This window comes from Pogona vitticeps, chromosome 2, assembly GCF_051106095.1.
Source record: "Pogona vitticeps strain Pit_001003342236 chromosome 2, PviZW2.1, whole genome shotgun sequence".
NCBI lineage: Eukaryota > Metazoa > Chordata > Lepidosauria > Squamata > Agamidae > Pogona > Pogona vitticeps.
The window spans coordinates 93,753,430-93,878,670 of record NC_135784.1 but is presented as its reverse complement, the minus strand read 5'-3'; the positions used below and the strand labels follow the sequence as shown (position 1 = coordinate 93,878,670).

Sequence of the window (125,241 nt, the reverse complement as noted above, 5' to 3'; positions counted from 1 at the left end):
AGCAATTTAAAAAATCCATCAGCTGGTTCCCAGTGTATCTCTTAGCGCAGTGGTCCCCAACCTTGGGCCTCCAGATGTTCTTGGACTACAACTCCCAGAAGCCTTCACCACCACCTCTCCTGGCCAGGATTTCTGGGAGTTGAAGTCCAAGAACATCTGGAGTCCAATAACCTCTGGGAGTTGAAGTCCAAGAACAGCCCCAAGGTTGGGGACCACTGCCTTAGCCAACAGCCTGAACTCAAGGCAAAGATTTTCATTAGCTTTTCTTGGCCAGATGTATGTATGACTGTTTTTTTGTCAGGGTGCTTTTGTTTCATTTTCTTTTGCTTCATTTGTTTTTGGGCACACTTTAGTAATTTGACCTTCATAATTTCTACCTAACATGATGCTTCATCATAGCTCTGGCAATACAAAAAAGTTTACATTCTATCAGTTTTATATATATATAAAAGTGTCAGTCCATACCGAAACTAGTCAAAGCAATTTATTTTATTTATTATTTATTTATTCATTTAATTAATTTATATGCCGCCCACACTACCCAAAGGTCTCTGGGCGGCTTACAGCATTTAATTTGTGGCCTTCTAGATGTTTACAAACTATTAATTTCACTGGGAGGGTGGCCTTGTGGGACCTGGGAGTCCAAAACATCTGGAGGGCTACAGGTTGTGCACCCCTGAACTAGAAGGATCTACAATTTTTTTTCTAGTATTTATTTAAGGACAGGGTAGGGAATACAAAATGTAAGGGGAAATAGGGAAGAAGGGAAAAGGGTTAGGGGGATAGGAGAACACAAAGTATACCATCCAATCAATTCATATTACAATAACAAATCAACTTTTTGCTTTTTCACAGTTTGATTACCCTCCTGCTTTCATCTTATCATTTAATTTTAGTTTATCTCTATGTTACTCCAACACTATCTGGTAACTGCAGCCATTTATACAATACATCCCATCGTTCAGTTTCCTTTTGAATTGAACAGTCTTTCAGCCCATCTGACAGAATATCCATTTTTGTCACTTCCCATATTTTCACAATAAGATTATCTTGTTTCATTATCTCTGCTTTCTTGAAATTTTTAACATAATGCTTTTTAATTTTGGAAGCTGCATAGGTCACTGGATAACTCTCTATCCCATCTACGTTACCTGGTGTCGTGCTCAATAAAGACGGTTCTAAAGTTTGTGCAGCTTCATTTTTGTTTGGCATCTAATGTTCCCTCTTTCGTCACTTTCATCAGATCTTCTATTTTGCTGAGACCTTCATTCACTTGCTGAGACCCTGTTATTATTGTCTTTTGCATAGTAATCTGCCATTCCTTTTCTATTTCTTGTACCACTGTTCCAGAACTTTGGGATTGAACAGACCCAGTCTCCATTTGTTGTCTTAAATTTTCGGAGGCCATCTCATGCTTTCCAATGAATGGGGTTTGTATAGGTAATACTATGCCCTTAACCACAATGATCGCCCCTTATATATCCTTCAATAGTTTCCACAATTTTATCAACAATCCAAACCCCTAATCATAAACTTCCCCTTTGATCTCCCTCCAATCTTTATCCAAACATTATAATATAAAAATCAACTTTTAACCCAGCAAATTCAAAATCAAATAGAACAGTGGCACAATTATTTCTTCTTCTCACAAGTTTAGCAAGCTTCTATTATCAGTCTCACACGCAGTCCAGCAAACACAACAACAATCACAGAGTCTCAAACTGTCCAGTCGTTGTCCTTGAAGCCCGTCTTATGATCTTTCCATTAACCCCTTGATGCTCCTCAGTCCAGTCAACCACGTCAGCTGCTTCTTTCTTCTCCAGAAAACAACCAGATTCTGTTATTAACAGTTCACAGAGTCCAGGAAAAGGCAAAGAGAAACATGTCCCAGCCAAGCTGCATTCACAAAACTCACGTCTCTTAAATCCTGTCCGGCCGTATTAGCATCTAGGATTCTTTTCCAGAAACATAAGATTTATTTTTCCGTCTCACTCTCTCGGCTTTGAAACCAGCCTGTTATATTAAGAGTTCACTTGGGGAGGAGCGTTAGTTTCGCTTTTGAGGCAGACTGATAAGATAGGTTCGCCGCTGCTTTTCATTCTTATTTTCAGCTTAATGGGGCTGTTTCATAAATCAAAGGCTTCAGCTTACTTAGTTGTTATATATTTTAAGCTTATATTGGTTGTTCTCCTCTCCCTCGATAAAGGGTTACTCACAGCTCCGTGCCAAACATGGCTGCCGCTCCAATCCGTGCTAGGTGATTTCTTCACAGGGAAGAAGTCTGGGTTTGCCTCCCATTCTTCTTCTCCTTCTGCTGCTCACCATCTGCTTCAGAGAGACTTCTCCTAGACTCTCCTTCGATCCCCATTTCAAAAGGGGGATCCCGGACCAGATGGTTCCAGTTTTTCCAGAGAGAGCTCTTCTCTGGAGCTACTGGCAGCACCGCAACAAAGCCCCGCCTCCTACAAATATTGTGTCTTAGACCTCTTGTTTTCTTGTCCTCCCATCTCTAAAGAGCCTTCTCCCACTCACTGGTGAAGCTGTTCGTTCACATAACTGGGCAGGGCCAACCACCATCTCTGTGGTATTGAACACTCACTCTTCATGTGGCCAGGATAAACTGAAAATGGGTACCTCTTCTTTGAGCATCAGTCCCTACCTAGTCTTCATGGCAATATTCACCCATCAAAATTCAAGGTCCTTCCTTATTTTAGACCCAATCTTTACATTATAGATAACTTGTTATGCTGTTTGCATTCTGTAGACTTAACAAAATGACACGATTTTGACCAATGAGTAGAATTTAATGGCAGCAAAGAAGACTAGAGATGAAAAGAAAGGCGAACTCTCAGTGGCTTTTTTTTAAAAAAAAATGTTTTTTTCCTGATGAACAGATTTTCCATCCATCTCTGGGTACGAGATATAAGAGCTCTGTACAATCATGCAGGCAATTGTTGCTGTGGTGGGTGGAGAAGTCCTATGAGATTTAGTAAATTGGGGTAGAAAATTAAAGCTTTCAAAAGTTTCTTTTTTTTTTTTCGCTACATGTTCATTGAAAAAGAATGTGCATTGTAAGATAGAGTTTGAGAAATACTATAGAGCTGTGCTTCCCAACCCTGAGTACGCAGATGTCCTTGGACTACAACTCCCAGAAACCCTGGCCAGCATAACTAGTGGTAAAGGTTTCTGGGAGTTTTAGTCCAAGAACTGTTGCTCTAGAAGTAAACTTTGTTTGGTGACAAACTTTGTCTCATGAAACGTGACATCATCTTTAAACACCATTTATTATCTAGATCACAAAGTTCAGTGCTGTGAAATGTAATGCAAGATGCATCATGGCATGATTACCAAGGGCAGGTTGTCTAAATTGGTTTTTGCCTAACCACTTCACATACTCTGGAGAGTGGGCTGAAGCCACTTAAGGCTGAAATTGATTTCTCCCTCTGACTTGTCTCTTATGATCTCCCATTTAGAATGCAGGGCAGGGACATCGGTAGCTAATAGTCTGTGAAATTAGACTATGGCAAGGCTGACGCTGAAACCCATTCCTCTTAGGTGTCACCATGATTAGGAAAAGATCTTTTGAGTCTAACAAGGCAATTTACTGGCTACTAATGAAAAAGTTTTCAAAAGATGGGTGCTTTGTGTGTTTTATATATTTGAGAGTGTTTTTAACTTTTAACTAAAAATGTTTTAATATTACAGATTGTTGAATTACATTTTGATAAGATTAAACTTTCCTGTATTTTTAGTGATGCTAGGTGCCAGCAAGTCACAATCAACTTACAGTGGTTTTGCTGGGGTTTTCAAGGTACAGTGGTGCCTCACTAGACAGTTACCCTGCATGACAGTTTTTCGCTAGACATTGACTTTTTGTGATCGCTATAGCGATTCGCAAAACAGTTATTCCTATGGGGGAATTTCTCTGGACAATGTTTGGTCCCTGCTTCGCAAACCGATTTTCGCTAGAAGACAATTTTGACAGCTCCCTCCATGCTCGCAAAACAGGTGTTTTCGGAACCTAAGCTTCGTAAGACAGTGATTTAAACAGCTGATCAGCGGTTCGCAAAGCGACTTTCCTATGGCCGATCTTCGCTAGACAACGACGATTCTTCCCCATTGGAAAGCATTAAACAGGTTTCAATGCATTCCAGTGGGGAAATGCTTTTCGCTAGACAATGATTTCGCTAAACAGCAATTTCAGTGGAACGCATTATCATCGTCTAGTGAGGCACCACTGTATGTGAGATATTTCAGGAGTGGCTTTACCTTTATCACCCCAGGGTGAACTTCCATAGCTGAGTGGGAATTCAATCCAGGTTATCTTAGTCTGTCATTCTATGCATAACATCACATTGGCAGCTTTATAGGTTATTTATTTATTTGAATTTATCATGAGCCACTGTGCATTTGGTATATTTTGGATTTTTTAAAAAAAATACTGCATAATTTGTAGCATGATTAAAACACACAGAGAGAGAGAGAGAGAAAGAGAGAGAGAGAGAGTTGTCCTCAAACCTTTTAAAAGAGATTGAGGCGCCATTTTTCTAGGGCTTCTACTCTGCTTGTACAACACAGCCTTTTCCCTACCATGGCTACAATATGTAATCTCTCCCTCGGGAGATCACGATGGCCCCTTCCCTTTTATCCTTCTGAAAAAAGCTAAAGACTCATCTTTTCAGGCAGGCTTTTAACAGTTACAACTGAACCCCATTTTAGGAGAGAATTTTAATCTTTGCCATGTTTCAATGTTTTAATCTTTTAATTTTATTTTAAATCATATATTGTTTAATTTGTCTTTTAATGTTTAACTTAACTGTGTTTATAATTGTGTGAATTTTAATATTGTGAGCTGCTTTGGGTCCCTTGTTGGGAGAAAAGTGGCATATAAATTAAACTAGAACTAATCATTATCATCATCTGTTGGAAAACTGTTCTAGTCTACCTTGACTTTGCACTGACCTATGGAGGTAAATCAGGAGTGCAACTGAGTGGGCTATGCCCAATCTTGGCTATCTCAAGTGAGTTCCTCCTTAAATATCTAACTCTTGTTTGATGTCTTCTAAAAAAGTTATTCTGGACAGTTTTATTTCATAAAATTTTTAACCAGTGCTTGTTCAAATTGACATGGGTAGATATGATTTTGCTAATTTAAAATCTTTTTCTTACTGACTTCAGCCTTATCCAGCCCAAATAGTGACATTCTGGGCACTGAATTGATGCAAGCTAAAAAGTCAGGATAGACCTTCTTTGTTCCATGCTGAATTGTGCAACTTGGGATGCAGCAGATAATGTCTCCCATTGACTTTACAATTTACAGCAATTCACCATCCAAAGTGAAGTCATTTACGTTACACCAGCAGTAGGATTTGGGCCAATGGCCCTACATAAGGCATTGAACTTAGCAGTGAGTCTATTCCAGTTGGGACATACAGTACAACTGGAATTAACCAATTGTCTTAAAGATTTTATTCTCTTATTACTACAAGTTTGTTGTTAGAAGTTTTATATTCTTTCATAATATAGAAACTCAAAAAGCATTACTGTGATGTGATATATTTAAAATGTTTTTAAAGGAAGAACCACACACTTTATTTAAAAAGTATACAGTGGCCTTCCGTGTTCCTTTCAGGGCTATACTTAGAGCATAGCAAAGGGGGCTTTGTCCCTGGGCACCAATATTTAGATGGCATTGAACTCTAGCAATGAATTTACTGATGAATGTTAGGAAAATAAACATTCTGATCCCACCCCTTTTCCTCTTTTTTAAAAAAAAATAAGTATAACATATATTTTCCAGAAAGCATCATGTTCTTGATAGCTGGTAAAGGTTACGATCTGATTCTCCTACCAAATCCTCTGAGCCAACAACCCAGACAACTGGTTGGAGAGATTTTTACATTTTAATAAAAGAAGTAAAAGGTGAAAAGACAAAAGGCAAAAGTTCTAAAAATGAATTCAAAACCCTACTTGGAGCAAAATACAGAGAGAATCTAATGCAATGCAAGAGTTCACACCTGAAACAATAAATCTAACTAATCTATCTGTTACTCAGGCCTTACTTGGTGTAGTTTCAAGACATGTACAGAATGCATCCTTCTAAGCTCAGATAGGAGTTGGAGAAAGCTTTTTGAACTGAGTCTAACTGCGCACATGGGGCAGCAGAAAAGACCATGACAGGAACCCAAGAGCTTCTGAACATCCAACAGGAACCGCTTCTTCTCTTGCTTGTGTCTTGCACAGACCCAGAGCTTTGAAAAGGTGCTCCCCCCCCCCCCAGTTACAACTCCCAGTGGCCTTGCTTGCTAGGGGTTTCTGGGAACTTTAGTCCAAATGCGTAACTTTTCCAAGCGTTGCTCAGACTACTGTTGAGGGCCAAAAGTAGGCAAATGGAAAACTGGAAGGATTGCAATTCTTAGCCCAGAGAAAGCATGGCCTTCCTTCCTAACTTTGGTCAGCCAACCCCCCCCCCCTTGATGGATGGAGAAGTCAAGTTCAGGGGCTGAGGAAAGGAGAGTCAAATTTGTGTGTGGCCCAGAAGGACAGTTTTCTTTCCACCCAGACCAAGATGAAGCAGGGAAGGCATCTCCTCAGACAGCAGTAAGTGGCTTTGTGACGTAGCAGGCCACTCTGATGTCACTGCCAACTCAGGCCTCTCAGAATGCCCACCACACCACTTCACACTCGCTGCCACCAATTATAATGACCATTTAAGAAGGACAAAGGTTTCCTTCAAAACAAAACAGGTTTATTGAAATAACAAAATAAAATATGATAATCACAATTAGCTAATCAAGATGTCAATCACTGTACAGTATATTATTTAATCAGTCACAGACTTCCCTCACTGACCACTTAGGCACGCAAGCCTCTAAACAAGCTTTCTCTCACAAACACTCCTGATCTGATTTCCCACATTCTCTTCACACCCCTTTTTCTTCCAGCTCCTCCCTCTTCAGCCCCACCCTCCGTCACCCCATTGGCTGATGATTCACTGCCCAGCTGTGACGGACAGGTGAGGTCAGGGCTGCCTGTTACAGGCTTCTGAGGCTGGACCTCTGTAGTTACTTCTTTTTCCACTGGCAGGCCTGGTGACTCCTCCTACTCTCAAGCAGACTGGATTTTCCAATATGTCTGTACAGTATTTAAAATCTAGCCCAGCCAAGAAGTTCCACATTGCCTGCTCAAAGTAGCATTCTCCCATTTCTTTTCTTCCCAGGCTTGTGCTTGCTTTAGCAGCCCCACATGAAAGAAAGTGCAACCCAAATTATATCGGTCATACAGACATTACGGAATATTTTCTGAAGAGAAGTCTCAATTATTTCCCTCTGATCCAGAGAGAAGTGGGAAGTGGGGATTTTATGCTTGCAAATGCAAGTTTGGGCTTCACATGGAATTATATCTGGCCTATTTGCTAGCCTATCTTTGGCCAGGATGTTTGTGATATAAGCAATAGCTTTGCCTGTGACCACTTTCATAAGGCAATTGTTTCTCTCTGTACTTCCTCCACTACTCTCTGACCTCAATTTCTACAAGTTTCACCTATCTGCTCTCTCTCTGTGTGTATGATAGACACTGATGAAGTGCGCTATGGGCTTATGCTATAATAAATGTACAGTATTAGATTCAAGGCGTTACAGGATTCTTTTATATCTCCTGCAACAGATAAACACAGCAGTCATTTTGGAAATTGAATATTTTAGTTTCTTTATCTCAGCCAATGAGCTTTTGTGCACCCCTTATGGTTGATGCATATTCAGCAATCTATAGTTTTACAGAGATTGGATTCTAGGTCAGGACCAATGTGTGCAAGTCTTAAGGGAGTAAGAGAAAGTACTGAGTAGGTTATAGCTCAGCTCCTTGGAAAATGTTCAGCAAAACCTATTTGGGGAATATCAGGTAGCTTCTCAAATGCAATCACAAACTCAGTGGGACTTCGAAGCCATGCACACAAAAATTGTGAGGCTGGAGAGCAATTCACAGGATAAATAAAATACATCCATTGCTAAGAGTTACTTGGCTCAGCTCCATCCATTACCAGTACAACTTTATTGCTAAAAGAAACCAGAAAAGTAAAGATTTGATAAACCAATTATGTTTGAAAGTGTTACTTCTAAACTTCACTGCATTCAAAGGGCAAGCTCCCTTAACATCCTGCTGTAAAGAACTGTGTTCTCAGTTCACATCTTCGGGTTATTAAAGGTCTCTGAGCCACTTTGTCCAGCTTTATGTGATCAAATCCCTTTGGGCTTCAATTGTATTGCTTTAGTCAGCTCTACAAACTAGCTGACACAGAGCCAATATGATTCTCTTGTACTCCTTCCTAAAATTGTGATTCAGGGCCCCATATATCACAGCATTCAAACAGCTATTAAAGTACGCCATAAAGTAGCTGGCTGTGAAGAGCCATTCTGGTATAGAAGAATCCAGCGTTGGCTTCAGTGCCACCACAAAACCAATGAAGTTGAGTGGTGCCCAACAAATGGCAAAGAGTACAAAGACCATAAACATGGTCAAGAAGTTCCGGAAGTCATGTGGCTTTATTCTGGGTCGCACATCTGGTCTGACTCGCCGCCGCACTTGAAGCACCAGCACCCAGATCCTCAGGTAACAGTAGCTAACGATAGCGATGGGCAGAAAGAAATGGACCACCACCACCAGGATGGTATAAAGGGAGCTGACGGATTGGGCAAAAGTACACGAAAAGACCCGTGGGTCATATTTCAGGGAGTCCACAAAGAGGTTGGGCATGATGGCGAGGAAGGTGAGGGCCCAAACCAGACCCACGTAGCAGAAGGTGTTGTTGAGAGAGAAGACGCTGTCGTACTTCAGGCTGTGGCAAATGTAGCAGTAGCGGTTAAGAGCGATGCCTGTGATGTTGAAGATGGAGCCAATGACACTCAGGCCCATCAGGAACCCACTGACCTGACAGTGGAGGTAGCCCATGACCCAATCGTTGTGGAAAATGGCAATCAGGGCCAATGGGTAGGGGTAGAACGCCACCAGCAAGTCCGCAACAGCCAGGCTGACCACAAAGGCATTTCCTAGGAGTCAAACACGGAAAAATTAAAGGCATCTGAAAGGTAACAGTTGCTGAGTGCCACTTCTCACCCACCCCAAACAACAACAACTGGTTACTACAAATTCTACAATTATACCTCTTGACTATATCTCAAGTAACTTTATTACACTCTGCAGTTTATACCCTTTAATTCATCTCTCCACAGAAATGGTGAAAAAGGAAAATCCATTCTGAGAAAAGTCATAGGTGAGCCTTCCACAAGACAGCTGTCTCCAGATACCAAGAAGCGATTTTGCTAAGTTGAAGGGAAAGGAAAAACAAAGAGAGCCCCCCCCCCCCAGTTCTCATGAGAAGCTTTTATGCAGCTTTCATCCAGCCACTAGTCCACAAAGCCAATGATGGAAATGTCATATAACTCATCCCTGAAATGTCTTGTCTTCCTTTTCTCTTTTCCTCAACCTTTCTTTTTCTGCTGTATCTTTTTAGATTGTTAGCCTGAGTACAGAAGTATCTTCTCTTTTTAAAAATGGATATGCAAATTAAGCTGGGGGCCTTTCCAATAGTAGTATGGGGCATAAATGCTACAGAGAGAGAGAGAATGAAATGCAGGAAGACTTAAAAAACAAACAAACAGGGACAATTACATCATCTGCCACTTCCTTCAACTTAGCTGCAATTCTCACAGTTGGGTGGCAGTGAAATTCCCAAGCAATAATATATTGTTTTGAGTTATCTTGTTGTAGTGCAAAATATTTTAGGGTGACTAGATCTGGAACTGGCAATTAAGATCCATAATCTTTACAAAAGACCAGCAGCTAGAAGATGGAAAAACTGTTAGAACTAGCCTGCTAACATTGACATGAAATGTTGCTTCCTGCTGAGAAAATTGCAAATTGATAAGAGCCTACACTTTAAAATGGAGCACTATAGCATTGATCCTTTATGTTGTGGGAAGGAGGCATGTGTCATCAGAAACTTCTGACTATGGTTTGCTGTGTCATCTGAAAATGGTAAAGTGGTTTATGCAATCACCGATAGCTTTCAACCTAGGTTTTGAAACTAGAGTTTGATTGTTATGCATACCTAGAGGTGATTTTTTTAAAAAGAAAGCAAAGTGTGAAATAGTAGCGTAACTTCTGTACTTTGGCCATGCACCAATGACACCTCTCTGTGGCGGCAGCTGAAGACAAAGAATGGGGAACATGTGATGACCCAGACAATATTGAATGAAGGGAGCTAATACTGAACAACATCTGGAAGAGCACATGTTCCCCATTGCGACTTAGCAGAGAACTCACCGTGGATTTCAAAGGGAAAAACAGTGTTGTTTTTTTTATCACAGGAATGATATGCCAAAACTAACCTACTTTCCTCCTGCAAACTATCTGATTGTGATGTTGTGTAAGCCAGGTTCTCTTTGAAAAGCCAGCCCATCTGGCAAAGTGATTCCTGCACAAAAGCTTTGCCTGAAGTCATCTGTAGTGCAGTCAGACAAAAACATTGCACATCCTTTCTCCTTAAGAATTTTCCATTGAGAAAGAAAAAAAAAGACAGAAGGAATTGTTGGAAACCATGAAAGATGACATGACCTGGAGCTTCACAGAGTTCTTTCTTTGAAAGAGGGTGGCTGGTCTGGTCCACGAGCAAACAATCTGTGGAGTAATGGCAAGAAAACATTGCAAATCCAACTTGGGCTTGCCACTTTGGCGCCCCCAGGTAAAAACTGCCTTCTCTAGATGTGAAAACTGATTCGTTTAAGTATAGACAAGAAACATTATTGCCACAATGCTCCCGCATTTGGGGCCTCCTAGGACTGGCTAGAAGATGGTTCAGCCCAGCAGCAGCTTCTCCTGCTAGCATTTAAAGTTGGATTTACAAAGCAGAGCTAACATGACACTTCCTATAATGGGCTTGCCAATGGTAGCAAATGGACAGAAGGGACGATAGAGTGGAAGCATCCAAAGGTGGGTAGCACTGGTCTGTAGAACAAAGCTGAGGAATCCTCATAATATTTTGAATTTCAGCTCCCATGTTCCTTTACTAGTGAAGTAGGTGCCATAAATGTTGCTGTTGTTTAGTCGTTAAATCATGTCCAACTCTTTGTGACCCCATGGACCAGAGCACGCCAGGCCCTCCTGTCTTCCACTGCCTCCCAGAGTTTGATCAAACTCATGTTGGTAGCTTCGATGACACTATCCAACCATCTCGTCCTCTGTTGTCCCCTTCTCCTCTTGCCTTCACACTTTCCCAACATCAGGGTCTTTTCCAGGGAGTCTTCTCTTCTCACGAGATGGCCAAAGTATTGGAGCCTCAACTTCAGGATCTGTCCTTCCAGTGAGCACTCAGGGTTGATTTCCTTCAAAGCCTCTGGAATAAATGTACTCTCCTTCATAACAGGGTCCAAGGCAGTGAGGCAAATAAATAAATAAATAAATAAATAAATAAATAAATAAATAAATGAATGAATGAATGAATGAATGAATGAATGAATAAATGAATGAATGAATAAATGAATAAATAAATAAATAAATAAGTAAGTAAGTAAGTAAATAAATAAATAAATAAATAAATAAAATAAATAAAATAAATAAATAAATAAATAAATGAGGGAGCTTGGAGATGTGTTGTATAGTTTTTGGTTGACTTATGGAGATTGATTTCCATGAAACTTTCTAAAAAATATTTGGATAGTATTGCAAAAGTTCAAGAGGAGACAGGCTATTAGCCGAATATAGACTGGGTACAATCTCAATTGTAAAATGGAATGTCAAGCCTCACCATGAGCTGTGGTGCTAAAATGTAATCTCAGTATTCCTCACCATTAGCTATGGAAGCCACCAGTTTTTCCTTCCTCTCTTATTACCATGAACCAGAAATGAACTCTAAACTATGGGTCAGTACAGAAGTACCCAATTTCTTTAACTTCCTCCCTAAAGTTACAGACTAGTGGAGATATACTCCTAGACTAGATGAAGCCATGTGTCTGATTATTAGGGATATGCCACTGGGGTTTTTATTTTGGCCTCCAAATCCCAGAATTCTCTGTTCTGGGAGCTCCACCTGCCAGACACCTGAATTGTGATCACTTGAAAAGAAGCCAGGCTGGAAGGCTTCGTGGTCTAGGATAGGCTGATTTCTGGCTTGGCTTTCTGTTAGAAAAGGAAGTTGCATGCTTGCTGGGAACTCAGAGGCCTATGATTGGGCAAAAATGGTTCAGTCAAAGGAGAAACTAACAAACGAAAGAAAAAAGTGGGAATCACTGACAGCTATAAGTCTGAACTCCTCGTTAGAAGCCCCCTAGTGCCTAATGGCCAGAACCTGGGAAATGTTACCCTTTTGGACTATAACTCCCACCACCCACCATATTGGCGAATTCTGAGAGGTGTTATTCTAAATTCTGGAAATGGATAGGGTTTAAGATTTTTTTGTAAGATTTTTAGATGTGGTGACCAACATATCTTCTCGACATTCCTGCAATAAGAGAGATACACCTGCCTAGTTCTCAGCCATTCTTAACCAGTTTTTAGCAGAGTGCAGCTCCAGTTGAAACAGACAGGCGCCTGCTTCTGTGTACCGTAGTACTACCTCTTCCGTGTTCAGTAGTACTGCAGGTTCCCATGTTGCCATCAATATTGTGAGGTTCAGCTCTTCTGTACCAGAAATCACATAAGAGTAATCACATAATAGAACCAGTTCCTCAGATTGGAGGATATCTAGCAGTGCTAGAGTATCCTATTATTCCAGTGGAGAAGTATTACAATGAGCGTATTGGTCTTATTACCAATACTTAGTACTGTAGCCCAGCCAGATGGAGACTTGCTTTATGATTTAAAAAACAAAACAAAACATTCTTATCCACACTCTGCCATGAGGGTATTAGTGAACAATTTATCTCTGGAGACATTGCTGCTCCAATAGCTCAATGGCTTAGGTCAGAGGTTGGGAGTTCGATTCCCCACTAAGACTCCTTGAGAGGGGCTGGACTCAATGACCTAGCTCTGCAGTTCTGAGATTATTATACAGTGGACCCTCTACTTATGGAATTCATCCGTATTGGAACGGTGGCTGCAAGTCAAAAAGTCTGTAGGTCGAATCTCCACTGACCTACAATGCATTGAAAACCAATTAATCCCATAACTGGCAGTTTTTATTCTATTTTTGTTCCATTTTGGTTTTTTCCTGGTCTGTAAGTCGATTCTCCGGCTGCAAGTCGAATCTAAATTTTGCAGCCAGAGAAGTCTGTAACTCGAAAAGTCTGTAAGTCGAGCCGTCTGTAAGTCGAGGGTCCACTGTATACAAAATTCCTGCAAGGAAACCACACAGTTCTCCAGTTTGATGTGTGAATCTCCCTGGATGAAATGAGGTCGATGGCTTCGGAAGCCACACTGTGAATACTTGGTAGAACTAGGATTGTAACCTAGTTTCCAGAACTTTACACTGGACTCCTCCAAGAATTTAGATGGAAGAATGAGTGAGGAAGTCAGACCTCTAAATGTCTTGTTTTTGGTTACCCAAACCTGCAGTCAAAGCTCAGGAGATTCATTCAGCTTGAGATCCCAAGGCCCCAGTAAAAACACACTTAATGCAAGACAGTATTACGTATAAAGCCCTAAACAGTTTAGGGCCTTGATACTTGGCGGAACACCTACTCCCACCTATCTCTACCCGTATCACTCGATCGACTCAGGAGGTGAGGCTGAGGAGCTTGACGCCGAGGGAGGCCCAGAAGGAAATAACAAGAAACCAGGCCTTCTCGGCAGTAGCTCCTCGCCCCTGGAATAACCTTCCTCCGGAGATTCGTGCGGCCCCTTCGCTGGGCATCTTTAAAAACCAACTGAAAATTTGGATGTTTGTGCAGGCCTTCCCTCCAGCTAATGCTTTATTTTTTTCCCCTTTTTCTTTTTTATAGTTTCTTTTTTCCCTTCTTTCATCTTGATTAATTTCTTTATTGATGTTTAAACTTTGTTATATTTTATATATGGTTATTTATGTTGGTAGCCGCCTAGAGTGGTCGTTTGACCAGACAGGTGGGATATAAATACAATAAATAAATAAACAAACAAATAGGCAGGTGAGGGAAATGGCATTGTGTCAAAATGAATTCATTCTTCACTTCAAAGAACACCTTTGGAAAGAATATGATTACATACATTGTCTGGTTTGATCCAAAGAACCACCAGGAAGTGTCATTTGGGAAGAGGCCATTGGCATCAGTGTTTAATGTCTTGGGTTACCAAAATCAGAGCAGCCACTTTCTAAGCGATTTAAGAGGATCTGCCTGCTGATTAATTTGACTACTAACATAGAATTGATAGGAGAGGCTTACTGCTCCATATGTAGTGCTAAATCCAACTGTTAGTCCCAAACAGAGTAGATCCACTGAAAGAACTGAGATTTAGATTAATACTTCTCACATATTCAGTGAGTTTACTCCCAACAATTGGATTAGTAAATCTTAATTTGACTAACCAGAGAACTTTCCTTGCCCACGTGCATTGTGTACAAATCACTTATACACTGGCTAAAATCCTGTTGCTTAGCATAAGAAACATTCTTGTCACTTTCAGTCTGTTCCTGGCGGTCAGACAGAAAGTAGCAGCTACAATGTTCAGGGGTTCAATGCAACCCCTCATGAATCATGGTGAGGACTGTGTTTGCTAGTTAAGAATGGAGTGAAAGTTTCGGATTTTCCTTAGGCTAATTAACAGCATTTCAGCTATTATCTGTTTTTTGGCACTTTGCATCAGAAACACTCCCAAGCACTTCTATTCTTTGTGATGTCTAGGGTCCTATAAAACAGCAGCAGTAGAATCCAGGATGTTTATCCCCAAATGGGAGTTCTATGGCCAACAGTAGAGGTTGCTCATCGAAAATTTCAACAGACTAAAAGACTGCTTGTTCTTAAACCCTTTCCTGATCAAGTACTTACTTATTTAAAGGAAGGAACGAAGGAAGAGGAGGTTGCATCACTGGCAATATCCTTGAGCTGGAAATCTTCAGTAAAGTTTCCTACTTGAAAACCAACATGTGATAAATTCAAACTCCTTGAAGGGTCTGAGAGGGTGTGCTTGAAAATTATTGCCCAAGATTACAACTGTGAAAGCAAATGAGGACTGCCATTTGAGGTCAGAGACAGCTCACATGATGTTTATGATGTCTTATTTGCAGCTTCTTCTCATCTTCTGACCAGAATTTGGAGGCATTCCCCCTACCTGCTCTTTTTTTAACTACTGATGAATTCAATGAGTTGAAGTTTTTTTTAAAAGAAACCTTTCCAAACTCTGCTCCTGATCCATACAGCACCGAGCTTGGAATGCAAGGGCATAATGAACTCTGACACTATGGACTCTGGAGAAATCATTCCCTTGTAGCTTCTTGCAACTTATCCACTCTGATTTATGCACCACAACCCACATGAAATTTCATCAAAAATAAGCAAACAAAAACACTGCTCTTTCTCTACTTGCATGTAGTACCAGAGCAACATGTTAAGCAAAAGGGTGGTAAGACATACTGAACCGCTGATTATGCACTTGATTTTGTTATCAAATATGTGACATCTGCAAGCGGGATCTGAAGGCCTTAGGAATGGACCTCAACAGATGGGGAAACCCTGACATCTGAGCATTCAGCCTGGAGGCAGGCGGTGCAGCATGGCCTCTCCCAATTTGAAGAGACCCTTGTCCAGCAGGCCGAGGCAAAGAGGAAGTCACAAAAGCAGCAAAATCAGGGAGCTGGACAGGGGACAGATTGTATTTGTCTTCAGTGTGGAAGAGATTGTCACTCTTGAATTGGCCTCCTCAGCGACACTAGATGCTGTTTCAAGACCTCTATTCAGAGGGTGTTACCATAGTCTTTTGAGACTGAAGGATGCCTAACTAACACAATGAGCATAATGTTAATTAGTAGCAATTTGCTATTATAACTTAAGCAAGCATAATTCAACTATTAAATTTGGACCAAGCTCCCAACCCTAGATCCTCAGGTGATTTTGAACTACATCTCCCAGAAATCCTGACCAGCAGAGCTGGTAGTAAAGGCTGTTGGAGTTTTAGTCCAAGAACATCTGGGGACTCAGATTTGGGACCCACTGTTCTAACTGGTGGCTCTTAGGATTCAAGGACAAGACAAAACACACACATACAGTTCTGAGAATTTACCATCTCTGTTCTTCAAAGCACAACAGTTTTCGATTCAAAGAAATGAGGAGTCTTTCGAAAGACATCTCAAAATATAAGAAAAGCCCCAGTGGATCAGACTAAAGTCTTGCATGGTGTCCCACCAGCTGTCTTCGGGAAGGTCATAAGCAGGATGTGAAAACAATCCCTGGCAATGAGGACTCAGACACACAGCCATCATGACCAGCAGCCATTAACACCATTAGTCTCCAGGAATGGGGACTCGAGTCGCAGAACTTGCTGTCAAGTCAGACTTAAGCAACACCAGTGACTAGATTCGGACTCAGCTGTTGTCTCTCCTGCTCCCCCCCCCCAAAATGACTCAGACTCAACTTGTGACTCAGAAGCCACCCAGCCCTCCTTTTTCCCCCTGGGGAAAAAGGGCTTGTTTTTAATAGGAACAACTTTGGGGTTAGGACTTGGTACCAAAGGCTTGGACTCAGGACTTGGTGTCAAAGACTCACACTCAAACTTGGGACACAGACCCAAAGACATGCCAATGTCCCTGTTAGTCTCCAAGAGTTCAGTGCTTTAGGACTGAAAATTATTCATTTATTGGCTGTTTTTCATAGATTAAAGCAACCAAAAAGTAGTTTCCAAGAAAGTTTTGTGGCATCTTAAAGACCAGCAAACTGATTGTGAGTTGAGATCATTAAATACATGAAGTGCCATCCTGAATGGGCTGGTTTGCATCCACTGGTGCAGAGGAGGAAAACCAGGTCAGAAAAAAAAATGCAACGTCTCTATATCTATACCCAGAGGCTGTGATAATTCTGCTAAACCTTCGATGTGTGAACACTGATGAATCAGAACAAATGCTCAGTGACAAAACGGGGTTGATGGTGATGCAAACGTGATGCTTATGACCACAGATTTTGCTGACGTAGCTAGAGCAAGCAACCAATAGCTTTAAAAGAGGGTTAGATCAATTCATGAATAGAATCCCATTGGCTAACATTCCCAGTCATTTTGTTACCTTTAGGACTAGAAGTACAGTAGCTTCTGTAGGCGTCCTTGGGGAGGAACCGCAAGACAGGGTGTGGCCACCACATCCTTCTATTGGGCTTCTCCAAGGCATCTGTTTGGCCTCTGTGGGAAGCTTGCTAGACCATGGAGGCCTTTGATCTGATGCACTAGGGGGTGTTCTGATGAGCTCTTGAAAACCCACTAACTTATGATAAAAATTGGACTACAAAAATGTGTGCCATTATACTTGGTTCTTAATTGTTTTAGTGATAATAAAATTACCTGCCTATGGCTCTGGAAACTCATTGCTTAATTTCCAAATGGGAAGTCAAAGATAAGCTCCCTCTTGTATATCCACCAAGAAGTTGGCAGACTTCTCTATCACATCTGTGGGTCTGGAAACAAATGGTAACACTAATTGGGAAGTCTCAGAGAAAAGGTGTGTTTCCCCATGTTCTCACGTTGGGGGGATACCTTCCAAATTTCACAGAAAAGAAAGCTAGGCCTGGGTTTCTCGATCTTTTGCTGGAAATGATGTGTCAACAGAAGTGTAGAAGGAAAGACTGCTGAGTGCCTGAACCCCATGAAACGTAACCCCACAAATGTTAGGAACTCTGCTAGATTTGTCATAAGGAGGGCCTGACCTTCAAAATGTATCACGGCCATCAGAGCAGTGGTCCCCAACCTTGGGCCTCCAGATGTTCTTGGACTTCAAGTCCTAGAAATCCTGGCCAGCAGAGGTGGTGGTGAAGGCTTCTGGGAGTTGTAGTTCAAGAACATCTGGAGGCCCAAGGTTGGGGACCGCTGGGTTAGAGTTCATCTATTGGAGGTAAAAAAGGCTTCTTTGAAACATCTGCTCTGGCATCACCCGATGACACCTGGAGATCCTGCTCAGCAGCCCCACCTTCAACAAACCCAGCCCCATTTTCTGCCATGGCTCAGTCTCAAGGGTGATGATGACGCTCCACAGAAGATCCTCCGTTGGTGGCAGTGGCACAGGAGAAGTGCAACACCACTTAGCGGGCAGCCGAAAGAGAAGCCAGGCACCAGCCCAAGGGCCACTCCCAAGGTGATGCGGCCGAGCTGGGGCAGGGGCTCTGGAGAGGCAAGGGCAGGTGGGTCCTCGGGGCGGCCAGCAGCAAGGCCATTACCTGCTTTCCTCAGCTTCTTGTTCTTGTAGACCGACAGGATCACCAGGAGGTTGCCCAGGATGTCCACGGCAATGGTCACGATGAGGAGGAGCGCAAGGAGGGTCATCACCCAAAGGGGGTAGAGGCCCCCTCCTCCTCTCAAACCGGAAGATCGGTTCTTGCGCAGCAACCCTTCCTCTTCCATTCTCTCTGGTGATGGGGATGATCCCGATCCCGTCCCACACCTTTTTTTGGAGGGGGGGGAAGGAAAGCACATTAGGGTTCGTCTGAGGCAATCCCGGGCTCAGCGCTGTCACGGAACCATCCCGCTTCGGGAAGCCAGCGGGCCGGATCTCCGGCACCCGCGAAAGCGAACCGCGTGGCCTCGGGCGGAGCCAAACAAGGGGCCGAAAGGGGTGCCGCCGCCTGCCCGCAAAGTTTGCCGAGGAGTTGGCGGCGGCGGCGAGAGAAGCCCGTGGCCGGCGCTCCTCCTCGTCCACCTCTGGGACCTTTCGTTGCGTCCTCCACAATTCCGGGGCAAGAGGGTGGCCAGAGGGGGTCCCCCCCTTCCCTCCCAAGACGGATCGCCGGCGTTGGGCGGCCGAAAGGAGGCGGCGGAGAGACACGCTCTCCTCCTCCTCCTCCTCCTCGGGGGGGGGCTCCGGGTCCGGTGCAGGCTGCCCAAGCGGGCCAGGGCGCTCGGCTCGCCCCGCCCACGGGCTCTTTCCCGGAGGAGACGGGTCGATCCGGCCCAAGGGGGCTCCCCTTATCGGCACCCGAGAAAAGGGAGACCTGAAGCCTCCCTCGGGGCCAGGGGGGCCTCCGGCACCGCTCCTGCGCCGCTCCTCGGCGCCATCGGCCGGCGAGGACCCGCGGCTGTCGGGGCTGTCGGGGGCGAAGGAGGGCGAAGCGCGCCGGCAGCCCGCGTGGGGCGGACAGGCGAGGCGCCGCTTTCTTGCCGGCGTTATATAGCCGCTGCTCCCGGGCCACTTGTTGCCGCCGCCGCCGCTCGCTCGGCGCGCTCAGCAGCCCGGCTGGCGGTTAACTCCGTCCTGCCCGCGGCGAGGAATCGGGAGAGGTGCCCCCGCTTGTGTCTCCGCGGGTGGGTGGCGGCTTCGCATTAAAGCGAATGCGGCAATGAAAGCTTCATATATAGCCAACCTTTTTCAAAGTTGATGTTAAGCGTGGGTGAGACGACGGTAGCGTTGGAGAACGGGAGCAGTAGTTCCATGCTTTGCCAAAAAAGTCAGACCTTTAAAGTGTCTTCAGTTGCCACTTACCGGTCGTCATCCCGCCTTTGGAAAAGATTGGGGGGGGGGAGAACACCTATTCTACAGCTGTGATCAAGTGGCGGCTCTCCCTGTTGCTCAAGAGCTGTCCGGCTCCCTCCAACATTTGCCTTCAATATTTAATTTATAGCACGCCTCTCTCCTTCCCCAGAAGGTGTTAGGCAGAGTGAACAATGACAAAACGCAGAGTGAAACCAAAATACAGTACTGATCAACATGACACAGAATGTATTAAAAATGCAGTTTAAAAACTACACTAAAAGAAGTCACTCCGGCTGATTAGAGGACCATAGGCATAGGCATCCTTCAGTCTCGAGAGACTATGGTAACAAGCTCTGAATTGAGGAGTGTCCTCTCCAGAGCATGAAGCCCGGGTAAGGTAATATGGAGGATAGGCTGTTACCCAAGCAGCAGATCCCCCCTCTCCACATTGCTGAAATGGTCCAATGGAAAGGCAAGAGCCAGTACAACTGGTTCCAGCAATGTCGCAGGAGTTGGCAGAACGACACATGCTGCCTTCGGGACTCCAGCTCCGGATTTTGCCTCGAGGTTAACTCCTGAAGCCTTTTCCATGAGTGGATATAGCCACAAGGCAGTGGAGGTTTGAAATTGGAGTTTTCCTTCTCCTTCAGACGAGCGTAGCCTACATGCCGGAACGACCTTGTCTTTTGCTTTCTGGTTTTGCTTTCTTTTTTTTTAGTTTTTATTTATCTAAAACATAAACATAAACAAAAATACACAAATCAAAATACAATATAACTGTGTTCCCCACCACCTTAGAGGGGACCTCTTGCTATAATCTTCTTCCTCCATTCATATTCTTCCTCTTCTTTTACTGTTCTCTTCTCCAGAACTGCATTGATTCTTGATTTGGAGCTTTCCCCTTTCCTCTTGTTAATACATATCCCAAGAATCTGCCCCGCCTTCTGGTTTCCTGGCCAAAGCTGAGATTTGTGAGATTCGCGCAAGACGGGAATGCCAATGCAGGACTGACGGTGCAGTGGTTAGGGGGTTGGACAGCTCCTTGGGAGATCCCAGTTCAATTCCCATTGAGCCAGCCATAAAATTTGCCAGGTAACCTTGGGCTAGTCATGTTCTCTCGGGCTGATCCACATGATAGGATTATTATGAAGATAAATTGGAGTGGATGTGGACCCTGTGTACATCATCTTGCTCTCATTGAAGGGAAAATGGAATGTACAAGCAACTGATATGGGCTTTTTAAAAAAAAATATTAGAATAATCTGGGCATGCTGGTCAGAGCTAGAAATTGCTGCAAAGCTTCTAGAAAAGAAGTCTGAGAAGATAACTGAGGAAAGGAAGAAGGGTCAAAAGTGATCTCTGAAATGGTGCCAGACTTGAATGAGTCAGTCACAATGTGGGATGACGATGATGCGCACTGTACAGGATGTGAGAGAGTACCTTTTCAAGGAAAAAATTTGTTTCAGAAAATAACAGTGGATAGAAGCAACGCTTCACACACACCCCTCTTTTCCTTACACCCTAGTGTGCTGCAAATGTGTTTCAAGAAATGGACTCATTCTGTGAAAAAGCCTGTTTGTCAAAGGAAAAGGCTACAGTAGGTTTTTTTTTGTTATTTTTAATTTTAAAACACACAACAATACATTGGTACGTCTTTCACAGAGGAGTCTCTCTGACTGGGGTCCTGCCCACCACCACCCTCTGACCTACTTCCTTGAATGTAAGAAACTGGGTTATTCTGCTGAGGGAAAAAGGCAATTGTTTAAAAATGGATCAGTACTAACTACCTCCACAGGTGTACAAACTTACTGTGTAAGTAGGTCTCAGATAGCAAACATAAGTTGGAGAAATGAACTCAAACCAAAACAATCTTTTCATTTCCCCTTAGTTACTTGTGGAGGAAAGTCCTATTATACTGTTAGGAAGCATGGCCAAATAATTCTAATTTGTCCATGGCTAAAGATCCTATACCCATTACATTTATTATTTGAGAGAGGTGATTTATTGTAAAATTGTGGGCTGGATGATTTTCGATCAAATTACCTGCGTGGGACGTGACTCTGAGTCTCCTTGCAGGAAAAGCCCTGGGGAATCAAGAATGTGCCATGCCAGACCTGTGCTGGTGTACCACTCCCCACCCCCACCCCCATCCAGGCCAGTAAAGAACTCTTCCTGGCAATAGATAGTACTAATCACACTGCTAGAAAGGAAGTCTATACTGGCCATTTCCCTACTGTCCACATGCAGGTCTGCCTGCAGCAATGGCTCTGAGGAAGTCACCCCCATGTCCTAAAAGGTCTTTCTGGCCAGTTCCAGGATCCTTGGATCCTTCAGTCAGAATCTTCTGGTCCACCAGGTCTCTTCAACAAGATTTTTCTTCTACTGTTCCCTCTATTTGTACTCTTCTCTGCTTTCACAGAAACCTTGTACAACAACCAGCAGTCTATCGGGACCAACATGACTCTTCTGGTTTGCAACTTAAAGAGTTCCTCTTTCATAGCTGGAGCTATGGTAGAGGACGAGGAAAACGGACTACCTGTAGCATCCACAACAGAAGTCCAGTCTCTGCTTTTGATAACACTACGGAAAGGAGTGTGTGAGGTGATAGAAGAGAGCCCCTGTGTGTCCCTTTTGTCTGTCTCCAATGCCTTGGGTTTCCTTTCAAACCTGTTGCTCACCATGGTCATATACTTCTTGAGTATCTCATGCATCTCACTCTTGGTGACACAGAACCTCAAAACAAATCATCCACAAAATTCTAAACATATGTTGTGCCCTAGTGATGGCAGATTATGTGGCTTACACAGGTCACTATGTATTAAATCCAGCACCTTGGTGTTCCATCCGTCCATCTGGCCGTCCATATATCCATCTATCCATCTGTCTCTCTGTCTGTTTAAAATATTTTTACCCCACCTTTCTTCTTGAAAAGGACCCAAGGTGGCTTACATCCTGTGATACAGCTTATGCACCTGGCTGTGCTACCTGCATCATGTGGGTTTACTTTGATACCTGTAGCAAGTTTGAGGTTCTGAAGCTCAGGTATCACCTTTGAAGCTCTGTGTGCAAAGTAATGGTGAATAGTTAGAGTCAGAAAGATAAAAAAAATGGGAAATAGAGTCTCCACCACATGGAAGAGACCTCTCATGGTTCTTACTTGGTTGGAGGTCAGAGAAAGAAAGAAAAAAGACTGTCAACAACAATTTATTTATTTATGTATTCATTTATTTATTTGAAGAGGTGCTTGTCCAGCAGGCCGAGGTAAAGAGGCAGTCCCCAAACCAGAAAAATCAGGGAGATGGACAGGGGACAGACTGTATTTGTCCCTTCACTTGGAAGGGATTGTCACTCTTGAATCGGCCTTCTCAGCCACGGGATTCTAAAAGACTTTCCCAACTTACAGTTAGGAGGAGGATTATTACCAGATCCATCACTAGCCGGTACGAAGGGACGCGGGTTTGACCCGTTGGTATGGACGGTGGTCGTCTACCCCTGAAACGTCTGTTCCAAGACCTCTATTCAGAGCACATTACCATAGTCTCTCGAGACTGAAGGATGCCTATTACTGTTTGATTGATCGATTGATTGATTGTTATTGATTTTGATACTGCCCATCGGGCAACCGGGCCACTCTGGGTGGTTTACATGACATACTAAAAAAGGGTATAAAACAATACAATAACAAGACAAAGTATCAATAAATCAATATAAATTAAACAAATAAAAATAGTATCAGTGAACATTAACATAAAAAGGAAAAGGAAAAAGATGGTGGGGTTGAACAATAAGTTGAATTACAATAGAGTCTGGGAAGGCTTGTCTGAAAAAGAATATTTTAAATAATTTCTTGAAAGTTTTCAGTGAGGGTGCCAGGTGAATTTCGGGTGGGAGAGCATTCTACAATTGCGGGACTACCACCGAGAAGGCCTGGTTTCTAGTAATTGATTTTCAAGCCTCCCACCCCACCCCACCCACATGTATGGAAAACAGAACAAAATTCACTATTAGGGAGATTCACCTTGCAAACATTTCCATTGTCCCTACTTTTCATTTCTTTTGCCTCTGTGAGGGGATCTCCTGACATCTGCAGATCAAACAATGGCTGAAGAAATGTGAGTATTCTATCATCTATCTATCTATCTATCTATCTATCTATCTATCTATCTATCTATCTATCTATCTATCTATCTATCTATCTATCTATCTATCTATCTATCTATCTATCTATCTATCTATCTATCTATCTATCTATCTATTTGATTTTTGCCCCGCCCCTCTAGACTACGTCTACTCGGGGCGGCTCCTTCCCTCCTTCCTCAATTTCATTCAAAGGAAAAAAAATGACACTTTCATGAGGAAGAGGCTGGAGCAGAAAAGGACTTTCAGCCTGTGCTTCCACAGGATGACCAAAGAACGTCGTCAGCCTTGCTGATCTGCCCCTTTAGCAGGGATGGGGAACTCACAAACTGAGACTTGCAGTCGTGTCCGACTTAAGTCTCACCGGTGACCTGACTTGGACTCGATGGGGTGAAGGCAACTCGCCGCTCGACTTGCGACTCGGACCCATTTGTCGGAGTTGTCAGGTACCTATGGGCCTCCCTATCTGCCGCCGCCACTGCCATCTTCAGAGGCAGGAGGCTTAATTTCCCTTTCAGAAACCACCCCCACCTGATCAGCTGGGCAGAGTGTGCATGGGCAGAGGCGGCAGCAGCCAGCGCCTGGAAGGGAAGCTGGGCCTGATGCCTCTGAAGATGGTGGGCAGTAGCCGAGGTGGCAGCAGCTAGGGAGGCCTGTTGCCTCTGCACATGGACCAGCTTATCAACTGGGCAGTGCATGCGCAGTCCACGCCTTTGGGTCTGAATCCCAAAGCCCAAGCCTTGAGTGGGGGGGGGGGGGACAAGTGACTCAAGCGAGACTCAGACTCAAGGCTGGGACTCTGGCCTGAAGACTCAAACTCAGACTTGGGACTTGGGACCTAAGATTTGCCAACATCCCTGCCCTTTAGCTGTGCAGGGAATGGAAGAGAAGAGCCAAGCACCACCAGCTGCAGTGTGCAGACACAAATTGAGAGTCTCTTGGTTCTCCTTTTTCCAAAAAGTCATGGCAGCCATGAAACAAAGTGAAGAAATTCTTGTAAACTCCAGATGACAAGAGATACCGGGATTTTCCATCAGGCTAGCATCCAGGAAATAAACTTAGGAGAGATATCAGAGGGAGCAGGGCTGTCTGGAGACCCCTGCAGGTTGGTTGGGAAGCCTCCAAGCACCAGACTGGAAGTTCTACCTTCCCTGGTCTGAGCGGTACCTTTCCCAGCCATACCTGGAGATGACAGAAATCCAAAATGGAGCCTTTGGCATGTGAAATGTATGTTCTACTGAGTGGCAACCCCTCCATTTCATTTGCTAAATATGGGCAACTGGCTGTAATCTTCATTGGTTTCACTGCAATTACGGTATTATGAATTATTAATATTATTGGGTTTGGTTTATCTTGCACTTCTACAGTGAAAAAGCTTCTAGATGTGCAATAATCCAAATAAACACACATACACTTTTGAAAGTGGTCATACCTATCATTTAAAAAGACGTTAGTATATGAATAGTAATAGCAAATTAGACCACTGCTTATAAAACATTTAAAATATTTCTTTAAAAACACTTTATTTAAAATATTTATTACAATATATTTTTATCAGAAAACAAAGCAGATACGTTTTGTTTTGCTGTCAGAATAAACCTGCATTGAAAAACTGAGACCACCTCCCTGGCTGCTGCCAAGACAGAATGAGACCCTTTAGTCCCATAGCTAAAACACAGAGCTCCTTCAGGTTCTGGAATATCTGATTGTAAACACATTAGCTCTCCCAGCTACACATCTTGTATTTCCCTGGCCTTTTTTCCTGTCACTTGATCCTGCAGTCAGAGTCATAACTATCAAGTTTTGCCATCGGGGGCACCCAGAACTCTCACTTATGCAAACTGTTCTGTGACAGGGGCACAAGCTCCTAATCAAGAAAGAACAGGAGCAGGAGAATGCATGCTCCCCAAGAAGGGAAAATTTTATGCTTTCATCAAAGGCAAGCAAATAAAGCTAGAAAGTGTTTGTCTTCCTAAAACTTACCACTAAATTCAGCTCTAGAATTCCATTATCTTGTATGGCAGGTGTAGTGATGGCAGCCAAAACTATATCTTGCAGGTCCCAAGGTTTAAATTTATAGTGTATGAAGCAGAATTTGTTTGCTTCTTTTCATGTGTCTTGAAATATCCCGTTATTCAGCTTCAGGAGGTGGTCCATGAGTATAAGAGGAAGACAAATATCTTCCTATCTACTTTCTGCCTCCTGTATTACTGCATAATTTTAACCAGCTCTACTAAGTCATTCCCCAACCCCAACCCCCTTAAATGCCTCTTTTCTAAGTTAAAATACTGCATGTTATTAACTTTCCTCATAGAGTTGTTTCCTACAGGTGTCATGACAAGGACTGAGTACAGTATTCCAAGTGAGGTGCCATCAACTTTTTATAAAGGCATCTTAAAATAACTTTTTCCTAATTATCATCCAAATGGAATTTGCCTGACCTCCCTCTTTTCACTGCAGCCACACACTAGCTCACTTCCTTTGATGTATCCACCACAGCACTAATATCCTTCTTCCTGGTGAGTCACTATATTTCAAATCTTCTCTATGTGTACAAAAAGCTGCACTTTATATTTTTGCCACCAAATCCACTGCTTTCATTTTGTTTACATTGAACTGAAATGGTCATCAAAATGCCCAGTTCCCCCAAATGGAACCTTCCCCCCCTTTTTTCCTTTTTTTAAAATTGACAACTTGGGATAAGAAGGTAATGGGGGATATGGAGGGGAAGGAGGGATAGGAGAACACAAAATGTACTGTCATCCACTCTATTCATGTTGCAATATCAAATCAACTTTCCACTTTTCTACAATTTGTTTGTCCTCCAAGTTTTAACTTACAGTTATATCTTAGTTTAATCTATGTTATTCAAGCACTATCTGGTGACTCATGCCATTTATATAATAAATCCCATCATTCAGTTGCCTTTTGTATTGGACAGTCTTTCAGCACTTCTGATAAAATATCCATTTCTGCCGCTTCCCATATCTTCTCAATGAGTTCCTCTTCTTTTTCCTTTTTGAGTGCTTTGCTGCTTGCAGTGCCCTACCTTGAAAGACAGCTTCATTCATAGCTGTCACATTTTTGGGGTGTGATATCTCCACTGCATGGCATGTAATTACCAACACACCAATCACCAACTGAGGGGTGTAGAAGGAGATTCCCAGTTAATTGCTACTTTCCTCTTCTGATGCGGAACAACAAATACAAAATCAGGAATCTTCCCCCATTTGCAATAGAAAGCCACTTCAGGGTAATAGAACAGAAAATTAAAAACCTATCCTCTCCACATTCTTTTGTAACACTCTAGGAGTTTCCATAAAGAATGGAATAATACACACAAACACACAAACACGAAGTTGTTGTTGTTTAGTCGTGTCATGCCCTCCTGTCTTTCATTGCCTCCCGGAGTTGGGTCAAATTCATTATGGTAGCTTCAATGACACTGTCCAATCATCCCATCCTCTGTCATCTCCTTTTTCTCTTGCCTCCACACGTTCCCAGCATCAGGGTCTTTTCCAGGGAGCCTTCTCTTCTCATGATATGGCCAAAGTATTGGAGCCTCAGCTTCAGGATCTGTCCTTCTAGTGAGCACTCAGAGTTGATTTCCTTCAGAATGGATAGGTTTGTTTTCTTTGCAGTCCAGACGACTCTCAAGAGTCTCCTCCAGCAACACAATTCAAAAGCATCAATTCTTCAGCGGTCATATAAAGTAATAAGCAATAAATTGAAAAATATTTTAACTGTCCAAGAACATAAACTGGTTCTCATCTTTCTTGTCTTTTTCCTATCATTGGCCATTCAGTTGGGGGTGGAGTGAAACTTACAGCATGTGCTGGACAGCTGCTACTTTGGGACATCCTCATGGTTAACATGGCAGCTTTGATGCCCTGAACCACTCCTGAAAAGGTAGTGTCAGCGTGAGCCTTGGGAGATTCAAAGCCAACTGAGAAATGAGGATTCCTTGTCACAACTCTGGTCTAATGGCATAAATTACAGGACTCAGGTGAAGGCATCATCTTTCTTCTTCTTGGTTCATGTCAGAAGCACCACAATGCTATTAATATTTCAAATAATTTTTGCCCAACAATGGTCAATGTGAAGAGCATTTGGGGCAGCTAACATCAGTCTTCCTTCATACATGTTGAGAGGCATGGAGTGCATTGACATAGATGTGGCATTGCCTATTCTTCTTTGCACTTGCAAATAGTGGGATTATGAGGTAAAGGGGTAAAGGGGGCAGAGCAACTGGATCATCTTCCCCTTAGCTCTTCTCATCACATAATCTCTCCAGGTACTTTCTCCCCACAGCCATGTTCACCCTGTACTAATCCAGATTCTTTTAAAAAATCCATTAATCTTAAAGGCACCACATGACTGTTGTTTTCAAATTTCCTACAATCCTTATTTGATAACAAATGATCATACAGGTGCTTATCTATGTAAGATGCATCAGTATTACATTCTGATTAAATTATTGCTTTTCTTGTAAAGTAGCAGGTTATTGGCAGAAGTGATCTTACCTATCTTCATTCGTTCATTCGTTTAGTCGTTTAGTCGTGTCCGACTCTTCGTGACCCCATGGACCAGAGCACACCAGGCCCTCCTGTCTTCCACTGCCTCCCGGAGTTCGGTCAGATTCATTTTGGTTGCTTCGGTGACACTGTCCAACCATCTCGTCCTCTGTCGTCCCCTTCTCCTCTTGCCTTCACACTTTCCCAACATTAAGGTCTTTTCCAGGGAGTCTTCTCTTCTCATGAGATGGCCAAAGTATTGGAGCCTCAGCTTCAGGATCTATCCTTCCAGTGAGCACTCAGGGTTGATTTCCTTTAGAATGGATAGGTTTGTTCTCCTTGCAGTCCAGGGGACTCTCAAGAGCCTCCTCCAGCACCACAATTCAAAGGCATCAATTCTTCAGCGGTCAGCTTTCTTTATGGTCCAGCTCTCACTTCCATACATCACTACAGGAAAAACCATAGCTTTGACTATTCGGACATTTGTTGGCAAGGTGATATCTCTGCTTTTTAAGATGCTGTCAAGGTTTGTCATCGCTTTCCTCCCAAGAAGCAGGCATCTTTTAATTTCGTGGCTGCTGTCTCCATCTGCAGTGATTATGGAGCCCAAGAAAGTAAAATCTGTCACTGCCTCCATATCTTCCCCTTCTATTTCCCAGGAGGTGAGGGGACCAGTGGCCATGATCTTAGTTTTTTTGATGTTGAGTTTCAGACCGTTTTTTGCACTCTCCTCTTTCACTCTCATTACAAGGTTCTTTAGTTCCTCCTCACTTTCTGCCATCAGAGTGGTATCATCTGCATATCGGAGGTTGTTGATATTTCTTCCGGCAGTCTTAATTCCGGCTTGGGATTCCTCCAGTCCAGCCTTCCCCATGATGTATTCTGCATATAAATTAAATAAGCCGGGGGACACTATACAGCCTTGTCGTACTCCTTTCCCAATTTTGAACCAATCCGTTGTTCCATATCCAGTTCTAACTGTTGCTTCCTGTCCCACATATAGGTTTCTCAGGAGATGGATAAGGTGGTCAGGCACGCCCATTTCTTTAAGGACTTGCCATAGTTTGCTGTGGTCCACACAGTCAAAGGCTTTTGCATAATCAATGAAGCAGAAGTAGATGTTTTTCTGGAATTCTCTGGCTTTCTCCATAATCCAGCGCATGTTAGCAATTTGGTCTCGAGTTCCTCTGCCCCTTCAGAATCCAGCTTGTACTTCTGGGAGTTCTCGGTCCACATATTGCTGCAGCCTACCTTGTAGGATTTTGAGCATAACCTTGCTAGCGTGTGAAATGAGTGCAATTGTGCAGTAGTTGCAGCATTCTTTGGCACTGCCCTTCTTCAGTATTGGAATGTAGACTGATCTTTTCCAGTCCTCTGGCCACTGTTGAGTTTTCCAGACTTGCTGGCATATTGAATGTAGCACCTTAACAGCATCATCTTTTAAGATTTTAAACAGTTCGGCTGGAATGCCATCACCTCCACTGGCCTTGTTGTTAGCCAGGCTTTCTAAGGCCCACTTGACTTCACTCTCCAGGATGTCTGGCTCTAGGTCAGCAACTACATTGTCTGGGTTTGTCCGGGATATCCAAATCTATCTTACCTATCTTACTAAATGGAATAAGCTTTGATTGTACCAGTAGATTGTTGACTGTGCACAAAAAATGTAATATGTTTACTCTCAAAAAATGAGTTTATCCCATGTAGGAAAACACAGTGACGTGATATCTGTAAGGCAGAATAGATATTTTACATTGCCTGTAGCACATGTTGTATTAAGCACACATATAGAACTGTTGGGCCCTTGTTGGAAAAAACATAATGCAAACAACATAATGAAATACTGTGAAATTCTTTTTCATAAGGCAAAATGCAGTGGTGACTTTTATAGCCATAGCATGGAAGCAAAATTTTTACCAGGCAAAAAGCTATTAGCATTGTCTTTTGTATCATACCTGGTGGGATGCTGCAGTCTAAAATCAATAACCCAAATATCAGCTATTTTTAAAAGGCTTTTGAATATAGTAATAGAGGCATAAAGCAAAAAATAATCCACATTCATAAGCAGCCTCCATACATTTATCCAATGTGATTCACATTACAGCGCAAATTTGAGCCTTACTGAACTGGATAGATACATCTTTTGATGTGAATGGAAATGTGCAGCTGAATCTGGGACCATCCATTGTTCTGTCCAATAAGCTTCATACATTTATAGCTGGATTAGGGCCATTGTCTTCTTAATAAGGTGAATAACTACAGAAGATGGGAATGCTCTTGGACTCCTAAAGATCTAAACAGAAATTCAACAAATAACTCCAGCCTTTATTTTGAGCTATGCAAACTGCCATATGATGGTTATCAAGCTACTTGAAATAATCTGCAAGCAAAACATTTTAAAAAGTTTGTTTTATTGCTTTTGATAAACAAATGTCAATAACAATCTCTCACAGGTGTACTGTGCATTAAAAATCCAGGCCAGCCTTGCATTAAATAATCCACTGCACACCCCATTTTGGCTCTCTTTTCCTATTTTTGCCCATAAATGAACACTCTCACACAAAGTCTTACACACATAATCTTGCACAATGATCTGCATTTCTCCCTGACTTTCTATAGGATATAGAAAGGTGTTGTGGTTCATGGAATGTGTTGAATATGGTAACAGATAGAATCAACACTCCTCTTTTTTCACCATTTCTTCTAGCAGGAATAGAGAGGTACATGGTCTCTAGTCAATCATGGGAATCAAAAAACAAGTCAATTATGTCTCCCATATACTATGCACGAATGCCTTGATTTGATTAATGTAGAGTCTTTGTCTCTTTTTTTCCTTAACATAAAGTTTGCTTTTAGAGATAACAGGCAATGCTTGTGGCCCAAAGTGGGCACAGCACCTTTCATGTTTTTCTGTAATCTACCTTTTGCACTCATTACTGTTCACTGCTATTCACTGTTAGTGACCTGTACCCATTTGTGACATAAGAGGAGGTCACATATCTCTTTGTTTTGCCTCCCTCTGGCCCTTTTTGTTCAAAGATCTGGAGGACAACAGGCCAAAGACTGAATAATTCTGACAACATATGAAAGGAGCAGGAGACACAGAGCTGCATAGTATCCTGTCTCTATTTTTCCATATCTATCCAAATCCACTTTGGCAATTTTTGTCCCAATAGGAACCATTCATCTTGAAACTAAAGACACCACTAATACAGTAGAAGTCTGGTTGTCATTTACAGTAAGGATGCAACTACACTGGAAAGCCGAACCAGAGCCTATCACATCCAGTATGAATGATGAACTCCTGAATCAACCCACAGCCCCTGTGTGAACACTGACTGTGATTTCAAATGTAATCAGATCAATTTGACGTTGCTGTGATTTGATTCTCAGACTGTATTGCATTTGAAATCACAGTCAGTGTTCACATAAGGGCTGTGGATTAATTTGGGAGTTCACTGTTCATACTAGATGCATTCCACAGCCCTTTTTTCCTTCTTTCCTCTGATCCTGCCTCTGCTGATCATTTTTAAGGAACATAAATATGGAAAATAATAACAATGACCCAGTGAAAAGGTGAAAGGGTGATCTAGTGCTAATCTTATATAGTATATGAAACATTTTTAAAAGAAAAATGAAAAATTTGGAGGATGATTGGGGAAAGAATGTGCCCCCCCGGTCCTGAACATCAGACTACAAATGCCTATGTCAGTGAAACACCCCCTACAAACATTCTCTCCTCTGTCTTTAGAAGAACGTATCAACTAACCCCATAGGGAAAAGCCCATTCAAATCATTCAGGCTTGACAACAGAGAAGCCTCCCAATAGTAGAGGGGGAAAAGCCACTTTTGGGAGCAAAAAGGGCTGGACCGAATGCAATCAGCCGTAGCCTCATGTGGTCCATAAAACAAATACTTCAAATTCACCAATTTTATAAGTGGAGCAAATCCCGCAGTATTTGACCATGTAGTTGCAGCCTAAGTACCATATTTGCCGGCGTACAAGATGACTTTTTGGCCCTGAAAAACATGCCTCCAACGGGGGGTTGTCTTATACTCCGGGTGCACTTCCAGCAAACCCTCCCTCTCTCCCAGTGAAGTCACTTACCTGGTAGTAAGACCGAGTAGGCCTAGCCCGCATCTCCTTGGTAGCCTGGGAACAGCTTGACTTTAGCGCTGAACAGCTGACTGTTGGGAACCAGCAGAGAGGCCGCAGCCATTTTGAGATGACCACATGGCTGCTGCCTCTCAAAATGGCTGCCGCCTCTCCAATATGGCTGCCACCGATCTGCTGGTTCCCGACAGTCAGCTGTTTGGCACCAATGTTGTCCTTCTTCCAGCAAACCCTCGCTCTCTCCCAGCGAAAGGAGTCAAAAGCGGCAAAACAAACTCTCCCCATGATGCAGCCAAAGCAGAATCATGCATGCGGAAGAGGGGGTAGTCTTATACAGCAAGTATATAACAAACTCTACATTTTGAGTGGAAATGTTGGGGAGGGTCGTCTTGTACGCCCAGTCGCCTTATACGCTGGCAAATACGGTAATCCATTCAGTCATGATTGCTACTGAGTTGGCAACTGACAACCACAATTGCCTGCTGTTGGTTACAAGTGCTACCTCTTTTAGTGTGGTACTGGTTGGTTAATAGGGCTGTGCAAAGGACAGGGAGATAGTAATGCACTCTCTGCCTATAAAACAATCACTTTTGCTTTAAAAAAAAAGCTGCCATTAGACAGCAGTCAATGAAAGTTCTTTTACATTTCCTGAAGGGTCCTCTCTGTGCTTTCTTGGAGCAGTCCAACTGAGAGCAGCAAGAAGATTCATCTGGAACCTAATCCAACACAAATGTAGAAGCACCAGTGCTAGTTTCCAGTAACAGTGTGTGCAGAGATGCCAGCTGTTAAGAATACAACAGGAAGCTACAGACTCAAAGAAAGGGATGTTCAAAGTTGCCCCTCCTTTCACTTCATGCAATTCAAATTTGGTATGGACAGTAACTTCTGATTTCAAGCAAGAGTTCTATTAAAACATCACCTCTTCACAGCTCCCGTAGTCACTCTCCACCATGTCAGAGCCCTCGTAATTAGGAGGCAGTACTGGCTGAGTTCTGACGTTGGAGGTAGGCCTCACCTCGCAGTCTGCATAAGAGGGTTGGGCCACACTAAGCCGCATACTTACTTTCTTATACCCACTGTCTGGATGGAATGGTGGACTCTCATTTTCTACCAGCTGGGAAGGGTAATAGCTAATAGCAGTGTATTCATTCTGACACTGGGAATCAGACAGGTCAGCAGAACCAGGGGGCAAGAAGTCTTCCAGATTCTGGTTGCTATAACGGGGCGGGATAGGGGCCCGCTTGTTACTCTGGTCAAGGGGGAAAGGAAAGCCCCCATAAAGGCCAGCTGGATCCGAATCCAAGGACGGAGGAGCCTCACGGTGTGGAGAAGGTGGAAGAGAGCCTTCAATGACTTCATACTGATGGTAGTCCTGCATATCTGTTGGCTGGTACCTCGGTGGCCAGTAAGTTGTCTCTGCTGGATACACTGAAATAAAATCAGATGTGGATTAATATATTTCAAGAGAGGGCATCTCCCAATACCATAACTATTATCTTATCGGATGAAATCCAGTGGTAAGTCACTACTAGAGCAGGCCCATGGAATTGGTAGTAATTTGGTGAATCAACACCTATGCATGTTCCATTGATTCAAAGGGCCTGCTCTAGCTGTGACTTACTATTGCAGGTCAGGGAGTATGTTTTGAAACATCTTGTACACCCTGAAGGGACAATGGTGATTAATCTCTGTTAAAGGTTGTCTAAAAGGCTGCGTATGGAATCAGGCAAACTCTTAATTAACCTAGCTAGATACAGTGGTGCCTCGCAAGAGAAATGCCTCGCAGGACAAAAAACGTGCAAGACAAATGGTTTTGGCAATGGGGTTGATGACTCGCAAGACGAATGTTCCTGTGGCCGTGCTTCGCAAGACGAATGTTTTCCGTTTTTTGTTCCTGCCTTATGTTTGCTATTTTTAAATGTTTTTCTGTGATGTTTAAAAGGTTTTTTTAATTGAATTTTTAAAATCATCTGCACAATATGTATGGCTTTAAAGAGCACTTAATAAACCCTTTGTAAACCAACTTTTACTTTGTTCTGACTTTTTTGCCCATAGGAACACATTAATTAGATTTAAATGCATTCCTATGAGAAAACGCATTTCGCAAGATGAATTTTTCACAACGTTAACCGCGGAATGAATTAAATTTGTCTTGCGAGGCACCACTGTATCTGGTAATCCCTGCAACCATATCTAGGCAGTCATTATTAGGTCCAGAAGATTAAAAATTGTAAAAGGGAAAACAGGGATCTACTTGCTATTTATGCCCCTTCTGTGGCATCTCTGTGATACCCCCACCTCCTGACACAGTGGAGAATGTATGGCATTCACGTAATCTTGGGAAATTTAGAATTCTGCATGATCAGGATTTAAACTTATGTAGGAAGCCTACAGAAATGTGTGAAGCTCCCCACTGTAGGCTTCCCACAGAAAGGTTAGAAGAGTCAGGCACAGGGGTATGGTGGAGGTCACACTGTATCTCCACGCCTGCCCTTGCACATTCCTGATCATACGAGTGTGCATGTGTGTGGATCTGAGTACCAGGATATGTATTGTTTTTTCTTCCTAGGTAAAGGTTCCCCTTGAAATTTAGTCTAGTCGTGTCCGACTCTAGGGTGCAGTGCTCATCCCCATCCCCAAACCATAGAGCCGTTTGTCCGTAGACAGTTTCCGTGGTCATGTGGCCAGAGCGACTAGACACGGAACGCTGTTACCTTCCCACCGTGGTGGTACCTATTTATCTACTCGCATTTACATGCTTTCAAACTGCTAGGTTGGCAGGAGCTGGGACAAGCGATGGGAGCTCATTCCGTCGCATGGATTTGATCTTACGACTGCTGGTCTTCTGACCTGCAGCAGAGAGGCTTCTGCGGTTTAACCCGCAGCGCTACCATGTCCTGTTTTCTTCCTACACAGTTCAAATAAAAGAGTAATGGGGGACCTTATTACTTGCAGGGATGTCAGTATTGCACAAGTGGTTCTCCCCCCCCCCAACTGAGAACAGCTAAGTGCCTTAAGAAGGCTTGCATTACACTTCATTTTGACTGAACAGGATCCTGGCTGAGGACTATGGAGAACAGAATGGAACTGGGAAGTAGGAAGAGACAAATACTTGCACATGCTTTTCTTAAGAGACAAGAAGGTCTAAGGTATTTGTCTGCTCCTCTCAGCACTGACTTTATTCAGGCTTGCAGGATCTTCACAGACACTAAAAAATGACAGACTAGCACAGTCAGGACAAACACCAGCATTTATGTGATGGCTTGGGGATAATGCATCTGCTGTGATGTCACAGACACATCTTACAATCTTTTCCACTGAGAAGATAAGAAAACCACTGTGAGAGGAGGGGAAGACATAGCTAGCAAATAATTATAAATATATTTTTGCCGCCCTGAAAAACAAATTTTTCAAAATGGCATAGTTGCTTATAATGGCGTGATCATTATTTATATAATGTTACCATGTCATATAGAGACTCAGGATGCCTACATGTACTTCAGACTAGTAGAATGATGCTCTAAATGGGGTTGGGGAGGGAAATAATAGTCCCACAATAACAACATATTATGCTTTGAATGCTGTAACAAAGCTACTGTTAATAAAACCTGCCTGGATAAGCATACAAGGAGTTGAGGATATCAGAAGAGCCCTGACGGATCAGAACAAAAGCCATGTAGACCAATACTCTTTTTCCTACAGTGGATACTCAAATTCCTTTGAGCATGGCCATGCTGGTGGCCCTCTCCACTTCTTCACAGTTCAATGAAGCGTTAATAGATTTGCCTCTTTTGATCTGTTCTGAATGTTGTACTATTCAGCTTCAATACATAACTCTAGTCTTATGAGACATGCCCTATAACACATGAATAGCTATGCAGTTTTCTGTATGAAAAAAATAACATTTCCCAAGATAACCCAGTGTTACACAGGGAAAGGAGAAAGAAAGAAAGAAAAATAACACAAACCCATCTTTTCTCCAGTCCAGTTGCTCTTGATGATAGATCCATTGTCCAAATTAGATGTGGGCACAGCAGTGGGGAGATTGGGAGCCACACTGCACACAATGGCACCCCGCTGTTTCTGAACATTGCTTGTGTTGAAAATAACAAACTCTGAAGCACCAGTAGGCTTGCCTGGGTCTACTACATTGAGATGATTGTGGGGAACGTTCCCAAGGATGTTGAGTTCAATGGGAGGAAGACCTTGAGTGCCAACCCCAACGCTTTTGGAGAATTCACTTTTGGAGAGTAGGTCTGGGTCTTCTTTGGCCACTGGTTTGTGAGCCTTAGCTTTGTGACGGTACACTATGCAGATCGCTATACACACAGCCACCAAGGTGATTACACCGATCACCCCAGCAGAAATTTTTGCAATATCCCCTGGTGCAAAGATCCAGTTAGATGGACTAATATTGGGAGTCAAAATTTTATGCATACAGAATGCCCCCTGGAAGTCGCCTGTGCATATGCAGTGAACGGACCCATCAGATTTCACACAACGGCCAGAATTCAAGCATGGGTTTTCTAAGCACTTCTCAGCAACTTTTTCACATCTGTGGAAGAGAGTGATAGAAGACATAAGTAGACAGTATGACACCCTAGAGGCTGTTTGTGAAACAACCACTGCTTTCATATGGCCAGATTACTGAACCTTCTGGGTTTAATCTAGCTGAATTTAGGTGTGTCAAAGTCTCATTGAACCAAATGACGCATTACCTTGTAGTACTTATACACATTTACCTTATAGTAACATTGCTTTTTATAGGAGAGTCACAACTAAAAGTAGGTGAACTTAAGGTGTGGGATCTTATTCAGAAGATAAGATTCAAAAGAATACAAGGAAGTGATATGAAAAAGTGGAGTTTTAAAAACACAGCTATTCTTGTTTTTTAAAAGATACTACAGGGTATTTTAATAATATGCCACAAATTGCTATATTTTAAAAATATTTTCCCCGTACCATAAACATTGCTTTAGTTTTATTATGGTCATTTTGTATTCAATAGTCATTGTTATTAACATGCAAATAGTTAATATATATATTTTTAGAAAGCATAAAACTGGGAAAACCCAACCCAAGGTATATATACCTTTGGATATCCCCAAAGGTATATATACACAAGAAGCTATGGTGCTGATGCAGCAGCACCACCTGGTGACCAATTGTGTAGTTTCCTAACAGCAGAACAGCAAGAATAGTTAATGTAATATTGACCTCCATTCTCATTATTGTTCTCATAAGAATGTAAGAAGAACCCTGCTGGGTAAGATCAGAGACCTATCTAGACCATCATTCTTTGGAAAGCTTTCCAGCAGTTCATAAGAGCAACTGTACCCTCTTCTTGCATCTCCCAGCAGTGGTTATACAGTTGCATACTGTCTCTGATGCTGGAGGCAATAAATAGCCTTTCTGACCTAGTAGCCACTGACACCACTATTCTCCATGTACTTATCTAGTTCTCTATTCAAGACTTCCAAGTTGGCAGCCATCACTACATCCTCTAGCAGTGAATTACACAGTTTAACTATTCATGTCGTGAAAAAGTTCCCTCTTTTATTTACCCAAGATCACCCAGCACTTGGTTTCAGGGGAAGACTCAGGACTCTAGTACTGTGAGAGAGGGACGACAAACTTATCCCTACCTACTTTCACCCTACGATGTATACTTTTATAGACCTCTATCATGGCTCTTCTTACTCAGCTTTCTTTTTAAAAAAAGCACACACTCACACATATGAGCTTCAAATGTAAGCACACGCAAGGCATTCTCAGTTAAGAACATGGTAATAGATTTAGCCCACACAATGAAAAGAAGACACATGCTTTATTAGTTGACATGTTAGAGCTACCGCCAGGACTTGTGGATCCAGTCTCTTATTCACGTGCATCCCATCACCATCGGTATGAGTGGGATGGAACTTAATGGGCCTTCTTACCTTTCTCCCCAGTATCGCTCTGGGCAGTGGCAAGTGTAGCCTCCTTTCTTGGAGAAGGTGCACGTCCCTCCATGTAAACAGGGTTTGCTTTCACAAAGGCTGTCAGTCACTTCACAGTGATCACCAGAAAACTGGATGGGGCAGATGCAGGAATAACCTAATTGGGGGGGGGGGGGGGGAGAGCAGCAGGAGCAAAACTGGTTTTAAAAGAGATGTCAGTCTCATGAGAAATCAGAATACATTTCAGATGATGTTGCTTTGTATTACTTTTATCTATTTATTTATTTATCTATTTATTTATTTATTTATTTTCTTTCTTTCTTTCTTTCTTTCTTTCTTTCTTTATTTATTTATTTATTTATTTATTTATTTATTTATTTATTTATTTAATAGGTTGTTATGTCCAAGGACACTCTGAACAGCATGTATACTAATTAAATATAACACTGAAAAACACTTGCTCCCAGAGATGCTTCTCTAAGTGAAATTCAGTAGCTCTCTTCTAACTACAGGCCATGTGCCCCCACTTAAGGCACTGCTCTCTAGAATCCTGACAGCTCAATAATCCACACTGCAAAGTACAGTGGAGGTTGCAAAGTAGACTGGTCCCTTGAGGCCTTACACTTTACAAATATATATCTCTAGAATCGGAGAATTTTAGGAAGTATCTTAGCCAGGCAAGATTCAAGGCAAGATTCCTTTAACACTCTGCAAAAACAAACAACAATTATCAATTCAACATTCTTTGACTGTTAAATGTATGCCAAGTAGGTCTGGTTCAGATATGACTTTAATCAAAAATCTGATTAGATGAACACAGGCTTGTCATATCTTAGCCCAACCTTACTTTGCAGGATTGCTATAATGATATAAAGTGACAACTCCAAAGTCTTTAAAGCCCAAAGAAGGATGGAGTATAAATATTAGGGAGGGAGGGAGGGTTCTGTGCTGTTATATCGGAATGGACTTATAGTGATCCTAATAGGGCTTTCAAGAGATATTCAAGGCGAGATATTTAAGGCATGGTTTTACCAATTCCACTCCCCCAGTGAGTTTCCATGGGCAAGCGGAGATTCAAACCCTGTTCTTGAGTCCTAGTCCACACCAGACAGACAGATACAGACAGACAGACTCTTCACTGCTGCTTGGTACCATGAATGTAGTAAATGCAAAAATTATTCTTCCCAACACTAACAAAACACAAAATAAGAGGGGAATGGGAAGGCTACATTTCAACAATAGTAAAAAAAAACCACACTGCATGTATAATAAAACAGACCAGTTCTTTTTTCTTTGTTTATTCCTTTACTTTGTAACTTTGGCTCCTAGCTTAGCACCAAACACTGAGGGCAGGGAACAACAGTCAATTATTTTCCAGCCCTACTGTAATTTGAGCAGTAACATTTCTGTACCACTGTTGAATCCTACCTTGTATCCTATATGTGCATACAAAATACACAAGAGAACACCAGGAAAGAGAGTGATTTATGAAGCCAGAAATTAGTCTGGAACCTGCACTTTGAGTCATGAGGGAAAGAACAGAGTGATGATGGAGATGTGTGCAAGTTCCAGACTAATTTCTGGCTTCATAATTCACTATCCTAACTGAGCCAATGTTTAACTAGTAGAGCATGTTTTACAAGGAGACTAGAAAAATTCCCATCATTTCCCTAAAAGTTGCTCTACTCCTGACAATTTGATGCCAGTCAATTTCTTTATCACTCCTCTCTCCCCATTTCCATTCTGCATTTCAGCAACTGCTACAAACATAGTACTTACCACCATTTTGCATCTCTGTGCACAACCCATCATTAAGGCAAGGGTTGCTGCTACAGACGCCTGTGTGAGGGCAGCACTGCCTAATGCCTGCCTCTTCGACGACCCCTCTGGGCCTCTTCTCCTTTGGCAGAACCACTAGGTCTCTTCCATCCACTTTAATGGCATCCAGGCAACCTCTAAACCCATGTGTGACCCTCTGGGTCTGGTGATGTTGCACAAGTCCCCCAATGAGCAGATCTCTTCTAGAATGAGAAACACCGCAGGCCTCTGGCAGCTGCAGAGAGGCATTTCCCAAGCCATCAACAAGCAAGTGGGTGGAATATCTTCTTACTTCCAGAAGGACTGAGTGCCAGGCTCTGTCACTCACAAAGCGATTGGATGAAAGGTTCCCAATGAAACCACTCCGACATCTGTACCCGAGGTGAGGAACTCCATTAACGAGCTGCAAAAGAAATCCAAGAGACAATGCTTTTAAAAAGTCCTTCCTTCTATCCTGCCTTCCTCTTAAAGAAGGGTCTGCTTTTCCCCACACTGGCTATGTAAATAATCTTGTTTTTAAATATTTGTTGAAACAGAAATGTTGAGTGTACTGGAATCAACAAAGCAGAAGTGAGGCATAACAAGATTATAATGAAGCTGGACAAAATCCTATTAAAAAAAAACCCACAGCATGCATAAATGCAATTGTGCATCTGCCATGTGTCTGTTTTTTGACCTGAGGAAGATGAGAGTATGGCAGCACACCACCAGCAAGCTCAATTGCCTGCTTAACACTGCATGTGACCAAAAGGAGTCTGGCTGTTAAGTATGATGGGACCTCAATCAAGACACATTTTTCACAATGAAGTCAATTAAGCTTCAATGCAATTAAGTCTGCTTCCAGATCATCTGTGCATTTGTGTTCCACAGCTTTAGCTTAAAGAATCATCTGACTTTTCCTATATGACGCTTTGCTATAATTTATTTAAATTGGTTTATTCCACTTTCTCAAATATTCATGTAAGTAAAATATTTTTCAGCAACATGATGTACTGTTTGGATGAATCTCCTCAGATGCCAAGATGTCTTGACCCAGTCCTGCTTACTGAACTGTAATCCATTTGACACGAAGGGTGCTAGTACACAGAGATTCGTCTGCTCTTGCACTGGGGTGATTCATTTCCTTTCCCAGAAGAATGAAAAAAAAAAAAACTAGCTGGCTGTTCCTTTACTGAAGCCACTTAACCATCTTCTGAAATGAAAAGCTTCCTTGAAGCTTGCCTTTGGAGGGCAAGGGAGAGGAATTTTTGCATATCTTTTTAATTGTTTCTAACACATTGGCAACACTTTGAAAGGGTTTTTTTCTTCAAAAGCCCTTTCAAAACATTACTGATATGCTGTATTGGTTTGCAACAATTAAAAAGAAATGCAAAACATCCCCTCCCTTCTCCGCCAAACACAAGTGGCAAGATTTTTCAGTACTGGGGTCACACAATCATGTTAATCTGTTCCAGTTAGCTACCTGGGTGCTCTATGCTGCACCAACTAAAGGTTAGCCCCACGTAGAGTGCATTGCGGCAGTCAAGGTATTTTTATAAATCGTTTAACTACAACAGTTATGAGTTTAATACCTGCTCTATTATCTATTTTATTTTCTGTAGAATAAAATTATTCTATTATTTACAGATCATTATAGTTTTCTTTTTTAAAATGTGCTAAGAAGAGTAGCCTACAAATGAATAAATCATAAAATAGTATAACCAGTGTGTGTGTGCGTATGCGAATACATGTGAGAGACTGTGCATGTCTGTCTGTTGTTTACTGGACAGTTGTAATAAAATCTGCTGTACATGATATGCCAGTTGCTAACTATGTTACAAGAGGTAAAAGGAAAACAAGAACAAAAACAGCAGTGACATGATTTAGCCAAAGTTAAGAACTGTTAAATGGTATTGATTTCAATGTGAAGGCATAATTTCCCCATTAAAATCAATGGGACTGATTTATTGGATTATTTAAATGAACATTTTAATAGATTAATCAATCTCAAACACAGACAGCAAGGAAATCATATTCAAGTTTAAATGTACTTCCTTTACTCACTAGCTAGATTTCGGGAAATCAAGTTTTTTTTATTTTTTAATAATCATATTATCACTTATCCTATGCAACAAAGAGAACTATGTATAACAATAGGGAAACAAATACTGAAAATCTTGACATTAACAACTTTACAGACTCTCATTTCTACATCACACTGCACAAAAATCAATGAGAGCCCAGCAAGTAAAGAAAAGAAAAGAAAACGAAGCCTGGAGGGCAATGTTCCTCCTGTGTTGCCAAGGGAGTAGGAGATGTGTACTACCCTTCTGGATTCTGTATAGATTCCAAAAGTACAGCCAAAAGGAGATGATCTCAGGTTAAGATGTTCTTGCTTCTAGCAAGAAGGCTTGAGTGATGAAACTCATCAAGAGAAACATAAACCTAGAGGTTTACATGTTTGAGCTTGACTTGCTCTCCTCTCTCTTCCTAATCTGTCAACATTCACATCGGGATGTTAAATCATATATGTTGATCTCGAAAAGACATTTATGATAAAATTTTACTGCTTGACCCCACCACATTTTCCAAATATCGGTTCTAAGGATCAATGGATTTGACCTCTGCACACTCTTAACTGGGATTTTCTGGGTTTAAGTCATGTTTCCTGCAGTCTTCTTTAAGGAAATGAAAGATATTCCCCTTGACACAGAAGTTAGTGGGTAAGATAAGGACCCCAGTTCAAGTCCTCAGTTCATCATTTAAGGCCTCAGCAGAATTCGCTCCTAGACTGGGATGGAGCAGGTGGGCATTAGTTAAATTTCAAAGACATTGGATTTCTTGAACGTGGGTAAGTGTTGGGTTCAAAATTCAGACACACAAGGTAACTAGCTGGTGATGTTTCAGAACACGAGTTCTCTGATTTTCTTATCTATATACTTTATTTTTGGGTGGTATTTAAAAAAAAGAACAAAACAAAAAACAATTACATCCATTTGACAAATAATAAATTAAAAGAGACAGTAAGGTATAGCGGTGTAACGATTATAGTGCCGGATGAGGACTTAAGAAATCCAGATCCAAATCTCAATTGAGCCGCAGAATTTATTTGGTGACCTTTGCCCAGCCAATCTCTTTTGACCTAATGTACTTCACACAGTTGTTCTGGGGATATAAGGAGAGTCATGGATGCTGTCTTGAGCTCTTCATGGGGAGAGCAGGTAAGAAACGTACTTAAAGTAAATACTGTATATAAAAGCTGTCTTACTAGAATATATAAAATACTCAGGTACATAGTACTGTAAATGAATAATGTAAACAATTATATAAGGAGTTAGTTAAAAATATATTGAACTACTGAATTGATCCCAGGTCAGATACTTTAATCCTTCCTCCCAGATGCAGAATTTTGAAAGCCTTTAGTGTTGCATTTCCCAAAGTGCCAAACATTTCTCTAATTCATTTGCCGCCATGCTAACAGGAATGTTTCATTGCCTTCAGGATGAAAAGCTGTTCGTATTTCATATACTAGCTGTTAGTATATGCAGGACTGAAATATCCATTCTGTTTTGGTCCACAGTCCTCCACTGGTTTTGGTCTAAACCAGGGGAAGACTGTGGACCAGGTCAGAGTGGATATTTCATTCCCAAATGTTGTGGTACAGTTGGCTGCTGTGGTTGTGAGCCACCTTTGATCAGAACTGAGCAACTTTGAGAATTCCAGTCAAAAATATAAGATGAGATATAAGATGAAATATGGCAGGTGAGCAAAGCAAACAAGCAGAAGCAGCAACAATGGAGAATTTTTTTTCATACAGACTTACTGTATAAACATCTACAGGATAATCAGAGAATAAACAACATATGCAAAGTGATTGAGAACTGTTATCAGCCTACCTGAGTAGTTTTAATGAGCTCAGTGGTTTGTCTTAATCCAGCAATCTTTACTACTGGATAGGGAGAAGGCAATCCTAAGAATGTCTTTTCTCCTCATGTGTCCTCAAAACAAAAGGAGCATCTCCAACCACATGCCTGTTACAGCATGTTATTTTTCACTGAATGTGGTGTAGGAAACTGAAGTTGAAACCAATATACCAGGTGAACAGTAGGCAGAAAGGGAAAGGTAGAACTTCACTGGCACCTATGACACAGGCTGCATTTATTTTGAGCTGTGATTTGACCTTCCTTTGCACATTGTGCTTTATGTATGTATGTATGTATGTATGTGTGTGTGTGCGTGCGTGCGTGCGTGCGTGCGTGCGTGCGTGCGTTTGTTTGTTTGTTTATTTGTTTATTTATTTATTTATTTATTTATTTATTTATTTATTTGGACAATTTTTTCACATTCTTCTGCTTCACAGAGAGTGATATATAACTACTCAAAATGAATAAAATAACAAAAATCAATCATCAACAACAATGAATAGGAACAATAACATCAAGAAAAATAAAAATTGAAAACCAGTAAAACAGGGACAAATATAGCTAGTAATTAGAAGCAACTATAACAACAGCCTGTAGAAGACCTTATCCCACAGTAGGCTGGTGTTGTGGGCAAGTGATGAAAAGCAGTAAGAGATGTAGATCAGCAGACTTTTCTACATAGAGTGTTCTGAGGTTGAAACATGAATATAGAGGAGAGGAAACCCTTTGCCTCATCCTGTCCCAATTTGCCTTGCATCAACTAACAAGGGCATGGGGAAGAGACTCTCGAGGACAATGTGAGTGACTGGCTTTTAAATCTCCATCCTAAGATGTTTTGGAGTTTAAAGATAGTTATAATACTTTGTGCCTAGAAGCTAATTGGCAACCATTGCAATGGTTGTGCAAGACAGGTATAATATACACTCTCAGGCAAGTGCCCATTAGCATAATTGCTGCAGCATTTTGTGCCAGATGAAGGTTTTGGAGACCGTTTGAAGATAAAGTGCATCTCAATAATCAAGTCTTGAGGCAACTAAGGCACGGGTTACCATTGGCAGCGCAGATCTTCCCAGGAAGGGGCACTGCTGGCACATGAGCCAAAGTTGGACAATGCTTCCTTAGCTTCTTCTGCCTGGGAACATAACACAGGCACAAAGCAGTCCGTAGAACAGGAGTGTTTCTTCCTTCTTGGGAAGGAGGAGGGGGGAAAAGTCCACTCATGCTGAAGCCATAGAAGGCTCATAACCAAGGTGGAAGATCATCCACCTGGAATTTTGGGATGAGCCACCTTTCCCACTTCCCCACCAAGAGCTGCCTCTGGCAGGAAATACAGAAATAGGCTTGCATTCAAGGTAGGAATGTGCTAAATTTCTGTTGTATCGGCCAAACCACCAACGTCTCAGCTGTAAAATTCTATGTCCCTGCTTCTACTTGCATTACCATCCAGAGGGTGTGGTAGATCATTTAACATGAACACTACATGCACTCTCCCACTTCACTTTTATCAACCTCTCCTATCCTGTTGCACAGCTAAGCTAAGATTTCCTGAAGACCAGGACTGATGGTTCTAACCACATTTCTCTACCATTACTGTGTCATCTGCACAGATCGCAGGTCTAACTGCAATTATAAGTCACATGATGCAATGTCATTATCCTCTAAACTCCTTCCCTAGCATGTTTGTTCCATATAAAGAAGCACTCTTGTCTTCTATGTGATTTGTTGTGCTTTGATTATGACATTGTTTTCATGGATGTTTAAAGAAAAATAGATCTTTAATGAAGACATGGACGCTTTTAGAAAAAGATGACTTTTCATAAATCTAAGCATCTTCTCCTCTCCCTTTAGCTTTCACAATGTCAAGGCAATTGATTTTGCCACTATCATGTGTTTTCTGTTGCTTCAATATGTTAGTTTGCACCTTTTTAAAAAATGAACTTTTTTTCCTAGTTCAGAAATATTTCCATATCTTTGGCCCAAAGTACAGGAGCTGGCTCCAGTCTGATTCTGTTTATGAAATCAGAAGGCTTTGAAAAGAAACAGAGAGGGAGATTAATTATAGATCACCCACATCACATTATTCTGGCCCAAAGTGTGAAGGTCATGTTTATTCAGGCACGTCAGTTTCACAATCTGTTCAAACAACTTATTCATGCACTTATCCTCTTGAAAGACACAGAGGGCTGTTGAGAGACCAGAAGAGCAGGTCTCTAGGATGAATGAATGCTCTTTTCTGGTGAGCCAAGAGGACAGAAGCTTGCTCATTTTGGTAGACACGGAAACTAGGATTGGTGTAGTTATTGCTTTTAGCACAGTATACATCTGTAGACATGTACACACTTCATATTTTATGAAGGTGAAGGTATTCTGCTTGTTTTCCTTTAGTGGTGGTTTTCATGTGTAAAGAAATGATTAATGGGAAGTGTGGCTGGTTGTAATGAAACAAGATTCTTACCTGCAGAATGGCACTATTGCTTCCATTGGTAGTCATCAGGATGGCATGGAGCTGGTGGGTTTGCAAGTGAAACTGCATCTGCCAGTCCCTCTTGCCTTGGTGGTGGTACCATACATAGCTGTGTCCACTGAACCTCAGAGCTGTGCCTGGAAAGGCAAGCAAAAGAAGCTATGCTCAAGAAACAGAGCCAAAGAAGCATCCAATGTTCCTCCCATGTTATCCTTTTTTTTTTTTTTTGCAGCAAACCCAATGCACAATTTTCAAAGTGATCCACATCCAGCCAATACAGGAGTAGTGGGCAACTTACAGTTTTATAGAGGCCATTCATTTGATTCCAACTCCAATCAGCCCCAAACAACATGGTGAACAGTCAGGGATGAAGAGTAGCTGAAAGACTATAAGCTTCCCACCCCCATTTTAGAAGAACCCTCTAAGGAATGGACCCTCATTATGTCCACCTGTGCGGGGGTATTTGTATTCGAATACCCCTGTCTCTAAATACTGATAAAAGATTGCCTTGTATAAAGTCAACCCATGATTTCACAGCAAAGAAAATACTTGAACCAGGAACTTCTTGATTAATAGCTCAGTCTTTGTATTCACTAAACCAAAGCATACCATCATTTTTCCCTACAGTATAAAGGTTCCCATGCAGCTCCATACAAATAGGTGACTTTCCTGCATTACTCCCAAGAGGTCCCTCAAAACCACACTACAGAAGGGCAGGGAGGGAATTTGTTGCCAAGATTAATTTTTCCTATCTCAAATGTGGATGGTTTACAGTGCTTGGCCCATCCTTTTTTCTCTCCAGTTGGGACAGGAATCCAACATTTCCCAGCAGCACTGGGAAAACCACAGCAGAACAAGGGTCAGAGACAGAAGACAAAGAGATCTCCCTTCCAGGAGCAACAACCCAGGAAAATGGGTGTGTAGGAGATGGAACGAGTGTAGGGTGGGATAGAGGAGAAGATAAAGCTAGGTAGACAAGGTAGATTTTCAAAGGGATGGGAGCTCACACTGGATGCTATTGAATTTCTGGTGACATAATCATCAGTAAACTAGGTTTAGATGACTAGGTTTAGATGTGTCTTTAAAATTAACCTAACTATTCCCTGAGTTTTTGGAGATAAATGCTTTTTCTTGTGGGCCTAATTCGAGTCCTGGTTAAGGGTGTTCTTGTCATTATTACATACAAGAACATACACACTGCAGGCAACATGAAGAAAAAGCCATCAATATTTACAAAACCAAGCCAAAACATCTACCACAAGGTGAAGGAGATTGATAGGAAATCTTGGAATATTTTCACGAAGGTAAGCAGGAGGGGGTTAATAAAAAGTCTTTCTTACCATTGCACGAACATATCTGTTCCAAATTATGCCGAGGAGTAAGAACACTGAGTCGAGCAGTACTGTAGGTGAACACCATGCCTGGGTCGAGCTGAATTGTCTCTCTGCAAGCACGCTGAGTGGTACAGTCTGCCTCTTGACATGGGACATGAGTCACCTTCTTCACCTGCAGCCCTACTCGCTGATCCATCTCTTCGGTTGACTGAGAAATCCTGCCCACAATGTAATTGGGCTTATAGAATGCATGGCGAGGTTCTCCAATTGCTAGCAGAAGGTCCACCCCATCAGAAGCAGCAGACGGTTGCAAACTAGCCATGTGAATGTTATGCCGCTGGGTATCTAGGATGCTTCCCAGAAACCTTTGGAGGTTGCGCCAATGATCCCCAATGAATTCCTCAGGGGTAAGATGGTGGAAATGTAGCACCACAGCCTTATCCAAAGCCTCCTGGCTGAAGGACCACACGTGGATATGAACATTAGTTGTAGCTCCAAATGTCCCATCACTGACAGTTACATTCAGAGTGTAGTGGCCATGTGGGAGTCCATCACCAGCAATGATCTTCCCATCTGTAGCTCCCACTGAGAAGTGTCTCTTTTCTGGTGCTTCTGATGCCAAGGTGTATTGCAAAGTGTCATGGGGGTCTCGGTCTGTAGCATGAATTTTCCCAAGAACGCCTCCTCGGAAAGCTCTTTCATTAGTTGTGATTAGAATCTCTAGTGGAAGTACAGAAGGAGGGTATCTGCTCTGCTGTGTCACCTGGATGCTTACAAATGAAGATGAAGACAGAGGAGGGATACCACTATCTGTGACCTGTGACCAGGAAAATGAAGCAAACCATCACAACTTAGCATTAGCACTTGCACTCATCGTGTTTCTTGCAGGCTTCTTCCTTCTCTTTCTGAATCCACTGGAAACCTATGCTTTTTCTGATGAGCTCAACATTTGCATTCTTCTCCAAACAGCATGTTTCCACTGAACCTGCACTTATAAATCTATACATTAAAAAGCTACCACAGAGTGCCCAGAACTGAAAGATACAGGATGTTGCTATGAGGTGTGAACTACCACCCAATTTTTCCCTATTTTTTTACTCACCCTCTGAATTCTATTTTGCTTTGAGCCTTGGAAAAAGCAGAGGTTTATACAAACTTACTATTTGGCATCATCCTGCCGCTGACTCTAATTGACTGGGAGCCTCTGGCAGATGCTTTCTCCATATATTTGTCCAATCCCTTTTAAAGCCATTTAACCATTACTCAAGTGGGATATGAAGGCCTCAGGAATGGACCTCAACAGAAGGGAAACATTGTGATCTGAGTATTCAACCTGGAGGCAGGCGGTGCATTATGGCCTCTCCCAATTTGAAGAGACACTTGTCCAGCAGACCGAGGCAAAGAGGCAGTCCCGAAACCAGCAAAATCAGGGAGCTGGACCAGGGACAGATTGTATTTGTCTTCAGTGTAGAAGAGATTGTCACTCTTGAATTGGCCTCCTCAGCCACACTAGATGCTGTTCCAAGTCCTCCATACAGAGCACATTACCATAGTCTCTCGAGACTGAAGGATGCCTAATCTAAAACCATTACTCATGGTCATCACCACATTTGGCAGCTGCAGATAATTCACTGTAAGAAGAAGCTTTTTCTCTCCTGAATTTATCATCATTCAACCTCATTAGATGACTCTGAGTTTTAATAATCTGCTTGATGTTCACCTTTCTTTCATCACCAAGCCAAGCTACCAATTTAAACAGGAAATATTTAAACAGAAAAAAAAATATTTACATAAGATTTACTTGTCTTCACATGCACCTTTAGCATACCAAGGGACTGCATCTAATTCCCTTAGATACTATTATTACTGTACCGGACTACATAGGTATGTCTGAAAAATAACTGCCAAATAATTTGCTACAGAGAAGGTATGTGATTGGCTCTACCTGCCTGCCTTTAAAACAAAGCTGTAGAAGATCTGCAAATTTTGTCAGAACAGTTGCACTTTGAGAGATTTTAACCCTATCCAACACACGATTTTGCAATCAATATCCTCACTCCAAGCTTGTGTTTTGGCTTATGTGGACAAATAAGATCTGACAGTTTTGATTTCGATAGGGCAAACAACCCAGAAGTAAGACACACTCTCCCTGGAGCTACTGCTGTAATAAGACAGCAACCTCCACACCCAAGCCTACATGGCATCAAAAACAAAATGCTGGAAGATCCAATCAGAGTTCTATCATGTAAGGTAAATTTTTCCCCTAAAACAGACCTACCTGGACTTGGAGAAGGTATTGTTCTTTTGTTCTTCTGTTCAGGATGATCGAGGTCACCAGCACTCCATCCTGGTTGATCTGAAATGCCTTTCCTTCATTTCCTTCAGTGATCTGGAAAGAATATGGCGGTCCATTCCTTGGTGAGTCCCTATCACTCATGATCAGCTCTAGGACACTGGTGCCAACTGGAGAGTTCTCCTGAAATGTTTTAAAAACAAAATTCGAGAGAGGCAGGTAGAAGCAGAACAGCTACTTTGGGTTAGAGGACAGGATAACTGAGGTAAAATGGGCAAAGATATATGGCTTTATCCATAAAGACGATCTCAAAAACTAAAGTGTCAAAGATATGCATGTTTGGATGAAGCAGATGTAGTAAAACCTCCTGGCTTCCATAAAGAATATTTTCCCCTTGCCTACCTGTATGATCAACCTTTAGTTGAAACGTCTGCTTTTTTAATGATAAATCTATTGACCAGATGTGGATGTTGCCTTGTTTTTGACATTTGTGAATGCAATATAAGTTAACTTAGGCAGTCTCTGATTTCAGCAGATCATTGTGTCACTCCTTCTAAGCTTTTGTAGTCTTTTAGACACTAGGTAACCCAGTAAGTAGGTTATCTCTGAAAAAGTGTAACTAAGTAAGACTGGTGCCTCTGAACTATTACTTTACCTGAACTGCCACACTATAATTGAGCTGAAAGAACCTTGGTGGATTATCGTTGACATCAGATACACGAATGAGTACAGCGGTGTCACTGGAAAGAGCTGTCTGTCCATTGTCTGTTGCTCGGACTTGCAGAGAATAGCTGGATACCTAGAAAACATGACATTTGCACTGAGAAGGCTGGGTTCTTCCAACAACTATTAACCAAAATAGTAAGGATGAAGTGAAGTTTCAATCACAGCCTTTTCATTCTTAGTTTCTGTTATTTCACTGGACTTGTGACACTGATCACTTTTAAGTTCCTGATGGCTATGCAGCTGTGAGTCATTGGTATGAGTCTCTTGATTACTGGGCCTCTATTCCAATTAGAATTTTTCTTGTTACAAGGGGATGCTAGGAGTTTCAGAAGGACCAATAGCAGAGAGACAGGTTAACAAAGTGCTTTATTTCTTGGCAGTTATTTATGTCTATATCTAATAAATCAAATGAGATAAAGTTTAGAGGAGGCTAGATTAGGAATATTGCATCATTCCTCTTTTATATAAGTGAATACCATAATTCACAGAAGGTAAACAGAAAGGAGTTTTATTCATCAAACTCAGGAACTACAAATACGTTCATGAGCAAGTCCATATGCTAATCACTGAATTCTACTGTCATTCCATTGATAATGTAGTTCTTGCTGCTTCTTTAAAGTAGTGTTGATACTTTGGGTGATTTCTAAGTTCCATGAATGGCAAGTGGCTCTTTTAAATGAACTATGATTGTTGGGGCTGATGGACACCATCAATGTCTCTCATAATTGTGGACATTTCCTTTCCTCCTTTGTAAATATGTGACTAAAATATTTCATTTTTCAGTCTCAACCCCCAAAAGAGTTTCATTCTCAGGTCCTACCACTCACCTCCTCCCTGTCCAAATACTTGGCAGTATGTATCTCTCCTGCTTTGGGGTCAATGATAAAATGGCCCAGTGGATTCCCAGCCACAATTGAATAGATAATCTGGTTGTTCATCATCCCATCTTTGTCATCAGCAAAGACCTATTGAAAGAAAAAGACCTGGATTATAATTACAAGTATGCTTTCATAGGAAATGATCAACTGTTGTGTGGCTCGTCATACTAGAATAAGTAGAGCTTAAAACAAAAAGTTGCAGGAAAGGATTTTTAAAAGAAAGTAATACAATCTTATGAAGTTGCAACTCAAAATTAGCTGCAGCACCACATTTTGCTGTGTGTGTTTTGTGCTGTCAAGGTGGAAGCAATTTACAGCAACTCTAAGAGGGCTTTACCACCAAAGGCAAGGGCTAATTGTTTGATTGTAAGCATACATAATGCCCAATGCATTGACTTTCACAGAAGCCACTGGAATACACAATTGTAATAAAGTTCTCCCTATGGCTGAGTAAGCAATAATGAAATGTCTTGTTCCAACTTACTCTGAGCACCATTTCACCAATGGCAGCATCCTCACGGATATCAGCAATATAAAGGTCTTGGCTGAACACTGGTGCATGATCATTTACATCTGTGATATTGATCACTACCATGGTTATGTCACTGAGAGAAGTCGAGCCTTTCCGTATGCCCTCAACAGATAAATAATATTCATGGTTAACTTCAAAGTCCAGACTTCCATTAACATACAGGATGCCTGTATAGAGACAGAGACAAAACAATAAGGAATTTCCTAAACATGGGATATATACTGTATGATTTTGGAGGCCTGGAGACAGCATGCAGAGGTCGTCTCTATTGTTTAATTGTCATAGACAGATCACTACCTGGATGGGTCTAGACTTACTGGGGGCTCTATTAAGATGGTGTACCCCAGGAGGCTGATGGATCGAAATGGTTTCCTGCTGACTCTTTAGGAGCTTCCTGCTCCCTCAAAAGGCAATCCTACTGAAGTCCTGGTTGACCTCTGGAATTGGCCAGTGCCATTGACACAACCACTCCTAAGAGTCCCTCCCATAGAGAGGAGCCAAACTGGCCTCTTGGTTCACTAGGGAACTGGTGGTGATGAAACAAGTAGTGGTGAAATGACAGAGACCAGTGTGACAATGGTGAAAAAGAATGAATTCACTTAAGAGTGAATATGACCAAACACTGGCTAGAGTCTATAAGAAGGCCTACTCCATGGCAGTGGTAGATGGCTCATCTGCCATCATGACATCTGCAAAGAGCTGCCCAGTGAAATTATCTCAAGTTGTCAAAGGCCCATTACATGCTGGCTCATATGAAGAGAATTCAGCCCACTCAAGAGCCCACTGTGAAGAACACTCTGCAGTGAGAAGATCACTCTGCAGATCCACTCCACCTTGAAAGCAGTAGTTGACACAGCTCCTATCGATGTAAATTTGGCCCCTGCTTGTCCTGTGTTAAAGAATAAGTTTCAGTTCCTGCAGCCTGAGGTGGACAGGACCCTTGGAGAGGTGAGAGCTACTACATATATGTTGGATCTTTGCCCTTTCTGCTTATAAAAGCAGCCAAAGAGGGAATGGCTGAGTTGGTAAGAGAAGTGGTGAATACCTCCTTGAAGCAGGGCAGGATCACAGCATACTTAAAGTAAGAAATAGTAAGACTACAACTGAAAAATTGCTCCTTGAATCCCATGATATTGGATAGTTACCAGTCTCATCTCTGGGCAAGGCACTGAAGCATGTGCTAGCTTCTCAAATCCAAGGATTCCCAGATAAAACAGATTATTTAGATTCATTTCAGTCTGGCTTCAGATCTGGCTGTGGGACAGAAACTGCTCCAATCATCATGGTGGATGACCTACTCCAGGAACTGAACTGAACTCTCTTGAATTTGCTGGACCTCTCAGTAGCTTTCAATACTATTGACCATCGTATCCTATGGCCTATCTCTCTGGGATGGTTCTTGAAGGCATGGTTTTACACTGGCTCTGGCCTCTTCTGAGAGAGAGAGCTCAGAAGGTGGTGCTGAGGGGGGACTCCAGTTTGACACACTGGCCTCTGAAGGTTAGCCTGTGGTGTCCCTCAGGACTCTGCCCCCCCCCCCCGTGCTATTTAACATTGGGAGAGGCTGTGTGACGTTTTGGAGTTTGGAATCACCAGCATGTAGATGACACCCAACTCTATCTTTAATCTCCATCAAAATCCAAGGAGGCTGGTTTAGGTTTTGAATTGGTACCTGGTGTCAGTACTGGACTGGATGGGGGTAACTAATCTAAAGCCTAATCCAGACAAGACAGAGGCACTCCTGGGTCAGTTGAAAGGCAGATCAGGGAACAGGGATTCTGCCTGTGCTTGATGGAGTTACACTCCCCCTGAAAACACAGGTGCACATCTTGGATGTGCTCCTGGATTTGCTCCTGAGCCTGGATGCCTAGGTCTCCACAGTGGCCAGGAGTACATTTGCCCGCTATACCCATTCCTTTAGATCAGTGGTGTCCAACCTTGGCCCTCCAGGTGTTCTTGGACTTCAACTCCCAGAAATCCTGGCCAGCAGAGGTGGTGGTGAAGGCTTCTGGGAGCTGTAGTCTAAGAACATCTGGAGGGCCAAGGTTGGACACCACTGCTTTAGATGTCTGATCTGGCTATAGTGATACATGCCTTAATTACATCCCATTTGGATGACTTACCTGTGCTTGAGTGCAACCTGAACATCCCATTATTATTTCCATTCGTAATTTCATATTTGATCTCTGAGCCTTGAACATTGTCCCTTGTCAATGAAGACAGATTCAGAATCTCTGTGCCAACAGCCACATCTTCTCGTACCACAATCACATATTCTGTGTCTAGAAACACTGGCAGATATTCCTCCAGATCCACTATGGAGACTGAGACAGTAGAAAAACTAGAAAGGGTGTGTGGAGAACCCTTGTCTGTGGCACACACAGTTAAGTCTAGTGCAGATGCTTGCAACTCCCTTAGGGGCTTCTCCAGTCGGATCACACCAGTTGTTTCCTCAATTGAAAAGTGGCCATCAGCTGACTCAGCAAGAGAGTAGAGTACTTCTGAATTATGGCCTGCAAAAGCAACAACACATGAGAGACAGAAACATTAATGGATAGACAATTTGATTTGGGAATCATTATTTAACGCAGGGCAAATTGAGAAGAAACCATCCTCTGACATTGCATTTTCTGTCTCAGAAACTTGAGACCGGGATTTAACCTGGAACAAAAGGTAGTGGGATTCATTTACTGGTAATATAACGTGATAACACCACACTGATTGAATTCATCTGACAAAGATACAGCAAGAGTAGAAGATTACTGTGTTCAATTTCAAAAGTACATGTGGATTAGGAATACTGTCGTGGCCCAAAAAAGGGCAGATGCATCTTTTAAAATGTTGGAGTGTTTTAAAAAGATATGACTAGGGAAAAGGAATTTTACTAGATGATATCCTTTGTTAAAAACTTTGGATTCTCCCAAGGTTAAATCCCAAATATTAAAACCATCAACATTATCTTTAGCAAACTCCAATACAGGTAGGATTACTTTCTGTCTAGCAAGGATTCAAGATTCTTAGCCTGTTTAAATTTTAGAAAAAGTTACATAACGACAGTAATGCATAAAGGGAGAGTTTCTGGTGAGAATCTAAGGGCCAGTGAATTTTGGGAAATGGTGATTAATTTCAGAGGATATCTTGAATAAGGATATTTTATAATCCTGCTAAGAGCATGCTCCATGTATACATATTTGTGCATTTTTGATATCCTTGTTATACCAAAAACTATTTACATTAGACAGCCAGCCTTCAGGAACGGAATGGCTATATCAAATCTATAAAACAATAAGGTTTTATGGTAAATTGTTGTTATGAGAAACAATGAGGAAAGACAGTTGTCTTCTACAGTGAATGGCCTGCTGCAGCTAGTCATTTACATTATTTATTTGTAATATGAACCTGTGTAGATGTAAAGAGCAGTACCCATTTAAATGGTACTCTCCTTCGCAACTCCCAACAGTTCCTTTCCCTTACAAATCTTGTTTACCTCTCTCTAGGTACAACTAAGCACACAAATGAAAACTCACTGGACAGTTACATTTCAGGTTTCAGAAGCATTTAACTCCAAGAACATATTCTCTCATACACTCTTAAATTAGTTCTTTTCTCTGTCTTTAACTATGAATACAGAGACTGTTTCCTACATATTGTGAATTTATTTTTTTTAAAGGTCAGCTAAGCTAGGTTACACAACACACTCAAAATGCACATGCTTTTAAAGATACAGTCACACCAACAAGCTAAACTTCTTCAGTTGAGGAAGCCCTCTGTCCCAAAGGTTTTTCAAATGCCTGTTCCAAACATTCTTGTTTACCTTCATCAGGGTCCCTTGCGAAGACCACTGCAACTGGTGTCTTTACTGTGGTGTTATCAAATATGGCTACTGCACATTGACTGGGAAAGAACTGTGGAGGACTGTCATTTGTATCCTGGATGTCCACAATTACGTCCACCTGGCAAAAACGCCCTCCTCCATCTGTTGCCTTGGCAACAAGCTGGTACTTAGATATGAGCTCCCGATCCAGTAATGCAAAAGTGGTCAGCTCCCCTGGTGAAATAAAAAGTGGCATAGAGATTTCACAGGGTCATAGAAATTTATGGGGTTTCTTGAAAAGTTTAAGAAATAGTTTCTGTTGTATAGAAAAATGATATATACATGTCTGTCTTTATGAAGAGATAGCATCTTCTCTACCTCCTAAGACTTAGCGACTAAGCCCTTAAAGAAAAGGTATTTTTAAAAATGAAACATAAGTGAATTTAACAGGTCCTCATTTATGCTAGAAATATGATAAAGACAACACAGAGAGTTGTTTTGTAGGGATGTGGACTAGCACCAAAATTCAGATTCAGAATTACAGCCCTTTGGGTTTGGATTTTGAAATTTAAAAAATTCAGAATTTCTGGATGTTTGGAACTCTATTGCAACCAGTAGGAATATTACACAGTCATTGTTTTCCTATTTATAAAAGCACAAAGAGGCAAAACATTTTCAAAAGATTTATCTGTGTCTTCTGACAGCTTTTCAGTGATTGTGCCAAACCAAAAGAGTGCACACCAACAGCCAGCGGTACCTCAACATTAGGAAATGATTGCAGTGGGTGTACTGATCAAACCCTGACCAATGGCAATGCCAACAGGAGATGCCAGCAGCATTGGGAAAACAGAGAAGACACTAAGTTCTCTGCTCTCACTACTCTTGGTTGCAGAGTATCTTTAAGTTTCATTTCTCAATAAATCACTTTAGGATGCCTAAGAAATGTTTCATTTTCATTTCTTCCTCTAGTGAGCAAAAAACCTATCCTTTTACTATCTGATCTATAGGAGTAAATGGGACTCCAAATTCAAATTTGGATATAAAAAGGTAAAGGTTCCCCTTGACAATTTTTGTCCAGTCGTGTTCGACTCTAGGGGGCGGCGCTCATCCCGCTCTTCAAGCCATAGAGCCAGCGTTTGTCCGAAGACAATCTTTACGTGGTCACATGGCCAGTGTGATTTAGATACGGAACGCTGTTTACCTTCCCACCGAGATGGTACCTATTTATCTACTCGCATTTGCATGCTTTCGAACCGCTAGGTTGGCGGGAGCTGGGACAGGCGACGGGAGCTCATTCCGTCACGTGGATTCGATCTTACGACTGCTTGGTCTTCTGACCCTGCAGCACAGGCTTCTGCGGTTTAGCCCACAGCGCCACAACGTCCCCTAAATTTGGATATAGTCTGAACTATTTAAATATGGCATTATTTGATGAATTCTGAATATTCTGAATCTGGACACACATCTCTATTTTTTTTGTTCACAGGAAACTAAAGGTTTCAGTTCAACTAAGGAATTTTTCATAAATACCAACATTTTACACAATGAAGATATATTTTTGATAACCTTTCTCTCTGTGTTGGTAGATTCCATTCCTACCTGTATGAGGGTCCAACCGGAACTCTTCAGCACCAGGTCCATGGAGACTATATGTAATTTGGCCATTGCTGCCGACATCAGCATCTCTGGCTGATACTTTCAAAACAGAAAACCCTTGTGGTGCATCTTCTGAAACTTTGCCTTGGTATGGTGCCTGGAAAAATAAAGAAGAATCCCATAAAGCAAAATGATTAACTTTATTCCAATGCCATGAAATGCAAAGGGGCCACTCCAGATTTGTTCACAGATGTAATTCCAAACAATGATGAACTGGCCATTTCTCATGCAGATCACTGTTTTTGTAAAATCATAGGATCAAATTGTGAAAAGGAAGCAACGAGCCATAAAGAACTAGCCTAACTCAAATGCTCAAAGCTAGGACCATCTACTCCCTCCAGCTACGTATTGTTCTAGTTGACTATGGGAATACTATACCAATCCAGTATGAATGGTGGGGCTAGGGAAATGTGAGTCTAATGGATGCTTGAGAAGAGGGCCATCAGGAAACTCAAATGAGATCCCTAAGATCAGCTACAGGCCACCTTTTGCCAAAAAGCAGACTCATGTATCTAATTCTCATTTGAAATATGTCCAGCCCCATGGACTTAAATTAAGCCTCCTTTCACCCCCCTTTGAATTTTATTGTGTTCATGTGTCCAAAAGTGACAACTGTGTAGAAAATGTCATTGCAGAGAAACTATCTCAGAATAACTCAAGTGATTTAAGTGATACAAAAAAAATCTCTTTTATAGGTCTTCTTCGTATTACTGTCATGGTTTTCTCTTGGTGTTTCTCTATGCATTCTATATTTCATGACAACGTGCAGTTGCCATAGTGAACATTGCACATACTCAAGGTTCAGAGGCATCAAAGACCATAAAGCAGGAGTGGGGGACCTAAGGTTCAAGAGCTGAATTTAACGACCTCAGATGGCCAGAACGATGGATGTGCAATGGGAAAACATTTGGGTCTAAATCATTTTGGGTTATTTTAAGGGGTGACTTACTAGTTTTCAAGTTTTTCAGGTATCAGCCCTTTTGATAATATATGAAAGAGATAAGTTCTTTTGGGTTATTTCATTTCATACACACCCATTCATGTTTTGCCTCACATTTTCCTCAAAGCCCTAAAAAAAACTTTAATAAGTAAAAATAGCAACAAAACAAAACCAGGGGCAAGGCCAGCAATCCATGGTAAATTAACTAAATAATACAGTTTTTAAAAATTAATCTAACAAGGACCCCACCTACAGATACAAGAGGGAAAAGCAAAATAAAAACACATAAACTGCCTCCTTTCCAAAAAAGAAAGAAAAGCAGGGAAGTAAATAAATGTAATAATACAGTTAAAGACAGTTTCCCAAAGCAAAATTACTAGAATATGGATAGATTTCTCTCTCCACACCATTGCTATCTTCTCTCTTTTCCTCCAGAGGCAAAAGATCTACCGACACAGGCAGAGAGCAAAATCAAGATGGAGGATGCCGGGCAGCTCAGCAGCACATGGATCCCACTCACAAGGAAGGACTAAAGCAAAGAACAATCTTCACTGGGTTCCAACCGATCGCAATCCTTCTACAATTCAAAATTTCCTCTCCTCCCTATAGACATTCTGACTAGCTGTGGACAGCAGATCTCTCTAAATGGTTTGATTAAATCTTTGCAGGCAAGTCGAGAGACAAGAGATGAAGAAACGGGCAACCAAAAGACAGAAAAACAAAATAATCCTAAATTTTTGTTATTTTCTCTTCCTTTAAAATGAAGCATTCGGATTTCAAAGGTTCTCTATGGAAAATTAACAAAACAATCCAAAACCAAAAGTAAGAGCCTCTTACTTTTCCCCATTCATATTAACCTGAAAATCCCATCCTTAGCCGCAACCAAGTTTTTATGACACCACATTTCGTGGTTTCTTGGTTTTTGTAAATCTCTTCTTGCTGCCAATTCCAAAGTTCTGAAATGTCTCTTTTAAGGCTTAATTACCAGCTGCAACAATTCTAAACGAAAATATGTAGGTATTTCTCTTCTACCCTTTCCCTTCAGTTGCACCCCTACTGGGGAAATGTCCCCAGAGAATTTCCCTGTAATTTAATTTGCCCTTTTCACAAGGAATTCATGGAGTCTACACTACAGTTTGCTCCAGTTCACTTTATTTATTGCAGTGTCTCTGCAGTAGGCAAAGTGTTCCTGAGGCAACAAATGCAAGTGAGAAGCAATGGCAGCCTCCTAGCTGTCCTTCCTGAGCTCCTGACCTTTCACCATTCTTTGACATGAGAACCGTATGTGACATACAACATGTGGTGTAATTCCTAAGCTACTAGATTGGATTGCTGCCCTTTGGTATTATGGAGGCCTGAGGTCTGGATATATATGTGTGTGTGTGTGTGCCCTTATCCTGTGGTGGTGGTGTGAGTTGCCCCTGCCCCTGGCCTGGATAATAGACCACTGATTGGTGGAGAATTCTATCCAACTGGCAGCTGCCAGTTGTTCAACTGCCAATCCATCCAGTTTCTGCATAGGAATGAAGGGGTTGCCATTTTGTCTTTAAAGGAGCAGAATGACTTGAGGCTGTCCTGCATCTCCTGCCAATCTAATTCAGAAGGGACCAAATAAGTCAGGACACATTAACTGCTCAAATAACTGCCCCACGATGCAATGTATCTGCTCCAGGTCTGCTTCCAATTCAAATCGCTACGAAGTGTAGACATACACAATCACCTGCTTGCATTCAGGGCTGTTATCATTGACATCAAGGACTGAGATCTCCACTTCTGTTGCTGCCTGAAACTTTCCATCAGATGCCATGACTTTGAGCAGGTATTTTTCTGTATCTTCCCTGTTTAGAAGCTTCTTAGAAACAATCCTCCATTCTCCATCAACCTCATTAACACTGAACTGTCCCAGAATGTCTCCTTCTGATAAGACAAAGACAGGATATGAAAGGAAACACATTTAAGAGTTTCAAGGAAGAAGATCATATAAAAGAGGAAGAACCCCTAAGTCTACTATGTGCTACTTACTCAGTCCAAAGGATATGTACGGAAACTAGAAAATACTCCTGTCCCAGGATGAACCATAAAAAGAAGAGAAACTTTGTCCCATTGATTTAATCTAGCTTCTTGCCAATTCACAAAATTTGTGTGGAGCTTACAAATTATAGATTGAATTTAACAAAACAGCTATTTCACTAAACACTTTGTCTCAGAATCATAAAATTTGTCCCTAACTCCCACTACTACTACTACTACTACTACTACTACTACTACTACTACTACTACTACTACTACTACTACTACTACTACTACTACTACTAGTAGTAGTAGTAGTAGTAGTAGTAGTAGTAGTAGTAGAGCTTCCCCTTAGACTGGGCAAGAGCAGTGGAGAGAAAATTGTCCTTTGGGATATCCCCTCTGGCCTTGTTTAATTTGAGATTTATAAGAAAAGCCAAAGGGAATATAAAGAAGCAGATCTGGGATACAGCTCTCCAATGTGATAATGGGTCCCATATTACTCAGTGGCTGGGAATCACAATAAAATCTTAATCCCAGCAGATCATCCTTACAACTAAGAACTGGCAAGACATCTGAGAGCTTTCACATTTGCCGGTTTCAGTGCTCTGAGTCCAGCCATTCTAGAGGGAAGATACCCATATACCCCTTACGATCAACGTCTTTGCCATTGCCAATCTGGTATGGTGGGAACCATGGAAAATGTCCTGCTGTATTGCATATGTTATAAAGATTCACACAACCTACTTATTTTCCAAATTTTAAGCCAATATCCAGGTGAACATGATAAATTTTCTCTGGTAACATCATAAGCTACCAGAGAAAAATAATCTCTTTTCTCTTCTCCTATCTGATTCCTCAAGTAAACTATAGGTAAGGTTGTGAAATTCTGTGCAGAAGCTTGTATAATAAGAAAATAGATAATTTAATCACTGCAGTAATCAAATTAGAAATTTACATTTAACTGCAATTTGAATTTCAGATAGCTTTGTATAAACTGTAAATATATGATTTATTATTGCATTTTATTTTGAATAACTAACATGGTCATAATAATACTAAAGTAAAGTAGTTGAGCTGTGAGGGGGACATACTTGGAAGCAATCATATAACCACTTAACATTGTCTAGACACAGTGCTATCCACATGACCAACCTACCAGCTGGTTTATTTGGCACTAGTTACTGTGACATACAAATCTCCTCTCTCTTTGATATGAGGCATCTGCAAAGTTCATCTAGAATGTCTCTGCATTTTATATATTTCATAGAGAAATAAACATGGGCCACTTAATTTCTGGATAGCTGAATAAATGGGCGTTAATATTTCTGATTAATGAATAATTGATTCCTTGGCTTTTGGAATATTTCCTAGGAATGACTTTCATAGTGCAATTGTAAAAGAAGTTGGCTATATTTTATTGACAGCAGTATTGACTAATATTAAAATGATTTAATGCAATATAGTTCACTTGTGCAACATTTTTTCCATCCCTTGCCCCCACCACCCATGATTATTGAGCACAACATGGCACAAGAATGGACTAAGCACTAGATCTGTTCTGCAGGTCTCTAATTTCAAAGAGCAATCTTTCTCAGGAACCATGGTATGCAGTTTTCATGTCCATGATTCCCACAATAGCTCCTGATTAAAAATAGGTTTTATTAAGCTGCCCTTCTTTGATAATGAGCATCATCTTACATTTAAATCTTCAAAAAGACTAATATAGTAGGGCACCTCTTAATGACAGGAAAATCTATCTGAAACAAGATTTATTCCAATTCATCAAAATGTCAAGGAAGGTAATCTCTTACCAGTGATGTAACATGTGATTTGTCTGTTTTGCTCTGAAATATCACTGTCGATAGTTTCGAGAGTGGCAATAATCTGTCCAGCTTGAGCATTTTCAACCACTGAACCTTTATACATTTTGGAGGTGAACTGTGGAGCATTGTCGTTTTCATCAGTAACAGTGACCTCTACTAGGGCTTGAGAAGAAAGCTGGATTTCCCTGCCATGGTCTGATGCCACAACAAAAAACCTGTAGGTTTCCTGAACCTCACAATCCAGCTCTTTAAGGGTCATAATCCAGCCACTTTCACTGTCAATGGTGAAGAGTTCTCTGATGTTGCTTGCTTCTGATCCTAGGCTATAGGTCACTTGCCCATCACTTCCAGTATCTTGGTCAATGGCAGTGACTTGAATCACAGTAGTTCCTGCTGGCATGTTCTCCATGACAAAAGCCCTGTAGGGATCAGCCTCAAAGATGGGTTTGTTATCATTGACATCTTTTACATGGATGTTTATGGATACCAAAGAGACCAGGTCAGTATCTTGATGTGAGCAATGAGCCAAAACATCAACTTGGTACCATTTCATCTTCTCATGGTCCATTGCCTTTTGGATAGTCAAGGCCCCTGTTTGCTTATCCAAAGCAAATACCCCTTCTTTATTGCTCTCATCAGTTGACCCCTGCACCAGACTGTAGATGATGGGGTCTTCTGCCACAGCTCTAACTGAACCTATTTCTGATCCCTCTGGGAGATCTTCAGATGCTGAAAAGGTGTATAGTGGTTCAGAAAACCTTGGCAAAGACACTTCTTTTGGAACAACTTGAAGGTTTACTGGAACAACAGAATTCCAGTAGGGAGGCCTGGCATCTTCAGCTTTGACTTTAAAATTCACTTTACTGTTTTCTAGTCCACTGAGGCTTTCTTTCACTTTAACAACCCCTGTGACAGTATTAATTTCAATCACATCTTCTGCAATGACCTCCTCGACTGAATCAACAGAGTAAATTACATCGGCATTCACTCCTTCGTCTGCATCATAAGCTACCACCTGCATGACTGGGGACCCTTTGCTCACATTGGACTGGATGGACAAGATGTATTCTGAAGCTTTGAACTGAGGGGGGTTGTCATTTTCATCTGTGAGTATGATTTTAACAGTGCAGAAGGCTACTTTCCCCCCACCATCCTTGGCCATGATTTTAATAGCAACAACTCTCTCGGTAGAATTTTCTCTGTCCAGTTTCTGTAGGGTTTCAATGTGCCCCTCTTCATCAATTACAAATTTCTCTTGACCAAGTTTGTTTATGATGGTATAATCTACAGTGCCATAGGAACCATCATCTGGGTCAATAGCTGACAACTCAATCACTCGGGTTCCTACCTTAGCATTTTCAGCTAATACTGCTTCATAAACGTCCTGCTGAAATGATGGGCTATATTTATTTTCATTTGTGGTATTGATATACACTGGAACAGTGGTTTTAAATACTCCATCTGAAGCTGAGACTCTGAGATTGTAAAAAGGTTCCAGGTCCCTTCTGCAACGATTCAGGGTGGAAATTATTCCAGAAGTGCTGTTGATGGTGAAATGTCTTTCCTCATTTCCTGAAAGAATCAGATATTCCAACCTGAGTGCGTCTCTACTGTCAGGGTCAAAAGCCTGGACTTTGATCACTGTGTGGCCACAGGTGACCATTTCACTCACATTAGCCTGATAGTGGAGCTGACTGAACTCAGGTGGGTTGTCATTGATGTCCAATACACTGACAATTACAAGGGCTTCACTGCTGAGAGGAGGCACCCCATGATCTGTGGCACATACTTTAATGTGAAATTCATGGCTGGCTTCATAATCTAGAGGCTGAGTTGTTGTTATTTCTCCTGTGCTGGAATCAACACTGAAGAGCTGGGAAATGTTTGAACGGTCCTCCAAGACCTGATATGAAACAAGCTTGTTCCTCCCTGAATCTCTATCAGTAGCAAAGAGCTGTATAACAGGAGTCCTTGCTGGCATTCCTTCAGAGACAGAAGCAGTGTAAACCACCTGAGAAAATACAGGTAAATTGTCATTAATGTCCTCAACCTCTATTTCTACCGTTGCTTCTGAAAAAGCACCCATTGCTGTGTCTGTGGCTCTGACAGTAAAGGTGTGTTTTGTACTCAATTCATAGTCCAGTTGGCTAGCAACCATAACCACACCAGTTTTGAAGTCAATATTGAACAGTTTAAGGGCTGTTTCTTCCACAATGTTGTATATTAAGCGCAGGCCTTCAGGGCTCCGAGCCTGGATATGGACAATCGGTGTATAGAGCGGAATGTTTTCAGGCACTCTCACAGTATAAAAAAGGCTTTGGAACAGAGGGTTGGATTTATTTCTCACGGTGATTAGAACCTCTTCTTCAGCATACAAAGGAGGCTCACCCGCATCTCTGGCAATAACCAGGAGTGTATATTTATTTAGAGTTTGATAATCAAGGGGTTTCTTGAGTGAGATGTCCCCTAAATAAGGGTCAATCCAGAAATACTTGTAGTCTTCCGCAAAGGAGTAAAAAATGATGGCATTATTTCCTAAGTCCTCATCGGTTGCAGAAACCTGAAAGACCACATCGCCTGGCTCAGTACCCTCTTGTATTGTTGTATAATAAGGCACATGTTCAAAGTGAGGGGAGTTATCATTAACATCATCCACATATATTTTTACTATTGCTTGAGATACCCTGGGTGGATTTCTCATGTCCTTTACCTCTACTGCAATCTCATGTATGTCCTGGGTTTCACGATCAAATGCCATGCCCTTGGTTTGGAGTACTCCTGATGTCTCGATCATCCTGAACTTCTCTGTGCCATTCAAGACAGAGTAAAGGAGTGGCTCATTCAACTGATTCCCAGTCACACCAAGTACAGCCAGAGTTTGAACATCTGTTGAGTTTTCCTTCACTGTTGCTATATATAAATCTTGATCAAACCTTAAAGGGCTGTCTTGGGGTTGAATAAAATTAAGTCTAACCAAAGTGTTAGTCGTATATAAGTCATCCCCAGCTCTGACCGTGAGCTCATGAAAGCTGGCCAAGGCAGTAGCATTCAGCACAGAGATGACACCAGTTTTGGGGTGGATATAGAAGATGTTGTCACGATTCCCTTCTATGATACTGTAAATTACCCTGGAGTCTATATCTTCTGCATGAACTGCAAAAAGCTCCATACCATGATGGACAGGAAGATCTGCAGAAAGTTCATAAACATCTTTGGTAAATACTGGAGGACAATCATTTATATCCTTGATGTAAACAGTCACCTCAGTGGGTTTTGAAGCAAATAAAACAGGATTGCCATTATCATGGATATGAACAGTAAAATGGAAAACTGGGGTCTGTTCATAATCAATATCAGCATGTGTAGTAAGAGTGCCCATGCTTGGATCTATTTTGAAAAACAAGAGTGCCTCTGGCTGCAAAATTTCATAGACCAGCAGAGCATTAGAATCTTGGTCAGCATCTGACGCCTGTAGCACTAGTGGGGTATTGTTTTCATCCATAACCATGCTGCCCAATGGACTGTTCTCACTGATCCAGCCAACAAAGGAAGGCTTATCAAATACAGGAACGTTGTCATTCTCGTCTGTGACATAAATAAACACTGGAACATGTACAAATGATCCTGCCATGTTGGTCCCACGGATTTTCAGCTGATAAAATGAAGTCTGCTCAAAATCCAGATTCTTTCTTGTAGAAACAAGGCCAGATTGGTAGTTGATTGAAAATACACCATCCTCATCTCCTTCTTTTACTTCGTAAGTAACACTTGAAAGGCTTGTGGCTGAAAGAAGAATGACAGAAGAGCCTATGATAGCAGACTCACTGATCTCTGTGACATATTCCTCCTTTGTAAATTTTGGAGGTGTGCTGTCAGAGGGCTTTACATGAATGCTCACAGTAGCCGAATCCTTCATTTGGGGAAATCCTTGATCTTCTGCTTTTACAGTGAGTGTGAATTTTTCTTGCTTGCACTGATGGAGCTTCTTAGAAACTGTAATAATTCCAGATAACTCATTGATAGCAAAAAACTCTCCATTGTTCCCTGAAAATAAATAAGGAAAATTTAAATGTAGAGAGCAAATCAACATTTGAATTACTGTACCACTCACCGGTTTGCATCTCAGCAACAATTACAAAGTAGACATATTTCTCTCTCTCTCTCTCCCTCTGTGTGTGTGTGTGTGTGTGTGTGTGTGTGTGTGTGTGTGTGTGTGTGTGTGTGTGTGTGTGTGTGTGTGTGTGTGTGTGTGTGTGTGTGTGCATGCGCGCAATGATAAAATCTTTGGAGAATTTTTGGTGAAATCCCTCTAACTGTATAGCAGAAATGCAGGGATTCACAGAGCAGAATAGCTTCATGTTCCTCAGAGCAGTCTATGTCTTTTCTTACCAACTGGCACTTGCAGTCTTAGTAATGCACTCTGAGATATTTGTAAGAGACAGAATAAAAATGTTTTATTTATTTATTTTTAATTTATTTACAGCAAACTAACAAACCTGACTGCTTTCAGCATACAACTGACTTAAACACACTCAAGGGGGGGACCCAGAACAGAGAGGTGGGTCTCTCTTTGAATGCAGAGGCAGTGGAGGAAATTTTGGTTAGCGGTGGATAGATTGATGGTCACTTCAACCCAAAAAGGTCCCTCCCAGCCACACCTTCTTCAGGCAGCATGCAACGTTACAAATCATTCTAAGACACATCTTTCTGTACTTTGGGGGACTGCACCACACATCCGAAGTATTAGAGTACCACAGTATTACCATCTACAGACAGCTGGCAAATTAAAGGGGATAATGAGGGAGCTGCTTCTGACTTAAATCACTCATAAGTAAGCCTCATTAATTCACCTTATGTCTGAATGATGTCTGGTGCCAAAGCATTCTACTCAAGAGAAAAGTAACCATTCCTTCACTGGGATGCTACTCTTTCCTTAAAAAGAGATCAGAATGTGAAACTCTATAAGCCTTGTGCAACCTTCAGATAGAAAGGTTAACAAACATCTCTCTTACAGTTCACTTCTCATGGTTTGAAGATAAGAGGAAGTGAAAACTGATATGGAACAAAGCGTTGTAATGCACAGCAGCCCAAAGACCTATCAACTTGAACTAATCCAGGAAATATGCTCATGTTCCTGGACGTGTTTCTGCAATTGTTCAACAAGCTGTCTAAAGCAAGTTGCTTATTCCCTTTTATCAGGAGCAGTGAAATGGATCTGGTGAACATGATATGGTCCGTGTACGTATGTATTATTATAATATTAGGAAGAGACAAAGACAACACAGTGCTATATTGGCTGCTACTACTAAATAAATAAATGCTCAGGAAAACACCTTTCCCTCTTGGCTTAACTTCTGTTCTTTGAGGGACAGCCTGAAGTTCTTGTACCACAAAATGAAAGATTTTGCTTGTAGATACAAAGACAACCTTTCTATACATTAGATTCTATGACAATTCATTGCAAGATTCAGAGAGTCTGAACCACATCTTTACAAACAGGAGGTATTGCAGCAAGGCATGACTAAGTGGCTATGTATGATCTGGATCAGCTGTTGTAGGTAAGTCTACGATCTTAAAAGAGCATAAACACAAGAAGAGAAAAAGCAAAAAGGCTCATGACTTTAGAGATTGTGATAGTAGTTGAGAAGCCCCTTGGCACCTTCTTTACTTCACAAATAGCCTTTAAGCATGGGGGTGGAAAAGGATACAAGGCACTTTACATTCCTGTTTATATAGCTTTTTTTAATGCTAGTCTTGCATACAATAGAGCATTGGGAAAGGATAGCATCTTTAGCTAGCATACACAACCTTACTCATGATTGATGCAAGCAATTGTAAGCATATATAATGAAAGATGAAAGTCCCTCACCTGCCTCAAGGTAGTAGTGGACTTCAGCATTAATGCCTTGATCTTGATCGAGGGCTCGGACTTGAAGGACTTCTGTACCTACTGGAGCTTCATCCAAAACTTCTGCATTATAGTGGAGGCTGGTGAACTGGGGAGGATGGCTGTTACAGTCCTCTACATGAATAACAACTCTAGCAAAGTCTCGCTTGATTGGGCCCTCCTGGTCTCGCACCTGAGTAGCAGAAGAGAGAGGGGCATGTGTCAGTTCCCTGAATCATCAGTCAGTCTCTTGATTCAAAGGAGAAAACAAGTGAAGTAGCAAAAGGCTCTTAAACTACAAATAGTTTGTCTGTCGGATCAAAACTTAACATTCCATAAACACTGTAATTCTCTGATCTTTTATTCCCCCCCTCCAAATCAATATCATTTACTGCAATTCTTCTATATCCAACAAGTACATCCAACAAGTTTTTGCAGCACAGAACCATCACATACAATAATCTCCTTTAAGCATTTCCAGTTAGGTTCTGTAATAAACTACCAGCCACTAGAAAACATCTTCCTCTGTTCATCTTGGCTGGAATGATACAGCAGCCAGTTCTATTCTTGGGGACATGGCTGTCAAGAAATTGCAAAAATAAGGGATCATAGTTTCTGTTGCACTTCTAGAAAATCAGGGTTTGTGCTTCATGGCTAGTATGACCTGACCAGGAGAAGGGGGAGAAGGTGCCCATTAGTAACTGGGAGGAAGCAACCACCTGTGCCTTTACTCTGTGAGAAAGGAAGCTTCAGGACTGGACTGAGCTCACTTCTTGGTACAGAGTTAATTAGCAGAATGGTTTCAGGGGGGTTAATGGAGGAGAAAAAAAAGTTATTCTCTTCTTAAGTTCAGAATAACATAGCACCTGATTGGCAGATCTTCTGGAAGAGTCTGGAAACTGGCATTAAGGGTATAAAAGTGGGGATAGAAATTACTTGTTACATAGCCTACATAGCCTAGTTATCTCTTAGGAAAATTATGTGCTTATCTGCTGTTCCACTACATAACTTTCATTCTGTATATGCTCTGGAACTATGCTGAAGCTATGCCAGGATATTTTCCTGTAAGACTGTTCTTGAATTGTTCTTGGCTCAAACCTTTTGAAAGCTTATTCTGCTCCAGAAGCCTTTGACTATTCTGTACTGATTGAAACTCTTTGGAAGTTTTGCTTTTTAATTTTTTTACCTCCTTTAATAAAATAATTTTAAAACAGTTTTTGCTTCTTTTGGAGACTGAGAGGGTTAATGGCAATAAAACCGGGCTTGTCTCAATTATCTACTGGAAGCTTATGTGTTTTGTGGGAATTTTTGGGATCCTTACCTTTTAGGGTTGGCGTGAGAAGCAAAGCACGTAATATTTGGGATTTTTGATAACTCCTTGGAAGTACTGCTTGCTCAGAATGGACTAAGGTGTGAGGAAGGTACCAGGCAGGAAACTTTTCCGCAACCATAGACATATTTCGCCATCTTGGGTTTTACTCACACCAGGACAATTAGAATAATGTGGGTCTCTCTAACCTGGTGTCATCTTGACACTGATTGACTATGGAAAGGTAAATTAAAGCAACTGATATCTTCCTAAAGAAACTCATGAGTTGAAAAAAGATCCAAAAGTCACACCTGCCTCATATGTTGTCAGTATTGGTCATCCTCACTTAGGAAAGTAGAGTAACAGTCAAATGAAATGCCTGTAAGATGTTTATTTGTGTAACACCCAACACAGTTCACATAAGAACCACAAACCAATACTTACAAACTGTTGTATGGAAACCTCAACTATCGCTTGCAATGCATAAGTTCAATAGAGAACTACTTTCTGGCCAGAGATCCAGAAACCATCACTACCACATTTGAAATTGAAATGTAACTGTCTACCTGAATTCACCTTGTACCCCTTTTTCCAATGGCCATTTACCACTAACAGTTGAGATAATTTCTTGCCTTAATAACAATCATTTGCCTTGAAGTCAATTCTGACTTATGGCAACCCTTTTTGGCATTTTCTAGGTAGCAAATACTCAGAAGTGGTTTCCCACTTCTGGGGGCACCCTGGGTCTGTGCAGCTTGCCAGCTAGCCGATTCTTCTCCCAAAAGGCACAGTGGGGATCAGACTCCCAGCTTCTGGCTCTGCAGCCAGATATCTAACACTGAGCTGTGTATGCATCCACATAGCTAAACAAATCTCATCGTAATAGGCATCTATCAAGCATGAGTGTCCAAATAACCTCTACACTGGAGCAGATAAAATCACATATAGGAGTTCCTCTTCAGACATTCAGCCACCTTTGCTCACTTGGGAAGGCAGAGTTAGCTTGGTCACCTAGTATCAGGAGCAGGTCCAGTTGCATTGCCCTATCCACAATTCAACATGTGAATCCCTTTTGTGCATGCAGCACATGAGCTGGACTGTGGTAGTCCTGCTAGAGACACAGAGCATTCGTCACCCTAGGACTTAGGAATAACTTTCCTTAAGATTGACAGTTTCCTGCCCTGGCAGGAGGTTGAAGTGGATGACTTTTTACATTGCTTCTGGCTCTACAGCTCTAAGATCTAGATATCTATCGGGCAGAATCCTGACGTACTACTGCCATCACACGTTGACATGAGCTCTCTTGTTCATCCAGGCCAGTCGACTTTGCAAAACCTCCTTCTTCTGTGTTTCATTCATTTAATTTTTAGTTTGAAATAAAACAAATGAGAGAAAATGGAATAGAAATAGAAAAAGAAAACATGAAAGGAAGGGTGAAAGATGTATAGACCATAATAATGGGCGAGGCACAAACATTAAAGTGAACTGATTCGTATTTCCAAAAAAGAGAGGCTGATCTAATTTGGCACCTGTAAGCGACATGTTCATTCATAGAACAAACTTCAACATATAGGTATTTTGCAGGTTTCTGCCTGCAAAATATCACAATCCTTTGGGTGGTTTTGTGGTCTGGATATTTTATAGGTTGTTAAACATAAACTTGACACTTATAATGCTATCTTAACTTCATTTGGCCTCTTTGATCCTCCAAACCATTTGGTTTCGTTTGCTGTAAGCCACTTTGAGCCCATGGGATAGAGCAGGATGTACATGAAATAGATAAACAAGTCGCTGCCTTTCTGTGATTCACGTACCATTATTATCAAGGTATGCAGTGGCATGGATAAAGAGTTGAGACCTGCCCTGGTCATGAGAGCCCCAGTGCTTGGGTCCATGTGGAAAACCTTCATACTTCTGGGATCCACTGCGCTCTGAAGGGTGTAGATCAGCCCTTTCCCATGGTCTTTGTCTCTTGCACTAACCCGAAGGAATTCAGTCCCAGGCCGTGTGTCTTCTGGAATGCGCATCTCATACTGTTGTTCCAAGAACTGGGGACCATGCTGGTTAATATCAATCACACGGATATAGGCCTGTGGAAGAGTTGAGAGAAAGTGTGGGGTACAGAACTTAGAGTGATGCCAGGTATGAAGGAAATTCCTAGACAAGCATGCCATTGATGCCACGGAAATGTCTTTGCAGGGATGCCTGCCTTTGGGTGGCTGAGGATTCATCTTTGGCGTACCAGGGGTTGCAGGGCTTGGATGTGCATGCCCTGCCATATGAACATATAAACACAGATCTGAAGCAGGTGCTTCCAGCAATCACCAAAGACCCTTCATGTTCTATCCCAGTTGTGTGTTCTCTTGAGCTACTTACTTGTATATTATGCATTCTGCAAACAAAAAAAACAGCTGTGAGCACTTCTAGCACAAAGGGGGGCAGGACAAGTGTTAAGGATCTTATGCATAAGTGTCAGCTCTGATGCAATGACCTTACATCTACTGTAATATGGTATTATCATAGACCCTCATAAGAAGTAAAGTCACATGGGTCATCAGAGTCAATCAGATTATATGGAAGTGTGGATAAATATTCAAGGACTCTGGGGGCAAAGGGCGAGGAGAAGAAAATAGTTACAATGAGAACCAGCAGTTAGGGGAACAAAATGAGCAAAAAGGTAGGAATGTTTGGTGATAATTAGATTAGTAGCACTGTTTATCGAAAGTAATTTTCTGAACTGCAGATTGCTGTGTAGATCAATTCCTGTTAATTTTATTCCAGGAAACAGGCAGAATACAGATAAAAATGAAATAGTAAAAAATGTATACATATATCATAAATAACATAGAATCATATATGCAAATATTTTCCTTTGTAAGTGGAAACATAAACCTTCCAATTAAGCTTGCTGTTAAGTGCTGAAAACAGATCTGAGCGCTTCCTTTTATTTATTCTCACTGTTTTCCACTGTGCAACCAAATTTTTAGAAAAAAGGAACAGCCTGATGTAATAATTTTCTTTCTTTGGTGAAATTCAGCTTGCCCTGATTTTACAATAGTAGGCTCACTGACATACTCAACAGGAATAATCAGTGCCAAGGAAAACAGAGAAAGTAGTTACTGGAGGCTGATGGTATATGTCAGCCAAGGTGTGAGAAGATGCTTTGCTGCTCCTGGTGGCAAAACAATTTTCTAAGACATTTAGAATACCATCAGCTTATTACTGAGACAGCTTCACACATTATATGTAATTCAAATGGTTACCAGAAAAGAAATGTTCAGAGTTTGCTCTTTGTTGCTTTGAATGTGGTTTTTGTGTTTATTTTGGTTACGATTCTAGTGTGGTATTTGCTTGATTTTTTTTTCAGTAGTTGAATACTTACTATTTCTAGCTTTTAAATATTGTCTTTTACTAATGTAAGCTGCCGAGTCTTTTTTAAAGGAGAAAGGCAGGGTAAAATATTTTAGAAAGAGAAAGAGAGAGAGAATTTTCTTGGTAAACTTTTTATGTATCCTTTCCAGCATTAAGGAATGGTGGAAAGGATATATAAAATGCTAATGGAAATATAGTTATGTCTGTTATATAAATATTAGGCTGTTTTGAACCTCTTTAATTTTCATTAGATTAGATTAGGCATCCTTCAGTCTCGAGAGACTATTGTAACGTGCTCTGTATGGAGGACTTGGAACAGCGTCTAGTGTGGCTGAGAAGGCCAATTCAAGAGTGACAATCCCTTCCACACTGAAGACAAATCCAATCTGTACCCCATCTACCTCCCTGATTTTGCTGCCTTCGTGAATGCCTCTTTGCCTCGGCCTGCTGGACATGGGTCTCTTCAAATTTGGACAGTCCATGATGCACCGCGTGCCTCCAGGCAGAACACTCAGATGTCAAGGTTTCCCATCTGTTGAGATTCATTCCTAAGGCCTTTGGATTCCGCTTGCAGATATCCTTGTATCGCAGCTGTGGGCTCCCTCTGGGGCGATTTCCCTGCACTAATTCTCCATACAGGAGATCTTTTGGAATCCGACCATCAACCATTCCCATGACATGCCCAAGCCAACATAGACATTGCTGCTTGCTAATGAATAATAATAGTGTGCTTTCAAGTTAATTTTGACTCTTACCAGGATTTTGGAGGCAGCTAATACACAGAAGTGATTTGCTATTTGCTTCTTTTGGGGTGTCCTGGAACTGTGCAGCTTTGGGGGGGGCTAATATTTTTCTGTATGCTAACAGAATTAATAATGGCTTGGCAACTATATCAATTCTGAAGAGGTTTAATGGTGTTCTAGGAACCTCTTTGAATATGTACTAGAGAAAGAGGTAGAGCATTTGTTATAGAGAAAATTTAAGAAAGGAGGACATCTGTAAGAAAAAGTGCTCCTCTCCCTTAAAAAAATTATTTGATAATCTAGATCATTGAACCTGCCTAAAGAATGAACTGGCCAAGGAATAAAGAAAGAAACTGAATTTTGAGTTTTGGTTTTTGGTCTACTAAAATGCTCGCATAAAAAGAAAAAAAATGGCTGAAATCTTGTTGTTCAGTGTAGCTAGTTGCAACTAAGTCCAGATTAAGTCCATTTAGTCTAGAACTTAATGGAAGATTTGACTTACCAAGTCTCAGCTGATTAAACAGGTCTCCTATAGTGCAATTTACTATGCTAAGTAACAGTGTTTCACCCACTGATTTTGTTGCAGCTCATCCACAGGATATGAATTGGGTACATCTGAAATGCCAATAGTATCTAAATTGCAAGGCCTTATGATATAGGCAATTCAACCAACATACTGATGTCCAGCATTCTGGAACCATCAAAGTAAGCGAGAATTCTACCTTTGTGTCTAAGGTCCATTTTCATCATTACATTATCCACAGATTATAGAAGACTCGGGATGAGGCTTTGTGGATGCTGACCTGTGTCCTGATGATGTGTGATCCATCGGTGACTTCTATTGTGAGGTTGTAGTTTGACCTTTTCTTTGCATCCAGAGCTCTTGCAATGACTATGCTGCCAGTGCTCTTTTCAATGTCAAAATCCATTTCATCATCACCACCTTAGAAAAGAGGGAGGGCTTAAGCAGGTAACTTTGTGACACAGGCCAGGGGTATGAAAACAGCATCTCCTAAGGGAACTAGAAGGAAAAACAATCCTTGCAGCTGTTGGCTGAATTTGCAATGAATTCATGAAATCTGTTGAGAAATACTTAGAGAGGTGTAACTGAGCAATATAAAAAAATGGGCGTATGCCTCTATGAAAAGATTCTATTGTCATAATTGATCTTTGTTTATTTACCTCTAATTTTGCATTGGCTTAAGAATGTAATACTTAGTTTGTTGATGCAATGTCATTCAAGGTAAAGAGAAGGAATTTAAATTAACAGGAGGGCATGTCCTCCTGCAAAATAAAACAAGAAGCATCAAGGCAATTTGGCAAGGAAGAATAATCTGCTGGCTTCACCACAGGGTGTGATGCTTAAAACCAGTTCCCCCTTCCCCTATTTCTCTCAGCCCTGCTGAGACTTGCCTTGTTCCCATCTTCCAGCCTCCTTCCCTCTCTTATATTTCTGTAATACTTTCAACAAAGTAATTGAACTCTATGCACTCCACAAGAAGCAATTAATTGGTCAACATGTTTCTGATGTTATGGATACCCTGTAATTAGAGAAAATAAGTCCTTAACTGTTCAGACTTAACTCCTGAAAACATCTAAGTACACAGTAGGAGCGTTTATCATTTCACATAATTAGCAAATTAATTTGCTTTGTTTTATGACTGGTCATCTGGACTTAAGTTTGTGGTTCCTCTGGATTCTGTATATTCCAGACAAAACTATATATATATTAGAGCTGACAGCCTGTTAGTGTTGGAAATATGTCATTCAGGTAGATGGTAGATAGTCGTATTTGAGAAATCAGACTCTCAATTATATGTGTGTGTGTGTGTGTGTATGTATGTATATATACATATGTACATATACCGGTATATATACATATGTACATATGTACATATGTACATATGTACGTACGTACGTACGTACGTACGTACGTACGTATGTATGTATGTATGTATACATATGTACATATGTACATATGTACATATGTATGTGTATGTATGTGTATGTATGTGTATATATATATATATATGTATATGTATGTATGTATGTATGTATGTATGTATGTATGTATGTATGTATGTATGTATGTATGTATGTATGTATGTATGTATGTATGTATGTATGTATATGTATATAAAACTCTATAACTCTATAACTCTCCTCTATATATATTATTGTGGAAGACCACATCCAGGATGTGAAATTCCACTTTCTTCTCTACCCCTGTCCTGATTATTACTTTTAATGTCACCTGTTGTCATTTTTAAAAGTCTGTTCAGCTAAGTGAACAAATGAAGAATTCATTTGGCTGGCTGGCCAGAACTTCATAAAATCCTCCCTCACCTACAAGAAATTTAATGTACTCAGGTTGGAAACTCACATGATGCTTATCAATCTAAGGAGGATTGGACGTGGCTGAGAAAATACCATTATGTCCTGCAAAAACACAACAATAAAAGTATTGCTTCTGGTGTCAAAAATTATGGTCTCAAAAATGAACACCATTATGGTGAGGGAGTACAGCAGGGATTAGTTTTAATCATTCTTCCAATTCCACTCCATAGTTGGAACCGTAATCCTACCAGTTATATCACGATAATCAATAAGCATCTATTACTCTCACAGAAGTTCAGATAAAGCAGCACAAGGAGAGGGAAGAGTTTGCTTCTGAATGTTGGGAAAGTATGCCTCAAGAAGAAAGGTGAGACAACTCCACTGCTATAATTCAGAGAAGAAACTGTGAGAGACACAAAGAAGGGGGTGGGTGGGAAATCCCAACCAGCCAGATACTCATATGTGAAGAAGCTGAATGTGAATATTTATAGAAAAGGGAGCAAAAGCAATGGGTGGATTAATGGAGGAGAACAATGTCAGAGAATATACTTGCACAACTCAGCTGTCTGAGCAGACATGTAAGGATATTGACTAACCTGAAGACAAGTGACAGGGAAGAATGAGAGCACTTATGTTAGATTTTGGCTTGGAATTCAAGGTCAACATCGTGTATACATGTGCCACATCCCCTGCTGTAATTCTATGGAAGCTCCACACTTTCTGGGGAAACCACGCAATGCTGGACAGCTGCAGAAACAGACTGGATCCCAGCAGTAACTAAACAGACTCATCCCCACACAGACACACCTATGCACAGACTTTGCAACACAGTTCACATGCAACAATGCATACCGATGTTCTCTTCTATGGAGATTGATCTCTATGTAGGCATGAGTTAGTGGGTTAGCAGATGATTTCAGGCATCCTACATTATGAATTTCCTCTTTCTAAAGCTACCAGAGCTAGATATTTCCATTGTGTTTGACTCAGGTTCATTCTGCTTTTTTTTCAGCCTCCTACAACCTGTGGTGACTGATGACTTCAATTTCAGTGGTGTTGTGAATACCCTCAAAGTTTTAGTTTGCCATTTTACAGGAGCTATCTAAGATGCTGTGCCCTGTCCATGAAATAGGTTCAGCATATTGGATAATTTCTGTAAAAAGCATACTAAAATCTGGAGTAAATTCACAGCATCTCTTGAAACGAAGTCACTAGCTGCAAATATGTACCTACAACTGAAGAGTCATCTCCTGGCTCCAAAGTCAGAGGCTGGGAGTTCAATTCCCCACTGGGCCTCCTTGACAGGGGCTGGACTCAATGATCCATAAGGTTCCTTCCAGCTCTTCAATTCTAAGATTTTTTTTTTAATGTTTATTTACAGTGTTTCTACCAGGCCAGTTTCTGCAACACTTTGATTATTTGCCTAGTAATTAGTCTCCTCCAACATGCAACACCTCTATCCAAAACTGAGGTGTACAGGTCAGGCATATACAGTGGAACCTCGACTGAGGAATGTCCCTACCTACGAACATTTCAACTTACAAACCGCTCCGTTTGCAAAATTTTGCTTCAACTTGCAAATGGAGCTTCGACTTACAAACACAAAAAAGGCAGGGGGAAAGGGCGGGAAATTTGAATTTACTGTACTAACTGTTGGTGGCGAAGAGGCTGCTTCTTTGTAGCTCTTTTGCCCCAACAGTTAGGGAAAGAGATGCAATGGGGGTAGCCCAGCACTGGGAGGCTTGAGCTGGCCTGACACTTTGGCTGCTCGCCTCCGGCTGCGGCGGAGGCAGCGGAGTGCCGAGAAGCTTAAGCTGGCTGGATTTCTTTGGCTGCTCGCCTCCCAGCTTGCCTCCTGCTCGCTCCTCGCCGCCCTCCGCCATTTGAATTTCCCGCCATCGGCCCACAGAGGGTGGTGCTGAGCAAGTGGAAGGCAAGCTGGGAGGCGAGCAGCCGAAGCACATCCACCAGGCTCAAGCCTCCCGCCAGCGGCTGTCACAGCAGCAGTGGAAGCCTGGAAGGCTGAGGAGGCTTTGGACTGTTAAGGTGCTGCTTTTTCCTTTTTAAAAAACTGTTCTTGGTGGGTTTTGGAGGGTGGGTTTGAACTGGGGGTTACGTTTCTGTGCTGTGTTGTCTTGTTTTTGGATGTGTGTGTGTGTGTGTGTGTGTGTGTGTGTGTGTGTGTGTGTGTGTTTTGCAGTCCCAACATGGGACTTGCTCAGTTTATTTTTATATTTGGTATTTTTTTTAAATGCTGGAACGGATTAATCCCATTTAAATGCTGGAACAGATTAATCCTGTTCCCATGCATTTCAATGGGAAATGGTGCTTCGATTTATGAACATTTTGTCTTGTTTTTGGATTTGTTTGTGTGTGTATGTGTTTTGCAGTAACAATATGGGACCTGCTCTGTTTATTTTTATATTTGGTATTTTTTTACAAATGCTGGAATGGATTAATCCCGTTCCCATGCATTTCAATGGGAAATGGTGCTTCAATTTATGAACATTTTGACGTACTGTCCCAATACGGATTACGTTCGTAAGTCGAGGTACCACTGTACCAGAGTTCTACACCATTAGTCATTAATTCTGGAAGCATCAAGGGCATTTCAAGAGAACAGAGAACAGAACTGGAACAACACTGGCCACCACAGCTGGAAACTGTCATATGTGAAGCATTAAAGGGAAACATTAACAAGTGAAAAATGATGTACCTTATTATCTCAGTTTCCCAACCTTGGAGCTCATACAGGGAAATATTCTGTCCCAGACTCAGTTCTTTCAGTGTCAAGGTTTGAAGAAGAGCCAAGATCTATTCTGCTAAAGATCAGCATGACTCCCAGCCAAAGAATGAGAATGAAAAGATATTAAAAAGCAAAAGAACAAAGCTCAAGGAAGGAAAGGCCTTATTTTCCATGGATGGTACATGTTCTCAGTAAATAAGAAGTCACCACCTAACACATCCTCTTTGAATTGAGGTACTAAAACCTATCAAGCCATTCAGCCATTTTCTGGTTGAAGGAGACCTACTGATAAAGGTGGCCAGTTGTTTTCAAAGTATGTGAAAGAGCACCAGAACCTTCTCACTTTATATAAAGAGAATACATATGCTGGCACATTACGTCATCACAGTAGACCAATGGTTAGAATGTGGCTCTTGGATCAGGGAGTTGAGGTGGGAATTTGCCAACAGAAGCAGGCAAATATGATCTAATAGGCAGTACCAAAAGCTGGTGGAATGGAGTTCATGATTGGAATGTGGTAACTGAAGCATATAACTTATTCAAAAGGACCAAACTAAGCAGGAAGAGAAGAGTAGCAGCATTATATGTAAAAGTAGGTGCATATGTGCAAGGAAGTCAATGACCAAAGCCAAACAGTGGAGGTAAAATTAAAGGATTAAAGGATTAAAATTAAAGCTGCCTAGAGTAGTCAATTGACTAGATGGGTGGGGTATAAATGCAATCAATCAATCAATCAATCAATCAATCAATCAATCAATCAATCAATCAATCAATAAATGAGAGAGAAATAACAGTGACATCCCTGTGGTGCATCTGGAAGCCAAACTGAACACTTGGATAATTTGGCTTTGAAGTCTGTAGCTGATGTGCTACAGTGAAGTTATTTCTCTCTCCTTTGAGTTTTACTCTTTTTATATCAGATCATCAAACATTCAAAAAGGATAGATAAAGGAATAAAGAAAAACTTCAAATTATCCTGATGTGCATTCAGAATCCAATTCATCCAAGAATTGAAGGTCCAACAAAATTTCTCATTTCACTTGTTGACAACTTCCTCTTCCAGAAGGTTGAAGAAGTGGCAAGGAGATCAGTTATCCTGGACTTGGCTCTCACCAACAAGAATAAATTATTCAACTAGTTGGAATAGTGGGATGTTTGGGTGGAATCTGTTCTAATGGTGAAAGGAAAAGTCAAAAGTTGATTTCAATAAGCTCAACGCAACACGAAGGTGACAGCATGAGTTTCTTAAACATGGGGTATTGAAGACACACCTCAACAGTACCTTTGAGAAAGAGGTGGGGGGGCATCTAAACAGCTAGTGGCTGATAATATGCTTTGATATTATCTGAGATTTAAAGAGAGGGACAAATCACCAAGGAAGAGTACAAATTAATAGTCAATATCTGTAGCATTTCACAGACTGGGATGGAGCGTGCCCAGTCTCAGAACTTCAAAGGATCACTCCCTCCCTACTCACAAGCCATCTTTGGTCAAAAATCCATTGGGAGAAGACCAGGAAGGCTAAAGATCAGAATGAGCTGAGACTCCTTGCACAGGAGTTCAAACAAACAAAAGCATGGACATCAGCTCTGCTCCAAACAAGGAAGTGGCAGTCCCATGTGGGTGGGAAATAGAGGGTTTAACTGCTCAGTACTTTGCTGCAATAATTGCTAAGAGCCACCATGGGTATTTCAAAAAAAATGTCATGGCATATTAATCTTGTCTTGCTCTCTAATTTTTTTTAAATAGTTACATGCTTGGTCCTTCACTGGATTGCCATGGATGCAGAATATCTTGATTTCAGAAGGGCTTTTAACAAAGTTCCTCATCATATTCTTGTGGCCAAAGTGGCAAAATGTAGACTATCTGATACTACTGTTAGGTGGATTTGTAGCTGGTTGATGGGGTACAGCTAAAGAGTCTTTATCAGTTGTTATCATCATCCTGGAAAAAAAGCGAAAAGTGGAATGCCACCAGGTTTTGTATGGGCACTGGGATCAACTCTTTGTAAATGAAATGACTTGGATGAAAGTGTAGCGGTGATGCTTATCAAATTTGCAGTTAACAGAAAACTGAGAAGGGCAAATACTGAAGTTGATAAAATCAGGATTCATTATGACCTTAACTGATTGGAGAATTGTAGCAAAACAAACAAAATATGTTTTCAACAAAGATATGAAGTTGTATATTTTAAAAAACTGGATGCACAGAATTGACAGCAGCTGACTTGGCAATAGTATGTGTTAAAAAGGGATCTAGGAGTTTTAGTAGACCGCAAACAAAACTTGAGTTAGTGCCAACAACAACAAAAGCTAATGGAAGATGCATCCACAGAAGTACAGAATCCAGCTTGTGGAGAATAATAGTAACATTCTGCTCTGCTCTGGTTATGTACCATCTGAAATACTGTATTCAGTTTTGGGTTTAAGAAAGATCTATTGAGACTGTGTCTAGAGAAGAGGTCTGCAAACAGCTCTAGAAACAATGACTGAGTATGATTAGCCTGGGGAAGAGAAGATGAGAGGTGATATGGCAGCTGTTGTAAAATATTTGAAGGGCTTTCTTATGGAAGATGGACAAACTTGTTTTCTGGAGCTCCGGAAGGGAAAATGCAAACTAAAAGATTCAAATGACAGAAAAGGTGATTTCCATTAAATATCAGGAAGAGTGGAGCTGTTTGGCAATGCAGTGAACTACCTCAAAAGGTAGTGGACTTTTCAGAGTTTAAACAAAGGATAGAATTCTTATTTTGGTTGAGATTGGACTCAGTGATCCTTGCAGTTCCTTCCAGCTCTGTGGTTTTTTTTATTATTCTGTTATTCTCTCCTAATCCACTTCTCTGTTACTTAACAAATCACCTTACCACTTTTTGAGTCTTTCAAGCAGAAGACTGCACTCTGCTGCATCCTACAACTTTCAGGCTTTACAAAGCCATGGTGAATATAGAATACTAAGGCCCCATCCTGATGACCTTGAATAAATGGCAAGATGCACCATTTATGTTACCACTTTCCTATACAGTAAAAGAAACTGTTCCATGTTTTTGCTTTTGTTATTACTGATGTCATCTTGAGTTTTTTCTTTCTTTCCCTCCCTCCCTCCCTCCCTCTCTCTATATATACACACAATACTACATACATACATACATACATACATACATACATACATACATACATACATACATACATACATACATACATACATACATACATACATACATATGTACAGTATATATGCATATATACACACATAAAATTTTATATGCACACACAGAGAGAGTATATATATAATATTCATTCATTCATTCATTCATTCATTATTTTATTTATTTATTTATTTATTTATTTATTTTATTTATATCCCGCCTATCTAATCAGTTAAGATTACTCTAGGTGGCTTTAACTCATTCATTCATTCATTCATTCATTCATTCCTTTGATTTATACCCCACTCCCCTAGACAGCATCTAGGCAATGCTTGCTATAGTAATGGAGCAAAATGGGTAATTATTAAATGCTGCAAATTAGCAGAATCATTGGGTGAATGTGGGAAGCTAATATCTCATACAATAAAGGAAACCTGATTTCGGAAAAAAAGGATAAATGCCAAGATTAAGTTCCAGGGGAATGCAATGCTTGTAGACAGCCCCCTAACAACATAAACTTACCACAAGCATTGTACTGTGTTGATTCTTGTTTTGCTTTAATTGTATCTGCACTTCATTATCCATGCTCAACTGCATCAGACAAAGAAGTATTCTTTGGAGCTGCCTAGTGAAGGCCAATCCTTGCATGCCTGCAGACTAACTGCCTTCAGGGATGGCTTTATGTTATTGTGGTAAAATAAGTAGTCTCCAGCCTGATGCCAGGAAATAAGTCTTAAGGTAAGTTCTGCTAAAAGAGATCACTTCTATTATGGAGGAATTATATAGCAACCCCCTGCAAAGAGGCAGCATTCAGTCTGCTTGAACCACCTTTATCAAATGTACACTTTATTGAAACAATCTAGCCAATAATAAAACCATCTTATAAGGTTCTAATAACTTATAGCAGGGCTTAAGGAGGATCAGCTCCAGGAAGTGATTACATGTCACAACAAATGCTTCATTTTGCATGCCAGATTCTCTCTCTCTCTCTCTCTCTCTCTCTCTCTCTCTCTCTCACACACACACACACACACACACACACACACACAAAATATATTATAGTTGTTAGTTTATTATTTGAAGCAATTAAAAGGAAACCATCGAGTTAACCTTTACATTAGCTAGGACTAAAAGCAGGCCCAGGTAGTCACCAGAAACTTTCAATTACTGTATATCTACAAAGCTACAATATCGTATCTAGGAAAAAAGAAACCCCACAACCATATGGCAGTTTAATTTCCTTAGTACTTGACAAAAACTTTAAAATCTTATGCTTTTTAACATTCTAGCATTAAATACACACACAATGATTTGAAAATATGTGTTTTTCAAATTTTACCATGAAATACACACAAAAATCCGTCTGTGCTTAAAAGACATTATACCTGCACCCATCCTTTCTTCAAACAGCTAGGGATGCACTTTACATAGTTACTCCATTCTAATCTTACAATAAGTCAGTGGCAGGACAGGCTAAGGTTCGTGATGAGGTCTCATGGGCAGGGATCTGAATCTAGCCATCTCTGCTCCTTTTCCAACATTGCATACTGTATGACTGCCATGTATTAAATGTGGGTTAGATATGAAGTCCACCACAGCAGGTACCTTTAAAATGTTACCTTTAAAATAAGAACCCTTGTTATAAGTTCACTTTTAAAATAAGAGCCCTTTGTTCAAATATTTTTTTTTCATGTAAGGATTAAATTGATATGATGGGAAAGGACACTGCAAACTGCACCTACCTCCCCATTGTAGCTCTCCTCACCTGAAAAGTGAAGGGTCAGAAAAAGAAAGGAGGGTCTCCAAATCATCTAGAACCCTGAACTGCAACTACTATAATCCCACAGCCAGCTATTTATTTAATCCTAGAAGAAATCTCCTGAATAAGTCTAGAAATCTATTTTTTATGAAAATTACAAGTGAGACTAGTGTGCCAATTATTAATTGTTACATCTCACCAATAAGAATCCTGTTTCCAGTAAATATGCATGGGTCATCTCACCAGAAGATTTTAACTCAAATAGATCTCTTATTGCAGGACATAATCCTGTCAGTCATGCCTGCTGTATAATGCACTTGGTGTAAATCTTGGCAGTGAATTACGACAAATGAAGAAGTCAGCATAAGTATTTGTCATTATGTGCTGAATTACACAACTTGCCACACAATGGTACATGCTGATTTTAGCCTCTTGTGGCAGTTTACCACTGATATTTATGCTAAGTGCATTATTAGGAAATAAAATTCAGTAAGATTTTGATCTACATATGTACTCAAAACAGCCAAATAACTATATAAACATATAGTATGTGTACTAGCATACAAAGTGTTTTTTTTTTGATACACCTATTATATATTTATTTACTTGTTTAATTTATGCACAGCCAGTCACACCTAAAAGAACACAGTGGAATAAAAATAGCATACAAGAAAAGAAATAAACTGTAGTGGATTTAGCAAGATAAATGTCAACCATTGATGGTTAATACTTTCTAATTCAATGTTTAAGGACTTAAATAAAATCCCTTCACTTTGTTCCCTCCCATGGGTTTGTTTTTATTGCTATGAGGAATAGGTATGATGACCACATATTTCCTATGAGCTACAAATTTTGCCCGTTTGCTGCAGAAGAACTTTCATTAAGATTGGAACAGTGGCAGAAATACCATTTTGCAAATTGTGATGGGTAATACAAAAATGGCAAAGACTCTTTTGATAGGATACCCGCTTGTGCCAGCCCAAAAGCTGCTTAATTCCAGTACTGAGGCCTTGACTCTAATATACCTGCCATCTATAATCAACAGTCTTTGTTAAGTCAGGTCATGTATATGCCAGATGCCGAAAGAACTGGGGCAGCACCCTGTCAAAACAGAGCCACTTATAAGCAAATTTCCTAATCATGTGCCACTCACCTGTGATGTTAAACCAGAGTTGGCTGAGCCCAGTCTCAACACTGATCACTCCTACCATGTGATTTACTGGGTCTGTTTCCATGACTGCAAAGTTGAAATGAGGTTCATCAAAAGCTAGGGGCTCTGAGGACGGAAGGGGCTTAGGGATCCAATCGATGTGGAGCCTCACGCTGGAGTTAAGTGTAGGATCCCCATGGTCGGTAGCTCTGACCTGGTGAGAGAGAGAACAACACCATGACAGCTTAGATGTATGCAGGGCAGAATTAGGTGACAATTAGCAAGGACAAGCAGATTCAAGAACAGTTTTTACCCAAGTGCAGTATGCGGGGCCATAGGTTTTTGGTGGAATTTTAATTGCTGAGAGAAAACGGGGTATCTATATTTGGATGGTGAAAGTTGTGTATATTTTAACTTTTTTTTGTAGTGTTGTCCAGTTTTACCTTGGGGAAGAGCACCTCATTTCGTTGCACCCACTTGTGAGCGCAATGACAAATAAATTTCTTATGTCTTATGTCTTATATATGGTTAGCACATGTTTAGGTTCAGGGTTCCCTGGAAACAGAAATGATGCCCAGTTACCCTAACAGGATATCCTCCCCTCATAATTGTTGGTCCTTTAGTCTTAATTTGACTGTTATATTCTATGATCTTCATCTTGTCTGTTGCTGCCATCTTGGTTTTTAGATTTGTTCTCCTTATATATTAAAAGGTAAAGGTAAAGGTTCCCCTTGACAATTTTTGTCCAGTCGTGTTCGACTCTAGGGGGCAGTGCTCATCCCCGTTTCCAAGCCATAGAGCCAGCGTTTTGTCCGGAGACAATCTTCCGTGGTCACATGGCCAGTGCGACTTAGACACAGAATGCTGTTACCTTCCCACCGTGGTGGTACCTATTTATCTACTTGCATTTGCATGCTTGCGAACCACTAGGTTGGCGGGAGCTGGGACAAGCGACGGGAGCTCACTCCGTCACGTGGATTCGATCTTACTACTGCTGGTCTTCTGACCCTGCAGCACAGGCTTCTGCGGTTTAGCCCGCAGTGCCACCACGTCCCTGTTCCTTATATATTACATTCCTTTATTTTACATTGTTGGGGTGAGTGGGATTTGGCTGTTTTCATTATGTTTATTTTATTGATGGAAACCACCCAGAGTAGTGACAAGCCCACTGGATAGTGCGGTATAAACAAACAGATAGACGGAGTTTGCCACACACCACATGTTGCAAATAAGATTGCTTTTGTTTTGTTATTGGCCACTGAGAAGTAAACAAAGGCTTCATTTGCAACAATGACTTTTCACGCATGGAGCTTTGAAAGAATTATGTGGCTAAAGGGGAAAACACTGCAATAACAGGAAACAGGCATTTGCATTAATGAGATCTACATCAAGCTCTTCCTTTGTAATCCGTGAGATGGCTCTAGTGTGAACGAAGCCTCCAGCTCACAGGACTCTTTTGAATAAGCAGGATGGATAATATAACCTGGCAAAGCATCTCCAGTCCATGGAAGTATCCACAGTGTGGATGCAGTATCTTTCAGACTTACCATGAAACCTCCTAGCCTCTCTTTCTTTTCCTTTCCTTACCTCAAGGAGCATTGGGGCCATTCTTTATTTTACCTTCTAATCTTTTTCTAGCATGAGGTTAAGTTACAAAATGCATTTAAGAGAAGTAGAAAAATGATTATTTGGCAGTGCACAGCAGTGTACAAATTCACTTGTTTCATAGCTTGTAGGTTTTGTAGTTTTCTGAAACACTACAAAAAACCTGCAACCTCTTTTTGCTGCAGTCATTAGAGAAATGAGTATGTGCGTCATCAGCAACAATACGCCTGCCAGAGCATTTCCAACATCTGGGGAAACACTCAGCTCTCTTTAGCTTCCCAATTTCCTCTCCTTCACTCACCGTCAATATATTGTATTCTTGGGCAGAGAAAGCCTTCTTGGAGAACACCATCCCTGTCACTGGATGGATGCTGAAGAAGCCTTCATTGTTTTCTTCAAGGCTGTATGTCACTTGGCCATTCCGTCCTTCATCACGATCTGTGGCAATCATCCTGTAGACTGGCAAAGGAGTCTCAGAGGCTAATTTTTCTGTGAGTTGAACCATGAAGAATTTTTGGGAAAAGCTGGGAGCATTATCGTTGACATCCAGGATCTGAATTACTACTCTGCTAGTGGATTGAAGAGCTGGGTCCCCATGGTCTGAAACAGAGACCTACAAAGAAATCCAGCAGATTCTTTTCACAACTCAAGGGAAGAAAGTTTGTGTTTATGATACAACTTTTCCCCAGTGCTATGCTATACACTAAGGATGTTACTAATTAATGGCTACATATTTTTCTCATGCTCTTAAAATAAAGATGCCTCAACACAATGAGATACATGTTGAAAAATGAAGAATGATTATTCATTCATTCATTCATTCCTGCCTAAAAGGGATACAAGGTGGCTTCCATCATTAAACACACAATATTAAAAGATGAAAACGGCAAATTATTCAAATATTAAATTATTCAATAAACAGTACATTATTCAATTATTCCTGTATGAGAGCAAAAAGACCAGCAGCAGGTTGGGAAAGAAAGCATATTGTACAACAACCCCATCCCCCCATTTTTTTGCACAAAGCAATTCCAGTGGGTGGGGTGGGGAGAACACTTACATATTTCAAATGCATAACAACTCTCATAATTGCACAAATGAAATAAACAAAAAGATTAACATCTAGACTCTGGAACTGCCCCCCCCCAAAAAAAGAGAGGCTAGACTGGCCCTAACTTTACTGTCCTTCCTCATGCAGGTAAAGATCTTTCTCTTCAGGCTGCTGAGTGGGGTTTTTAGAATTGATTGTTGTATCTTACTGCATTGAATGTGTTTTGGTGTTGTATTCATTCATCTTATGGTTTTTTTGGTATTGCATTCATTCATCTTTTTAGTATTAAATAATCATTGTTATTAATCTTAAATATTGTCTTTTAATTGTTGTAAGTCACCTTGGCTCCTTTCTAAAGAGAAAGGTAGTTTAAATATATCTTATATAAATAAATAATACTATGCACTGGTTGGTCTCCTTCCTGCTTCTTTTTGTTACCTGTTTGCATCTGAGATTATTTTCAGAACTTAGAAAAGGTACATTTTGGGCTGTAACTTCTGGAACTCCCCAGGGGTTGGACTGCAGAGAGGGACTGTCAGAATGAGGGTCTAGACTGTGAAGACAATCCAGGCTGGGGAAGTCTCTGTAATTTTCCCAAGCTGTAGATTGCAAAACAGCACAATCTGTTTCTATCTGTATGGTCTCAGTAATCAAGTGTCAAGCAGAAATCACCAATGAAGGTGCAGAATAGATGCTACCTACTACAAAGGAACCTCTTTTATAGGCAAAGTAGATTTCTGAGCCAGCTGAATATTTTATCTGAAAGATTCACTGTTCACCAAAGTCAAGATACAAAACAGAATGGAGTTTGAAAGGGATAGCCAGTTCCTCTAGTCGGCACAGCCTCTTTCCTACCTCTTCTTTGACATAAAAAAAGAAAGGTTCACTCCTTCAGAGACACAGAATTTGATGAACCAATAACAAAGCAGCTTCAACTTTAATCCCACTGTTTTAGAACTGGTGCCTAATGCTGGGACACCTATGTCACATTCACATGCAATAGTTAGTTATGTGCTGTCAAATGGATACCAACTTACACAATGAACCTAATAAGGCTTTCAAAGTAAGTGAGATGTTTAAGGACTGGTTTTACCAGTTGCACCCTGTCCTCATTGAGTTTCCATGGCTGAGTGGGGATTCAAACCCTTGTCTCCAGAGTCCTAGTCTGTCACTTATTCACTATATCACACAGAGCACTCTCACATGTAACCATAAGGTACAATTTCTGACATATTAATCTCCAGTGTGAATTAGCAGTACCCTGGTGTATACATATTTATTTATTTATTTATTTATTTTATTTCTATCCCGCCTATCTGGTCGTATTAGACCACTCTAGGCGGCTTACAACAAACAACAACAACAAAATTTTAAAACATTACAATTTAAGAAAGATAGAAATTAAAAAGGAATAGAGAGAAAATCGTCAGGAGTTTTCTGTTGGAAAGGCCCGCTTATACAACAGCGTTTTTAGTTTTTAGTTAACAATATGTTAATTTATATTTTCCTATTTTCTTTATGCAAGCTGGTAATCAAATTGTGCAGGGATATCTCCGTGTGACACCTTAACCTGGGATTACAATTTATAGTGTCCAAACAAGTCAGAACTACAAGCCAGTTTCAAACTAGCTTTAGTTATCTTACAAATCCTAACTTCTTTTGGCACCATGTATCAGAGGCTCAGATGCCATAGCCTTGATCCCTCTAATGTAATTTGATTACAACAAACTCCATCTCAAACCATTGGGCATTCTGGCTGAAGAGGACAGAATTTAACAGTACAACAAATGTGGAGGGCAACAGTTTGGTGAAATATTTCAGCACTGAAATCCATTAAGACAAGTGTTCATTTTCCTAAAGGACACAAAATTATTTGCTACTCTTTATTCTGCATGGTTTATCAGCAGGATTCAGTTAGGAAGCTGGCACTAAGGGGTAAACAATTGAAAATGCAGAACAAGCAATTATCTTCCTGGACAATTTTGAACCAATGGAATGAAGCCTCTTCCTTCTCCTCTGTGTGCTGTGACATGCAAGGAAATGTTCTTTGAGGACTTACCAAACAAACACACAGACATGGAAAAAAACCCAACCGCTTGCAAGTAAATACAATTAATTGTAGCTTCATCATCGCTCACCTCCAAGATATGTTCAGCCTTGTATTCACGATCCAGCTGCTGAGAAGTGGTATAGATCAGGCCTGCCAGAAAAGAGGGGGAAAAAAAAACGATTGTGGGATCTGAACATAACAGTCTATGTGATGCCCTGCCACACCCACCTGCCATGCCAGTTTGGGCCATTTTCAAAGAAAAATAGTAACCTAAATCAAATCAATGCCTTTAAGCAAGAGAAGTTGATAGTTAAAAAACACTTCCTGCCCCCTAACCATGGACATTTTCCATATCTTTTGCAGAGGTGATTTACAGTATTTTCCTCTCTCAGGTTTTCCAAGTTAATCTCACTGAACTGCATTGCAGTGTTCAAGCGTTTCAGATCCTACACTCCCTAAGATGCTATTTCAAATTTCAAAGCAGAGGAAGGACAAGAGAAGAGATGCTAATGTGGTTCAAATGTGGAAAGATATGAAGCTGTTCATTAGCCAATATATTGACCAGCAGTGGCTCACTAGAGTCTCAAACAAGGGCTCTCCTCCTTTCCAAACAGGGGAGGCCAAGGATTAACCCTGAGATCTCCTGCATGTAAAGCACTCAACTGAGCCCTTCCCCAACTGCCAGAAAGTTTAAATGTCTGCTGTTCATACACCCAAGTTGCCCATAGCTCATCAGGAGGCCAGTTTGTGGTCCAATGGCATGGGCACCATCTTCTTTGTGGCTAGAAGCAATCCAGAGAGTCTTTGGAATTCACACAAAGCAATGGTGGCCTTGTGATGTAGCCAATCAATTAAAGAAGGGACTGGCCAGGTCAGGGAAAAGGTTTCCCTGTGTTGACTAGAAGGGATGTATTTAAGCATATCTCTAATACACCCTAGCATCTGTTGTCACAAGACCATCACTCACCAGATAGGCGGGATATAAATAAATAAATAAATAAATAAATAAATAAATAAATAAATAAATAAATAAATAAATAAATAAATAAATAAATAAATACCCTTCTCTTGATTGCTTGAACTCTAGTTGGGGGGTTGCATGCTTAGGGTTTTGCTGAAGAGCTGCAATATGGCACCACATAATGATATCACAGCTTTATCTGGTTAGTTAGCTTGTGGGTGAAAGCATGGGACTGGATCCATTTCATGGGGAAAGGACCTGGGTATCCATATTCATAAGAGAGGTGTATCTCCTTAAGCAAACTGGAGTGAAGGTTACTAGAAGGTGCAGAGAATTGCACTGGCCTTCACATCATACCACCAAGGGTCCACACAGTGGTTGTGTAGCCAGTGGTGCCAGACCTCTTTTTACCTTGTGATCAATCCAGCAACTGAGCCGAGTGAGGCAGTTACCGGCAGGATGGTCATCCAATATTTCCATCTTGAGCTTTGGCTGTGCCAAGACTATTCAGGTGCAACCAACTGTAACCAATAGACCAGTGGCCTCATTTTCTCTGATCAGTTTGTGTGTGGTATCTCTACTCCAGGACTGTAGTCAAGGCACTAGCTATGCCACCTGAGCCACAAACTCAACAGTCAGCGGTGCTAAATCAGATCGTTTGTTACAGTCATTATTATCAACACAGGTCAGTCAACTCCCTTCTCAAAATAAACAAACAAGCACTTTTTGCACATGTATCTAGCACACAAGTGCTTGGAGAATTTTTTAAAATTGGGTTTACACCTTTACTGACCCAAGCTAGCTTGCATGAATTGTTTATGATCACCTCCGTTTCATCTGGGAAAGGTTGGCCAAGGTTGTATCCTGACACTAGGTCACAGTATATACTTCGAGACACACAACAGACGCCACTACACTTGGCCATTTTGATAATCTCTAATTCAAAATATTTGATTGGAGTAGAAATCTCAAGGAGAAGAAAAAAAACAAGGACTTTTCTCTCTGTTACTCAACAGCTGTTATTTTTTTTTGTTACATGCTGTAAGTCAGCAGGCTCATAAAGGGTGATCTGGTCCTTTAGAGAGCTTGGACTCAAGGGCTTTATAGATTAAAACCACTTTGAATTTTGTCTGGAAATGGGTCATAGAGAAGCAACATAATATAGAAGTTGTTAAATATTTACAAATAGTTAAACACAACTGAGAGAGAGAAAGAGTGAAAGAGGGGGAGGGATTTTTACAGAGGAATGTCTTTTACTTCTCAGGTTTTAAAATGTGAGGACAGCTAGTATTAAAATTGCTAACACAGTTAGAAACAATGGATGACTAGCTGTTTTAGTTTCATCTCATAAAGATATGAAAGGAGATGTAGATGAAGAGCTACCACCCAACTATTTTCAGACAGTAACTACTTTGCGTAACCTTGGACTTTTAATTATGTTAATGCATATTTTCTAAGCATTCCCTTCACATGGGAACTCTGAAAGTCAAAATTCCATCCTTTATTTGATACCTGAGCTGCCAAATACACCATCTGGGGTGGTTCTAGATAGCAATATGCCAACTTGCTGGGTAGCTAGTAGACAATGTAAGTGTTTCTAAATGCTTCTAATTATCAAGATTTTGTTGGGTGGCAAAAAGGCTTCAGAACATGAGATCTCAGATTATTCAGATTGCAATATGAATTTTGGCATTTATCCAGGTATACCTGATTTGTGGAGACTTATTTTGACTCCCAATTTAACTAATTAATTTGCCATGATTGCACATGTTCTGGTCTTACCAGAACGACAAGTAAAAGGGAAAAGAGTTGGTAAAACTTTCATGGGAAGCTGACATTAGTTGAACTTACTGAATGAGCTTTACTTTAATACAGTTTTAGAGGGACTCAGCTATAATAAAAAGGCTTGCCATTGCAAAAATTGGAACAGTCTAGGGGAACTGTTCTTCAGAAGACTGTATGTTAACTTTCGACCTATTATGTAAAGGTCATTCTGGCAGGGAACCTGTTTAGGCAATTCTGGAACTCAGGTCTCCCATGTTATATTTTTAGAAAGCATTTTAGATATATAGTTACCTAAGACTTTAAATATCCCAGATGGCATGCCTGAATAATTGTCTGGTCCTAAAATTAAATATCTGGTTTCTTCTTGTTGGAAATGGTAAAGAGCATGCTTTTTCATTTTTTTTTCCAATTTGGATTTAGTTGCCAAACTTCCATTTTAGTCAGGCTGATTACTTTTATAAATTATCAGTTCCCTATGGGTTCATAAGTATTGCCGCTGCCACCTCTCTTTTTAAACAAGAACTTCCTCAGGCTCTAATTATAGGCTCTGTCATGGTATAGATTATTAAGGTTGAAATATGAATGATGAATGGGATATGTAGTTGTGGACGTTGTAGAAAGAATCCATATTGGTTCTGTGTTGGCATGATTTTATGCCTTGAGAATGTTTTCTCCACGAGGTGAATGGAAAGTTCCATGTAGGCAGCCTTGTCCTGAGATGATAAGGAGCCAAGACACAACACCCTTGTTTGGATCAAGACCCGAGACGGGGAGATGGGAAAACAACACCTGTACCTCTCATGGGAATTGGAGGCGTGATGAGAAGAGACATAAAAGATGTAATTTAGAGAGAGAATAGAGGAAGGGGGTCTATGTCTTGCCTGCCTTCCAAGCAGCTTTTTAGAATTTTATTTCATTTTTGCTAGATGGAATTTGTTAATATCTTATATTAACAAATATATCTTATGGAAATGTAACTTATGCAATATCTTATGGAAATGTAACTTATGCTTTGCTTATGCAACAAACTGAATATCTCTAAATACTTTATTTTTCTAATAAAACAATTATTCTTAAAATTCTATTTTATATCTCTGTGTAGCGTGGCTTCCAAGACATGCACTCAAAAGTTATCGCATATAACTTGGAAAAATGCAACTTCCATTATATATAGGAAAGGCAGGAATAAAGCAAATAGGGCTATGTTTTAAATTATATTATCCAGAAGTATACCAAAGCTCCATATGAACAGATTTGTATGGTCTGTGCTTTAATCACTTTTGATTTGGTTTTGGACTATTTATTGGGATCAGTTGTGGCAAATGCTGTTTGCAACCAGGATCAATAGAAGATTGTTGTGACTTACTCAGTCTCCACATCAGAATAATATAGTGCAGTTAAGATTTGTATGGAGCCCTGACAGGATCAATTGACATTAATAGAAGAGCTCAGTGAGGTTCGATTGTGTCTCTATTGATTATTTATTTTTATGCTTATGGTATGATTTACTAGGATGCCACCTCTTCATTACCTCCCCCCTTTCATTTTGTTAACTATGTTTGTGGCTTATTAAATACTAACTGATTTAAATTTCCATTAAAAGAATTGATCTTTTGAGGAGAATGTGACTACTCAGTAACTTACATGAAGAGAAGAGGGGGGACGGACCCATGAGTTCATTATTCTCAATCTAAGTCATAATGTTTAAGAGAAAGGCTTCCAAAGTTCACAAGCTGTAGATGAACATGTTTTGAAAGAGCTTGGAACTTTCAAAGAATTAGGAATTAAGTTTTAATGCAAACTAGACGTGCAGATAACATCCAGAAAAAGTAACTTAATGCAGTTCTCCTCTATCACTCCATGCCACAAATAACTGCACAAGATGAACAAGCACTTCTGCAAGCGTTTGCACAATGGCATGCACACTTTCTTGCACAACAGTACCAGTATTGGATACCATTCCTGTTCTAATTGTGAAGATGAACAGAATCCTTTTCTGTGTAGGCAGAGTGTTAGCACTTTTCTTTCTCTGGCATATGCTTTTCCTTTGCCTGGCCACAAGACTTTCTCAGAAACCAAGGTAACTGCACACTTAAATGCAGCTGTGCCTTTCTTTGTACATTTCCATCTCCTTGGCTCTAACTATGTTTTGAAAGACACCTTCAGTAAGATTAAAAAAACAGACTAATCCTAACATGCATTCAAATCATGTTACTAGCAGTCAAAAAAACCATCAGCAGTTTGAAGGATGAACATAAAATTCTATTTCAAAATACTGAAATACTGGACAACACCAGCGATCATTATGTCAGACTGCACAGGGAAGCCATTGAAATCTACAAGCACCAGCAGAACTTCAACAAAAAAGAGGAAAGTTTGAAACTCAACAAAACTTGGCTTCCACCTCTCAAAAATACAGTGTGCAAAAGGTCAAGGAACTCTACCCAGCCACAAGGACCAGGGATCACTACACACAGATAATCTCTCCTTCTTATCACAACAATATACCCACAACAAGACACACTAATCACCCATCTCCAGAAAAGGACAAAAGCCTATCTCACAGCCATAAATACTCCATTCCCAAGCAAACTACACCAGAAGAGAGCTGTCCTCTGAAGATGCCGGCCACAGAGACTGGCGAAACATTAGGAAGAACAACCTTCAAAACATGGCCCAAGAGGCTGAAAAACCCACAACAACCATTAGATCCCAGCCGTGAAAGCCTTCATAAATACATTAAATCACAACCCTTTGCTCTGTACTCCCCCGTCCTGCTCCCATGTTCAGTTATTATCCATATCCCTTGATGATGCTTGTGCTTGACTGATCATTTTGTCCAGGTCTTCTCTTTCCAGAAGTGTATCCACAGGCTCTTGGTGCCCCTTGTGGTGGGTGGGGTGGACGTCACAGCCACCAATACTGAGCTGAGTTGGGGATGACAGGCAGGGCTAGGGGACCAAAGTCACATCTTGGTACTTCTTAATTCAATAGCATCCTACTAGAGTCTCCCCTTTGGAACTGCTGATCAGCTGTTGGAAAAACATCGTTATGCAACCGCAAAAAATGATCGCAAAAACTCAATCGCTATGTGGATTCGTTGTTAAACGGGGCGCTCGTTAAGTTGGTATAATAAACTGTCCATGTTTGAATTGTAATAGATTCTTAACCAAACATTTAATGATCTCAACCAATCTACAGTCTGTATTAAAGATACTCCAGACTCCAGTCAGAGCACCGAGTAGAGCACGCATCTAGGTAGTCCTAACATTTTGTGTAAGAAGGACTGTACCTGTTCAATTGATCGATCCATAGCACTTGCCCAAATTGGGAAACCATAGAGGGCTTGTGGAATAATTTTGGACTTGAAAACTTGTAACGACGCTGGGACAAACTGATTTCCTGAATTATAGTAAAAGAATAGATTGAGTAGTGATCCTAGCTGCAATTATAGCCATTTTTTCGATGGGGGATCCAAGAGTGTTTATAATGAAAAAGAACACCTAAGTATGTTTAACTTGTTCTATGTGATTTCCATTTAGGTTCCGTTAAAATTGTTTCCATGTTTTGGTAAAAACCAGTATTTCTGATTTATTATGATTTAATTGAATTTTATTTTTGCTCAGAAACTCTGCACATCCATGAATCAAGTGTTTTAGGCCTGGACGATTATGGGAAATGATGACTGCACCATCCATATACAGTAGTATCGGGATGAGATGAGTTCCCAATTTGGAAGGGTGGCCATTAAAGTTTGTCAAAAAGGGAGTGTGATCATAAAAAGGCTAAACAGTAAGGGAGCCAGGATGAAGCCTCGTTTCACTCCCTTGTTAGTTACTTCCCCTCTTTGAGAAAGTCGAATTTGGCATGTTGTAGTGGAGTATAAACCTTTTATGAGGAGGAGCAGTCTTTTATCAATTTCCAAATTTTCCAATTTGTCCCATAATAGTTGTCTATCTATTGAATCAAAAGCTGCCTTTAAATCAAGGAAGGCCACATACAGTTTGGCATTAGCATATTTTAATGTTTTATTAATAAGTTTGCAAGAGTATCATGCAATTGTCAATTGTGGACTTGCCTTTCCTAAAACCAGCTTGCTCGAGGCAATGAATAGATTGATTATCAGTCCAAGAGCACAGTTTAATAGGTATTTGCATATAATTTCCCAATCACTGATAGTAAGCTAACTGACCTATAATTTTCTGGTAGCAAGGGATCCCCTTTTTATAAATTGGGGCCACAATGGCATTGGTCCAGGCTTTATGAATTGATCCAGTGTTGTCTATAGCAGAAAAAGGGGGGCAAGTATTGAAGCCCACCAAGCTGAAGCTAAACCCTAAGTTCTGTGCCATGACTCATGTGAAAGAGAATGAGCATGGATATACTTGTTGATATTCTAAGCATGTAGAAAAAGTGCAGGCAGGCAGGATCCTGGCATTGTAGCAACAGGCTCCACACAGACTTTGCATGGATTGCTCTGTTCTTTAAAAATTTAATTCACCTATCAAGATCAAACAATATGTGATATTTATATTTTTAGCATTCCACATCTGATTTTTAAAGGGAAAAAAGGGAAAATAGGGACATAGATGGGTGGGAATGGCACTAAGCCAGCTTGAGATCATGATATGGGAGTAGGAATTTCAACTGCTTGCCCTTGCTGAGTTCCTGACTCAAACTGAGTGTGTGTGTGTGTGTGTGTGTGTGCGTGTGTGTGTGTGTGTGTGTGTGTGTAACACCTATTCTTTGCAAAAACATCACAACTTTATTTCTAAGCCTGACAGATTACAGCAAAATTGTTAGAAAGAACATTTGTAGGAAAGACAAAGCCAGTGAAATAATGTCTGCGGTGTCTGATTCTCTCAGGATTCAGCATTTTCTCGTAGTTTCTTCTCATACAGTGGTGCCTCGCTTAACGATGATAATCCGTTCCAGGAAAATCGCCGTTAAGTGAAAACATCGTAAAGAAAAAAACAAAAACAAAAAACCACTGAAACACATTGAAACCTGTTTAATGCATTCCAACGGGGTAAAAACTGACAGTCCAGCAAAGATCCTCCATACAGCGGCCATTTTCACTGCCTGTATAGCGAGGAATCCGTTCCTAAACACAGCATGGAGCCATTTTAATTACCCAGTGGCCATTTTGAAACTACTGATCAGCTGTTAGAAAAACATTGTTTTGCGAAAAATCGGTTCCCAAAGCAGGGAACTAATCATCGCAAAGCGAAATTCCCCCATTTAGACTATTGTCTAATTGTGATTGCAAAAACATCATCATTAAGCGGATTTGTCATAATGCGGGGCAATCGTAAAGCGAGGCACCACTGTATCTTTTCTGTATTAAACAAATTCTATTTTTAATGAATTCTTTATGTGACTGTACAGTTTCCTTAATATCACGGGGCAATTGTGTTTGGTGAATCTGTGATTCCAGACCAGTGGCCCAGACAGCCATGCATCCACCACTGATTTCCTTACAAGTTCTCTTAAACACTTTGTAATGAGATCTGAGAACAATTGTGGTTAACGTTTAATTATACTAATTCCAAAACAGAGCTGTGGTATTTTTCCTCTTGCCAAGACATGTAAATATAAAAAGTGTTCACATGGCTCTTAGCAGTAGATCTCAGAAGATGCAAAGAAAAAGGGGAGTTTCAATGAAGAAGGTAGATATTGTGCCTTGTGGGGGGCATAATTTGCCACTTAACATAATTCCTCCCCATCTCCCCTGTGGTTAGGCCCTACAAGGATTTTTTTTAAAAAAAGAAACATTAGGTAACTGCCTTCTTCAGAAGTTCTTAGTTTGGTGAACTTCAATTGTTGAATTTAACATCATCCACAGAAACATTCTGGGGCTTTTTCAGGCCTCTGAGGGCAAAATAGTGTCCTCAGGTTGTGTCTTACTTGCAAGGGATGCAGAGTTGGAAGGAACCAATTTTTCTAAGGAACAAGTTACATTAAACAGTACTGAGTTGCAACAAAGTTACTATTTGCTTGTAATGAAAACCACTATAATTTACTGCTTTTCAGAGAAACTAGCAGGAGTATTTGCCTGTTGTTACTGGTGGTAGTGACCTGATCAGTGAAAGAGAAAGAAGAGTCACAAGGGTATTCAGCTTGTATTGCTAAGTCTCCCTAATTCTTCTGGAGGATGCACTGTAGAAAAATAGGAACTAAGGAGAGACAAAAAGCAGCAGAGGGAGGAAAGTGGAGAGTAAGAGATAGGATGTGCACAAGAGAATGGGAGCAGGTGTGTGCAAAACCAGAAGAGGCCGAGAAAGTGGGTGTAAGAGAGAAGGTGCATGTGCAGAAGAAAAAGTAGATCTGCAGCTGTGAAAGAGCAAGAGCATGGATGAGACAAAGCAAGGGTGGACGTGTGTTGGTCGGTGTGTGAGAGAGCAAAAGACTGAGCAAGTAGGTGCATGAATGTGCAAGAAGGAAAGCAGGAGTGAAGATGGACAAGCAGGTGCTTGTATGCCAACAAGAGAATGTGGGCAGATTTGTGGCCAAAAGAATGAGTCTGGATGAGCACACATGTGCGCACAAACACACACACACACACACACACACACACACACACACACACACACACACACACCAATGTCAGAAACAGTGCAAGAGAAGGTGTGTGTGAGAGCAAAGGCAAGTAAGTGCTGAATAGTGTACATAAGTGGAATCGGCAAAACCTATAGAGGTGTATTCTGTATCCAAGTCTAGAGTTTATGGATGGGAGACAGTGACTTTGCAGCACCAATTACATTTCTGGTGAAATCACTAAGACTCTTTGTTCAAAATATTTGGTATTCAGAGATATACCACTTTTGAACATGGAGACTTCGTTTAGGAAGACCTTCACCAATTCTTCGAACCAGCCTGACGTTCAGTACAACCAGGATGTAAATTGCCTCAGCCTGCTGGACAAGGGTCTCTTTAAATTGGGAGAGGCCGTGACACAACGCCTGCCTCCAGGTTGAATGCTCAGATGTCAGGGTTTCTGTTGAGGTCCATTCCTAAGGCCTTCAGATCCCGCTTGCAGATATCCTTGTATCACAGCTGTGGTCTTCCTCCTGGGCGATTTCCTTGCACTAATTCTCCATACAGGAGATCTTTTGGAATCCAAACATCAGCCATTCTCACAATGTGCCCAAGCCAACGTAGACGTCGCTGTTTTAGTAATGTATGCATGCTACAAATTCCAGCTCGTTCTAGGACTACTCTATTTGGAACTTTGTCCTGCCAGGTGATACCAAAACATGTCGGAGGCAACGCATATTGAAGATGTTTAGCAAAAAGACAGCCAACTGCTTCGAAGCCCATTCGGAGGAGTTGATGCCAGCCATCAAGGATAAGAGGAGAGCTCTAGCATCATACAAAGCCTGTCCTAGTGAGTACAACATGTTCATCAAGTATTTTCAAAATGCAGTAAATAGAATTGGCCACTTGAGGGTGAGCATTTCATGTACTGTATGTATGTCCAGAGGGTTACACCAAGTGACAGTAACACTTAGTAATATGCAGAAGAATGGGTTACTTTTGCAGATAGGTTGACTATAATGGTAGCAATCTCTTACTATCCAAAATGGTGAATAATGGAAAAAGTTTCCTTCAAAAAAATAACATCCTGAGCTCTGTGTCGGGCACCAGCAACAAACCTAAGCCTGCCTTGAGGATGTGTAAAATGGCCCAATGACCAGCCTTTCAGTGAAATTGAGGCAGGCTGTCTCTGATTCTTCTGATATGTGGATTTTTACATCTGAAATTATTCAAGTAATCAGGACTACTGTAAAATCAATGTGGGCTGGGAGCAGGAGATGGAATAAAGGGATAGGTGGAAGAAATGTGCCTGGATCCATGTTATCTTAAAACTTGAAAGTACTTCTCAATTATTTATTCTACACAGATGTGGTAATAATGCTACCCAATATCTCCACACTAGACATGATCTCTGCACAAGAAGCCACCTATGCCAAGTCTATCCATGTAGGCTACAGCCTTTAAAAGACCTGCACAGATGCTTCTCAAGTTTATCAATTGTGCAGTGGCATCCTGTATATACATTGGGTGGCATGTGCACTACGCAACAACTGAGGCATTCTGGGGTTTATAACTAAAAAAACAATATTTCCTAGCTCTTTATCCAAAAAGCACAAACATGTTGCTTTAATCACTGCAAATGAGCCCCAGATACCTGGATGAAAGGTGGTATACAGATCTTCAAAACAATCTAATTAAAACAAAATTAACTGTTGGGTTAAATTAAATTAAATTGCTGGCACAACAATGCATCTTTTCAACTACCTTTATACAATTGTAAGGACTTCTAAAAGATTGAAGGCTCCTTGCTCCTTCTTTCTTTCTTTCTTTCTTTCTTTCTTTCTTTCTTTCTTTCTTTCTTTCTTTCTTTCTTTCTTTCTTTCTTTCTTTCTTTCTTTCTTTCTTTCTTTCTTTCTTTCTTTCTTTCTTTCTTTCTGCTAGTGGAGTACTGAGTTAATGTTACATCTGCACCAATGAATTGAGGCTATCCTTCCCATAGCTCACTGTCCCAGTTAATCAATAACCCAAGTGGCTTCTTACTAAATTCCTGAAAATCGCAGTACAAACATATTTATGCTGATCAACAATTTGGATTACAAATAAACTAATACCCGATATTAGATTTAAAATATGCTGCTCAGTCATTGCCAAATTAGGACTGGGTAGCTGTATGTTTGATATGCTCTACACATATGAACATAGAATATAGTTGTCTGGATTAAAATACTTATTGGTATATTTCCCTCCTGGAATCATCTTCACCAACAGCAGCAGAAGTAAACCCAAGAAAATGATATCTGGTGACCAGGATATTGTGAGAAAATTAGCAAATAATTTAGCTAAACTGAAAACTCTGGAGTTGAGCAGCTACCTGAGAGACTACTGCAGAACCAATAATTGGCTGTCATAGCTTCCCCCATGGGATCACGGGAGAGCTGAATATTCTACTACTCCAAAGGTACCCTACCAGTTATTATAGAGAGCTGGTGCTAATCAGTGTCAACTACACTGGGTATAATAAGGGTCTGACTCAGTATAAGGCAGCTCCCTATGTTCTTAAATCATACCATGCAGTGAAGAAAGAGTGGCTGCCTGGCAAATCAGTCACTTTTACATACTAGTATGGTAGATTTTATAGATAGCTGGATAGCTCAGTCATTTAGATATCTGTCCAGAGGCTGAGAGCTCCCACTGTGCCCTCTGGGAGAAGAGCGAGCCCGTGTAGCCATGGACAAATTGCACAGTCCCAGGGCACCCCAGAAGAAGGGAAGGGTAAACCACTTCTGCGTATTCTCTACCTCTCATCCTTCTCTTTTAACTCCATGTTCGTTGCCTGCCTGCCTAAGTTCATGAGTAACCTACCGTTTCTGCCTGAAGTTGCGAAATACTTGGTTTTTGATAGGAAAGGGTGAAGATTAAGTCATGTCAGAACACGAGCAGCAATATAACCAACACCAGCACTCGCCCACCTACACTTCTCTTTTTTTTCCAAACAAAGGTGAAGATGGAGCTAAGGGCAAAGTCCCAATTCCTTGTCCAACCTGAGGAGTTTCGAACTTAAGGAGAACAAAATGAATGAGAGGCAGATTGATTTGGGAATGCTGGATGCTTTTCTCCAACCACATCCTGAATGAGGTTAAAGTGGTTTGCCCCAAATGTTTTCCTGCTTAGGTAATTCACACAATGTATCCACTGAAATGTTGTAGGAATCGAGAGACTGCATATTTTAAACATGGAAACTCAGATGATGACCTTCACAGGCCTTTCAGTGGTATCAAGATTACTTCTGGTGATATTTATACACCCCCATGCACCTCTGGGGTACCCTGGGAAACCAAGGCACCCTCAAGCTGACTCTTTAAGCCTATAGCTTTCATCTTGAGATTTCAGTTTACCTTCGGCTAAGAAGAGGTCAGGAAGAATTCTAGAGTTTGTTCCTTCTCCTTGTTCCACCTTATGTTTTGTAATGCCCAGTAATGCTAGAGCTCGTTCCTAAATTCAGTAGCAATATCTTTCCTTCTCTAATCCCTACACCTATTTTGCAGCTTTTAAAATACAGCAATAAAGTGAAGGATTAACATATACATATCCCTAAAATATTTCAGACTATTTTATTTGTTTTTTAAAAAGGTGGACAGCACATGCAAACTCTAAGAATCATAGGAGCAGCACTGATAGTCACACCAGCGTTGGCTGCTATATATTTTATTTATTTATTTATTTATTTATTTATTTATTTATTTATTTATTTATTTATTTAATTTAATTTATATGCCGCCCACTCTACCCAGAGGTCTCTGGGTGGCTTACAATAATTAAATTTCAATACAATAAAATGACTAAATGTAAGGCAAAGGAGCAAAACAAGAATATGCTTCAAATGGAAGACCTGTTGTGACTAAATTTAAATATTACACCTTTTTTTTAAAACCATATACAGTTTTCAGCTGGAGTTCTATAAACAACAGCAGCAAAATTTCTGATAGAAGAAAAGCAAGATTTCTTTTCTTCATGTCATTTAAAAACATTTCTCAGTTGTCTGTATACAAAACCATCTGCTGTACAAGAGGCATTTTCCAAACTCTGTGGGTTACTGGAAAGTTGATGATCTGAGCCAGGGGTGCCTCCTATACATGCATCGCTTTGGCTCATTTCTCTGCTTCCTGATTCTAAGAGCCCAAACCAGGAATGTAAGACTTGTTAACAGAAGACAATGGATTAAATTTTAGAGCAACCCAGGCATGCAGAGGCTTGCTATAGAAGCAAGAAGGGTAGAAACTCAAGCCCTTCCAATGCAACATAATTTTTCCAGACAATCATCCCATATTCTCCACTGAATACTCTAATTTCTTGCTTTACAGATTTTAACATATTTGTTAGTATCACATAATACAGTAGCCTTCAATCTTTTCAAGACTGTTCTGGCAAAACATGACCCATTTCACCACTGTATTACCTCTCCCCCCCTCCCCCTCTGTATAAGTATATATACAAACATACATCATAGCAGTGTACTCATAATCTGTCTGGATCTTTTCATAGTCAAAACAGCACCATGGGAAAGATAAAATCAATAATCAAGTATAGTTAAAAAGATAAAACTGATTAATTAAAACATAAGACAAAGGAAAAAGCAAGTGAGGCAGATCAACAATAACAATCCTCTCTGAAATTAAGATCCCTTTTTATTTAGGCAAGGCCCATTGCCAAAGGATTGTCTGAATAAAACAACCTTTGCTGGCAGAAAGACAAAGGGAGGGGCCGGTTTATCCTCCTCCAACTCTCTCCAACTGCCAACTCTCCCTCTCTCCACCCAAACTCCAAAACGACCAATCCTCAAAAATAAAACTCCCCATCTACAATCTAACTCTCTCCTCTCCCTGCAGAGATTCTCATATCTCATGGCTCCGCCTCTCCAGCACTCTCATTGGCCCATGCAGATAGCATATTAATATTCATGACCTGGGCAGATGCCACAGTGAAGTTGAGGGTTTTGGGGGCCTTCTTTCTCTATTTAAGCCTTGGTTGTACATAATAATTACTTTTGAAGTGAAATGGGGTAAAGGAAGTTAATACTACTAATGGTTTCCTAAATCTGGGCCAAGCTGTGGTAAAGCACATGTCCACATCTTCACTTAGCTGCTCTACATGGATCTAAAACCAGGAAGCATATTTTCACCGCCTAAAGCCACTGTGGTGCAGTCACACCTCTGTCCTGTCACAGTCACAAATAAGACAAGTAGACTAGTCCAATATCACCCACCCACTTTCCTGATGTACACCTACCGTAGCCCAAATTTCCACTGATTTTATCACCACTGTCCATTCAACCAAAGGAATTGGGATTGCCACCCACAATCTGGCAATGGTTTGGGGCTTTTAAAGTATCCCCACTCATCCAGAGACTCCCAGAAGCTTCCCAAGGCAAAAAGTCACCCTAGGGAGCCTTGGAACCTGAAGCTGGGGTTTGTGTTTGTAGAAAGGTGTCATTGCAATTAATATAAGTATTACCATTGCAGGTTGATGATGTAAACCTAGTTGCCCAGAGTAAAGAGTCAAGCTATCTCAAAGACCATATCTCCCATTAGGAGCTGGCTCGGGTGTTAAGATCATCAGGAGGGGTCTTTCTCTCAGTCCCGCCACCTTTACAGGTGTGTCTGATGGGGACACAGGAGAAGGCCTTCTCTGTTGCTGCTCCCAGACTTTGGAACCCATTCCCACAGGAAGCTAGGCTGCCCCCATCTTTGCTATGTTTCCGCAAGCAGGCAAAGACCTTTATCTTCAGACAAGTCTTCCCCCAGCTGCCTGTGTGTGATTTTTAGAGAGACGGTTATGCATTACTGCTTTGACTGGATTTTTAGTACTACCTGTGTTTTCCATTTTTGTGTTTTTCATTTCTCAGTGCCTGTTTTTTTTAAAAAATTGTATACTTATTGATCTTTGCCTTAATATTGCGTATGAATGATGTAAGATATCTCCATATTCATTGTCCATAGCTTTAAATATTGTCTTTTAATTATGTTAACCACCATTGTATACTCATTGTTTTCAACTTTAAATATTGTGTTTTATTGTTGTAAGCCGCCTTGGGTCCTTTTCAAGGAGAAATGTGAGATTAAAATATTTCAAATAAATAAACAAACAAACAAACTAATTAACTAACTAACTTATATCAGTAGGATTCACCTACATATACTATTACTTTGTTTAAGGCACACATTTGTAAATATCTACTCAAAAGAAAGCTCTGCTGATTCCAAGTACTTTTATGTTTACAGACTTAGGATGGGAATATTTCACTTTAAGACTGGCCACACACCAGGACCAAAATTCTAATTTTGAAAAGCAGTTTACATTAAACACCAAAAGGATTTTAACAGCCTGGAAGGATCTGTTACCTAGGCTAGAGATGACACAGACATAATAGTTGCAAAAGACATAGAAAGGCTAAGTTGATACTTTCTTTGCCAACACTGACAAAAACAAGAGAAGTGATAAACACAGCTCAGGTTTATGGAAATAGAAAGACAAGGAGAATGTAGTTACTGCTAACAACTGCTTGCATTAACTGTGAAGCCAGAGTTGCTCAAGCTTATAAAGGTCTATTTCATCCTGCAAAAGAACAAGGCTACTGTTTTTGTTTTCTTAAAAATCTGTTTGTTCTGACTATCCCAGGGAATACTTTTGCGCTGGTATGCATTGTAAACTGCTGTTCATGAGTATGACTTGAAGGAACTCCCCAAAAGCAATTTCAAGTTCCAGCAGCTTGGTAGGAATTTATTATAACCCCATCTGTGACTGCTCAGAAGAAGTGTTATGATTGTTCATGTGAATGTGTGTCTGAAAAAGGTTGCCAGGACTATTGAACAGAGAAAAGAAGTATTTTCCTTGATGCCGGCCACAGAGACTGGCAAAACGTTAGGAAGAACAACCTTTAGAACATGGCCAAAAAGCCCGAAAAACCCACAACAACTATTTTTCTTTAATTAGATCTTAGATAAATTGCATTCACTAGACTACAATTCCTGGAATCCTCCAGCCCCAAAGTAACTTCCCCGAACTTCATATGAAAGTAACAGAAAGCAAAATCTATCATGCTGTAAAATATTGTCATCCATTTGTAAAACAAGTTGAGACTTAGATGATCTTTGTTGATCTCAGACACGATTTTCATATTGGAGCACATTTACATTAGTGTCTCCCTATTCCAGATCTGAGGTGGTAAAATTACTACATGGGGGGAAAGTATCACTCCAGTGACTGAACATTTAAACCAGTTTGCTATTTGACATTGTTTGGAAAGAGGTAGTTTGTTTCAGAAAACATAAAGCCAAGAATATTGTTATTTATGCATTCAGCTGCGTATCAAGATGTGACCAAATCAGACAACATAAACATTTATGTGCATCAGCTCTAAGTCACTTCATCAAGTAAATAATGTAATATAATATAATATAATATAATATAATATAATATAATATAATATAATATAATATAATATAATATAATATAATATAATATAATATAATATATAATATAATACAGTGGACCCTCGATTTACGGAATTAATCCGTATTGGAACGGTGACTGCAGGTCAAAAAGTCTGTAGATCGAGGCTCCATTGACCTACAGTGCATTGAAAACCGATTAATCTGTAACCGACCATTTTTGTTCCATTTTGTTTTGTTTTTTCCAGTCTGTAGATTGATTCTCTGGCTGCAAGCCGAACCTAAATTTTGCCGCCAGAGAAGTCTGTAACTCAAAAAGTCTGTAAGTGGAGACATCTGTAAGTCGAGGGTCCGCTGTATAGTTTTGTGTGTGTGTGTGTGTGTGTGTGTGTGTGTGTTCAGAAAGTGTTCCCTTAAATTCTACACTAGTTGACATACATAGATAACAGATAAAAAGAAAGGAAAGAATACATAGTTTATTAGTCACATAGAACTAAAACCAAGGCAAGCAGCGTTTCCTGGATTAGTATTTTTAAATTCACTATATCCTAAAATCTATATTCAGATAATAATCTGCCCATTCTGATGTAAATTATGAAGTGCTTTGGATCCATCCATCAGGAGAAAGGGGCCACATAAATCAGTGGAATATATAAATAAATGAAAAATAAAATAAATTATATTCCCATAGCACTAAAGAACTTGAATTAAAAAAATTATGTTTATCTGATCCTCCTTCTGCTCAAATCTGAGAAGTTAAAAATATATATTCTCTCCAGGAAGTCAGGGTTCTTGGCATGGGACGTGTGGTAAATTGGAATTATTTCTTGCAAGCAAGGATCACATTTTGAAATTCACATTTTGGAAACTGTAGGCATCAGAGACCACTCTGGACTCCCTAAAACACTCCAAATATACACAAACATATATTGCTAAAGTGCCTCAAACAGAAAATTTTCAACAGAAAACAATCCCCCCCACATCCAATATTTATATGTATGCATTTCTTACCAGTGACAGGATTAATAGCAAAGAATCCTTGATGATTTCCATTTATGATGTGGAAGGTCAGCTTCCCTTGTGAACTTGAATCTGGATCAATGGCTTCTACCTGAAGGATGTAGGTGTTCGCTGGTGAATTCTCCATGACAGAGGCATAATAGACAGGACTGGACATCTGGGGTGGGTTGTCATTTATATCAGTGACTTCAATGTAAACTTGAACCACAGAAGACAGAGGGACCGTTCCTAAATCAACAGCTAACACTGTCAGCCAATAATGAGACCTGGATTCTCTGTCCAGTGTTCTTGTGGTAAAGATTGTCCCTAAGGAAAAAAACAATAATAAAATTCTATGCATTCCACACAAACAATTTCTTCTTGAAAACTTAAAATAAGTTGATTTCTTACTCTTAATTTGGTTTTAAGCCTGTTAAAAACAAATGAACACCCTGTTCAAGCCTTATCTTGTTACTGGCCATAATCCTGTTGGTGTCTGCATAAGGATTGTGTAACTATTGCTGCCATTAATGGCGGATAATTGACAAGGTGTATGTCAGCTGTGAACATGTACACAATGAAGACACAGCCTGGCAGCTCATCCATCAGTTAGCTGCAATGGGCTGCAGCAAATTACACAGACATAGCATTCATAGTAGCAGGATTCGAGGCACTGCATTTTCACTGAACATCTTTTTTTTAAAAAATCTACCTCTTCTAAATAACTTTTTCTAAATGTACTTGTCATTTTTGTGCTAATAACAATAGATCTGGTGAAGCTACAGTTATATTGGGCCTCTAGTAAGAGTGTTTCTTTTTTCCAAAATTATATTTTAACTATCATATTAATTAAGTCTGAAAACTCACAATGGCTAAAGTGATTTTCTGTGCCCACCTATGGCCCACTTTGCTCAGTTTCCAAATAAGTTGTCATGTTAGTCTGTCTCAGCATGTTCTCAAAAGGAAGGGGGCAGGATGCAAAATATTGTGTTGGTTTAAAGACTAACAGATTTGTTACAGTGTGAGCTTTTGTAGACCAAAATCTAGGTATCCATATACACAAAATCTCACCCTGAAATAAATCTGTTTGCCCTTTTCTGTGGGCTATCTGCAACATATAGTTCTAGACAGATTGTATTTCATGGGAAAACTATGTGATTTGGTATTCAGGATCAGATCCTGACACTACTTTGTACTTACATGTGTTCAGCCACTTATATCTTAGTCTCACCAATTTGACTTTTATGAAATGGGTGGCAAGAAAATTTGGAATTCAAAAGAGTTTGTGTTTTGGAATTAGATGTTAGGGAAATGGGTATTCTGTGCCATTAGAACATTTTCTCTCAGACACCATGACTTCCTCAGAGATACTTGTCTTGGTACATAAAAAATACAAATTAAGCCTTTAGCTACTTTCCAGTGATGAATCAGAAACAAAGCATGCTAAAATGCAAGAAAACGTGGTAAGGAGAACAAAATCTTTCAGTACTGGAGGGAGCACTACTTCTAAACACATGGTAAAAGTATTATCCACTCGTAAGAGTACTGTACTGTCCACTCCACATCCCCACTCCTAATATTTGCCTTGTACATCAGTAAGATTAGAAGAAAAGTAACTTGACCAAGAATTTGTTTGCCTTATGGAAAATATGTGATTTGCCAGATTCTCTGCAACAGTCATTCTCTTAATGATCAAGCCCTCTTCCATGGAAGCTACGATATAGCTGCTGCAGAAGAGCTACTGTAGATTCATTCTATAGAATAAGAGTTACTAGTAGCATGCAAACACAGACAATATTGAGCATAGGAAGTGGGAAATATTAGCAAATCAAAACTTCGGAAGAAATAAGCAGTACCAATTGAGCCTCTCTCCCACCATATATCCTAGAGTCCCATTATTACCTGAATCCTTTTCAATGCTGAAGACAGCCAAATCTGTTCCCTCTCTGATAAAGTATTGGATTTCTCCATCTTTCCCTTTATCATCATCTTGAGCAGTAACAGTCATCACAGATGTCCCGTCTTGACTGTTTTCTTCCACTGTCCTTTCATACACAAAAGAAGCAAAGCGAGGAGGGTGCAGGTTTTCATTGACATCCAAAATCTCAATCTCAATGAAGCAGAGAGAAGAACGAGAACGGGGCTTGCCAGCATCACTAACCTCCACAGATAGATTATAAAAGTCCCTCTTCTCGTAGTCTAGTTCTGCATCCAAGGACAGAGCTCCTGTCAGCTCATTAAGTTTAAACATATTCTCAACATTATTGAGCAGAGTATATTTCAGCTCCATTGCAGAGATGATATCTGGATCAAAGGCTTCCAGGAATAGCAGAACAGTCCCACGGGGAAGATCTTCAGGAGCCTTTACTTTGTTCAGGGTGGGGATGCAATATGGAGAATTGTCATTGACATCTTCCAAAGAAATAACCAAATCAGCAATTGCAAAGAGCTGGTGGCCCAATAGTGGCTGGTCTCTGGCTTCAATTTTCAATATATACTGAGGCCACAATTCTCTGTCAAGGGGAGCAGTCACTTCTACCTCTCCAGTGACACTGTTGATGGCAAATTTATCAGTGGGTGTAAGAAGAGAATATTTCACCCTCCCATTGTCATTTGTATCAGCATCTTCAGCTTTCACCGCTATAACTGTTGTGCCTATTTTTATGTCCTCTGGTACAGTGATCAAGTATGGACTTTGCAAAAATGAAGGAGCATTATCATTTGTATCCAAAATATTTACTGCTAGCAATTTCCATGATGACTTCTGAGGAGTGCCCAAGTCATACACTGTGATGTTCAGTACGTAGAATCTTGTTCTTTCATGGTCCAAAGGTGAAGACACTAGGAGTTGACCTGTTTCTATGTCAATATAAAAACAGCTATCCTCATTTCCAGAAGATATCACATAAACCATCTTTCCATTAAAGCTAGTATCGTTATCTGTGGCTTTCAACTGAACTATAGTTGTGTTGACTGGGATTGTCTCCTCTATATCAATACACCTTGGAAAGGTGTCATCAAAATATGGTGCATGATGATTTATAAGATGTGTATTCAAGGTGGAATCTTCATCCAGGTTTACTTCTGGAGATTGGGAATCAATAGAATGGATTATGGTCTTTGCAACCTCCTTCAGTACCCCTGTTTCCTCACACTGAAAGTGAATGGGGGTTTCCTGCTTGACCACAGTGATGTTTACACATGTAGGTAAGGCATAGTTCTCTCCATCTGTAGCCGTAATGTTGAGGATATGGACAGTAGGTAGTTCAGCATAGCTATCTCTGAGAGAAGCTCTAAGGGAAATCACACCAGATACAGAATCCAATTCAAAAAGCTGCCTTTCATTGCCAGACATGATTTCATACTTTATGTGCTGCAACTCATCAATATCAATGGCTGACACTGTAACCACAGGCTGCCCCGTGGGTAAGTCCCATGGAATACTTCCATTGCAGTTAATCTTCTCAAACACTGGTGCATTATCATTCAGGTTATTCAAAATAAGAGAAACATAAACCTCTGTCTGATGGCGAAAAGGAAATCCTGAATCTGATGCCCAGACACGGAGGTGATACCACCTCTGCATGAGCTCATAATCCATTATCTTGGATGTGGAGATGATACCTGAAAATGGGTCAATGGTAAATGGGACAGCTCTCTTATTGGCTATGGAGTATGTGATTAAGCCGTTCTCTCCAGAGTCCCTGTCTGTAGCTTTTACGGAGAGGACACTGGTGCCAGACGGCAGGTTTTCATCGAAGCTGCCATGGTATGAAGGCTGGGAGAAACTTGGAGGGTGGTTGTTGCAGTCAATAATATCAACAATGACAGGGACAGCTGCCTTGCTGTAACTGGTTGTAACTTCAAGTTCAAAGTGGGGCTGTTCTTGAAAATCTATTATTTTGTCTGTAGTTATCAATCCAGTTTGAGGGTTGATTTTAAAACTTGTGCTGTCAGAATTAGGTTTCAAAATATATTTAAGATTTGGGAGGACTGGAGTAATTTGAACCAGAACAACATGACTCCCAGAAGGTGCAAACTCACTCAGCTGAACTCGATACACATCTTTTTCAAATCTGGCAAAGGTGTATTTTGGAGGTGGAATCTGGATAGTGACTATCTGTGAAAGAAGTGGTGGCTCATTTTTGTCCTTCGCCTGCAGGCTAAGATTGAAACCAAGAGGATTGTAATTCCAGTTGATCTCTTTGGCTGCCACTATCATGAACTCATTTTCTATGTATGATCTGGTCAACCTGAAATGCCCTTTTGGGTCTCCATCCACAATGTTAACCGAATCTACCCCACCTCCCGACCCATCTGCTCCTACACTCAAAGTAGCATACAGGAGGTCCTCGGCAGAATCTGATGACTTCACTGTCACCAAGCCAATGACGGGGGGCTTCCTGATGGATGGTTCTACCTGGATGGTGAGACTGGCTAGGTTTCCAAAGCCATTTCCTTCAGAGATCTTCCTCATTCTGTCCACAGCCAGGACCTTTAACTGATGCTTCCCTCTGTGAGTGGCATTCAGTTTCGCAGCAGTCGTTACAGCTCCACTGGTAGGGTGAATTGTAAAAAGTGGTGATCTTGTATTTAATGCGTAATAGAACTCAGAATTCTGACCAATGTCAGCATCTGTGGCACTGACCACACCAATTATGGTTTTGATGGGGGCGTCTTCTTTGATTGTCATTTTATAAGATGGAGGTGAGAACAAAGGCTTCAAGTCATTTCTGTCCAGGATGTGGATCAGTACTTTGGCCCAAGCCTCAAAGGCAAACGTTTTCTCCATGGCTTGGATTATCAGTGTGTATTTGTCTCTGAACTCCCTGTTCAACTGGTCAGTATAACCACTCCTGGTCCTAATCCTCAAAAAGCAGAAATCACCAGCTTTATGATCCTCAACTTTGAACAGACCACTTGTGTCTCCAGAAGCTATTTTGTATTTGATGTCCCATGCTGGGTCAGTGATGTAAATACCCATTTTGACATAGCTTTCCACATAGGTTTTGGGAGGTGAATTTTCATAGATAGTGGCGTTGTAGAGAGGGTACGTAAAGTGCAGCTGGGAAGCATTGCCTTTTTCTGAATTCCCCTTGCAAGCCAGAAAAAACATTAGGCAAAGTGCAAAGCTTGCAGCAAACCTCTTCATGTTGATTTCCATCATGGTTCCTGAATGGAGAAAATTGAGAATAGTCAGGAGGAAGAATGGCTAAGGGTAAAATAGCATAAAGCAAAGCACGGTGGCATCTAAGTCGCATGCTAACCACTTTTAAAAAGGACTACTGTACTCAAAAGTCCTTTTAACACTGCTTTTAGAGCTATGTAAACAGTAGTCACAACATAGCTTTCTAGACTTCATTATTCAGACTGTGCATACACAACAGTCAGCTGCGCTTTCAGATTGCTGCCATCTGCACAAGAGGCTTCTAAATATATACAGCTAAATGTATATAAGCTCTCCCATGCGGAGCCCCATTCACACTCCCAGTAAGTATTCACAGAACTTGGGAAGCATGGTCCTGTAATGAAGCCAGCAAACTGGAGTACCTAGATGTAAAACCAGATACAGGGAACTGAATTTTGCACTATGATTTCTGAGATGCAAGGAGCAGTTGAGATCAACTGGAGCATGAGTGACTGACGGGGTTATATTTAAGTATTTCATAGTATCAAACCCATTAGTTAGAAGTTAAAAATACATTAAAACACACATAAAACAAAAATAATATACAGTATCTAAAATCAAAAGTCTTCACTACCCAATTACTTGGTAAAAGACTGTCTTAAAAGGATGGTCTTCACCTGTTACTAGAAAGTAAAAAGGAAATGGGCTTGGAAACAGACTGGCAGTAACAGGAGAATTAGATGTTCCCTGTAACCGGTCCCAGACAGCATTTTCAAAAAGCTTAAGTTTCCAAGCTGTCTTCAAAGGCAGTCCCACATACATTACAGTAATTCAAACAGGATGTAACAAAGGCATGTGTCACCATAGCCAAATCAGGCATCGCATCTCCCTATTCTCTGATGCGCCTTTCGATTGATAATAGCACCTCTATCTTCTCTGGATTAAGTTTCAATCTGTTTGCTCTTCAAACTCCCTTACCAATGACAGACACAAGTTTAGAACAGGAACAGCTTCCTTGGAAATGGGCAGAAAGGAGAGTTAGAGTTGGCTGTTATCTGCATACTTGTGACGCTGAACTCCAAAAGATGTCCAGCAGTTTCATATACAGTATGTGTCAAACAGCATGGGGGACAAAACAGAATCTTGAGGGACACCACAGGCTAAAAGCCAAGGTTTCAAACATGAATCCCCCAGCACTACCTTCTGAGATTGCCCCTCCAGGAAGGACTAAAGCCACAGTAAATCAATGCCTCCAAGTCCCATTTTAGAGAGATGGCTCAGAAGGATACTGGGAGCAATGGCATTAAAAGCCACTGAGAAATCCGGTAGAACCAACAGATACATACTCTCCCTTTCCATTTCCTGGCATAAGTTAAAGGCAACCAAAGCTGCCTCAATTATATCTTCAGGCCTGAAAACAGATTGAAATAGATGCATGTAAACCATATAATCCAGGAATCCCTGGAGCTGGGAAGCTAACACACACCCCAACATGTTGCCCAGAAATGGAACACTGGAGACTGGAGACATTTCAGTAAAATGGGATTTAAAGAAGACTTTTTGAACAGTGGTCTCAGGGTTGCCTCCTTTAGGCATGCTAGGACCCTACTTTGCTACAAGGAGTTATTCAAGACTCCTTTTATCCATTCACCTCTCTGTCCCCCACCCAACCCCTGGGTGCTTTAATGAAACAAGGAGACAAGAATCCAGTACTCATGGGTGGCCCTCCCCTCTCCAAGGACACTGTCCACATCTTCAGTATACCCAAGAATGAAATACACTCATTAACACAGGACAACCAGGAGCCAAATTTACATCCACAGGATTTGTTTCATCGACCACATCAAAGTAAGAGTAGAAGTGAACAACTTTTTCTGTAAAATCCCATGCAAATTCATCACAGTGGTCAGCTGAGCGGTCAGCCTCTTGTTCTTATGGCTAAGCATGTAATAGTTTCTTGATCACTTGGCAGTTCACTGTAAACATAATTTCCTATATTGCTGTACCTTATTTTAATGTAACTATGGTGACACAGTAGAAACATGATTTTGAGTAGTCCTAATAAAGAAATTGCCTCATTATACATTTAATTATCTGGAAAGCATTTTTGAATAAAGACAGGTGAGTGCTTTTTCATTTGCACTCTTGAATAAAAATAGATAATATTTACAGTCTATTTGGGTTAATTATAGGTTCCTAAGTTTCCCATGGATATTGAGGGAGATGACAATCAGCTGGTATTCCTTCCTGTGTTAAATTAAAAATAGTGATCAAGTGTCTGCCAGTTGTTTGGCACAAACAACACAGACTTGTTTTTATAGACAGTTCTTCAAGACCTAAAATTCAGAAATAGTTCTATTTTCACTTTAAATCAAACATTAGGTCTGTAGCCTCAATTTATAAATCTGTGGATTATACACACTGAAATTTCTTTCATGTGTGAATGCTTAATCATTGTGATAGACAAAACAAAGTAAACTAGGCACTGTCATTCATATCTGGACTTTGCTGCTAAACATACCTCTCCCATTCCAGACAAGAAATGGGCTATCGTTTCATTTTCTTTTGGAACCAGACGTTTGATGTTTAACTTGAGGGCTGATGAGAATCAGCTTCTCCCAGTTCATCCTCGTATGTGGGTTGGCAGTAATTACTCCAATGTTTGGGGATTCCCATAATCATAACTGCTTGTTAATGAGCAAAGGAGTACAAAAGTTACCTCATGGTTAAATCACAGCAGGACTAAGTTTTCCAGGCTGAAGCTGTATGTGGCACATGTACATTATTAATACATATAATTGCCACTGATAAATTTTGTGCAGCAGGTAGATATTCAGCAAATGCAATTTTCACTTTACCCAGGCAACTGGACTTTATGCCTCTGTTTATGCTTCTGTAAAAGAGAGCAAAACTTTGTCTGGGAAAAGTACCAAAGCAACAATGGCAATTAATCTACGGCTAACAATACTGCACCATGATTGTGCTCATAATAAATAAATAAAACAAATAATATTTGCTTTGCTCTGTAAATCAATGATTAAGGTGTATAAATTTTTTTTCTCAGATGCCATTCTGTCTGGTTATACTCTGTAGCTGTTAATCTCTACATCACTAATATATACAACAGTACCTTATGACATTCATCCCAGGGTCTATATGAACTGAGAAAGCAACCAGTCAAGAGAAGCACAATTTAATTAGTTTTCTATAAAAATAAAGATTTCACTTCCCTAAACATCCTTTGCTTATCTTGCTATGCAAGCTTCTGAAGACATGAATTCTTAGGTTGAAGCGCACACATACTGCTTATTCCCAGCTAGATAAGCCATGATCTTAAAAATACAGTTCATGTCATGCCTTTGACAGGGTGAAGGAGCCAGGGAGCATGCATGAACTTGTCAGAGACTCCTTCTCTTCCCTGCTTCATCAGCTGAACCTACAAAGAAGTAATTCTAATGCTGGTGCCCTCAAGTCCAATAAAGCAGGAATTATTTCTTGTCCCGTACAGCAGAATAAATTTTCAGGTGTGCCATGTGATATTACAACAGATGAATGAGGTTGCAGAAACCGGGACATTGTGAGAAATCTTATGTTCTCAGCAATGATACATTTTCCTTCTAGTAACAGCATTTCTTCAGCAATCAGACTTGCAAATAAGTTCATGTTTACAATCAGAAAAAAAGTATAGCTACGTACAAAATAGAAAGTGAAAAAAAACATATCCTGTGTCAAAGATATAGTTTTTAGCACTTGAGGGAGCACCACTTCTGAATACATAGCTATAGTTTCGTTTAGCCTGAAAAAGCCCATTTGCATCAGGGCCTCTGATGGTATTAAAAGCTGCTGTTTCTGTTTTGAAAAATGCACAGTGATTCACCAGCCAGTCCAAGTAGAAGGACTTAACTAGTATATATACTGAACAGCTTGGGAGTGTGAAACATAGTCCTTGGCATTTTCCATTTTAAAAGATTTTGGATAGTTCTGTGACAACGAACCAAGGAATACAAAATTGGGACAGAAATAACAGCGGTCTCTCTCAGTTGCCTCGTTTAGACATAAAAATCATATCTTCCAGTTTTCCAGAACATAAAAACCATATCTCCCCATTTTCCAGAACACAGATTGTATGAATACATTTTTGGCTCGCATCCCAAAACCAAAGTAGCCATGCCAGCCTATTAGAAAAGGGGGAGTCTATGGAGTTTAGCAATACCTTTATTAGGATCAAGTGCCAGAAAATTGTGCAAACTCTGGAGCTCCCCACATGTTTTCATCAGAGCAGTGGGGTACAAAAAAAGTAGGGACAGAGAGAGAAACAGAAAGTTCAAATATAATCTGGCTTCACATTATTTCTTATTGTTTTGCAAAGTGCAAAGCAGCAACCTCAGCTACGCCTCCCATGTTTGGGGCACTTCCCTCCTGAAAGGTGAGCATCAGCATGATTACACTGGTGGTCTCAGCTGTTTCATTCCATCCACACTAGCCCTTGTATGACCATTTTTTTTAAATCTGGAAAATATAAATTGCTTTATTCTCTGCAAAGCTCTCTCCACATCCCCGTTCATTCTCTTAGGAAAGAGAGCATTCTACATTTGAGAAAAGAATGCAACAGGCCTTAGCTTTTCTTGGACTACACTGAGCACCGAGTCTATATTAATAAATAATTCTCATGCTTGAAATGTAGACTTTAAAAGCAATAGAAGGCTTCTAAACGACGAAGGGGGCCTCCCCAGATTGAAAACTCTCCCTATTAAAGAAATTGTCTTTCAGTACGTATGCAAGGGGGCTGATGGGAGCCCAGGACTAGGGCTAAATATTTGGCCCCACAGCCTCTTGTGTCTGGGTTATTCCTTCCCATGCACAGGGCTATACACTCAAAAAGTGAAAGATCTGAAGCTTTTTGAGCTTCCATATCGTAAGTAGTTGGTGGGAATGGAAAATCTGGTGAATAAGGTATGGTGTATGCTGCAGACATCCTGAACAATTAATTGCTTCTTAGCTTCAGGTTCTATAACACAGATTTAAGGTAGGGAAAAGATGCTTAAAGGTGTGGCCCATCTTCTGCTCTGCGTCATAAGAAGCAGCAGAATGCCTGAAAGGCATCCTTGTTTTTATTACGGAAACAAATCCATGGAAGGCTCCTGTGCTTTCATCTCTGAGATCTCTGAAGGATTTGATAACTTTGGAAAAATTGGATTTAAATCTTCGCTAGGCCTGTTAGCATCTCTCTTTACCAGGTACTTTACTACCGTAATAAAGAAGCGGCAAACATAAGGAGGGCTCTAGCCACTCCATAGTGTGCAACATCCTTTGCACATTCTTTGTATAGGTGGCTACTCCAGGAACAACATCAGTTCATAAGTGACTGAATTGTACTATGTGCTGCAAAATAATAACCGATGAAGGAGGAAGCATGAAGAAAGGTATAGTAATGTATTTCTAAATTTTCATAAGCAACTAAAGGTTTAGCTCAGCATTCCCCAACCTGATGCCTGTACTACTACACCATAATTCCCAACATCCTGAAGCACATTTCCACAACGGCAAAGACCAGTTTGGATCAATAAGCAAAACATGGATTCACAATATCTATTAATGTAAAGCAGGGATGAGGAACTTCAGTCCTTCTTCATGATCTACCTTTGGGTGGTCTTCTAAAACCCAGAATGGGTGGTGGGTGGGTCAGTTGGCTGGTTTTGTGTATTCTTCCCATTTGCAAGGAATAAATGCCTCTTCTAAGGTTTAGTTGCTGGGAGCATAATCTTTATTCTAACATAAATTCATGGTTCTTTTGAGTCCCACCCTTTTGTGTTTGGCCCCATCCACCACTGGAATGCAACCTACCCAACACACAATAACTTTTCTGAAATTAAAATGCAGCCCTCTGGCTGAACGATTCCTCACCTTAAAAGTAAAACAAAACCACTTGAAAAAAATATATTACAAGACTGGCACTTAACACTGTTGGAATTTAGCCTAATGGCACAATATTCATTTTAGCTGTGTTTATTGTGAAACAAAAAGTAGCATAGTCTATATAGTCTATTCTGCATGTAAAAGATGGCCAACTGTCAGTCTATGAAATGGATCCAGTTCCCAAAGCAATTTACCTGAGTCCTGGCACTTACCAGATTTTAATCACAGTGAGATGTTTTTTTTAATATTAGCTCTCAAAAGAAAAACATTTATTTAAAGTTGTAAATACAACTTCAGAAATAATTCAGACAGCATATTCTATCATTAGATACTATGTCTAATGGTCCAGTCATACCGGACTACACATGTTAAGCAAATGTGAAAACCCCCTTTTTTAGTCGTACACGATGCCAACTTTGTGAGACAGTCTAAGTATCCATGAAGAGACCAGTTTGTATAACAAGACTTGAAATCTAAGCCAGCCAGAAAGTGGAAGCCTTACACTTGGGTGGGAAACTGAATTGACCAATTTTGTTTGACTGTTAGGGGTGGGTTCCCAAGCCCCTTTCCCTGACTTCCACAATCCTATTTGCCCTTTATCTATACTGCACATAGACAGGTTCAGAACAATCAGAAAACTAGGTCTCAAGCTGGTTTTGCTCCCTCTTCTCCAGAAGGGAATGGGAAAAAGAAGATTAGTGGTTGCTGTGCTTTTTTTGTGTGTGTACTGTATTGTTTATTGTAATTGACACTTTTAATTGAGCTGTATTATCATGTTTTTTCATTGTATTTCATTTTAGGATGCTCACAGATTTAATTGTGCTTAATGTTTATAATACATTTGTTTCAAAGTGTTTGTGTATTATGCTGTAGTTACTTTTAACATTTAGTGACGCTATGAAGTAATAAGCTCCCAGAGGATCTGCTCAGGTTTGCTGACTAAAGGCCATGGCTTCCCTTATGGATTCAATCCATCTTTGTTAGTTCTTTCTCTTTTTCTGCTGTCTTCTACTTTTCTTAGCATTGTTATCTTTTCCAGTGAGTCTTGTCTTCTCATGTCACAACAGCCTAGGTTTTGTCATTTTCATTTCTACTGAAAGTTCAGATATAGAACCCTTTTATCTGTCTTTCTGGGAGTCCATTTATCTGTGACACTCTCCTTTTGCTCCGCATTTCAAATGAATATTTTTTTTTACTTTCATATATTATATTATTTACTAGTTACACTGTATGCTGCATTGGGTCACAAGTTAAGGGAAAGGCAGGGTATAAATCCAACAGATAGATATAGCAAGCTATGGCCCCAAGGAAGGCTTTTTGAGGCTAAAGAACAGTTGCTGTTCCACACCTTCCTCCTTCTTAGAGAGAGTGATGCTTCAGACGGTTGGCAGGAAGGGGCAGCTGGAGCAGCCAAATTCACCCTGTGAATGAGTGTCCTCACTCTTGTTCTACAGAATACCGATCATAACAATTGAAAAATGGCAGTAACTCATTTGCTAATTATAACTAAAGTAAAACCACTGAGTCAGTAGGGATTATATAACTGTTGAATTGTGTTTCAGCAGTTGATTCAATGTGTCTACTCTAGTTGGGACTAGCAGTTGGATTTAGGTCATGATCAGGTGTTCACACTTGCTGGTTTAGCCATAGTTGCTGTGTCTCAAAGAAGCCAGTGTAAGCAATGAAACAACTTGACAAACCTGTCTTCATTTCTGTATTCAGTATCAACTGTTGTCTTATGAAGGATACACCTTTTTTTTTTTAGTTTGTAATCTTCTTAAAAGTAATTGTATCACTGCTAATACCAAAGAAGTGCACAGCAAATGGGCATCCAGTGAGAAAAGGAGAAAAATGAAAAAGAGGCAGACACAGAAAGCCTGGGGCTAGTCTACTTGTTGCACTTTCACTTGCACAGGTGAAATCAAGGGAAAGGACGGTCTTGCTTTGTGACTGTGACAGAATCAGCTTTACTGATCTTAGGGTCTCTTCCCACTGCCAGATTCAGCCAGGCAGGCAAAGGGGGAACTGGATGGCAAAGGAGCAATTGGGAGGGAACTGAGAAGGGGGCAACCAAGAGAGAGTGACTGAGTGGACAAAGAGGCAAAAAGGCAGATGTTGGCAAGTCCAGTCCTTTCATCATCATCATCATCATCATCATCATCATCATCATCATCATCATCATCATCATCATCATCATCATCATTATTATTATTATTATTATTATTATTATTATTATTATTATTATTATTATTATTATTATTATTATTATTATTAAAAACCCTGCTATTTGGTAGCAGGAATTTTTAAATAACTGAATGAGGTATTCATATATGTGGATTTGATACCAATGAATCGATTCCACATGCACCCCCAAATAAATAGACCTCTGGCACTGGAGCAGAAAAACTTGCTCCATGTATCCATGTACCTTGTGTGTATGCTAAAATTTAAATTGTTTTTGTTTTAAGGAGAACCCAGTGCAACGGCAGGATTTTTTGTCAGCAGAACTGAGCCCTCAGCCAGCCAGCCACTAATATCTTGGAGTAAAACAGCCACTGTTTTTTTTCCTCACTGTGTGATTCCTCCGTAGTTACATCTCCCTCAACCTTTTAAAAAGCTCATGGAAAATATTGTCGGATTTCTCAAAAGCACCCTTGCCATTTTATTTCTGGAAGAAATGCTGAGCTGGATTATTACCATTCCTGAACAAAATGGCATCTCTTCTGTGCAGGATATATCTGGAAAGGGCAGGAAAAAAAAACCACATAACTCTAAAGGATTATTACAATTCCTTCACAGAATGAAAAGCAATAGGAAAATTAAATAAGGAAAGAGGGAAACTTCAGTGATGCAAGGGGGAAATCTTGGTAGGGAGCCTCAGGATGGCATGACTTAGAAAATCACCAAAACCAAGATATTTTGTGAGTAATCACATCTCTACTAAAGACACACATATAACATTCCCCATAATGTATGCACACAATTATGCTGTTCTTTGATTTTCTAATTGCTGCAGAAGCAATATATGAATTGTTAACTATTTGAAAGTCCTGTATAAACGTGAGTGTAGTTTTTTCCCAGAAAGAATAGTTATACAACTTCTTTTTAACTAACGCACCTCAGTTTATTATGCACAATTGAAAGGATGTAACTGGCTGCACAAGTCCCGATGAAAGGCAACAGAATTTCCCAAGAGCACAATAAAATTATTCCATGGTTTATTTTTTCAATCCTACTCAAAACACATGGAGAGTTACTAGGAACAAACGGAAACTCCAGGACCCCAAGCTGCTCTTCTTGTTTTGCAGTTAATGAATTCTGAATAATGCCCATACTATTATCACTATCCATATTAACAACAAAATCAACAATAACACTTTAAACCACCTTGCAAATAAACCCACTAAAGTTGTTAACTAGCAAAATGTTTTGCTACCATTCTAGGAGGCTAGGGGTCCCATCCTTCAAGATCAATATGGAAATGCAGGCTACAAAATTCCTAGCAGGCTATTTAAAAAGAAAGAAGAAGAAAAAAAGAAAAATCTACTAAGCAGGTTAGTGGAGGAGGCAGACAGAGGTAATTCCATCTCTCTACCTTGTGTTTCCCTACAGAAAGATTTTTCCTTCTTCTGTGGCAAAACAGGCACTAAATGTTTTGGAAACCAAGGGTTGAGGTGATTGTTTTGTTTTTTGTTATGCTTGCTGAAAGAGGGAAACATGGTTACCTCTCTGAAAGTTCAGAAAGTAAACCTCTCCCATTTTAGGGCTAGGCCATAGTTTCTCGGAGAGATGACAGCTCCAGCACAGTATAAATTCATTGTCAGCTACTTCTAAACACTGATGGATCCATCTGACAAATGTAACATTCTCTCTCTCTCTCGCTCTCTCTGCCTAGGCACCCATACTACTCCTGGAGCCCCTACCTGTTGGGCTGGTACCACTTTCACCGACTGGCTGTTATAAAGTTGACTCTGTAAGGCTGTGCTGATAAGGGTTTGAGTGTGGCATCACTGTAACGAGGGCAGGACAAACAATGCTCAGGCATAGGCTGCTAAAATTTAGAGAGTACAAAAAATGGCTGACAGAAAGCAGGTATGTCACCTCCAGCGACTCATCCTTGGACAGAAGGAAAGAGAGACAGGCTCAGTGCAGAACTATTTTTATGGCTGTTGCACAATTGGACTCAAGCATTCCTCTCCATTCCTCTCCATCCTCTCCCCACATATGCCAATAATATGTGACTAACCAGCAAAGCCCCAAATTGCTAGTTGTGGTGTACTGTATTCTGACATTTGAGAAATAGCCTAATGCAACATGATGAGGCTAATCACTTATTGATTAATTGACTGATGGATTTAAAATATTTTTATCCCACCTTTCTCCTTAAAAAGGACCCAAGGCAGCTTACATCATTTTTTTTAAAAAACAAACAGTATTTAAAAGCTAGAAACAGTAAACATACCAATGCTAAAAAGAATTAAACAAGTATTGTATTAAAAACAGTCAATAAAATCAACACTAAAAACATAAAAAAAAACAGAGCACAACAATCCATTTAAGGAAAAGGGATTCTTCCCCCCCCCCCCACAAGCGGCCTTTTTATTGGCAGGGAATTTAGGTACAGCAAATGCAATTCAGACCAAATGACAAATTGGCCTTGCCAACTCTGAGGATAATGCTGGTGTGTAATAGTTCTGATATTGCTTAATGAAAAAAAGCATGAAGATTGGATGAAATTATGGATGTCCAAGATCTACAGTCAAGAGAACTCCTACTACAGCTTTCCTATTCCTCTCTAGTTTCATTTCCCCTTGCTCTCATTTTTTTTCATCTTAATCACTATCCTAGTTACCCTGATGATCTTTGCACTTTACAGCCCCAATAAAACTGACCCTCTTCAGAGTTATCTGTAGAGCTGGAGGATTTATTTTTCCTCTACCTTTTTGCTTCTATGCAACCTTTAGCAAGAAGATAGGCATGTCACTGCATGTAGGTCTTTGAGACCACAAGAGCCACCTTCGTCCAGGTAAGTGGGAAAGACAGAGAGGGGCAGAAATGCCTGCAACCTCATGGGAAGGAGCCTTGCTCAGAAATCTGACTATTGCTCAACTTTCCATTTGGCTCCTTTAGAGTGCCCCCTTGCACTCATCAGGTGAGCAAATTCCTTGTTAGTTCTTAATTTCTGAAGAATCTATGTGTTTTCAGTGGCCTTCCTTCAGCTTTATGGGCTCCTCCTTTAATTGCTAATTTTCCCCCATCAAATTGCAGGGAAGTGGATTAGACAAAATGTCTGGAGAACTGAGACCCAAGGCTTTTTCTCTGAACTGTTGCTCATCTAGTTTGTAAAATCAGCCAGAAATGGGCTGGGTACTTGAGCCTCAGATATGAGTAATCCCTCCCTCAGGGAAGGGTTTGCTTCTGTCGGTATAAAGGAAGAAATGGTGAGTTCAATGCTGAAAAAAACCTAGTTTAGCTCTAATGAATACTAATAATTATTGTCCAGTGTCAATAATTAGCCATTCTTGTGCATGGTGTAACAGTTTGTGCTGACTTCCCAACCCCAGGCAGTATAAAATATCCATTCCACACTAGCTTCTGTCCTGGTTTTAAGACCAGAACAAACTTAAGTCACCCTGATAGATAAAGGCAGTTAGTTTCCCTAGACCTTTCAACAGGTTTCAGTGCTGCAGGCAAATGTTAGCCTTCCACACTGTATTGTCTAGAGTGGTAATGGCGGGCACAGTACTACAGTGATTCCATCCTGCTGTCATGAATGGTTTCAGGGATGGTGTTTGATTATTTCTGCCCCAAACCATAATCATCAGCCTCTGGAGTGCTACATGGCTTCATACAGCAATCCTCCTACCCTCTTTTCAGCACTTGAATCTGTTGGACTGGCCACCACGGTGCTTCTGAGCCACATTTAAGGCATTGCATTTCACCTCTATGCTCAAACGGCTTGATCCCACGTTATTTGAAGACATGGTTGAACTTGTACCAGGCAGCCTGTATCATGAGATCAACAGCAAAGTCCCATCTCATGTGGCCCCTTTGCCAAGGGTGGTCAGGAGGATATTCTCAGTGGTGGCCTAGCCTAGGATGGGGAAATGCTACTTTTTTGAGTTTAGAGTTCCCAGAATCCTCTCAGGCAATATGGCCATTGACTAAGGATTGTGGCATCAATCGTCTGAAAGAGTAATTTTTTTTGAAATTCGGTGTGCACCTCTGAAATATTCTCCTTCACTAGAGTCTTGTGGTGCAGTAGTTGAACTGCAGGACTGCAATGAAGACTCTGCTCACGACCTGAGTTTGTTTCCAACAGGCTCTAGGAGCTGGCTCAAGGCTTGCTCAACCTTCCATACTTCTGAGGCTGGTAACTCTACTACCCAGCTTTCTGCGGGGGGCAATGTGTAGCTTGTATAATTTCACTGTAAATTGCCCAGAGAGTGCTTTAAGCATTATTGGGGAAGGGGGGTTATACAAACAGCACATCTGGCTCGGCTTTTTGCTTCATTCATCAGATGAGCCTTAAGAAAGCTCTGACGAGCCACACCTCTTTCTTGCCTTTCCTTAGTTTTGGAGGCTCCAAGTTTTATAATTAATTTCTATTATTTTACTGATTTTTTTTAAATTAGGTTCAATTTGTTATACACTGTTTTTATCTTGTATACCACCAGGGGAGAAGTTTTACCCTTAAGAGGCAGCATAATTTTTGAAATGGGTTGATAAATAGCAGGAGTGGAAACAGTTGAAAAATATCTTGAACTGAATGGCGAGACAAAAATGATTCAAAGCAAAGAAAAACAGGCTTGTCCTTCTTCAGGGAAGGTTTTGCTTTGCTAGCTGTGCTCA

The 125,241-nt window shown here is 40.6% G+C and overlaps 2 protein-coding genes across 4 annotated transcripts; both read right to left on the bottom strand.

Annotated features, from left to right (window-relative positions):
• Positions 1-6,726: 6,726 nt before the first annotated feature.
• On the bottom strand, positions 6,727-18,699 carry LOC110087969 (melatonin receptor type 1A-like). 2 transcript variants are annotated; one of them, XM_020809974.3, is made up of 2 exons: positions 18,318-18,699; positions 6,727-9,044 (listed from the first exon to the last, which is right to left on the bottom strand). In XM_020809974.3, exons 1-2 carry the CDS (start codon positions 18,571-18,573, stop codon positions 8,266-8,268), a joined length of 1,035 nt encoding a protein of 344 aa, XP_020665633.3. In that variant the 5' UTR covers positions 18,574-18,699; the 3' UTR covers positions 6,727-8,265. The 2 variants fall into 2 exon arrangements, with proteins under 2 accessions (XP_020665633.3, XP_020665635.3); XM_020809976.3 differs by lacking the exon at positions 18,318-18,699 and adding an exon at positions 17,177-17,499.
• A 13,894-nt stretch (positions 18,700-32,593) lies between these two features.
• FAT2 (FAT atypical cadherin 2) lies at positions 32,594-117,054 on the bottom strand. 2 transcript variants are annotated; one of them, XM_078385627.1, is made up of 23 exons: positions 109,248-117,054; positions 107,358-107,672; positions 89,704-89,765; positions 86,816-87,127; positions 84,913-85,123; positions 74,576-74,715; positions 71,472-71,747; positions 68,331-68,541; positions 62,450-66,505; positions 60,346-60,542; positions 57,629-57,782; positions 56,030-56,263; positions 54,339-54,728; positions 52,168-52,382; positions 51,633-51,770; positions 50,735-50,878; positions 50,065-50,262; positions 47,793-48,603; positions 46,444-46,589; positions 40,048-40,489; positions 38,269-38,425; positions 36,298-36,884; positions 32,594-33,757 (listed from the first exon to the last, which is right to left on the bottom strand). In XM_078385627.1, the coding sequence occupies exons 1-23, from the start codon at positions 112,510-112,512 to the stop codon at positions 33,237-33,239; spliced, it is 13,182 nt and encodes a 4,393-aa protein (XP_078241753.1). In that variant the 5' UTR covers positions 112,513-117,054; the 3' UTR covers positions 32,594-33,236. The 2 variants fall into 2 exon arrangements, with proteins under 2 accessions (XP_078241753.1, XP_078241754.1); XM_078385628.1 differs by lacking the exon at positions 50,735-50,878.
• Positions 117,055-125,241: the final 8,187 nt, after the last annotated feature.

What these genes read in the sequence shown, in the direction of transcription:
- FAT2 (XM_078385627.1), bottom strand. Translation starts at nt 112,512, where the DNA reads ATGATGGAAATCAACATGAAGAGGTTTGCTGCAAGCTTTGCACTTTGC. An exon ending in TGCATACCTTGATAATAATG is followed by an intron (nt 68,542 to 71,471) that starts GTACGTGAATCA and finishes TCTGCTACTCAG; the next exon opens with GTGCGAGACCAGGAGGGCCC. An exon ending in GAGCGATACTGGGGAGAAAG is followed by an intron (nt 36,885 to 38,268) that starts GTAAGAAGGCCC and finishes TCTCTTCCACAG; the next exon opens with ATGTGAAAAAGTTGCTGAGA.
- LOC110087969 (XM_020809974.3), bottom strand. Translation starts at nt 18,573, where the DNA reads ATGTGCTTTCCTTCCCCCCCCTCCAAAAAAAGGTGTGGGACGGGATCG. An exon ending in CAAGAAGCTGAGGAAAGCAG is followed by an intron (nt 9,045 to 18,317) that starts GTAATGGCCTTG and finishes TTTGACTCCTAG; the next exon opens with GAAATGCCTTTGTGGTCAGC.